This window comes from Centruroides vittatus, unplaced genomic scaffold (assembly GCF_030686945.1).
Source record: "Centruroides vittatus isolate TY-2023 unplaced genomic scaffold, ASM3068694v2 contig_1074, whole genome shotgun sequence".
In the NCBI taxonomy this organism is placed as follows: domain Eukaryota; kingdom Metazoa; phylum Arthropoda; class Arachnida; order Scorpiones; family Buthidae; genus Centruroides; species Centruroides vittatus.
Window position 1 is genome coordinate 633,101 of NW_027120692.1, and position 124,357 is coordinate 757,457.

Sequence of the window (124,357 nt, forward strand, 5' to 3'; positions counted from 1 at the left end):
TTTGACAATAAAATAAAAAATTTATTTTAATTTTATCTTGAGGAAACCGTATTTTATGTTTTCTTTCTTGCGAAGACACAATGCAGTGACAGTAGATTTAAAACACTGGGCATTACGCAGTTGAAGCGGCGGCGTGTGAGATCTGTATACGGAAACAACTCTAGTCACTATTCAAGGGAACTCCCAGATAACATGCCAGTAGACGAATTTCAGATTCATGCTGTTGGACTACTCGTACTCTGTCTATGCTTTCGAACGAGGTGCGGTCCAGTCTTTAATGGTATACAAGCTCTTAACACCAACATTTAGGAGGTAACAACCCCCAATAACTGCTGTGCTATTTGTACACATGTATTTGTAACACGTACAGACAATTATAAGTTGGCTGAAGAGGGGCATCGGCCCGAAACGCGCGATGTAAAAAGCATTTCGGGCCGATGCCCCTCTTCAGCCAACGTATAATTGTCTGTAAGTAATTTTTTTTTCTTTCTTGCAAAAAGACTGCATTGTGTCTTCGCAAGAAAGAAAAAAAAATTTATTTTATTTAATAAATCATTATCTGGGTTAATCGAGCAATACTACATTAACAATAAAACAAAGCTCTTATCTTATAAAATTTTACTGCATAATATACTCCATATCCATTTGCAACTCTCAAAATGGGATTTAAGCCATTTCCAAAATAAAAATTTTTTTATCATTCTATATACCAGCTAATTTTCGTTTTACAAAATCTTAGTGATTTTAAATGTATTATTTACAATTTGTTTCAAAACGTAAATATTAAAATAACTAGCTTGATTTTTTTGAAAAATGGACTTAGGCCACTTTCAAAATAAACGGCTCATTTATTTAGTGGAATTACAAATTGCTGCATAATTTGTTCAAATACAGGGTGATCATATTTGAAGAATAGGTGGCAAATCTCAGCCAAATTTGGTATACATACTGTCCTGAGCATGCAGTTTTATTTTTATGAAAAACTTTTACTTCAAAATTCAGTCACTATAACAAAATTTGGCACCGTTGTTCCCTTAATACACATATTGCATACATTTCCTAATGAATTTCAAGAGTTAAGAAACAGTGCAGTAATTTCAATTATATGTGTGGAATGTGGAATTGATGATTACATTAATGATATGATCTGTGTGTCCTCCATATCCATGCTCCAAAAACTGCATTCTGATGCAAGGTACAACTGACCTGTGTGCAGTTGGCTGAAATGCATCTTTGGCATTTAAAACACATCATCTTTGACATAATACAGACAATAAAGTGCTTCTAAAACAATAAATAAACTTTGTGCCTCATCTAATTCATATATGCTAACTCACAAATTGTGAATATTGCTCTTTTATTAATCTGTGTTGAGGATAAAAGCTGATTGTCCAAAATTATGTTTTAAGACAGGTTGGGAACTTGATAAATGAAGCTCTTTAGCCAAAAGTCACAGGGCTTCAGATCTGGTGACTGAATTGATTTGTGGATACAGTTCAGACCATCCACAGAAATTTTTCTATGTAAAATAGGTAAAAGTGATTTTAATCATTGATGTGTATCTTTTGATATATAAATAATGTCATATAAAAAAAATATTAGAATAAAATCATCAGTTTTATTTAGTTTAATACATTCATCTGTGAGTAAATAATCCATAATTTGGAAGATATTTATACGGTTTACTCCGACTTCTTCCCCTGAAATAAAAATCTGCAATAAATAACTATATTCTTATCTTTTTGTTATTTAGTCTATAATTGGTTTCACCAACAAAGTTTGAATCATTAGAATTTTATAAAATTCAAATAGTCTGTGAGTGCTGAAATTTGTCTTATTGTACAGTGATTGAAATATTTCTTCAAATATATTGCAATTAACAAATTATTAGAATAATAATATCTGAGGTCAAACAACTCAATACTTTGCTTTGTACAGTACATCATACTACTAAGAGAATTCACATTCTGTTTTAGCAAGAAGTTTAGTTTACAAGCCTAGCTATGCACTCATATCTATAAATAATTAAGTGTGTGGGTTTTTTCAGTATTGGTATCTAAATAACTATTAACATAGACCATATTTATGCTTGTATAAGCAAGATCCCATTTCTGAAACAAAAAATAAAAATATCAAAATTCCATCAAGGGATGAGAGTAGAAGTGTAGGTATACAGAAATATGACAACACAAATTACAAACAAAGGTGTTAACACACAATAAGCATTAACCATGTTTAAGTGATGACCCAAGTCAGAATGAGTTTAAATTGCAAGTCATGCATTATGCACAAGAAAATGGAAATTGAGAAGCAGGAAGAAAGGTTTGTCGTAGACGAAAAAATATGTTACAAAGTTAGCAAAATATCCCAACCTGGAATCAAATCTTTTGAGGCATATCTGTGAAATGATTCCCCAAAAGTGAATTTAAGGCAAGTTACAGCTGGGCAAGATGTTTCGTGGACGACGCGAGCTTGTCAAACATCAATGGCACGGCGGCTTACTGTCGCTTACAAAGAGAAACTACTCACATTTCAGCAACATGGCTATGACTTAGGGACAATAGGTAATTCTGATGAAACTCCTGTCTTCTTTGACTGTAGTTTCACTTTGCATATCAATCAGGCAGGTGAAAATAAGTTCTGGCGTGAACAGCAGAAGCAGAAAAGTAGTGTTATACAGTAATGCCGTGCATCACCACTAACAGAAACAAGCTGCCGCCTTATGTCATTTTTTAGCATAAAACCCTGCTGAAACCAATATTTCAGGCAGTAGTATATCTATGAGTTCAAAAGGCTGGATGACAGAAGAACTCTACAAGAAGTCAATGTGGTTTTGGCATCTGGGTACACTTATGTCAGCAGTCCATGTCGGTTGTTGACAGCTTCAGAGGTCATCTGACTGAAAGGGTGAAAAAGATGACATGGTTGTGATACCAAGAAGGATGGCTAAAATGTTGCAACCACCACCTAGCCTTTCATTTGCGACGACACTGACTGGGTGGCTAGGAAAACCATCCATTTCAGATGCATGAATGGATTATGGCTAATACCCAGAAGAAATGGTGTCTAAAAGTTTCAAAATTTACATCCATTTCCAATGTAATGGATAAGTCAAAGTGATTCAGTATATCTAGCATCATCTGAGAATAAAGACTAACTGTCACTACCAGTGTCACTTGATTGCTTTTGTTCTTCAATGTCAGTTTCAAATGAAGACATTACATACCTTAGGACTGTAATCAAGGACAATTGAGATAATAAATTGCTTTAAAATTATTCATTGAGTATAGGCTGCAGCCTATACCCACATAATATGGTATATTTTCTATCATCACTTATACAAAAATCTGATGATTTATGACAGTACTTTTCAACTTTTTTTGGGTTCATAACACTGTGCCACAACCTTTATGTGATTTTATGTTTTTAATATTATAGGACTAACAAGTCAGTCAAAGTACCAAATCCAAATTTACTAACTGCAGATTAATATTGATACTGTGGCAGAAATTTTTTCAATATTTCATACTTGAAGCTGAGACTTCGACAGCCAAGATGGAAAAGGTGTCAGCCTGCTATCCTGGATATGAACTCTCTTAATACCCACAGGACAGAAAGAGGATTTTTCCCTATAGTTTATTACTAACTTTGTCTGCTCCTTCAATTTATATTGAAATCTTGGGAAAAAATAATTTATAAAAAATGCTTGTTTTTTCACTATTTATTTGTCATTATTATACTGAATTATTCCAGTATTACAATAGCATAATTTTATGTAAATAATTTATAACAGTTTTGTGGTGTTGAAAGAATACTCATTTACTTTAGGGATTAATAATTGATGTAGCTGTTTATATATATATATATATATATATAAAATTAAGTCTGTCTCAGCTTTTCTTAGATCATTAATGATCTAAATATAAATATTCTACAAAAGAATCAAATGTGAAATTTGACTAATTGCATGTTGTGTATCCAAAATCATAAATTTTGATCTAAACTTTGCTGATGAAACTAGTTTATACAATTTTCTTAAACAATAAAAATTAATGCTATTACTAACCTAGCAGATCTAGTCAATACTTTTCCTTGAGAGAATTCCCTCGGACCTTCAATTGTATCTCTAGCTGATTCTGTCTCTAAATATATATCAAAACTAACCAGCAGATGTTGCAACTGACAACTCAATATGTAATTTCTGGCACTGGCAGGTAACATTTCTACACAATAAACATTAACTTCTTGTTCCAATTCCTGAAAGAGTGATATTTTAAATATACATTCTGTTTCTTTTAATTCATAAGGCATTTTGCTTACTAGTACTGCAGGATCATTTCTTCCAGTTCTCTCAGATTTCCAATTGACTGTTAACAGGAATAGGGAAGAAGTAGCAGGATAATCCGGAGGTATTAATACAAACGTTGAAAGCTTTGCTAAACAAAAACATTAAAAATAATTCATTTACATTTATACAAGATATAGAGATAAAAATAAGAGAGAGATGTATTACCTAAACCTCTTTCTACAGTTGCTTTAAAGACCGAATGATCTTCTGTTGCTAATCCAAGTTCTGTGATATCAGCAGAACTAGGATGAGTCTGAATGAATAATAAACTTATATAAATTTGATTTTTAAACAAAAATTTTTAATAATAACCAATTAATTTACAATCTAAGAAAATACTTATATGTTTACCAAAAATTCATCCCATGTACTACAGGTCCAGCTTTTAAATATAATAGAAACTTTTGTTGGAAAGAGATCTGTAACATCTGAAGGAACGGGAATAGTTCCACGTTCTGAAAAGATAAATTTGTTGTAAATTTTTCTATAGAAACATTAGTGAAATAAACTGTTTACGAGATGTTTACCTAATGATGAGAGTTGTGCGTGTAAAGCAATCCTGGCTTGAAGTCGAGAGTGCATGGAACGTAACGTCATTTCCATAGAAGACGCACTGATCTGATAATTAACTTTCGTATCTTCCCAAGACGGCAAATTTTCATTAGTTACGGGTAAAAATTCTAAACCGGCAATACGTTGAGCCCAATGATAGGGTCGTCCATTTTGTGTCAAAAAGCTTTCAAATTGGTCGTTGCTGTTTTGAAGAATATTCTTAACTTATTTTGTATTAATATTAAAAAATCTATTTTACATTCTCTTTATACAAGTTTTACCTTATTTTTTTTAATTGGTAATGATTGGCTGGATTTGGCGATTCTTTACCAAAGTCATTTGGGAAAAGACAGTTTAGAAGTAAATCTGGTTTTAAAAGATCACTGAAACAAACCAAAATTATATTAATATAAAATTTATTCCTTATGCATTGCTATATTTGTTGAACAACTCACCCAGCTGATACTCCTGAACTTAGATGTGGTGTAATAGACTTTACAAGAGCAGTTACAATATGAAGATGAAGTAAGTAAGAGAAATTAACACACATAGAAGTCTCTTCTGAAAAGAAAAAAATAAAAAATATTTACATTGTAATATGATTATTTCTTTTTTATATCAAGGAATTGAAAAAAAATGATTGTTTTAGTATATGATGATGATGATATTTATTTTTAACTGTAATAAAACGTTTTGTTACATATTCACAAAAATAAATTGTATAGTACAATACAAATATTTTATTTGTTTTTCAGAAATTATCTCTGAGATGGAAGTCAGCAAAGATTATTGTTTATTTCCAGATTCTATGGTTAAGTTGTACTGTACATACTGAAATATAAACATCTTGTAAGCAACAGTCTAATCAATTTAACAATTGATATTATAAAATTAATTTCTACAGTTTATTGAAACATTGATTATTTTATTTGAGTTTTATCTTATTAACAAATAAGATTGCTAAAAAAAGTTCTAAAATTTTTTCATTTCTGATTTTATTTTAAAGGGAATATTAACTAAATTATAACCGAATATATAATTACTCTAAAAGTGCAAGCAAAAATTTACTAATAATGAAAAAGTTAAGTGCAATCATTGACTTTATTATGTAGTTGTCTTATTTGATACCATTAATTTGCTTTTTGTACACCAAGTTCAGATGGCCATACATTTTTACAGATATCAAGCAATTGCATCATAGACAAAAACCTTCAGAAAACAATAAAAGTTAAACTCTCATTTTATGCATTATAGCAACATATTCACCATAAAAATATAAAGTATTCTACCTCAATAAGAAATTTTATCATTTTTCTTTTTAGTTCTCTGAGAATATTCCCCAGGCTTCAGTCACTCACTTTTCTCACTTGTACTCACTTTTTTCGTCATTTCCACATGCTTAATTAAGATGTGAGACCAATCAAAAATAATTTTAAAGCCAAATGATCTGCCGAATTATCGGACTAGAATTTTCTGGAAGAAAATACTCTGCCCTGACTGGGACTCAAAACCTCAACTTCCGCTTAGTGTTTTTTAGGTTATAGCAGGGGTCAGTAACCTTTTTGGGGGATTGTGCCAAATGATTTTCACAAACTTGTACCGCATCCTGATTCTACAATTTTGTTTTGATATTTTACTTCAAAATACCATATTTACTCGCATATAAGACGAAGTTTTTATTCATTTTTCACTGCTTCAAAAACCTAGGTTGTCCTGTACGCGCAAGCGAAGGATTCTTTGTGTTTTTGCAATAATTTTTGTGAACCATGTATTCGCATTTTTTACCAGATGCTCACCCTCTGGTGTTTAAAAACAAAAGTATTTTATCTGGGTCATTTGAATCGTTCCTGTATATTGTCAGGAGTAAAGAAGGATCTTTACTCCTGACAATATACAAGAACGATAGCAATACGAATAGCAAAGCTTTTGAATTGCATTCCAGATTGAAATTCCAAAATCACACGGGAGCCTGATATAAGTTTTAATCCATTCCCACGTGAAAACAGAAGATCATTTGGAAATCAGAATTCGAAGAAACTCGTAAATATAATTGACGGAGACTGAATTTGACTGTTAAGAATTGGCAAAAGAGGTTCCTGATTGTCCAGCTTTACATGAATAAATTATGTCAATTTTACAAGATTTTTCCTTAAAGTTTAAAATGCCAGAAATTTTTGCAGGACAATGTGTACATTTACGTGCATTTGATATAAAATTAGAATTGTATTAATAAATTAATTTTTTTTTATTTTGATCTTTAAAGTCATACCTCGTCCTATATGCGAGATCGTCTTATATGAGAGTAAATACGGTATTTGTTCTACTTATATGTTCTTAGAAATTAGAACTCTCAGAATTCTAGTTCATTGAATAGGGCAGGTTTGTGGTTCGTGCAATTTATTACAATGGCTTTGTGTGTTTATTTGTACATCAAAGAAAATATTTTATACATTTTAGTTTATTTTTATAATATTTTGTTTTCCAGTAATGATGGAAACCGATCATTTAGATGTTAACCAGAAACAGCTACATTAATTGCTTCAATTTTCTCATCAGCGTTTTCTCATGTTTGCTTTGATAATGTCTTTGTACACTTGAAGTATGATACACAACACTTTCATATTATAAAGCACAAACAGCACGACCCTTTTGTTGTAGAAATTCATATTCTTCAGTCCAAATATCTTGAAAAGATCAAACATTAACTTTTATGAGCCATTCTATTACTTATTAATAACAAGCATGCGGGAATAGGCAAACTGTCCAGATCTAGACATGCAGAATATGCTAACTATCACATGTCTGGCCTCAGTAGACATAGATAAGAACACACATAAACATAAACGTATGCGCATTACATATGCAAAATGTAGCTGACCCCTTGTGTTGTGATTTCAATATTATTTTATTATAATAATTTTTAACATGCCACTGAAAATGGTCATGTGTGCCAGACATGGCATGCATGCCATAGGTTGCCGACCCCTGGGTTATAGGAAACAAAACTTTTTTCCAAGTATGTAAAAAGTTTTTCATGCACTTAAAAAATCCCTCTCATTACAAATTAAGAAGCCAGTATTGAGTAAAGTTATATACTCATGCCAAATTGTCATTATTAGCCAAAATCTAGTTCTTCAGAGTTGCATTTCAGAGATTAAAAATAAGTATTTTAAGCATTCCTACGTTTTTGGCTGTTTTCTAAGAAAATCCCTAAAATCCCTTTGTATGAGAAAACACACTCTGCCAATCTCTCAAGCTGACAACACTACTGTCGCTTCTAAATTTAAAATATATTATAATTATTAAACTTAACATGAGATAATGGTGTAACTTCTTACCTCTAGACAAATTATTTTGTTTCTGACCATTTAATTATTCTTGTTATAGCCTAACAATTGGATTATGGAGTTGTCATTTACAAGAATATTTTTACTTTATTTATCTTTAAAATAACTTTATTCTATTTAATTCACGTTTATTTTCATAAATGTGAATTAAATAGAATATTTTGATTATAAATGATTTGATAGCATATTGTTTATGTTTAATCACATCTATATATTCCTAAATGTATGTTTAAATTGACTACAAGTATAATTATTCCCTATAGTAAGTATTGTTTTCATAAAATGTGTAATTACTTTATTTGTAAAATATCCTTTTTTTTAATCTCTTCTCTTATGCCGATTATAAGTGTGCATTAATTGAGACTAAAAAAGTAAATTCATATTTACACATCAAATCTTTTAATTTTTTTTTTATTTTTGGTAAATTTTAAGTGTTGTAAAAAGTAAAACATGTGATTGCTTGTGGGAAAAACTTTCACACACATCCCAAAAGGTTAACAACGCTGTAACTATGTTGATTTTTATTCATCTGCAGGAAAATGTTCCTTGTTATTTATGAAATCATTAATAAAACATTATTTTACTTATACTATTTGAAATCAATATTTACATTTCTCAAAGCATTAAAAAATACACAGTTTCTGATCATGATAGATGTCCCACTGTAGCCAAAATAGTGAAATCAGCATTGACCCTCTCTCATGGCAATGCTGATGTCGAACGGGGATTTTAATTAAATTTCACACTGGGCACTTCTTCCTGATAGAGCATCAAAAGAGCGCTTAAACCAGAAGAAAGTGAAATACATGCAACAGGCCAAGTTTTGTTAAGAGCAGCAAACAAAAAAAAAAAACTGGAGGGCATTAATAGCAAGAACATGAAAGAAGTATGGGTAGCATATGTAATGCTTGTTAGTGTTAAGTGTTCAAAAACAAGAGGAACCAAAAAATAAGGAAGGTGAAAAACATCCAGAATAATCAGAATGAAAGAACATCATTTTTCATTACTGATTATTTACAGATGTCAAAGACTTTTTAAGTATTCGTGGTACACTGGAAGTACAGTAGCTCCTTGTTATATCATGCTTGTCAGGAGACAAAGAAAAAGCACAATATAACAGAGTACTAAAAATTCTGGGCCTGTACTAAGAAATTGCATAGCATATGTAATCTGTTATCCTCTATTCTTTCATCAGCAAGTGTTTTTGGTAAAAAATAAGCTTAGTTTTTCAATACTGAACTTTATTCTTGGTTATATCGTATTAATTTATGTTTATGTAAACATTGATACCACCAACTCCCACTTAGCATTGTTTCTTTAACAATGACATTTAAAAATAAATACTGTTGATAAAAAAAATCGTAACTGCTATTTTGTTTTTATAACGTGATATGGATCATAACTATATATGTATAGTTACTATTTTATTATACAGTACTATATTTTACAATAAATCACTTATTAAAAATTTGTGTATTTTATGTTTTTCAATAAAAATTATAAATGCTGTAATTAAAAATTTAAAAAAATAATTGTGGAACATATAATAGAACCATCAAAACTTATAAAATTACAAAGAGTAAAAATTCTCTAAAAAGCAAAATAAAGTTACTACTGTATAAAAACTTTCCATTCAAAATTAAAGAAATCTTTTCCTTACACATTATGCAGTGAATTCGAAATTTCACACCTTTATGTGAATTGACACAATATCCTCAATTCACATAAAGGTAAATTTTTAAATTCACAGACACTTCTAAATGAGGAGATGGTACTTAAAACTAATAAACAAACAATATTTAATATCAAAAGGCAAAAGGAAACAAATGACAATTGATATATCCATCTGTATTGCATATTTAGCTCTTGATGAATTTATTGTTTCACCTTCAGTGGTAGTTTCAAGGACAATGGTAGAAATAAAACATTGTATTTCATAGCAAATAGAAATTCATTGGCAATTGGTAATTTAAAATTTATTGACGCAAGTGCTTTTAAAATTTGGTGGACCAAAAAAGCACGATATATACAAATCCGCGATATAACTAGTGGCTACTGTATTACAGTATATACAGAAATTTTTTAAATGTATTTAACCATAACAGAATAAAAAGAAAAAAAAAATTGTGCTGCTATTTTGCTGGTTTACCTTCCATGTTTTCACTTTGTTTTGTCACTATTACACTCACTTTTTACTCACTATTTCTGTATTTCAACTCACTTTTCTCACTTTTTTGGAGGAAAAATGGCACTCTGAGGCCTGATTCCCTAAACTACATAAAACTATTTTGTTTGACTTTTGTTTACATTATATCTGAAAGCTGATATTATTACAAATATTACAGATAATTACTGGCTGCCAGGATGAATACTGACCCATTTAACTTTTATTTTGTGAAATGCTAAAATTCACTATATTTTTTCTAGGAAAATGAAACTCAGTTCTATGGCATAGAAAACTAAAATTGTACAAAAAAAAAAATTTTAACTGATCTAAAATCTAACATAACAAATTATCATAGAGGTCAATGTAAATTGACAGCAATTGGAAACTTGACTGACACATTGCACAACAACTGACAATAAGCCCAGACTGTATGGCAAACTTTGACCTGAATATCTCCGCCCATAGATCAAATTTCTGACTTCCTCATACATTGGCCTTACTGAGTTGTACATATTTGCAAACTGTCATGTTTAGTGATAGTGTGGTTGCTTTAAATGTTGATCACAGACAAAACTGTTATGCTCTCCTCAAAAATGATTCAAAATAAACTTATAATTAAACTGAAATGCTGTTAATTAATTTTACTTCAACAACTTCTGCTAATGATTTTCTTACTAAAAATACTAATAATACAGAAACTTATGCATATAAAAACTTTAAGAAAAAATCTGATTATATTTTTGAAAGTTGCATATAACAATTGATAATTTAATGTTATAATTTCTAATCTGCCTAACCAAAATAGTTATCTCTTATAAAACTTTTTGTTTTCATACTAAACAATTATAAAAAATATGTCACAATAGATTTCTATATTTAGATCTATAATTCTCCCTCATTAAATCTGTCTGATACACTCCATCTCTGTGAGATAAATAGAAAATAACAAATATGTAAATACTTGTTTCTACAGTATTCCCAAAAAGCTTATTCAGTCTAACAAAATGAAACATTTAGTAATGCTAACATAAAACTGTAGCATTCCTGATTTAAAAAAACACAAGTTACAAAATGATTCTTCAATCAGACATTGAATGACGTATATGGTAAATGTAAGGTAAGGATAATATATATTTTTTAAATCTATAATGCAGTGGTTTTAACTAGATTTCACATTAGAATATCATATCATTTATTTAATTTGAATTAGCAATTCATAGAAAAACTTACTATTGCATTTAACTGTGATTGAAACAGTTAAAGGATGTTTAGACAAAACATTTTTTGTTATTTCTTCTCTGTCTATGGTAGATCGACGATGTCGTTTCTAACAAAATGTAAATTTATATGAAGTTTGCATTTGCTTTTATAAAATAAAATATAAAGGGTTTAAGATTCATCATTAAACATGCTACATGCAATAGTTTATTAAAAATTTATTTTAAAAAAATTAATTAGTTTTGGATTCTTATGATTCGAAAAGAATTCTTTAATCATTATTAAATTAAATAATAAAAGTAAAATAAAATTTTAAAATATTTTTTATATATAAGACAATTATCTACAAGATTTTTTGATGCTATGTTATTACTACATTTAAATTTATAAAATAAAATAAATTAATTGATAACTCACTACTGTTGAAGCTTCTTCTTGATCAGAATCTCCACTATCATCATCTTAAAATTAATAAACAGTATATATAATTGTGTACTATTATAAAAATGAGCGGTTATAATTATATTATTGTAAATTTAGTAATTATATTCTTACCATCTTGTTCTGCTTGAGTCTGAAATGTTTTAGCTTCTTCCACATTTCCTTCAATGTTGATATGCAAATTTTGATCTGATACATAAATTGAAACCAGAATTTAAAAATGTTCAACTAATTAAATTAATTTTAAAAAATAAAATTTACCACAAGCTTCTTTATAAGCACAAGCCTGCACATATAATACATAAAGAGGACGAGGAAGAAATTCTGCAGATTTATGTTGTAATTGAGTTGCTTGTAATGGTATACCTAATTCTTTATGCAATGGTTGAGTGGCCTAAGAATAAATTAAGAATATCTTATTAACACTGAAATGTTTCATGGATTGTTTATATACTAATAAAATATTGCTATGCAATCTAAAAATATTTGAAAATTATTTTATGTAGATTATTGAATTATTATGTACATAGTTGTATATAATAATACATGAAAATTATATAATGAAAAATATATAAACTATGTTATATATAAAATGTGTGTATTTGCACACAATGATAAGAAATTTAACTACAAAAACAACCATCATTTATGCATGGAATATAATATTTACATGCACAATTTATTTTAAATATTGTATTAAACCTTACACTACAAAAACATTTTTTGTAAATTTTCAAAATTATAAATAAATATAAGAAATGATATTTAAATGTAAAAAAGCTCTTCTTTTCTTTTCTTTACTACTGAGAGTATTGACAATTAAAATATTATTATAGATTAAAAGATTTAACTGAAAAAGCATACAAGCACATGCACAAACTTAGTAGTTATGTTCCTTATTGAGGACGAGGAAGAAATTCTGCAGATTTATGTTGTAATTGATTTGCTTATAATGGTATACCTAATTCTTTATGCAATGGTTGAAAAATTAATATGCTATTTGAAGAAATTACCAACAATGACATCTAATCATATAGTGTTATGTAGATAAATATAATCACATAGACTGAAAAAGTAATTAAACTCTAGGTGTATTTCCATAGTATTTTTCCAAAATATATAAACAATTAAAAAAACACAATAAAATAAGCAAAATTAATGGCAAAAAAGCATTATATAAAATTATCTTGATGGTTTATTCTCTACATTTTTAGAAGTTTTCTTGATAAATTCAAATTTCCCAAAATAAAATTTTAAAATAAATGATGTCGTCTTAGGGTTGTATAAATTCTAACATATTCATTTGTCAAAAAAGATAGATGCAAGCATGCTCCAAAAACTTTTCACTGAAAAAACAATTTCTTTTATTTTGACTTTTATCAACATATTGAATTACATTATAAATTATCTTACAATGTATTTTTAAACATCCATAGTCTAAAACATATATAAATGAAAACAGAATGTTGATTAAATCAGATGACCAACTGAAATGGCCATTTATTATTTTCTTAAACAAGATAAATTTATCTTTATTGGTAATCAGTGGTCTAAGAGAAAACAGAATTTCTTTTTCAGTAGAATTACTTTAAATGAATAAAATAGTAAAGATTTTAATGTGACTATAGTAATCAGTAAATTCACATTGTGTAATCTGAAGCATATGACTCACAAATCCAATCTAATATGACAACCAAGAATGGCTTAGACGTAATATTTGAGACTGACAAAAGATATATATACATACATACATTAGATCATTTTTTGAAAAATCTCAAAATTGAAGTTTAATATGAATGAAAAATTAATATGGTATCTGAAGAAACTCTAATAATAATGTGTGTTATTATTAGATGTGAAGTAACATGTATAAAAAGATGATGAATTTTAGTTTGTATGATTGATTTAACACATTTAATAAATATTAAGAATTTTACTCAAAAGTTCATAATTTCTAATGAAGAATTTTTTTTATATTCAAGCATGCAATTATAAATGTAATGATACTATTACCAATGACAATTATTTTAATAACACGAAATATTATAATAATAGTTCTAATAATAAATTAAAAATAAAAAACTATAATAGATTTATAAATTAAGTTTTACTTCTAAAATTGATTTCAATGTTGGTTGTAAATTTTCTAAACATTCTTTCTTTTTCTCTATTTCTTGTTGATATTCTTGTTTCTGACTTTCAGTTTTATGCAATTTTTCTGATAACCTGGTAAAATTGTTAAATGCTTTTGTATTATGTATTAATAATTTTTATTTATGATAAAGTTTATGAAAAGTTTACCTTTTTCTTTGTTCAAGCTCCCATTCTAATCTTGCCAAAGTTAATTGATGGGGATCATTTTTGGTTTCTGTCTAAAATTATAATGCAAAATTATTAAAGTTTACATTATATTGAATAACTGAATATAAAAATTTTGCCACTTTTTAATTATTTTCATTTCTAAGATATAGTATCCAAGTTTATATCCTGAACATTTCAGGAATATAATGTTGGATCAAAGGTATGTACGTACACAGACCCACACCTTATGTTTTTTGCATTTAATTCTCCAATTTTATAAGCATCTCTTAATACTTTACTAATAGAAATAGAAATCTGCTTTTATAATGTATTAAGAAACATTTATAAAATTTGAGAATTAAAGGTTACATAGAATTTCTTCTAAAAAATATCAGTTTATATTATATTTGATTAATTATGATTATGCACCTTATTTTGTTTATAAACACTAATTAGAAATAATATTGTGTGTTTATACTTATCTCATATTTAACATTCTTTTATATTATGGAAGTGCAACCATTCAATATTTTATATATAGAAATATTAATCCAAAAAATCAAATTTTAGAAAGTTTTCATAAAATATTCATACCAAATTTATCAAAATAATCCATAAAATGAATAAAATTATATACAGTGAAAACTGCTTAGGCAACCACCTGCATTCAATGGGCACCTGTCAAAATGGGCAAAAATTTCTGCAAGGAATAAGTTTATACATAGTCTTCATATAAGTTACCCGTATTAAACAACCACCTGTGTAACGCGACCACGGGCATCAATTTTTGGTCCAAAACAACATACAGCAACTGTAATAAGTGATCACTTCCGCAAATATATCTGGTTTAAACTCTTGTTCAAACCCATCTCGGGCACTTCTCCCACCCTTGAAATTAGGTGCAGGTGTTAATGAATTAGTCTAGCAACAAAATAAATTCATTTCAGTTTGTTCAAAATTGTCTGAACAACGAAAGAAATGGAGGGCTGTCATTAGAAGATCATGTTAAAGTTATCAGAGAAAGTGAAAATGGTTTACCACAACAGCAATTAGCGGCAAAGTTTAACTGTGGGAAAACAAAATTTATTTTACCATAGACCTACGGTATTTTCTTTAGGGTATAAAATATTGTGACTGTTGCATTATAATTGAGAAAATGCGAGTACCGTATTAATCTTTAAAATATTGGTATTAAATCTGTCTCATAAAATCACGACGACTCCTGTAAATCAAGTCATCCGATAAGAATAAAATAAAATATAAAAGTTTTACAATACCAATATAGTTCTATCAATGAAAAAATTTGCTTATTTTTGCTCACCTCGAGTTTTGCTTAGTAGAAATGGCTAAAAAGTGCACAAAATACATACAGAAATACAGTATTACAGCACTACCTGTACTGGACGACCACCTGTCTAAAAGACTACTTTTGAAGGAACCGTGGGTGGCATAGACAGATTTTACTGTATTACTAATTTTTAAAGTGTCTTTATTACATAAATATATTTTTTGAACTTAAATACCAATTTAATTTTAAATATGGGTAAGAGATAGAAAATATTTACATACAGGCCTTGATATTTTTGCTGGTGCTTCTTTATAAAATTCTTCAACGGGTACTAATTCAATTTCTTCATCTTTTGATCTATTATTTTAAATTAATTAAAACATATGAATTAATTATATTTCTAACTAAAAGAATAAAGATTTAAAAAGTCTAGATTATGATTTCCTTAATAGTTTAATATATAGTATGATTACAATTACAGTAGAGCGTCGTTTATCCGAATCAATTGGGGACTGGGGTTGTTCGGTTCACTGATTTTTTCGGATAACCGATTATGTACGAAAAAATATATTAACCTATCCGATGTTCAAATTTTTTTCCATTGCATGTTGCTTCGTGTTGAATTTTACTCCATTGCGTGTCGTTTCGTGTTGAATTTTTGTCGATTTTAAACCTAATGAAAATTTTTATAATAATAATCGATGCTATTGTATCGTTAAAAATTATTTATTTATTTTGTACAAACAAAATAAATATATTGAAAAATATAAAAACAAAAAAATTATACTTTAGAAGTTAATCTAGTATCAAAAACGTTCGATTCAGCACGACAATCTGAAAGCTTTCCAGTCCAACTGGAAAGCTTTCAGATAACTGACATTTCAGTTAACTGGCTTTCGGATAAACGATGCTCTACTGTATATGATATTTAATCAATCCGCAAATACAAAAAATTTTATATATATTGCTAGAAAAAAAAGCAAACAGTAGTTATGATCATTATAAGAATTTTGATTGTATTTAGAATTTACTAAATTTTAGTACAAATTTATTAAAACTGATATATACGAATTAAAGACTATTAAAATCATCTTTATTCATATGTTGATTTGGGTCATTGTACAATGACTTTATAACGAGAACAAAATCAAGAAAATAGCTTGTATAACTGGATGAAAAAATTTAAAAAATTATTGGCAGTTTATGATCTAGCTAACTTTAATTCTGTTAATTAATGAAAAACATTTCTATGATGAAATTTTTGTCTAGAATATTAACATTTTATACGATTCAATAGAACATGTATAAAGAAGTTCAACTGTGATTGTTCACTTGAACAAAATCTAAAATGGGTTTACATTAAATATGAAAAATTATAAAACAATAGGGTAGTTTCTTCTACCAAACATTTGTAAATGAGAAATATTTGTCGTTTTAAAATTTGAAGAAACAAACCTGAATTCCAAGCATTTAGTGACTTCTTTTTGAAGATGCATAACTTCATATTGAAGGTTCTGAAGTTGAAGATGAAAATTATCTACTTTCTGTTTAACCTAAATTTAATATTAAATATAATTACAATCTCCATAAAAACAATTTATATATATTTAATAAAAAAATTTCATTAGATTAAAAAAGATTATTTCTAAAAGTTTAGATGCAAAGAAAATTTCAAATTCTGTACTAGGGTCATATAAATTTAATTATTTGAAACATAAGGTAGACTCATCTACCAAATACACAGTATACATAAAAATTACTTTGTGCTTCCATGTTGCTAAAATTTCCTAATACTTAACTTGATTCAAGAGTTCCTGATCATTTTTAACTCAACTGGAAAGAGTATCAAATGATGATTCTTTTCGATTCATCATCTGATATCTGCTTCTTATAAATTTTGATAATTTGATCATTTTAAGTTATGCTTCTGGAAAATAACAGTGCGAAATAATTGAGAAAAATATAACTTTTGAGATTATTACTAATTTCATTATCATCAATGATTAATGAATACTTTGTTGAGTTCTATATGAATTTTATAATACAGTAGAGCATCGATTATCCGACTCCCAATTAACCAACTTATTAGTTAACCGACTGCGTTCTAGTCGGCAAATTCAAATGTCTGCTAGTGATGTGGTGCTACAATATTTGGTTGTCTTGGCTACTTTAATATTATTTTTGTTAAATTTTTGCATGTTTTAGCTGGCAGCACTGGCTCGACCATGAAAGGGAGGCTAGTATTTAAACCAAGTCTAATACACTGTACTAATAATGTATTTTTTCATACTTTTCGGTTATCCGACTTTTCAGTTATCCGACCAACCCCAGTCCCCAATTAAGTCGGATAATCGATGCTCTACTGTATATTAAAATAATAATAATAATTTGAAGCTAATTGATTTTTCATTGCTTTACAGTTGATATATACAGCAAGTCCTCACTTAACATAAGCAATAGGTTAATGAAAACAACATATAACAAAGCCACTTTTACTGAAGACTAAATAATATACACAAGATATAATTCAGTTAATATTGGATTATGTTTGCAACTTCTAGCATTTGTTTTCCACCTCTTAGATTCAATTTTACTATTTATAAAGAACATTCAAACAATAATAATTGTAAATGATTACAAATGTACTTTATCTTTTTTCAAAGATGTTAAATGAAGACTTGTTATTGATATTAAACATATAGTAAGCAAAAAGAAAAATATCACATATAAAATCATTTTAAATACATCCTAAACTCAATATGGTTTTTAATCTGTCTTTTTAATGTGAATTTAAATAAAACCAAAATAATTCAATAGCTTTAAATAAAATATAGCAAACAACTATGAATCTATAATCATTCATTTAATGAGATTATTTCAGAAAAAATTTATGTATAGGATGATCCAAAAGATATGCCACAACTTTAAAATAACATAAAAATTGTTTCATGGAATCATGTTTTCCTAAATTCATAGATGACTCCAATTTTATGAAAATTAGAATCATCATTTTATCATATTGATCAATACAGGAAGAATATAAATGTCAAGAATGTTCAGAACTATTTTTGAATTTGCCATGAAAGTGTGCTAATAAGATATCCCAGCAGTTAAGATTATTATATACTGTAAAACAATTCATAGTGACTTATATGAATGTTTATAGCTTCACCAATACAAAATTCAACTGCTACAGGGTTAAAGCCAGAAGATAAACCTGTATGAAATACCTTCATTGTTTTAATCTAGTATTATAAGCCACCAAATATGTGATGCACATATAGAAGTTTATTGAATAAAGAAAAACTTTTTGTATTACTCTTTTATATGCAGTAAGAAGTTTTAGGAATATCTTAAACCATTTAATATTTGTGACTTGTTAAAGATGTAGTACATCTTTTGAAATACTCTGTATAATAAAATCAATTCTTTCACTGATTGAGAATAAAGAATCTTTGTAATACAGTAAAACCTGTCTAAAAATCTACCTAAATGGAAAAATTTAGGTAGATTTTGAAATGGAGCAATTTGTTATGTTGAGTTTTACTATAAGCTGGAAACCTGTCTAATGTGGAAGCAAGAGAGCTTTTTGAGTATGAAAAATTAACTTAATCTGGATAATGCAGAAAATTAAGATTTCACTTGGTAGACAAATAAGTAAAATCACCTCATGGTATAATGGCCATTACAATACATAAGAAACTGTATTCTGAGAATGATTTTGAATCTTGTCAGAGCAGTGATGGTTGTGACAAGGTCTTTGTTAATATGTGTCTTTATCGGAATTAACCAGGGACGAAATAGAATATTTTCAAAAATAAATGAGTTTTCAAGAATAGAGTTCTTAAAAACAAGTAATAAATATAATTCATAAAAATAGTGAGAATAAGGTAACATAGGGTTGTCAGTTTATCTTGTACAAAGTAGTTAGTAACTAGCTAGTTCTGAGTATTTGAAAAAAAGTTGACTAACATGCTGTTAATTACAGATTGATATAAATAATTAGAGTATTAAAATTTCTTGGCAAACAAGATCCCAGAATAATTTGATTTCTGCATTTCTGTAATGCAATTAGTTATCCAATGGCAGAGTAGTTTTTTGTCTTCTGAGCTCATAAGAATTGCATCTGAAAAGTATTTGATTACCCAGTACAAGTTTATGATGATAACAAGAACTTTTTGCAATCAAATAGTTCTCAGTTATTTCATTCAATTACTCCCTCTTTAGTAGGAATCACTTTGGATTAATTTGAATTAAGTTTAGTATTAACATTTTTGAAGTACATAAAAGTGATTCCACTACAAAATAATGAATGTAACTGTGTGAAATTTATCTGGTATAGTTTAAAGATGACGATAATGGAAAAAAAATACTAAAACTTGTTCATAACAAAAATCTGCCAAAACAGAAAAATAATTTGGTACTTTGTAATTCGGTTTACAAAGGTTTTATTGTATTTAAAAACATGATTAAAACTTAAAAGAAAATCATAACAATACCTAATTATTACAGTTATTTATATGTTTATTTTAAAATATTTTGTTTCTATTAAATATTTTTAGAAAATATTAAATGGATCTGACTCTACTTGAAATTATACTTTATTATATTAATCTTCAGTAATAAAAATTTAAGATGGAATAAAAGGTTACTGTTTCTAAATATTATCAAGAAGAAAACACTAAAAATTCACTTCAGTCTAGTTTTTCTGTTTTAGTTTAAAAATTTGATAATTATCATTCAAAATATTTAATATATACATTATTTCTTTAAATAATGCATATGATATCTTTGTATAATAAAAATTTGATATTGGTTTATTGCTTCAATTTATTTATTTATATATGTCAAAACAATACTATGCTATAAGTTATTGTAATTAGCTTATCTATTGAATAAATAGTGCTAGTGTATTTAAACAGGGAGAAAATACATATTAATAAATCTGGGATTATGTTATTTACAAATACCAGCACAACAAAAGAGTGGTTCTAGAAACTTTTAAAAAATTTGTATATTACTAACAGTATTATATAATGAAATAATTTTAAAATAAAATTCAAAACTATTAAATTTTTAAAACTATAATATACAATATTTATAAAAATATTATACTTTATAAAAATAAGAGTTTAAAAATAATGCCCATAATGAAATTGAAATTTTTTACCTCACTCACAGATTCCCGAACTCTCTTGCATCTGTGTTTATCAAGACGATTTAATTTTTTTAATACAAGAAAAAGCATGCAGGTGTTCACACGGTGTTCTTCAAATTCATCTGTCTAAATTACAAAATATATCATTAAAATAATTCAATAAATAAATATATTTCTAAATTTAATTTAGCACCATCGTTTATTCACCTCTGATTTTCACACTAAATCAAATGTAGTGTTCAATCAAAGTGTTTCAAGTAATAATTAAGTATAGTAATGGGTTCTACACAAAAGTTTGAGTTTTGAGAGTTTGAAGTTGCGATATGATGTCATTTGCATTGGAAAATAATGCATTTATTGATACACAGATTTTCTGTTTATCATTTGTGGGAAGATTTGTTCACAAGTATTTAGTTAGACTTTACAAGGGTGGTGATAAATAAAAGAATGATATATCGAGGTTAAATATGTATGATCAAAAATAGAGGTGAATAAATCTATTTTTAACCATTCTACTATAAAATGTAAAATCCCTATTTTTATTTCTGCTGTATATAAAAACTAAATTAAAAAATTCATTTTGTATTAGTACATATATTTTAAAAATTATAATTTATTATATAATATAAAACTATCAAATTAAGTACATCAAATATTCTGATAACTATTATCAGGGGCTCTGGAATCAGGGAAGCTGAGTAGCCATGATCCAGCTACTTTTTCCCCTGGTAAATATCAAAGCTTAAAATGTAAATTAGAAACACAATCGTAAGCAAGTTACATATTTATTTAGGTTTACTATATGAAGAAAAATGTAGGGGTTGTTTTGGAGTTTATTAAATTGATAATTTAATAAACTCTATTAGATAAATTTAGATTAGATAAATAAAACTAAATTAGATAAATTTAATTTAATATCACTTTTAAGCCAACACCGGCTCCACTAAAAATTTCATCTGGTTCATGATTATTATATTTATATCTACAAAAATTAAATTAAATTGCTTCTGTCATTCTAAATGAAAATAAATTAATAAAAGTTGTGCTCAACCTGATGGATTATTTGTTAAATATCTGTTCACAAAACTTGTGTCTATACACTTTTAGTTTATTAAAACAATTACTTGCTATTCACAAATCAAAATGATTTAATAAGATCAGAAACTTTATTTATTTTTAAATTTTTATATATTTTTAATATTAAATGTATTACGATTTTAATTTTAATGTTTATATATTATAAAATATATCCTAATAAATCAAGTGAATAGTTTGGAATATTAGAACTTGTTTAACATTACTAGGCTAACTAGGGTTTTGAGCTAAATGCATATATTTTTCATGTTTTCTATAAGAATTTTTTTCTCTAATAATTTAGTTTATTATTTTTTTTAATTAAAACTTTATATGAAGTATCAAACTGATGAAATAATATCACATAGTTGGCAATTTATTTCATACCATCAAAGCAAAACCATCAACATTCTTTGCATGCATCTAGAAAAGCAATATAAAAAATAAATAAATAACAGTTTATTTATTTATTTTAAATTGGCTGACGAATTTACATATTAATTAAAAAAATACAGAAAAGCTAAAATATCTTTCTATGTATTTTTTTATATTAAACACCTGTTTTATTGATGATTTGATTATTATAAACAATATTTATGTTTAGATTTATCATCATCACATACTTCACACTATTTGTGAGAATTTAAATATATTAAGATTATCTCAACAATACTTATTAAATCATTAATAAAAATTAATAAACCAAATGGCTACTTTTAATTCTTTATAATCTACATAACAAATCAACAATCAAATCTATGAATTAATTTAATGATATAAAAATTAATGCTACTAAATACAGTAGACCCCCTATAACACGGTAGAAAAGTTCCATGCTATATCAATCCGTGTTGTACGAGTCACTTAAATACATGAGTCAATCACAGCCCGTGTGCCGGGCTGTGATTGACTCATGTATTTAAGTGACTCGTACAACACGGATTGATATAGCATGGAACTTTTCTACCGTGTTATAGGGGTCTACTGTAACAATAATTGCCAACCTGCAAAGTATTTTTTTTTTATCAAAGTCACACAATATTTTAAAATATTTTGAATATATAATTATTATTTATAATCAGAAAGCAAATAAGCTAATTACACTATTGGATTGGTAATTATTTTTAATTATATATATATATATATATATATATATATATATAATATGAATTCTAGAACCTTGATCAAAAATATAACATGCTGATAAAGTAGTTTCTTTCACACTACAAATAGGTAAGTTCTATGCTGCCAGATATAAAATACGAAAATGTGTAGAAAATCTGTAATAGATAAGAAATTTTTATTTTTCTGTTCAGAAACGAATCAACATTTTCTAACATGGAATATATTAAATCTAAACATTAAAATTTATTCTGTGATGTACATTTTAAAAATGTTTTAATTCTAAGCATAACTAAATTTGAATTAGATTTTCAGAATATTTTATCCCCCAAAAACATTTTTAAAAAATGTCAAATATTTCATTAATTTGATTTCTTAATATATAGATATTTGTATTTTGTTTGACTATCACTTGATTTTAAAATTTTTGTATTAATTCAAATGAATATTTTGATTTATTAAAGCAAAAAATGTGTCAACTATTTTATCTCACTACTTTTCTTTGATTTGGTCTGTGGAATTTTGTCGTGAATAATATTTGGTCCCCATAAAGAAAAAAATTGGAAAATACTGCTATATAAAATTCAACTGATTTATTAAGATTCTTAAGATATTATATCTTTAAAATTCATATCTGTTCCATTAAAAATCTTTTTTAAAAAGGTTTTTTTTTTTTAATAATAACAATGTTATATCTTATCAATCCTAATATTTATCAAATGATATAATTTATATCACAAAAATCAAATGAAATCTCAGGTCATACTTTTATGAAAGTAGCACAATAACATTTTGTTCTCCTTATTATTCAGTTTTATTACTAATGTGATTGATTACAAATTTAAAATACATCATTCTCTCCAAGTTGGTTTTAACTGCACAATCAACCAGCTAAATATTTCCTCTGATTGGTTAAAAATTAAAACTAATCCATTAACAATCAACATTCATAAAATATTTTGGAAATCTGTCTTCTATATTGCATTTTATAAAATACTAGCATATAAGCCCGACATTGTCTGGGCAAAAAGATAAAAACAAAGATTATTTCATACTTCTAACCCTTCTATTATATTATATTATAGTATTTGATTTATATAACTACAAATGATATCATATGTAAGAGTTTATCACACTAAGTGACCAATCTAACACATTTTAAAAATTACCTTAAACTGTGTTCAATAGTAGAATAAAGAACATTTAATTTAAAATGTGTTAGATTGCTCATTCGATGTGACAAACCCTTACGTAAGATAATCTTTGTAGTTATACAAATCAAATACTACAATATAACAAACATTAAAACGAAAACCATATAAAGAGTTTGGTTATTTCAGCATACCATTGTCATGTTTATCGCAATACTCGGATGGTAAGAAATGGCACAACTTCATTGGTCAGGTAGACAGCAATTGAAAATATTATATATTAAATTTTTAAGGTATCATATTTTTTTCTAATGTTAGCTGTAATAAACTGTTTCATTCATAGCTGAATATCAAATGGTAATCTACCAACAAATCAAATTTTGCAAAAATAGAGCAAATGTTTAAACTCGACACCCTGGAAAAACCACTTAAAACATATTTTGTGCTGGCCAGTAATCTCATATTATGCAATTTTCATATTCGAATGCCACCATACCAATGGGTCCAATAGGAAGAAGGGACTGTTGCAGAAGTAGGTTGAAGTTAATTCAACCAAAAGTAGTCATTGACTTCCTTCTGGAAGTGAGGATGGTCAAGGACTACTAATTAATACCAGTCTACTATTAATATTTGAAAAGTGATTCATGTTGGATAGTTTGTGGTGGCCCTGCATGTGATCGAAGTTGCTAACCTTAACATCTGAAAGACTCCATATAAGACTTGTTTAAATAAAAAAAATTCTGTAAAAATGTAAGAATAATTGCCTTTATGTGATACCATAAAAAACCACTGGTGAAACCAGATTGAAAAAGTAAAGCTCAGCAAAAACATCTAAATAAAGGAAACTTTTAAAAATTCTGGCATAAGCATAGTGGAAGCAGATTTGACAGTAAGACTCAACATGTGAATAAAGTGCACATTACACAGACTACAACTACAGGAAATTTTGGATGAAGCAATCTCACTGTGATAATAAATATGAAAAATAAACATCTATGCTTTGTGCCTTAAAATCATTGCACTACATTAATTTAGCTGAACGTTAGAACATCTTTAAGCAGTACTGTGAAAGAAGTTTGGGGCAATGGGTTTGAATTAATAAGGAAAAATGAAATCAGGGGAGGGGCGAAGTGTCCAGGTTTCATGGTAGTCAAGTATTTCCACAAAAATATTGTGTTTATAGAAAAATTATTAGAATTGATTTGGTTTATTTGGTTGTGGCAAAGCAACATATGAGCGATCTCCCAAGAAGAATGCATCTTAGGAAGACTTATGTAAAGCTGTCTCCTATTTAGATGTTACTAACGTGAAGAAAACCCCCAGAAAACTGCATGTGTCCATGCAGTTTTCTGGGCTCTATTGGTGATGTACAAATCCACGACCAACTACTGGAGTTTGGTGGTCTTATCCACTTGGTTACTGGAGAGTACTTATTGGGCATTTTTAAAAAATTCTCAACCTATAAATTCACTGTCATCCATCTTTTGTCTATCCCTAACCTTGAAAACAGAGTTGAATAGATGAATGCTGAGACCAGATGTGGAAAGCTTAGGGACAGGGGGTCCCAATTAACTATATCCAAATTTCCAATGGAAACCAAAAGTCAAAAAATTTCAATTCAAAAAATTTTACCCCAAATGGAGTTAGATACACAACTGGCACGGCTCTATTGCTAACAGGCAAAGTATGATGTACAGGGGCAAAACACTATTCCATGCAGGCAAGTGCTACCTGTCGCAGTAATGGCGCATCTATTTTGCACTATATCATTGTTGCAGTAATTAAGTAAATATAATATATATAATTTTAAAATTATATTTACTTTATTAGGAGCAGTAAACTGAATGCAATGAGTATACCATATTTACTTGCATGTAAGACAATCTCGCATATAGGACGAGGAGCGACTTTAAAGATCAAACTAAAGAAAATTAGATTTATTAATACAATTCTAATTTTATTTCGTTTAATCATAAATAAAATATCAAATGCACGTAAATGCACACATTGTCCGCAAAAATTAATAGCGTTTTAAACTTCAAAGAAAAATCTTGTAAAATCGACAACATAATTTGTTCATGTGAAGCTGGACAATCGGGAACCTTTTTTTTGCTAATTCTTAACAGGCAAATTCACTCTTCATCGATCACACTTATGAGTTTCTCTGAATTCTGATTTCCAAATAATCATCTGTTTTCACATGGGAATGAATTAAAACTTATATTGGGCTCCTGTGTAATTTTGGAATTCAATTCAAAAGCTTTGCTTTTCCTATTGCTATTCATCATTACTCCTGACAACACACAAGAACAACTCAAACAACACAGATAAAATACTTTTGTTTTTACACACCAGAAGGTGAGAATCTAGTAGAAAATGTGGATACATGGTTTACAAAAATTATTGCAAAAACGCAGAGTGTCCTTCGCTCGCACATATAGGATGACCTAGGTTTTTGAAGCAGTGAAAAATGAATAAAAACCTTGTCTTATATGTGAGTAAATATGGTAAATATGTGGCAAGTCATTGTCATTCCAATCATTGCCTTGAAAAGATAGATGCACCACTTGTCAGTTGCATATTGCAAGAACAACATTCTATAATACACTTTTTGTAGATAAAGGGTATAAAACCTATAGAAAAGCACTGAAGAATGTTAGCACAGTATGGAAACAGCTGCATGTCTCAGAAAAGTTTATGTATGGATCAAATGGTTCAAGTCTGGAAGAACAAACATGACAGACAAGATGAGTGGACAACCACCAACTTTTCTTGCCATGGAGCACATCAACACTCCGTGGAAGCCAAATCTCTTGTTTGGACCATTAAAAGAAGCACTATGTAGTCACAGATTTGCAGTGATGAAGAGATAAAAGTAGCAGTGCATAACTGGCAACATGCCAAGTTGAAAAACTTTTATTATGATAGAATCCATAAGTTTCAGCACCACTAAACTAAAACAAGTGTGTAATAGCAATGAGAGCTAAGTTAAAAGACAAATTGTTTAATTTGCATCAACTTGTATAGTACAAGTAATAATAAAATTATGTTCACTTTTTGAATTACTCTCATATAGTTACTAAAATAATATAGATCAAATAGAATCAGAAGATAAATGTTTTTGTTTTAATAAGATATTGATTTTCTTACATCACTTTTTTTTTCTTCTTTTAATCTCAAAATTTCTTTCATGTGTTCTCTAATTTCATCACATGTTTTCTTAAAAAGGACATAATCTTTATCAGCTTCTCTTTTCTGGGATTCATCTTCTTCTAATAGAAAACAATCAGCAATCTGAAAAATTATTCAATAAACATAATTAACTGTCTTTGATCCAATAAAAGTCTATTTAATTTTTTATCCAGTTAATTTTTGATAAAAATAAATCAAGTTGATTTATTTAAGAAATAAAACTTAAAAAACTTTATGTAAAAATTAAAACTAAAAATATTTATAATTAGATATTTGAAAAGAAAAATATAACTGAATAACTTTAATTTAAATACAATCTTAATCAAGAAATTAATAATAGTAATAAATATCAAAAATTTTAAATATTAATTTTAAAATATTAAAAGAAATTTTATTCTGAAAAAATGGAACAAAATAATTATATAATTAAATAATCCATAAATTTATTGTGGTCAAATTTTACTGTCCTTTCATCATCTGAACATTAAAGACAAATATGTATAAATAGCTTACTTTAAATTATTAAAAATAAAAAATCCTATAGAATCTATCAATAATATAATCCAATAGTATTTAAAAATAATGTTTCTTACACATTTTCTTGTAAAATGAATATATACAATCAAACATTAGTAACAAAATAAAATTTATAGCTCCTTCAACAATAACATCTTCCCATAGTTAGAGTTACTTTTTATATAACTTCATTTATTATAATGCAAATTTTTACATAAGTGATTATTAATATCTTTAATCATTTGGATAAAAAATTACATCCAATACACAATTGCTAATCCAAACTAATTTTTACACAGTATTATTCATATTAGTTGGGTTATTTATACGTAACCCAACTAATCTGAATAATTCTGTAAAAATTAGACAAGCAAGTCAAAAAGAACTATGCATAAATATGTATATACAGATCATTAAAATGTTTTAATACTATATTTAGTACATCTATTTAAATTAATATAACCTATACAATCTTATTTATTGCAACTACTTAAACTGTTATGACACTTTGAATTGCACAACAGTCCCTTGCTTTTATGACTGCATTTAGTTGTGGAACACTTCTTTTTGCAATTACAGTGTGTATAGCCTTGTCCTCCACTTCTCGAATTAGTTGCAACTGCTTTTCTCAGCGACATTTCTTGAGACGAAATCTCGTCTGTAGAAAGTAACTTTTCTTTACAAATTATGAACAGATTACGGGTATAAAGTTGTTTGAGGGTACCATTTTTGTTTGCTAATTTATAAAAGTCGGAGTCTTCTATTCCAACAACAACCACTAAAACATTTTGGGCATCTGTACGACCATGGTCGACATCAGGGACTTGTATTCGTATGATATAACCAATTTGAGCAAAAGGAAATTTTCTTTTTGAGGTTTCTAACATTTTTATTGCTTGCAGTAGAAGATTCTCTTTCACGGCCACTCTTTTTATAGATATAAACTCGTGTTGTTCAGTCAGTGCTTGATATGAAGATGTGGTAGGTTGCAGCTCTCCTTCAATATTTTTCTTTGGAATATGGTTTTCAGTATGGTCACTGCTCAAATTTTCTTCAAAAGTATTAACAATTTCTTCAAACTGTTCTTCGGTTTTAATATTTGCAATTTGCTCGCCAGGCAAAGATGACGATGCTAAGCCTCTTTTCAATTTAATACCAAACAGGGCTTCAAAGGGACTTTGGCGTATTCCTTCATCGTATGTTGTGTTCTTGACAAATTGAACAAAGGACAAATCATCTGATTATTTATTTGTATCATTATCATTCATCCATGCAGTTAACATATTCTGTATAGCCTGATTGGCCCTTTCAACTGAGCCTTGTGTTTGACTATAACAAAGCTTTCCGTGAACTATCTTAACATCTTTCCACATAGCACATAGTTCAGATATGACTGGATTACTGAATTCCCTACCATTATCTGAATGCAATATAGCTGGGGTACCAAATGTTAAAAATATTTGAAGAAGGTGATACACTACTTCTTCAGCTGTCTTAATTTTTAAAGGTCGTAACTGGACAAACTTTGTTAAATAGTTTTGATATACCATTATGAACTTGTAATCACCATCCCTGTAGGACTGCAAGTCTATCAGATCAACTTGACATCTTCAGTTTAACTCCGAACTGACCATTGGTTTCACAACAATACCATTTTCAGGTGCACTATGTTTCATTTCACATTGTTTACATAAATTTAAATACAACATTACAATTTCATATGTAACACTTTTGTATTTAACTTGCAATTCTTTAAGCATGGGTGTTCTTCCTCCATGGCTTATTCTGATGTGAGTTTTGGATAGTATACTGAACAATTCATTATTGGTAAATAATACTGTATATTCATTTCTCCTGGTTTTAATGGCATAGTTAACTTCTCTTCATCATTAATTTTTAAAATGTCAAAACGTTTTAATTGTAATCCAAAAGTCTACTGCACTTAGTTTTAGCAGAAATCACTTCAGAAAGTATTTTAGACTAAATACTTTTCTTGAAAAAAATAAAAACAATTGTCTTCTTGTTTACTCGCAATTAATGCACATAACTTTTCAAAAAAAAGGATCACAGTTCACTATTGGTTCAGTAGCCATTCAATATAAATTAGAGAATCAAATAAAAAAATAAAAATTAATCAAACATTGCACGCACCAGCAAACCTTGCATAAGACTGACAAACAGCACTGTTCAACGGTATATAACAAATAGATGGCATGTGACCTCTATCGCAGCAGAGGATTTGGCGAGAGAGAACAAAGAATTTGGCATTTTGTCGCTTCTCTCTGGCCATGTCTTCTCGCGGCTTGTCATTTCAACCTCCACTGGAGCTTATCTGTGCTTGTCGACATATACCAGTGATGGTTCAAATGTATAATAATATAACTAATATTAAGTCTTTCACCAACATATTTGGTATATGTCAACATTCATTGGAGAATATTGAGATTCTCTAATTTCAGTCTTTCACAGTTATATTATATAATTTCATGTTGAATGCAAGCATTATTAAATGGGTAAAAGTTTATCACAAGAATGAATTGGCCATAACAGTTCTGGCAAATGCCAGAAGGGTCAGTGCCAAAACAGACCAGCACTTAGAAACTAAGTAAAGTGCTGTTAATTGAAATTTCGAAGTATTATTTATTAGTTATATTCAAATGTAAATACTTATTTACATAAGTGACCGCTCAAAAATTCTGTATGTTTTGGAAATGTCTATCATGTATGTCTTGATTGTAAATAAAATCAAGAGACAAAACGTTGGTGTATTGCTTAAAAATAATTACCTAAACTTATTTCTGGCTTAAATGTTAATATGAAAATAATAATGATAATTACATTACTAGTTACTGCAACAGCTTGGCTAACTTCTTGACTCTTAATTCGCTTAACCTTTTTCTCCCTGGCAGTCGCCATTTTCGTTTACAAGCTACTACTTCGCCACCTACAGTCTGTTGTTACGAGTACGTTTGAATGCACGCCATAATGTCCCTTACGTGATTCACTAAAAGATTTTATTTTAATTTTCAAACGTAAAATATTAAAAAAGAACTAATGTAATTATTATTTATAAAATAACATATGTTAATTTTAAAATTCATGAAACAAACTAAAATTTCGACCCGTCCGAATACGATTCCGGGTCCCCCAGAATGGTAATCTATTACCTTAAGTGCTCGGCTACATATAAGAGATTAATAAATAAATATGAAACTATTTGTAAAGTTATTTGCTAAGTTATCGCCGACTCGTCCAGTTTTTAATATATTTAAAATAATTTCCATTCCACAAACTTTTTGAAACTCGGGAATGAATCTGAACCAGTCGAAAACCCCAAAGAAATTTTCGGAGGCGGGCATCCTGATATGTCCGACCTTGACACTCATCACACGATCGTCCCATTGTGAACCTAGCCGAATCCATAATAGCTTGCGATAAAAGGATCCTCTTATCGCAAGCTATTTTGAACCCACATGGTGGAAAGTTTAGAAAACAGATGATTTAATTCAGGATTGTTCCTAGTTTTTTTGAATATCGTACTATTGTTGCATGTAGCAACAGCAGCATATCTCACGCCACATTGTATTCAATTTTATTTGAAAATAAATAAATAAATAATCATATAATTATATATATATATATATAAACATACACACACACAACTCAAAATTTAAATCGCAACATTACGAAGAATTCACGTAGCCACGTGCAAATTGCAGGACTGTAGAGATGACATAGGTATGTAAATGATTAAAAGAACAAAGATACGCTATGCAATAAATAGACACCGGTTTATTCAGTAACAAATATAGTCCCAACGGGCAGGGGGACCATATTCGTTACTGTCAAGTGACAACGGTCAGGTGGCAGCCTACTGCTCTGGGGGACCCGGGATCAAATCCAGACGGGTCGAAAAAATCCCCAGAAATTTTTCGGGGGATGGTCCGTCCGGATATGTCGGGCTCCGTCCCTCACCACTTGGCGGGCTTGGCCGACCCATAATGGGCTTGCCAAAAGAGGCCCTCTTAGTGCTCACAGAGTGGAGTTTTAAAAAAACACAGGCCGTTATACGGCAGAGCATAAAATCAATGAGGCAATTAATGATTGCCTGAGCCATACCTTACCAAACTGCGTCCACTGTAGTGCGCATGTTGTCTAAAGGTGTCCCAAGTGCAACTTACGTCAAACGAAGGGCGCGTTAATAGCGGTCACTCTGCGTCTCCTCTACTATGGGAGCGATGCTGTTGGTGGACATTTACAAAGTCTAGACACGATACCGAGATGCATCGCGGCAGTCGCCATTTTGGATCAGTTTCAGGTTATGTGTACGGTGTTGCTAAAGCAAAGCTAATTGTTTCTTTCGATTTCAATTGGTTGAGTTTCTTGTTAGATATATAAATATTTTTTAAATGGTTGGATGTTCAGCACCGAATTGTAAAAATTCGACAGAAAAAGGTGTAAGATTATTTCGTTTTCCATTTGACAGATCAGGTAGAATGATGATTAAGAAAAAAACATGATCTGCTTACATTTAAGAAGCGTTTTTTTAAACAAATCTTTTAGTACTGTACATTAAACATCACTTTTCAGAATTAAAAAAAATATATTTATCACAAGAACCACATGATATTATCAAAAAAATATTCACTATTCAATTATTTTTCAAACATTTATATTAATTAAATTATTATTATTTATTAATTATTGTGAAGATTTCTGCTGTGAGATTTGTAATATCACATACAATAAATGATTACTTGCTTAGAAGACTACAGAAAATTATTTTCCTCTTCTAGTTGATGTTTTGTTTTATTGAGAACAACAGCCATACAAGATTGCTTGAATATATTCAATAAGAAAACTTAAACTGAAATTTAGTGCATTTTTATAATTAATATTGCTTTTATAACTTCATATTTTGATACAATACTAATAGAGATTTCTTTTAAATATTTTATGTTGTTAGATGAAAACAAAAATTCAGTATATAAACTGCTTAAATATTTAACACTTATTCTAAAATGTTTGCAATATGCATCATTTTAAGTGGTTTTAATTAACCCTGTTTAAATTACATTAAAACATAGTTCTCAGATCAATACTAGTCTATAGACTGCTTGTTGTAAAGTTTTAGTTTTCTGACAGGTTGTATAACAATATTATGTAACTTATTAAACAGAATAACAGAAACATTAATATAACTAATTTATTAAAGAGAATAAATGTTATAATATTGTTTGTGGACTAAAACACACTTTAAAATTTAAAATATAGTAATTGAAATTAAAACTTTCAGCCATTTAATGTAATATTTCATAATAATTGAGAATAATGTAACATACTACAAACTGCATATTCTACTGAGTAATTGTTGCTTAATAATTATTTTATTATAAAGTAAACAATAAATAAAATTGAAGTAGATATTTCTATTTTTTGTCTACTGTTTAATAAAATTTTTATAAATATACTTATTTAATTGTTTATAAAAAAAATAATAAATACAGTAAATTTAGTTTATATGCATAAGAAAGCTCCTAAATAAAGGAAATTATCTCCTTGCAAATATTTTTGAAAATTTACTTTACATAACATGTAAAGTTTGTGAGAATGGTTTTCTTTTCTCTTCATCTAATTTTAACTCATAAAAATGTTTAATCTAAGCTCCTGTTTGCAGTTTGTGTAATAATGTATAAGTGCATGTGAATATAAAAAATTAAATATATTTTTATTTTAGAAATATCTCCAAATTTCTTCTCTAATTTTGCATTTCGAAAGTATATAAATTTATCCGTGCACTGTATCATATGTAGCTTTTTATTTTGAAACATACGTTGTTAAAGCTTTTATGTGTCAGAGTAGGCCTAACCTCTAAATGAAAAAATACTCTATTTGATATTATAAAAGAAATTCCGTGGTTCGAACTCGAAGGAACGTATAGTTTATAGCACGTAGATAGCATGAAATCTATACCGTGACCTCGGAACTGCTATCCAAAATGGCGGCTCCGTAGAGAACGTTGGTGTCTTGACCTTATGTTTATAGATCTTGGACACTTAGGAACGACGGTAAAAGAAAGAAAGATACCGGGGGCCGTACTATCGATGGTATCGTAATAGAGAAATTTACGATTTTAAAATATGCGTTTTTAGAGACAAAAGAAGTGTCCCAATTGTAAAATTTAACCATAAAATGTAAATGAGCGTTTAAAGTAACCACGAAAAAAATTAGAATGCCGGCTACCATTCGAAAAATATTCGAGAAGACACTTACACGTGCACTAACTTGCGCTTTCATAACTTCTAAATATTCATTTAAAAACAATGGATCTCGAAACGAAATTGACTGAGACACGGAGGACGCCGCCATGTTGCTTTTCACTGTAAACTATTACTACGAGCGGCCGTTTTTACCGTCCGACGGCGCGCACTCTGGCCGGAATATAGGAACGCGTTCCGCAGGAATTTTTAAAACAACGCTTCCGAGTTTCCACATGTGTTCGATGGGAGAGAGATCTGTCCAGGGAAGAATGTGAATTCCGTTCAAGCTGGTGAGAGTTCACCAGACGACGTGCAGTCGGGCTTTGGTTCAGCAGTAGCGTGTGGTTAATGTGACGTACTGATCTGCTGTTAGAGTACCGAAAATGTAAATCAGAGCTATTTGACCCCGAGATACCCCCACACCTATCCATGGCAGTCTTTCCTCCACAGGCACATCAGTGGCCAAGCAGTTTCGTTCCCTGCACAGTGGGAGTTCAGTCGTGGGTTTGCGCCTCGCCAGGACGGGCTGGCAACGTGGAGTTTTCCGGGTTTTCTCCACTTCTGTAACGCCTAAATAGGGGAAAGTTATCCTTAAAAAGATCTCCCGGAAGGCATTCCCCTAGGCAGATCGCTCACGTATTGCGTCGCCGTAAATTAACAAACAAACAAACAAACAACTTTCGTCCCAGAAGCGGGATTCATCCTTAAACAATACTCAATGCCATTCAGTGGTCGTGTTGCCATGACGACGACACCATGCCATGTGTGCTGTGTCGAGTAGTTAATCGCACTCCACGTTGCTGGTTGCTTTGCACGAACTCGTATTGCACGAAGTCAGACTGCAAGCACAGTGCAGTCTGCCTTCGTGCAACCTGTTGCGAATGGTTTGGGCAGACAGAGATGCACCCGTTGACAGTGACAGACAGCTTCGGATGTCGTGTTGTGGCAAACTGGTCTCGACGGCCGTTTGGTGAATCTGCTAGTCTGTGTGCTCTGCCATGCGCTGGTGTGATCTACTTCCTTTTCGGCGTGTTTGCAGATGTTCTGTGTCCGTAGTGTCACACATCGCTGGATGGTATTCATGTCGTGTCTAACCGTGTGGCAACTTCGCACATCGACAAACCGAGATGGCGCAACTCCAGGATACGGTCTCGTTTCCCAGCCGTTAACTGGTGGTATTCAGCTCTCTGTGGTCTCCGAGGCATTTTCTATGCTTCTTCGAAAATTGGGCAACCGCAAACCGTCGCTGATAGCATTTACGGCCGGAGCCGGCTGCTAGTTTTTACAGCCTTAAACTGGGAATCGGATGACCCGATACGTACGCAAACTTAATCATTTGCACATCTCTGTCACTTCTGTCTACGTGCATTCCTTCGTGATATTAAAATTTCACTTTTGAAAAGTTTATTTCGCTTTTGATTTTATATGAGAAATTTCGGCACAGAAAAATATCAAGCACAGATATTTACATTTCAACCGTTGAATAATTCAAAAGAGAAATAAGTAATTGATTTAAAATAATAAATAGCAATCGATCTTTCCACTTGTTAAGAATAGGACGCGACATGCTCCATCGTATTGCTATGATGACAAAAGCCGAACCCTTGCCCAAGTTCCGGAACTCAAAATTGCCTCAACAAACATACATTGTTTCTATATACCACGGCTAACACTACACATTTCTATCTCGTTGCCTATAATAGACGATTTTAATATCTGTGCCGCAAGAGATATATAAAGGGACAAAAATATGTTTAAAAATTACATTTTGGCGCTTTTATAGCCCAAATGTTTTAATCATATTAACAACAAAAGTATTTTTTATGAGTTATTAATATATAAATGATTACAAGAACTCTAGTTATCGTTATTTGTTATTGTTTTAAACATTTTAAATTATACAATATAATAACAATTTAAGCGCAATTTACCGTAAACCTTTTAAGTAAAAATTATTTTGAATTACGTAAGAATAAATTTATTAAAATTTTTCTAATTTAAAAATTAATAAATAAAAAATGTTTATAATAAACTTTCTTTATAATTATTTATATATTCGATATTTTTGGAAAGCTTTTCAAGAGAATCTGGCACATTGAAAACACGTGATTGCACACATATGCTGGGTGTTTTGAATTGTATTTATAGTTTATAATTTATAAAAGAATGTTTCCTTATAAGATTAAAGTGTTATTGCTGCTATTTATATAATATTCTTGGATTATGCCAACGAGTATATATTTGATATCATCTAAATGGTTAAATATGGCAGAAAATACCTTACCTGCATTGTATCCTTTATGGCATACGTCAACATTTAGTAATCACTCGTGTGCTTTCTGTGTTATGGACTTCAGTTTAATTCCTGACCATGGAGGCACTGGAGTAGATGTACATTTTGAATCTGGATCATCAAATAGACAAAATAGTTGTTTATTGTCAGTTTTAAAACATGAAAATACCAAAAACTTTGTGTCAAAAAAATGTGCACTTCCCTTTACTCCTCCAAATATGTTAGAAGAGTTATTTGATCCTTGCTGTGAACAGCTGTGTCAGTTACACAGGCGAGAGAAACAATTTTATAATAGTTTATTTCGTACTGTACACAGTAAGAGCAAGTCCAGCAAAAAGTTTTATCTTAATTTTGAGAAACAGTTGTCTAGATTCAGTATAAAACAGGAAGAAATTGTAGTACCAAAATCATTATATGAGATGGCTGAAATTATGCCTGAAAAGTTACCTGTTCCCAAAGAAAACTGGCTCTATTCTGGAGGATGTCTCAATTGTGTTAAATGTATAAATATAAATGATAATATGCCATTACTAATATATCCAGGAGGAAAACATCTAAATGAAGTTATGATAACAGAACTCAGTAGAAACTTAGATGATGATAAATTTTTTAATTATTCAACTAAAGAAAACATTAAAGTTAATAATAATATATGTCAAATATATTCACAAGCATTCTCAGAAAAAATTTTATGTTCTGTACGAGAAAAAGAATGCTGCAATTTTTTATCAATAACTTCAGACTGTGCAAGTATTGATTCTGTTTTTAAAATAATAGATGATAAATTGGCTTATTGTTCCTTAAGTCCCTATATAATGGGTGAATATGCATTATGTACTCAAAAAGGACATTTAATAATTAGGAATTTTGATAACGATAAAACGTTGTGGGATTCAGAATGTAATGATAATATTAAGATTCAAATGGAAAGATTGGATTCCTGGCAAGGGTGCTACTTTGGATCACATCCACGTTGTACATCTTATTCTAATAGTACCACAGTTTGTCTTGCTGATATAAGAAGCAAGCATTCCAAATGTTTGGAATTGTTTCCAATTAAAAGTTTTTTTCTTCTATCAAAAGAAGAAATTACTTTTTCCAGACTAAACATACATCCATCTTTTCATCATTATGTAGCAACTACGAATCATTTAGTATTAATTGATGAACGTTTTCCTAAAAAACCTATTTTGATATGGAATCATCTTTTAGATTCTTCTCCAATGTATTGTGATATACAAAAAATTGATGATTCCAGAATTCAATTATTATTAGGTTCACATCTCCCACAACAAATTTGTTGTTTTCAAGTAAGTTCTTCCAATCAAATACAGCCAATTTCAGATATGTCTCCTTGGCATCTTTCAACACCAAAAGATATAGTCAAATATTTAAAATTTAGAGAAAAGATCTCTGAAGATACAGTTTTGCAACGGCTCTCGATGCCTTTAATTGGAACTTGTAGCACAATGCATGATAATGGGTTTGTGACTTTTCAACTATCGTCTGTAGGTGATATATTTTATCAAGACCATTTTTGGAATCTAAAGGAAAAAACAGAACAGCAATTTGATTCTAGTTGTGTATTTACAGGTCCATTTGAAATGTCTGATATTGATTGGTGGATAAAAGAAGCATCATTAAATGAAATTTCTAATGCAAAATGTGATTCATCCTGGGAACCATTTTCAGTAGTTGATTGCTCTGAACAGATAAATGATATTATAGATAATTGTATTTCTTCAAAACATTGCAAATTCTGTCGTCATATTAAAAGTACAACATTCAGTAATGAAGAAATATGTCCATCCTGTAATATATCTACAGAAGATAGTAAATCTATATTTGCTTCCTTTGATGATAAAACAGTTATCAAAAAATTACCTTCATTGTGCAATAAACAATTTTCATTTAAATGTAAAATTCCCCCTTATGAAAAAATGGATTCTTTATCTAAAGACATGTATGATGTATGGTTCAAAGAAACTACAGTTCCTATCAGAAATGACGTTGAAGCTGATTCTAATTTCAATTATAATATTTCTTGTGATGATAACAGTTATAATAGTAATCTTTTGAATGAAAGTATGATTAATGATGATGAAATGGAAGATATAATTCCTCCTAGTCAAGAAATTCCAACAGTTGGTGGTGAAAGGATTAAAATACGATCACAAAAAGTTTCTTTTGTAGCAGGTTTTTAAATAATAGACAAGGTGATTTAAAATAAAGTATTTTATATATTTAAATGAATGACTATTTATTCAAAAAGAGTGAAGGTTGATTTTATAATTTTTTAAAGTAGGCTAAATCAATACATTTAAAATCACTTAAGAATTATGAGTGAATTTTTATATTGCAACCTATTACATAATATAATAAATTAGTGATACAGCCACAAATTTAGCAAGGGAGGATACAACTAAAAAAAAATTAAGAAATATTGAATGTTATTTGAATAAAACTACAACACAAAAATACACAAATGTGTTATAAACTGGTGTCAAAAAATTACATCTACTTAGTAATGTGTAGCTCCTCCATGAGCCTGATTAACAGTGGCTACATGATGTGGCATACACACTATGAAGTGTCTTGAGTTGTACAGATAATTCAGACATGTTCAATGGCTTTCCATAATTCAGTTGCATTTGTTGGATAGTTCTACAAGGCACAGAGTAATGTTTGCATAGTGTCCCATAAATGCTCTGCAAGATTCAAATCAGGTGATCAAGATGGCCAAGGAAGTAACTGAAAATGTGTCAAGTGTACCTCGAACCATGTCAGTACCACCAGTGTCTTTTGGGAAGTAACATTAACATGCTGGTTCAAACCAGCATAAAAAGGTGCAAAAATCTGTCTCAAGATTAGTGTATGTTGCACCTGTCAAAGTCAACTGCAGTGTTACCATTGGTCCCTGTTCATGCCAACAGAATGAACTCCAAACCAGGAAAGAGCCACTACCAGCTTGCACAACAACTTGCCAACATGATGTATCCATGGCTTCATATGGTCATTACCACATACAAACATGATCATTAGTTCTAAAGAGCTGAAAACAAGATCCATCTCACCACACAACATAGTGCTGGTCATCATCCACTGTCCAATTTTGATGTTTTCTAGCCCAAGTGCATTACCTGATGCCTGAATGTTAGTGATAGTACCCAAGTGGGTTGGCAACTACCAAACCAAGGAATGCAGTGTACATTGCACAGTGCATTGACTGATGGGTTCGGCAGTACCCATGTTGAAGTCTGGTGTGATTTGGTGCAGAGTTGCTCTTCATTGCATTGTTACTAACCTGAGTAGCTGCCAGCAGTCATGTTTTTGCATCAGTTACAGGCACCACACTGTGCATGTGCTGCTATCATCTGTCTGGAATATAAGAATTCCTGGTAAACCCTTGAAGATGTTTCACAAAAAAATCCAAGAACATTGGCCACTTTGCTGATATAGTGACCCATTCTTCTTGCTCCAACAATCTGTCCGTGATCAAATGGTGATAAATCCTTTACAAAGCCCATTACTACTCTAGCTAAGTTCATATGTAACTGATAAGTATCGTACCTATGGCATCACATGCAAATGTCCCAGCTCAAAGCATTTCCCCCAAGAGTAGAAGGGAACAACATTACTTGTGCTGCTATCTCTAATTTTTTGGCATGTCAGTTTATGTTATTACATATGGTTGTTTTATCGCAGTTGATGTATTATATAAATAAATATGTGAATTTACTGAATAAATTACACACACAAGTTTGAATCATCAGCTTCATATGAATGGGAAAAGGAAAAGCATTTCTTATTTGAAATATTTGAAAACAGTTATACAAGGGTGTGTTCCATAAGTAATGCGACCAATTTTTTCATGATGCGACGATACACCATAGCTAGTTCTAACCTGCTGCGCTAGGTAGCGTGGGGTGTTAGCTTCAAAACCCGCCCGGTCTCGTTTGCCTCCAAGCTGCCAGCAGTTGAAGATGTTCATTCCCGTGAACCCCATTTTCAGTTAATGTAACACAATGCGATGGATCATTCTGTGGAACAACGTTGCGCTATCAAATTTTGCGTTAAACTTAGTCGGGTTCAAATTGCTAGTCAGCATTTGTGATTATTTTGTACTATACCGGTACATTAAATTAATTTAATCTCCAAAATGCCAAAAAGAAACCTGTGTTTGCTGATGATTGAAAAAAAGTCTATGATCGTATTGACGAAGTTAAATATGAACTGTGCTTTTCAGAATTTTCAGTAACTCATGGTGGGTGTTTAAACATTAAAAATCACTTGAAATGTAAGAAACATAGGGCGTTTTTTTTTACATAGTAAAAATGTAGCGAAATGACATCACAAACCATTTAGAAACGGGATTCAGTGTGTTTGCTGTAAAGTGCTTCTTGAGTGCTGCATAAAAAAAAAACACGCCCATATGGCAAGCAATAGGAACTTTCTCAAATATATTGTCATATTTTAAATGTACCGATTTAAGTGACAAAAAATTTTTAAAGAAAGTTCACACTAGTGATAAATTTTAATAACTTTTTAATAATAAGATATGTTTAGTTGAGTTATTAAAAATTGCTTTTAACTCATTGTTTTTGTTAACAACTACTTTATTTAGCCTTTTCAATCATAGGTACAGTACTTATCCTAGTAGGCTTTATTTTCTATTGTGAGTATTTTCTCAAAATTGTTCCGGTTTGAGAAAAAAATATTATGGTGAGCCTACTTGTATTGATTACAATGCAGTGCTCCTATAAGTTAAATATGAATGCACTGATACAGTAACTCTTCAGTGGCATCTGTGGTAACTTATTAAAAATAAAAGAAATGCCTCATACATTATAAAAGTTTTTTTTAAATTTGAGTTTTAGGCACTTTGCAGAGTATAGTGCCAATTTTGCCCCATCTGTAAGAACAAGCTCAAATGTGCAGAAATACAGCATGACACTACTGTTTGTCAAACAGGACTTTATTTTATCAAAATATAAATTAGTTTATTTTGTGTAAAAATTGAGTGGCTGAAATTAATATCCAAATATAAATCCTAATATGTTTGAGATGTTTATGAAAGAATAATACCAAGGTCAAGAATGTTCTTGGCTACTAGATGGAATCTGAATCCAAATCCTCTGATAATACACTGAATGTTCTAATCAGTTAAGCTACTAGAGCAGTCTTGTCTTCTAATACACACTTTACTTAGACCCTTTTTAAACACATTTATTTGTATTGTCACTGATTTCAGTCAAGAAACAAATAACTGTTCCAAGTATAAGGTTAGACAGTTTCATTAAAAAACAGGCTATGTATATTCTAGGATTAAAGAATTCCATTCCATTAAAGAGTTCCATCCATGATTAAAGAATGTGGTTTGTATTGCACCTGGTAACAAAACACCTTTTTCTTATAAACACACCAAAAATATAAATCCAAGATTAATTTTTTTACATGTAATTTGTTTTACACCATCAAAATTGTACTTTACAATGTTTTATTATTAATCAATAATTTTACATTATTCCAAATCTGGAAAACAAGAAACAAACTCCTGTAATACAAGAATATCTTAAAACTTTAGTTATTTTTTGTGTGTTTTTTCCCTCTAATGAGAAGACATCATTTAAATAAAATTACTTGGTGGACAGCCACAAGTTCAAAAGACACCATGACATGCTGGCATTGAGTTTACTAATTTTTAAGCATGCGGCACGTACTAAGCAAGCCCAGAGAATTTGCCCTTGACTACTTTTCTAGACACCGGATCGAATTTGGGCAGTCGAAAAGCCTCGAGAATTTTTCATAAATAGTCAGTCTATCTCGGATATACTCGTAGTATGCCGGGTCCCTCTCATCATCATCATCATCATCCGTTGACCTCAATGTGAACTTGGTCAAACCCACCATGAGAAAACTGAGTGTCTTTCTTTTCATTTTAATAAATATTAAGAGCGCCAAAATGTGTAATTATAATATTAAAAACTATGGGATATTAAGATCTGGGATCAAACCCAAATCTGGACGGCTCGAAAAACCACAGGAATTTTTCGGGTCCCGAATATGTCGGAACCTGTCCTTTCCAGCTCATTATGGGTCTGGCCAAACTCATAATGGTGAAGAAGCTGCTAAAGAATGTTTTTTTTTTTTTTTAGTGCCCACAGTGAGAAAATAGTTTTTTAAAATAGAAAAAACACCGCATTAATTAATAAAATTCAATAAAGTTCGAACATATTTCATTTTTCATAATTGTTAAAACACAATACAGTGGTGCCTCATATAACGTACTTAATCCGTTCCAGGCGCACGTCCGTTAAGTGAAACGTCCGTTATACGAAACGCATTTTCCCATAGAAATACATGTTAAAACATCTAATTCGTTCCGCAGCATAAAATAACCGTACTGTATCAGAAAAAAATGAACATGGGGTGCGTTTTTTTTATTCCTCCGCGTAACTCAGCGCGAGCGACATCCGTTTAAAAATTCCTGCGGAACGCGTTCTTAAATTCTGGTGGGAGTGCGCGCCGTCGAACGGCAAAAACGGCCGCTTGTAGCAGTAGTTTACGGTAAAAAGCAACATGGCGTCTTCCGTGGCTCAGATAGTTTCGTTTCCGGGTCCATTATGTGGTTTTATGAACGAAAATTTAAAAATTGTGAAAGCGCAAGTTAGTGCACGCGGTGATGTAAGTGTCTTTACGAATTTTTTTCGAATGGTAGCCGGCATTCTAATTTTTTTCGTGTCTATTTTGAATGCTCTTTCAACAAATAATCCATTTTATGGTTAAATTTTACAATTGGGACTCTTCTTTTGCCTTTAAAAGCTCATATTTTAGAATTATATATTCCTCCATCACGATACTATCGATAGTGCGAGCGCTGCCATCTTTCTTTCACCGTCGTTCCTAAATGCCTACAAACAGCAGCGCACTCCCGTAGTAGCGGAGACGCAGAGCTCCGCTACTACGTCTCCGGTTACGTTTGTTTAGTATGTTAGGAAAACACTAACGCACCCATGGAGCAGTCGCCAATTATGCCGGAAAGTCCGTTGTTCGCAGCCAGTCCGTTTCTCGAGTCACGTAACGGCCAAACAGAAAGTCCGTTGTTCGCAGCCAGTCCGTTGCTCGAGTCACGTAACGGCCAAACAGAAAGTCCGTTGTTCGAAGCGTCCGTTATTCGAGGCGTACGTTATACGAGGCACCACTGTATTTTAGAATCTATTGTTAGTTTATTGTTCTGCTTTGTTACAGGTCGAGTAAGTGCGAACTGGAAAGCGATTTTTCTAAGTTTATTGATATTGAGTTAATATTTCAATTAAATTTTGTAAGTGTTTTGATCTTTATTAATGAATCAATTGCTGAATGTTTTTGTGTCATACTTTTATTGTTAAATATGGAGTAGACGAGGCATTTCATTGCCTCCGATTGGAAGAAAACTTTCATTAAGATGAAAATCAGACAGACTTCATTATGATTAATTGTTGTTCTGTGTATAGCAGCAATTCTCAAGAATGAAGAAAGGATTTTTAAGAAATTTACGACTACAAATACAAATATTTAAATAAATTATTTTAATAATTATTATATTTCCATTTTAAGTACTGAAGATACGATATAAGCATTTTTTCAGATTTTTTTATTTATAAATATTTAAATAAAAATAAATTTTGTTGTAAATTTTAAATTACAGATTTGATGAATATGGTTCAGATTTATCTGAAGTTAATTTTTGTTCTTTGCTTATTGAGTGGAAAACATTGATATGAGACAAAACATCCCAATAAAATGACTCGTTCGAAAGTCGAGAAGACTTTTGATTTTAATACATTCAATGACAACAAAAACGAACCTAAAGTCAGAAGAAATAATATTTCTTCGACACTGAAACAAAAACTTCTAAACTTTATGAAGAAACAAATCGAGGTTTGTATAAAAATCACTACGGCATTCGAATAAATTAACATGGTTCTACTATTGTTTTTCTTAATTATATATTAATACTATATATTATCTTAAAATAAAATAAATTAACGTTATTTTCCTTGGGATTACAGAAAAGAAGAACCCATTCCTCGATGAGAGAGCCAAATGCAATGATGAAAACCATCGATCATTCATATGTTGCTGATAACACTGCGGTATCTCCATCGTTTCGAAAAGCATTTGTTAATAGATGGATCCAGTATCGGAACAAGTATAAGGATATAAAAAACGAGGAAGAAAAGTTTCTTCTATTGATTCATTATCTGATGATAATCGAAGAAAAAAATTCAACTTGATTGTCAAGTATGACAATTTTAAAACGAATTTGAATAAAGAAAGGAAATTCTTCAGGAATATCAACAAAGAAGATAATAATAAAGAGGTCAAAATTAAGAAGAAAGTTCTTTCTTTGTTTGACGTGAATGAAGATGAAAAACAAAAGAAACGAATGAAACTCAAAAACAAAATGAACAAGACCAGACCCAATATTATTGCTCAAATAGCTAAGGGTGAAATACACCAATGTAAAGGGAAAAAATGTGTTCTTCGTTATCGTCAACATTACTTCTTGACTCAAAACAGAAATAAAAAACTAAGGAAATTCTACGCATTTAACAAAAAACGGACTCAGTTCAAGAAGAAATATAAAACATCAAATAGAAAACAACAATTTCCACGGTTTCGACATAGGAAAAGGATTGGTAAACCATTGATTGCTCATTCGAAGAACTTAAAAACTAGATTTAAAACAAGAGTTAAACAGAGTTCAGTAGAATTGAAGGAGAACCACGAATATCACGACGAAACATTACAAGATCCAAAATATAGGAAACTAAAAACAATCGAATATATAATTGTATCTCTAATGATGCTCTTTTGGGTAGGTGCTAGTATTTTAATATATCGCTGCTACAATCGCTTTTGTAGAAAAAAGTAACCTTCTTCCTGGTGAGGAAAGTAATGTTCCATTTCAAGATGTTCCGAAACGAAGTGAAGACAATATATATGATCATCAAACGATTCAAAATTTGAACAAAGAACGAACTAATACACAAGATTATTTCAAGTCAAATGGAACAGACGACTTAAAAGTACTTCAGAAATTCTTTCAGACTTTGAAATCATCTACAACAAGCTTCGTCCTGAAAAACAAAAGAATGTGGCGGAAGAAAACATGGAATCGACAGCGAGGCACTTAGAAATGATGCTTACATAAAGACGAAAGCCCCTAAAGTTTGATGCTTGCATCTTTTCAAACCCCCACAGACCACGAATTGTAAAATGGAATTCAAACACTAAATGACAAATTTAATGATTAAATTAATTTTATTATATTAGTTAATTAATTAATAATTATTTCTGATTAAATGTTAATTTAATGAATCAATAAATTGACTTTCGTTTTCATTCTTCTTCTAAATATTGTTTTTTAAATACGTTGATGGAGTCGACGACCAGCGACTTTTATGATAAAGTAATTAACGACTTTGCGGAAAAAATCGCCGAATAGAATTAGTTTATAAAAAATTCAAAAAACAAGTTTTTCTATCATTGTTTGAATCGTATCAATTTGTATTATGTATTTGTATTTGTTTAACTTTTTTTAGAAATGTACTTCGCCCTACGCGGGCTTTAATCTTGCGGGGTAGACGGCCGTCTTCGACCCGCAAGTGTGTGTTCAATCTTCGCCCTACGCGGGCTTTAATCTTGCGGGGTAGACGGCCGTCTTCGACCCGCAAGTGTGTCTTCAGTCTTCGCCCTACGCGGGCTTTAATCTTGCGGGGTAGACAGCCGTCTTCGACCCGCAAGAATGTGTTTTGTCTTCGCCCTACGCGGGCTTTAATCTTGCGAGGTAGACGGCCGTCTTCGACCCGCAAGTGTGTCTTCAGTCTTCGCCCTACGCGGGCTTTAATCTTGCGGGGTAGACGGCCGTCTTCGACCCGCAAGTGTGTCTTTAGTCTTCGCCCTACGCGGGCTTTAATCTTGCGGGGTAGACGGCTGTCTTCGACCCGCAAGTGTGTCTTCAGTCTTCGCCCTACGCGGGCTTTAATCTTGCGGGGTAGACGGCTGTCTTCGACCCGCAAGTGTGTCTTCAGTCTTCGCCCTACGCGGGCTTTAATCTTGCGGGGTAGACGGCTGTCTTCGACCCGCAAGTGTGTCTTCAGTCTTCGCCCTACGCGGGCTTTAATCTTGCGGGGTAGACGGCCGTCTTCGACCCGCAAGTATGTCTTCAGGTCTTCGGAGAAATTGAAGATTATATAGCTACGAAAGAATGGAGAGCGCTGATTAAATTAAAATTAGGTTCTGATTAAAATTACTGTCCAGAGATACTATGGAATATCCTCATATTGTGTGACAGGAAGCTGTACACAGCTTCGACTTAACGCAGTTTGTCTTAGCCAGGTTTTACTGTACGTTAAAACGACATTATAAGGAAGCAGGAGATAACTTCAACATACATAGAACGTATTGAATTTATTTATTATAACATTCAAACTGATGTATGACTAATCCCAATCAAATTTTATACGTAATCTGATAAAGTAATTTCCAAAAATCTGACGTTTGAAATGAAATTCGAAATCTTAAACTATAAATTTAACATTTTATCGCCAATAATTCCATTTTGATTTCCTATAAATCATAAATAACAATTTACTTACTTACCGAAGTTCATTTATAATGAAAATTCTTTTGGAAAATCTCATAAAACGCAGGAAAAAACGAGAAAATTTTCATTTAAAGATGGCGACCAACAATAGAAAATTCGAACAATTAGCTTGTTTTGAACGTTCAACATTCGGTAAATACGTCACGCGTTACGTCAAAACATTAATCGATTTGAAATATTTTACAGTAAAACCCCGCTTAACGCTGTTTCGGTATTACGCGGTAGTATTGGAATTACCTAAGATCGCACGCAGTGTTGGGATCAGGGCGTAATATCAAATTTTAAAGCTTATTATATGCGGCGGACATTCCGACAACTGATTAATAAAACAGATGGAGCAGATAAACAATCCATTAGAGAATTTTGGAAAATCTATAATATCGTGAATGCTGTAGACAACATCAATCTTTCCTGGAATGAGGTGACCGAGAAATGTTTTGAAAGGAGAATGGAAGAAAGTATGGCCGGAGCTAAGCAAGGATGTTGACACAAGAGAATCCATGTTGATGTCGACGAAATTGTCAAGCTAGCTAATGAAACAGGGTTGGATAACATAAATGCGCAGGATATTGAAAAATTATTGCAAGTTACAATTGGAGAAAGTTTTTCCAACGACGATCTTAAAGAATTAGTAGAACAACAGGTGCATGAAGATGACGAAATTAGCGTTTCTGAAGATGAGGAACAAAAGGAACTTTCAACGGATTTTCTAAAAAAAGTTTAGCCAGTATAACGGAAATAATGGATCAGTTTATACAAAATGATTTCAATTTTGATAGAAGTTCAAAGGCAAGACAAAGTGTCACGGATGCGATGTCTTGCTATCGACAACTGCTTGCTGAACGAAACAGGAAACGGCAAACGACGTTAGATGACTTCTTCACAAAGAAACAAAAGATGTCAAATGAGGAAGAACCTTCCTCATCACAAACATAACTTCTTTACTCAAACTGTTTTTTTATTTTCATGAATGTTTTATAAATAAATATCGATATTAGCAATAAATAAGTGTATAATTAATGTAATAAAAAAACTATTTAACAATAAATGTTACAAAATAAAACAAAAAAAAACTGATAAATTTTCCTATTCTCTGTTCTGTTTCATGTATCCCCCTTATTTACATGTTAAGATGACCCATTTAACGCTGTTTCGTTTAGCGCTCTGTCATCTAGGAACGCATCCCCGCGTTAAGCGAGGTCTTACTGTACTTCGAAAGTTAACATAATTTTGTTTTTATCAGTAAGTACTATGATCCTGTGTTATATTAATATAATAACAAGTTGAAACCAAAACTGAGTATATTATAAATAATCATATTGCTAAGAGTAAAGCCCTTCAACTCGTATTATAAAAATATTGTTATATTCGGGGTTAAGTACTATTATACATTTACTACTTAAAACTCTGATCTTACCTTCTTTATAATAATTAAATAAAATCTACAAAATAGCTAAATTCGAGATGAAACAATCTAGATTTATATCACTTATTTTATCGCCTAAATGTCAAATCTAGGAGCAAACAAAACAATCCAGATTTAGATGAGAGAAATAGATTCTAAAGTGACAATCCTGCCCAACACGTGGTTTAGACTTCAACGTTTTGACTTAAAATAAAATGGCAGTCGATATTACCCGTCATCGACACCAAGAGCGTTGTATCTAAAGTCACAGCCACTCTATAGTATATTCTAGTTCGTTGGAAGTGACTTACCGGTAATACGAATTCGTTTAAAATGTCTTCCTTCCATAGTAATTTCTTGTTAGTTTGGCTAATGTCGGCTTCCAAATATTTTATTTCAGTTTCGTTTCCTTTACTGAAATTCGGTTTTTCCGAATTTCAGTATTAGGATTAGGATTAGGATAAAAATCTACAGTATAATTGAGGGAAAGACGGAAATTCGGTTTTTCCGTCTTTCCCTCAATTATTCTGCCGTTTCTCCGCTTCTTCTTTCTAAAACTAGCAAAAATTTCGGTATTTTCTTGGAAAATGCCAGCGATATAAAAATGGCGTCTGGATTTCGACGAACTACAATCGAATTTGTATTGTTGATTCGTTAACAATCAGGAAAAAGCTCGTAACTAATTGTCGTCTACGACGTTGTCGATAGCTTGCTTCTGCAAATTAGTAGAATGATTACGATAAATAAATGTTTTGCTCACAATTTGTGTTAATTTTGAAATATTTTGGAAATTTTCATTTGAACCCATTATGTAAAAGTAAAGATTTATAACAGAAGATTGTAAAAAATGGTCGTTTTAATTAAAATAAAAGTTTCAAAGTCACAAATCAATATTATGATAAAATCTTTAATTATTAAATATAGTAATTTTAATCTTTCCAACGACTTTTAATGTTCGATATATAATTTAAAAAAATCTATCCATACAAATTATACAATACTGTCCATTGCCACAACCCAAAATATTTGTGAAAATAAAGAAATTCTTATAAATTAAAACCGTGCGGGATATAATGTGTATATGAACTATAGCGGGGAATAACAATTTAATATATTTATTAATTCCCATTTTGCTTTAACAATTACAAATCTTTAACAATTCGATTGGACGAAATTTAACAGTAAAAAGGGTGAAAAGTATCTCTCAAAATAAGTGAAAAGGCCCATTCGTCGTCTCTGTGCCAAAACGATCAATTGTTATCTAAATGGAGCTTTGTCGGAAAATCATTGCCATTAATTGTGATATTCGATTTAACAATGTTCAAAAATACATTACCTAAATTTAGAAAGTTCGTGGTCTGAACTTATCGATGAAATCGCTGCAAATGATGCAAAACTCAGAAAACGCTTGAATTAAATCACTTTTAATCGCACGAACAGAAAATCAGACCGCTCGCAACAAATTGTCGGGGATTTATTGTTGCGTTGCCACGAAATTTAATGTAAGACGTTTGGACTTTTCACCGAATTTCGTGATTTTTGCGCCTCCCAGTCGCCGAAGAGACGGATTTTCGCGAATCATTGCTTGCATATACATTCGTGTTAACAGTAATACGAATTCAAAAAGCTAATATTCTCGTGTTTCGTGTCTGTATAAATGTGTATAAAAATTTCGACTTTATGATAATCTTTCAAACCGAAAAAAGAATAGATTTGAAGTAGAGTAACCCCCCTTTTATCTACCAATCTATTAAATCTAAAAGATTCGAATCCGACCATCGAACGACGTGCCGAGATTCTCCAAGTAATATTAACGCAGAAAAAGTTCAAGATTATACGCACGACTAATCGGAATTCGGATAGCTCGCGTTAGATCCTACCGGAAATTGTTAGAACGTTCCGACTGTATTTGCAGTAGAGACGACCGACCCGAAACGAAGAAACTCTCTTACGTGTAATTTGTATTTGTACGACAGTAAATTAAAGACACGCCGCACGTAGCCATGAGGAAAAGGCACTCGAGCCCAAGTCGAAACGAGTGTTTCCTTCTAGAGCAATTTACCCTAACGTGTACGTCACATAAACGCATTTAAAAGAGTTTCGTGCAAAGAAATTGCGAACGAGTCGACCAAAATATAAGACAAACGTACGAAGAAGCGAAACTCGCCATTCGGGACACGAACGTTTAAGTGGCACAAAGCATTGGCAGAGGGTTACGTAAGTGTGGAAGATCGACTGCACTCAGAAAAGACCACCTTGTGAAAGACAAAGAGCCTAAGGAAAAGATTTCTTTGTGTCCAGACTGTATAGATAACTGTTAAGTGTATTAGTATTAGATGTGTTTGCAGACAATTTAATTCTGGCAAAATAAGCCATTGAAAAGCGTTGTAACTAATACATAAATTGCATGGAGAAGTCGGAGGTCAAAGGGCAAAACTTTTGACCTGTCCAAGGAACATCCCATGCTTCGGAATACGGTCTCGGTCCATCAACGTTTTTTTTTTTTTTTTAACTCTTTCCGCCCTGTGGGCACTAAGAGGGCCTCTTTTAGAAGGCCCATTATGGGTTCGGCCAGGCCCACAATGGGGCGACCGGGTGGTGAGGGACGGGGCCCGACATATCCGAACGGACCACCCCCCGAAAAATTCCTGGGGATTTTCGACCCGTTCGGATTCGATCCCGGGTCCCCCAGAGCGGTAGGCTGCCACCTTGACCGCTCGGCCATCCGGCCGTCTGGTCCATCAACGTTACCAGAGCATATTTTAATTAAAACTACGATGGAATTTGTATTTAAAGTTAGTATTAAATAATTTTAAATTGAATTTCTATAAATAATCCTTATTCTTTGACCGTGTTTATAAAATATAAATGAATTAATTACGAAAATAAACCAATGAGCAAATACTTAATCCGTTTTCGGCGCTTCGGTCACTTTCCAATATGGCGGTTCGTTTAAAAGTCCTCTCCGAAAGTTGGACTAAACGAAACGAAAATAAAATCTTACAGCTAGCTAAATTCTAATTAAAATCTTACTTGGTGTAATTTCGGAGTCCAAAAGTCTTCTTAAAACCTCGTTCGGGCAGCAAGGAACATTGAAAAAGGCAAAAAACACAGCGAAAACCAGAGCAAAGAGAGCACACGTCCGTTCGGCAAGTGAAAAACGTGCAAAGTGACGCAAAATCGTGTTGCAACAGTACGCGTTTCCATAGAAACGGCAATTGTTGCCGTTTCTATGGAGATTAGAAAGCGCGTAACGAATTCGAATGCGATTGACGTAATGGATTCGTTTTGAATTTTAAGGCTAAGTATCTGCATTTTTTACGTTTCTATCCCCGAATGACGACGGATTGGGATCGAGAGACTCCACCACCCTCCGCCTTCCGTTTCCATTCTCTACAAGGGGTTAGAAGCAAGATTTTCTACAATCGAACGTCTTCTTTACCTCGCCACCCCCAAAACTAGAACAAATCATTCCTCTCGTTCGTCCAGTATTCTCCGATTGACCGACAGCGCAAGTTTTACTAAATTTCGTAATATTTCGTTTATCCGACGCCATTTTAAAAGCGGTTACCTGACGTCATATGAAATATGCGTGCTATAGTTTAGTTACGTAAACGTTAATTAAAGTGACTTATATATTAAATAAGCGAATTTTATCAATTTACCTGTCCCAAAGAAAACATCGTGTACGTATTTTACACCAAGGAATCAAAATATTATAGTTGTTTTTGTATGGAAATGGAGAAAAGTGATGGGCGTATTGCCAATGCCACCTAGATTATCTAGGTGGCGTTGGTATTGTTCAAAACGAACGATTTAATTTTCTTTTAGTACGTTTAATAAAGCATTTTTACGAAAAAAATGCTTTATTAAACTAAAAAAAATCGTCATTTCTTAATATAAACCCATAGACTACGTGATGACAGTCGACAGAACATGGCGGCGGTGACTCGTGTGTCGCTACTCTGGTATCTAGGTACTCTAGGAAAAACTATTCACATACTTAAGTTGTAGAAAATAACGTTTGAAGTTTTGCTGCATACTTCTTTAAGCTGGGAAATTGATATATTTATTCATATTTTATGCGTCGCGGGCTGCAAAATATATGAATGCGGGCCGCAGGTTGCCCATCCCTGCCCTAGACCATCACTGACGCGCAATTAACTGATTGCCCCTGGAAGTCGGCTTCTTACAGAAACACAGCTTCCCTGTCATCAAATGTCAAGGCACGCCACTGGTCAACAAACTGATCTTAATAACGTTTCAAATGAACTGTAAAATCATGAATATTTACTCGATTCTCATATTGTATATAACTGAATTTTTACGTTAATATTTAAAAATAAAAATTTCCTGTATAATATGAATTTTGTACAATATTTTATAGAAATAATTTTGAACAAAAATGTATTATTACGCGATATGCAATTTTCGGTTATTTCGTTTATGAATTTTGATATTCCGATGCAAAAACTTACTTGTGGACATGATTTTAAAAATGTATTTGTCACTTCCTCTTTCCAAAGCATTTATAGAACGATCGTTTAATGTAATTACAGAAATAAAAATTATATTAGAAATTCAATTGGACAAGAAAAATTATTGAATTTGGCATTATTATAATCGAGATTTCGAACAGACTCGATTACGACGAACCGAGTGACAATGACTCAGCTCGTAAATCGAACAATATCTTCGGTAACTTTTTGCCATTTTGATAATTTTGTAAAAAAAAACTATTAATAATTCATTCAAAAAACAATTACAAGACATAATTACAAAAAGAAAAAAATAACAACTACATATTAGAGAGAAGAAAACTGATCGATTCCACACGATTAACTGTGCGATGAACTGCAGATATCCCTTGGTTCGTCTTAATTTCCAGAAACGTTAATATTTATTTGATCGAATGGACGTAACCCGATCGATGTTAAATGACTTCTAAGTATTTTACGGCATTTAAGGGTGTGTTCGTTAATAGCGGTCGCTCTGCGTCTCCGCTACTACGGGAGTGCGCTGCTGTTTGTAGGCATTTAAAAACAACGGTATTATTTTCTTCAGTATTTATATACTGTAGTATCGCCATCTTTCACCACCACGGGGCGCAATAGTCCGAGTAACTGATGCCCAACGTCAACCTTAAGACCTAAGACCTAAGAAACAACGGTGAAAGAAAGATGGCGGCGCCCGCACTATCGATAGTATCGTGATGGAGTAATCTATAATTCTAAAATATGAGCTTTTAAAGGCAAAAGAAGGGTCCCAATTGTAAAATTTAACCATAAAATGGATTATTTGTTGAAAGAGCACTCAGAATAGCCACGAAAAAAATTTGAATGCCGGCTACCATTCGAAAAGACACCTACATCACCGCGTGCACTAACTCGCGCTTTCACAATTTCTAAATTTTCATTCATAAAACCGCATAATGGACTCCGAAACGAAACTATCTGAGCCATGGAGGACGCCATGCTGCTTTCCACCGTAAACTACTGCTACAAGTGGCCGTTTTTGCCGTTCGACGGCGTGCACTCCAACCGGAATTTAGGAACGCGTTCCGCAGGAATTTTTAAATGGATGTCGCTCGCGCAGAGTTACGCGGAGGAATAAAAGAACGCACCCTATATCAAACATTTGTTTGAAATCAAAACTTTATTCTGCTGTCAACTAATGTAATGAACTAATATACTTTATTTACTTCATATCGAACAAGAATATAAATTTTTGTAATAAACATATGATTACCAGTAATAATACATGTCACATTTGTTGATTAAATTTTTTAGATTAAAGTAAAAAATATATAAAATGTCAGAACTGAAGGTCACAACTTGAATATTTATAACACGTTGACTTATTATAGCTGAATAAACTTATTATGGCAATTATTATTGCATTAAAATGTTAACATTACTCAGCAGTTTATAAGAGAAATCTGAAAAATTAAGTTCTTGCTGATTTTCAGGTCTGTATTCTTATAACGTGCATTTCATATTCCCAAACACTTTTGCTTGGATTTAAAACCAGGAAGTAGGTAGCCACGTAAAAAGGTTCCTGTCTTAAGCCACTACTAGATGCATTTTGCTCTGGGATTTACCTTGATGTAATATGAAATTTTTATCCTCACAAATCAGTCAAGTTTTTGAGTATTGAAATAAATGTTCCCAGTATAACTAGATACACAGCTGCATTCATGTTTTAAGAATACATAACTTACCTGAAACTAGAACAGTTTTTATCTCCAAATTATTACTTCAAGATATTCTAGATTCCATGTAAACATGTTGAAAGCTGCTTATCTGACAATATATGTGGAGTTCTCAATCACCAAATTCAAGATTAAAGGTGTATTCACCATTCCAAACATGTTGCCAGTCTTTCTTGATCCATTTCTGATGATCCTTAATAGACTTGACTCTCATGGCTTGCTTTTGTGACATGGTCTAAATCCACATTTAATGAAGACATGACAAGTTGTTGCTTTTGAGATGTTTTCTCCAATGTGTTTGACCTTTTCTTTTGCAAGGCTGGCTGTAGTTTTCTTTAACAATACAACCAGCAGATATGACAATATTGAGATGAAAGTTTCAGGCATCTACAAAGTGGATCCTTAAAAGATAATTTTTAACGATCCACTTTGTAGATACTACTAATAATAAATATCCTTTATCTTTGTAGCATTTTAATTTTACTATTACAAACAGCACCTTTGGCACAATTGTTGACATCAATAGCAACTGAGGTCAATGAACTTGTATCACACAGAGTATAATTTTGGCCTTTACTTCAATTGTTAACTCTCATCCTTCCCCCTTATTCAGTTTGGAAAATCAGTAGAGTATGACAGCTACATGTTTATATAACTAAAATATAATTTGTATAATATCTACATATACATTTCTAAATTTTTTCAACAACTTGTGTATAATATAAAGCTGTTCTGTTTTTGCAATAATGAATATTTCTATACCATTCCTGTTCATTTTAAAAATCTTATAACTAAGGCAGGTATAAACTGCAAACCTTTACCCAAATCCAATTTATAAGTCAAACCCTAATTTTTTGAGATTTTTTTTTCATACTTAAACAGTCAACTTATACACTAATAAACACAAAAAGTGATAATGTATATAAGTGCACAAATTGTTTAAATGCAACAATACTTAAAACTGTGGAAATGAATATATGTGTCATACTAATAATTATATATTTTAATTTTCTTTTAAATAAGATACAGTTTTTATGAAAATGAATACAAAAATATGAGAAATATGTATTTGTTACATATGTATACTATTACATATTAAATTTATAACAATTTTTTTTTAAATAAATTACAAGTAAACAGTTCATTTTATACAAATGATTCTGATTTTATTCCATTAGATTCCAATTCTTTTCTTCTTTTTTACTTTTAATGGTGGAAGTGCTCCTGCAAACTTGAATGTTGTCCTATAAAATATGAAAAAATATACACAATTTTAATATAAGCAGAATAATGCATTTATAAATTTATATTAAGTTTTTTTTATAATGTGATTTACTAATGTTTTTATAAAAATATTTTGATATAACAACAATAATTTATGATTTAAATTAACTCATTTTAAAAGGTTTTATTAATGATGATGAAATTGTTTTTTTAGGGATAAAATTCTGAATAGTTCATAGATTTTATTCTTAATTTTGAGTACAGTCAAACCTGTTTTTATGCGGTCTTTTTTGTGCGATTTTTTTTATGCAATGTTTTTTTGTGCTAGTTGGCGACTAGTCTCATGCGATTTGTCATGTCTCACGTTGACTTATTATAGCTAAATAAACTTATTATAGCATAAATGAACTTATTATAGTAATATTATTGCATGAATATGCGAAAAATGAAATAATTTATTTTTTAAGTCAACAAAACACCACCTGGACAAAAATATGTAAAACAGACGATAGACGAGACAATGCAGTCAAGTGCTGACATCTGTTGTCAATAAATTCTATTTCATACAGTTTTGAGTTATTTTCTATATGAGACTTTTTTTTATGCGGTCCCTATTGACCGCATAAAAAATATTTTTTAATTGTGTTGCGAAAACTATTTTTTATAGCCACTCGTGAAGTTTTGTGCGATTTTTTTTTATGCGGTCCCTATCCACCGCATAAAAACAGGTTTGACTGTATAGTATTATATTAAAATTACTTAAACCTGTTTCAATTTCAAGAAATAACTGATTAAGGAATTTAAAAGTTTATTAAATAAAGTTTTCTAAATGTTTTCATATCTCTACTAATTCATCAGCAGAAGGACTTCAGGCATTTGAAAAAATTAACATTACAATTAGATGTGTTTTGTTTTCTTGTAAGAATTTAGTTTTAAATCCTTTCTGCTCTGTGGACATTAAGATGGCCTTTTTTCATACTATCATGGGTTCAGTTGGGCCCATAATGGAGATGGCCAGGTGATAAAGAGCTTAACATATTTAGGACAGATCAGAAGACTTGAATTTCTGACCTGAACTTAAACCTTGGTCTCAGAGCATCACTGAACCTTCAGATGTCTCGGCCATCTTGTTATTAGTCTTAACAATTTGTATGTTATGGATCGTTGGAAAGAAAAGTTACCTCTCACAAAACAATACTTTGTAATCTGCATCTCCAGAGGCATTTTATTTGTATATCAATTCTCATGAAAATTTGTTTACTGTAACCTGTTTTTCTAATGCTTCTTCTATGTTTTTATGTTCAATATTAAATTTTTAACTTAATATTATTATTATTGTTTTCACTGTTTTTAGTTTTGTAACAATGCTTAGGCAACATATTCATTTTGTTGAATTTCCTTACTACTAACATCTTTCCTTTGACAAAACTTTGTCTTGTTTATAAAATCACAGTGCTGTCCTGGCTTACCAGCTTAGAGATATGAAGGAGTACATGTCAGGAGTTGCAATTTGGCACAGAGTATTAGGTGCCCAAATCATGCTCACACAAAAAAGCCAGACTTGTAGATACTCGGGGGACCAAGAACCGAGTCAAAATAAAATACAAAACGGCGACACTCTTTCTACAAACAGGCACTAGTGCGAGATTTGCGCATGCATTAGCTGTTGGAAAGTTGGGAATGCAAACGTTGCAAAATCAAATTTTGACAAATGAATCTTTGAAAAACCCATTTACCTGTCCCATGTTATTCCTGACATATCTCTGGTTGCAATGGGCTGACCGTGACCAGTTGGCCCAACATATCTGTTGGAATGTTTTTGAAAGTAGATGGCACTAGTCATAATATATATACACACACGTTTGTGCAAAAAAAAAAAATAATTTCGGACGATACAATAGCCACAATTATTTTTTCAAAAACGGGAAACTTTTGTTAGGCATTGACAAAAATTCAACCCAGGGCAACACACAACGAAGAGAAATTTCGACATTGGATAGGTTAATTTCACCAAAAATGCATCATGGACAACCTCGTGGTCGTGGCTGTGACCGAAGCCAGCGAAGTTTGAACAATCACACTCAAAACCAACGACATCAAAGATTGGAGAATGAGAACGAGACCTGCCTTGAGCATCAAAGTGATCCTGCTTAGTAGAGAGTCTCTGAGTCATGGTCTTGTCCCAAATATGGCCTTGCCATTTTACTTGTTTATCCTCCAATATTTTCTATCTAAGGGACAAAGTTTTTATATAATAATAAAATCTTGCTGCATAATAAATTTTTTACACTCCTGAATATTTAAGTTTCAGCCAATAGTCCCTGTTTGAAACAAATTCTAAATATTGACAAATTTTTTTGTTGTATTATTGATTGAAATCATAATAAGCACTGTAATGTTATAGTATGATTCCCAAGCATTATTAAAAAAACCAAAAATTTTCTGTTTTATTTTACAAGGGCCTTTTACAAGTAAGTAGTGATGTATGGAGAAAAATCTTTGAACTTTATCAAACACTTTCTCCACTATCCTGCAACCATACATCATTTTTGATGCTTTCTACTCTAACTGTAAAAAGTTATCTCTAGAAAAGTAAGTAAAATTACTGTATTTACTTGTGTATAAGACAATCTCGCATATCAGACGACGTGTAACTTTAAAGATCAAAATAAAGCAAATTAGATTTATTAATACAGTTCTAATTTTATTTCGTTTAATCACAAATAAAATATCAAATGCACACATTGTCCCGCAAAAATTACTGGCATTTTAAACTAAGAAAATATCTTGTAAATTTGTTCGTGTAAAGCTGGACAATCAGAAACCTTTTTTGCCAATTCTTAACAGTCAAATCCACTCTCCGTCAATTACACTTACGAGTTTCTCTGAATTCTGATTTTCAAATAATCATCTGTTTTCACGTTGGAATGGATTAAAACTTATATCTGGCTCCCATGTGATTTTGGAATTTCAATCTGGAATTCAATTCAAAAGCTTTGCTTTTCCTATTGCTATTCATCTTTACTCCTGACAATACATAACAATGATTCAAACAACCCAGATAAAGTACTTTTATTTTTAAACACAGGTAGCATCAGGTAAAAAATCCAAATACACGGTTCACAAAAATTATTGCAAAAACGCAAAGAATCCTTCACTTGCATGTATAGGAAGACCTAGGTTTTTGAAGCAGTGAAAAGTGAATAAAAACCTCATCTTATATGTGAGTAAATACACTGTTCTACTGAAAAATCATACGGCTACAAATAGATTGAAGGTTTAATATTGAAATAAAGAAACTAAGCATGGTTGGAACAGTGTGTTATCATAAACTCCAAAATGCAAATTCAGATATCTAATATCAGAATTCAAATTATATGTTCCAGGATTTTCGTAATACTATTCAATTTCCTTTCCTGTTATAAAACTGATACAACTTTTAGTTGAATTAAGATACAAGACTGATTCAAACAAAATAATCATAATAGTCATTCATATTTATTGCACCATTTATCAAGAGAGATGGGATCACACATTATTATGTTGCAGGTAAAACTCCTTGGGATAGCAATCTGCAGTATTTGTTTCTAATAGGTTTTAGGTAAATTTTTAGCAGTTGCAATTTGTATTATTTTTCACCATAGAACCAGAAGTTCCCTAGTGAATGGAAATACACATCTGGTACCAGAATAAAATCATTAATATCCGAAAAAAACAGTGAATGTAACTTTCTGACTGTGGCATAAATAATAACAGACCAAAAAAGCTTTAAAAAAAATATGTTATTTGGCTCTGATTACACATCAAAATTGTAATGTGTAAAAGTTTATATTATGAGCACAATTTTAAACCATTTTATATTTAAAAAAAATATCTTCTCTTATTTTATTTTGTGTTATTTCAAGTTTGTATTTCTCAAACATGCATAAATCACAAATCTACTTTATCTTATAAGAATGATATAAATCCATTAAATAATTATAAGCTCAATATTATTTCATTCATATTGCTTTTAAAACATTCAGGAATACTAACTCCTCCATAGAAATGTTTGCTATCATGAATAAATTCTTTATCTAAGATAAATCCAAAATTTGGACAAAGTAAAAGTAATATTTTATCATATACAAAATAAACATAGTTCATACATAAAATTCATATCAAATTATGCTTAACCCTTTCCGGGCGGCGATCTACAGAACATTTTTGAGTGGAATTCATCATGTGGCGCATTTTTTGGATAATTTTTAAATTGCAATATTTCGCTTCAAAATTGCATTATGTTTAATCTGTTTTTTTTTTTGTGTGTTTGATTAAAAACATATTACAGTTTACAATTGTTAAATTTGAAGTTTACGATGAAAAGAAAAAAAAATTAATTTACAGAGAATCGCTGAACTTTCTGCATCTATTAGTTAGACATATCTGTCTTCTTTTAAACAAAACAAACCCCATCTCTCTAGCTAGAGCAGGGGAGAAGTTATTGCTATTATTTACACTATGTCTCTAATTACTTAGCAGGGAGATGAGTCCATTGTTATCACAAAGGTTCAAGTTTATCATCATATATTTCTGCTTAAAATAGTGAATATTTGACACTTTTTATATATTTTTTCAATGCTTTATACAATAATACACTAAAATAAGCAATTAGTTAATTTTTTCCTGCAATTACGCAATATTCGAAAGTAATGAGTTCCCGATAAATTTTCAACTAGACGCTTTTGATAAGAAATCTTCTTCTCAAAGTAAAGTCAAATAAAATGAAAACTAGTAGAATTATGGCTCTAAAATGAAGAATATAGCTATTTTTTAACATTTGTTTACATTCTGACTTTAATCACATGGACTGGATCTTCGTGGGAAAATCCCGACCAGATGGGTCTAAAAAAACTCTCATTTGTTGAAGTTGATTCAGTCATAATATAAATTACCAATTAGAGTGTAATAGGAGTAGAAACAAAAATTTTAAAGCCAATTAACAGCAAGATCTTCCATAGACTTACTATAGGGAGGTCGAGTTTCCCGGCAATATTTATTGCTAGAAAGTTTTAAAAATATATTTATTCGCTTAAATATTGTCGAATTAGCTAATTTAATGTTTAAGTGCATTAAATTAGTTAATTAGAGCTAAAAAACGATTTAAAAAGCAAATTTATTGCGATTGTTTACATTTTACTCGGAAGGTTGGAGGCGGGCTTTTCGTGGCAATTTTTTCCTTTCACAAGTCTGTGATTAGTTAAAGTAATGTCAACAAAGACAGAAGATACCCAATAAAACTGTAGAAGGAGTTTCCCTTTGATTCTTTTCAGTCAACTGTGTAGTTAACTGCAAAGATTTGGTGTAGAATGGTAGAGATCCTTTTTACCGAAATATTTATGGCCCAGGGGTGGTAACAAAACACTTATTGGCTTAAACAAAGTCAATTGACCTACAGAAAAGTGAAATCAAAGCTAAGATCAAGGAAAACTCGAATATAATGCAAATTAATCAAATTTTTTGATTTCAAATTCGTGATGGGAGATATCTCGAATTAACAGTCACGTGACATACGCCTAAGGGCGTATACCAGCATGGAAAGGGTTAAATATAATAAAGCAAATTTAGATTAAATTCTAAAAATGGGATTATATGTATATTTATAAATATAAACATATGTAGCTTGCAGAGTAAAATATCAGAACATAAAACAGCATAAAACATTGTGATGCTTCTTTAAATTTGAATTATTTCTTACATTAAAAACTTTCATTACTGAGATGCGTAAAGTAGATTTTAACATATTCTGTATTACAACTGATTATAAATAAAAAAAAAAAAGCAAAAGACTCATAACAAATTTACTTACTGACATGTGGAACATATTGGACTGAATGAGCAAAATACTATAAAATAAAAGTAAAGTTTATGAATGATTATTTAATAATGAATAATTTGTTAGTAATTAGCATCAAAACTACTCAAGATCAATGTTAATTAAATTAAATATAATAATAAATGTATATATTGAAGCTTGCATAATTGAACTAATGAAATTATTGTCTTCACTTATATCTAAATTTCTCTAGACTTAAAAAAATTAGATTCTAAGCACATTTTACTTCACAATTAAAAGCAAATATTGTTTCATCTGACATCATTATAAAGTAATGTTTTACATTAAAATATAATCATATATCTCTAACCCATATCAATAACAGGATAGACTAATTCAAATTATAAAGATTTCTAAAGTTACGGATTATATTTTTTTAAATTTAATTGTATTTTGAAATAGCAACTGTTTTAATAGCAAATTTTATTAATTTATCCAGTTATTGTAAATGGATATATAAAATATCAAACAGAAAATTTAAAAATATGCAAATAAATTTAGCCAGAAAATATCTAACTGTCATCAAAGCAGAACATCTAATATTGAAATCTAAATAAAAACAAAATTTTAAATATTCACTTACTTGAAAGACAAACAGAACACACATAACCAATTTCTATAAGAGTTCTATGACAAAAACATGCAGCTCTATAATCAACATGGATACGTGGAGGTAACACCATTTCTTTTCTTGTTTTATCATTAGGAAGAAAAACCCACTAATTAAAAAACATGAAAAATGATTTTTTCTAAATAAACAGTTTAAATCATAAATATAAAAATTACATAAATTCATAAGTTTGAATTTCTTTTTATCAAAACAAATAATATTTTAATTACAAACTTAACAATATAGCGTTTTGAAATATGTTATTTGAATGTGAGATGGCATTTTTCACAAAATAAAAAAATATTTAAAATTAATGTATGATATCCAAAGAAAAGTAGATGAAATTCTAAAACAGCTTTAGAATCAAAAAAACATTATTTCCTTTGATAATGAGCAATTGAAGTGAAAGAGAAAAACATCCAAAATGCATATTGCAAATAAAAAATATAAATTAATTCACTTTGTATTTTTTTTAAATGAAAGATTAAATTGAATGCTGAAGAATTTTAGTAGGCTATCAACAAATAAGCAATACAATCAAGTATCCAGTTAAAAAATGCAAATATATTTTTTTGTTTTTATTTTAGTAAAAGATAAATGAAAATTGTTATAATTATTCAAATAAAAGTAAATGACTAAGCAGGCTTTTCTGCTTGTTTGACCCTTTCCAATGAGAGATTTAATTTTCAGACCCCCTTCTATACTGACAGAAATTGAGAGTAAAGTATAAATAGAATGAAACAAAATCAAAGAAGAACTAATAATAATTTTTTTTATTAAACATAAAATTCAAAATTACATGATCTTACTTATTAGGCTGCAATTTAAAAAACTGTGGACCTATAAATTCCCACTGTCATCTGTCTGTCTTTCCTTATTCTTGAGAACAGAGTTAGATAGATGAAAAACGAGACCAGATATGGAAACCTTAGGGGGGCAAGAGGCCCCAATTAACTATATATAAACTTCCAATACAAACTGAAAATCACGTTATTTCAATTCAAAAATTTTCCCCAGAATGGTGTTAGATAGATGATTAACATGACTATATTGTTAAAGGTAAAACTATGATGTACAGGAGCAAGCCACTAATAATTTGAGGTGAAGAGCATATATTTTAAATTCAACAAATTAAAAATATGATTAGAAATTACAGTCCAGCATTGTGATGATGTCACAATAAATAATTGCTCATTCACATTTAAATATATATATTTGTCCACTGATCCCTAATATTTTGTCAACCCTCCAGTAAATCAATTGATGCTAGTCACTGATTTGGAAAATCAAACATAAAAGAGTTACTCTCAAGTTTTAAGAAGTAGATAAGGATCAGTTTAGGATTCAAATACTGGGTAACTAAATAAAGGGATAGGATTTAGCAAATTGTTACAAAATCTTATAAATGTAGTACATTGTAATTTTGAAATAGAAATAGTAATATTGCATCATGTCAGTCAAATGATAATATTTGAACAAATAATTTTATTTTAACACTTACAAAAGTAGTTGTTTTCTTTTTTTGTATTTAAATTAAGCCTACAATATAGATTTGAAATTAGCAGCATTGCTTCTAATTGTAATATTTAAAAAAGATAAAGTAATACTGTATACTCAAGGATGGGTTATAGTACATGAAAGCACTAGGAATAATGAATATAATATCCAAAAAATAGCAGTTTAGTGAATACCTAAATGTATTTACAAGTATGATGTATGACATTTTACTTGACATGCATTTGTAAAATCAATAAAAAGAAATTTTTATTCTGTTAAAGTGAAATTATATTCTTTGTTTAGAAAATACTTATTTTAACACTACTTCAAATTTGTTTGTGTAAAATCGAATCAAAATGTCTACAGATAAAACGTATATTGGGCATATTATGTATGCTTTTTAAGTTTCGTAAAGGATATAACACTATAAAAACGGTAAGAAATACTTGAAGTGTATGGGAAAGATGCTCCTAAACTTTTACATCAGACATGTCAAATGTGGTTTGAAAGTTTCATCAGGAAAATTTTGAATGAAAGGATATAAAAGAATATAGGCTGGCCAAAAACTGTTGACAAAAGGAAATTTCAGGAAGAATTAATGAACAACAACTCATAAACTTGCAACAAATCTGTGTGTGTCACAAACATGATGATTGTGTTCCTTATGCATTAAGTGATAAAAACAAACTGGATTGACTATAATTTTGTCTGACAAAGGTAGGCAGGTCTAAAGTTTCATTTTATTTTTATCACAGAATACTTTTTTATGGATGACAAAATAAAAATATTTGTTATTAACTGAAAATTTAGTTGAGTACTTAAATACCTGAATTATTGTAATAACCAAATGATATTGCCAGATTAACTTTCAAGCTAGAACTTGGCTAATATAATAAATAAAACATAATTTGGGATAGATAGACAATGTAATTATTAAATTTTAATACAAGCTTAAGTTATTGAATTTATTTCAAAATTAGATTACTTAATAAAAAAAAATTAATCTGAAGCAGGACATCCACAACATTTGATACCATGCACATACAGTAGAGTCCCACTAGTCCAAACATCCACCTAATCCAAACATATTTCAGTTGGCGGATAGGAAATTTTCTCTAACAAAAGGTCCACTTAGGGATATTCCCCTTTTTCTTTCCTGAGTGAACCATGTCAATAAGGCTCAATGTCAAACATTGAGGGCTTTGCTGTTTGTCAATTTTCAACTGATTTTTTTGAAGTAGAGGTACAAAACTGCTCAATCTTCACGCAGTTTTTTTCCAGTTGGTTATTGTGGCCTTGCCCACTTCAAACTCTACTGTCAATTTCGTTACACTTTCACCCTTGTCCAGCCTTTTTAAAACATCCAGCTTACCTTTCAACGTACACATTGTGTGTTTCTGTTTCGTGAACATTGTAGCAGCAGACTAAACTAAACTAAAATAATGTAGAGTGAAGAGTACATTCAATATCCACAATTACATGTGCTAACTCACACAGTAGCATCAGTCAACTAATTGGAATCCTGGACAGTGTATTAAAAACAGTGTTTTTTACAGTTAAAATAATTTTAAGGTAAACAATAAAGGCAGGTTGCCATTTCAAAATTACAAAACTTTTGTTAACTGTTTGTGCCCTCTATTGGGTACAGGTCAGGTGAAATAAAGGGTGGAGTGCTGACGTCATTGATGGTGTTGGATCTATATAAACCACACCTGTTTTACTGCATGCTTCAGCATTATTTCAGTTATTCGGCTAATCTGAACAGGGCTCGGTTCCAATTAGTTCAGACTAGCAGGACTCTACTGTATGTTGTAAATTATGTTATCCAGATTTCTATTCAATCTTCACTTTCAGAATAAATTAAGTTAATCTGGCAATATCATTTGATTATTATAATAATTTGAGCTTGATTGTCTATATATACATATACATACAATGCCAGAGAGAAAGCTAAAGTTAGCTGAGAGCTATGGAGGGCTGTGAATGTGAAGTTGTTCATAAATAGCACAGTAAGTGACCTACTATCTGACCACTAATGAGAAACTCCTAGGATGCTACTGGGTAGAGGCAAAAAAGACAAATCCATTATGAAAGTAGGGTAGTTACTTCAGAAAATGAGTTAGTTTATATCAAATAAATAAACAAATTTGCAAATGAAATTAGAACTTAATAGATATTGCATTAACAATTTACTTATTAGAATCTATGCTTATTAATTAATTTGGATAAATTGATTGCAAACAATATTAAGTACTGTACATTGTGAACAATGCATTTGCTTTGACTTCAAAAATATTTATTACCTGAATTTGTAGGTGTTGGATCCATAATCAAATTAATTCAATACAAATATGGACTATTGTAAAGAAAAAAGTGATAATCTATAGCTCAATAACAATGCATGCTGGATGAGAAATGTGAAAATCTGCCAACTGGGGCTCCAGGATCTGTGGTCAGATAGTATGTGGTTATTGCTCTTAAAATTAATTAGTCTGAAAGCAAAGATTGGACAGAGGTTCAGGTAGCATAATTGACAATGCATCTGCATAGTTAGCAGAAGTTGTAAGTGTGAATACTGCTCTGGATCAATCTTTTCTTCCAGAATAGTCTAAATTATTAAATTTCAAAATTAATGAAATTATTAAGTTTAATACAAGATTAACCTAATCTTTTTTCTTTCAAATTACATATTTATTTATCACATTAATTAGTCCAGTTCAAGCCTGAAAATTAATACGATGATATCATTTGGTTATTACAATTAATCTTTGTAGCAAGATTTGTTTATTGAATGTTATAAATTTGTGATTTTCATATATTGTTTAATTTAAACTTTTCATTGTTATGAAATAACAAATATTGATATTTAAAAAACATGCAAATTTTTGATATTTAAAAAAAATTAATAAGTAGAAATCAAACTTAAAATTCTTTATTCTCACCAATAAATATTGTAGAAAACCTGCAGGATTTGGTATTTTCAGATAAATCCCTCCAGTTATATCACATCCCTAAAATAATAAAATTATTTAGTGCTCATTTTTCAGTAATGATAACTTTATAATTATAATCTTATATTTATATATAATAACTACCTTACTTTTCTTTATTAAACATTTCATTTCAAGATCAGGGGCCATATTCTGGTCATCATCTCTTGTCTCTGAGAGACATTGTCTACATCACAAGCCAGTCATTGATTGGCTAATCAATTGTTTACATCTTGAGAGATCATTGAGTCTTTCTGAATGCAATTCTGGACAACTTTTTCTCTTGAAGATTCTCTGGTCTCCCAGAGACCAGTGAATAGTTGTCTTTTGTTTGTTGCTTCAATTTTGTTATATCCAATATGGACAACTGGATGCTACTTGCACTGTACAATTGTATTAGAGAATGTTCTTTATCTTGGGAAAAAATATTTCAAGAGAGAAAATGCTTCTGATTTTTTACCAGTGTCTACTCGGAAATGCCACTGATTCCATCTTTTTTAATTATCCTATATCAATTACTAAATTATTGAATATGATGTTAATCTTATCCGTTTCTCCAAGTATTTTTCGAAATATTACCATCTAATTTCTCCTTAACTAAGTACGTATGCTTTTCTAATTTAGGTTATTAAAAGTTTTATTTGTTAAGAGACAATTTGACATTACAATCTGTAAAGTAGTTATAAAACAAAAAAAAACATATCTTTGTCAAAATTAAAGGCTTTATTGATCTATAATTACTCGGCATTTTCAAAAATTTTAAAGTTTCATTGGTTAAAATCCTATACTATATTGTGTGCGCAGATAACCTGAACATGTATAATCAACCTAATAGAATCATGACATCAACAATTTGACAAGATTGTTATGAATGACCAGAATCGCCTCTGTCTCTGAGAGATGAAATTCATCTCTCATTTTGAAGTCATTCATCTCCGAAAGAAGAGAGAAGAGATGTGACAAGAATACAGTCCCAGGTTTTTTATAATTTTTAACAAATTATTAAAAAACTTAAGTGAAATAACAGATAAAATGCACAAATTCTTAAAGAATGTGTGTGTTTTATCTGTTTTATAGACATTATTGTCACACAATGCAGAAAGTAAACATGATGCTATATCTGTTTTAGCACACTTATGTTTACTATCAATGTCACAGCAGCAGTGCCAATGGACTTGTAGTGTATAAAATTAATATTGCTATAGTGGCACCAATGGAGTTATGCACTATATTATCAATGTAGCAGTTAGGGTTTCTCATTTCCCAGTCTTTTGCTTGTCCCAGGATTTCGGGAAAAAAGTGAACTGTTTCCCAGGATCCCGGGAAATCCTAGAATATAATTAATTATTTTTAAGATATAAAAAATATTTTCAATATATAATATATATTGAAATCGAATGAGATAATTATTTTTCATTTTTAAAAGTAATTTAATATGTTCTGCAACCTCCAAAATCATATTAATAATGCTGTGTAAAATATATATTAAAATTACACCTTTCAATTATGTAGAAATTTTCACAAATAGAAAAAATTTATTAAAGTTTGTTGGAAACTGCTTACAAAAAAAAACCTATGAATTGAGTTGAAAATTTAAAGAAAACTTGAACTTAGATCAAACTTCTAACTTAGAAGGCAATTTTTGTTTTTTAAATAAAACATAATACAAAATATTATTTTAAATTTCTATAAGATTTTGGAAACCAAAGATGGTCAATATTCCGATCGCTCAATCTGGTTATTATTTTAATAATGAAAAGTCCCACTACTTAAAATGCCCTTTCCAATTCAATGGATGTGGGTGGAATAGTCTTTAATGCATTTAAGAGAAGACAAATGTTATGTATTTTTTCACCCGTAGCGTTAAAGATTTCTAGTTCATTTTCAAAATGCATTGCAGTACTTTTGCTCTCAAGTATTCTTGATTTGTCTAACTCGGCTGTTTTAATAGTAACATCAAGCTTATAGCCTGATAAAGCAGTTTGTTTGGCTTTAATAATCAGGTTTATGAAGAAAAACTTCATACTTGCAGACTTTGTACTTGTTTCTATCCTTGCCCAATTTTCAAAACCTGACATAATGCAGTTATTGAAACTACTGGGCATAGTTAAAATTAATAAATACAAATGTATTCTGACAGTTGAGTTAAAGGCTTTATTATAGTTTCTATTTACAAAACTTCCTCAACCTTAATGCAAAAAAAGAAAAAAGTGAACTTTTAATTTGCAGGATTTCCCAGGATGAGAAGAATTTCCTGGGATAAAAAAACAGTTGGGATCCTGAGATCCCATTTGAGAAACCCTAGTAGCAGTACCTAAGAAGTAAAAAATTAAGCTTTTTAAAATATATTATATTTAATTTTTGATAATTATTTAGCTTATTTGTTTTAACTAAGCTATTAAAAATTCACTACTTCAAATTTTTATCTAAAATTTTTTAACATAATAAATAAAATGGCAAATAAAGTTAAACACAAACTACTTTAAGTTTGAATATTAAAAATTATTACTACCTGTTGAAGAAGTCCAGAATCTTTTTCTAAAATACATGCATCAATTATAATTCCCTAAAATGATAGATATAAATAAACTATATCAATAACAAATTTAAATAAATTAAACAATCTAAAGAATTAATTATTATTTATAATTGATATTATCTACTAACAGACTAAGTGAAATACAGTGGAGTGAAGAAATAAAATAACAAAACAGAAACATATGCATTTTTAATTAAAGTAAGCTGAAATATGGTAAATGGCAGAGGAAATGAAGAAAAATCATGACAATAGAGATGGATGTTCTGATGAGATCATGTAGGATCTCAAAATAAAACAATAAATAATAAATAAAACAAAAACTTAAGAACATAAATGAAGTTATATACAGAAAAGGCAATTAGTATAATATAGATATGTAAAGAGAGACTTGCAAAAATTGCCATTGAATAAAAGCTTAAGGGGAGAAAGAGAACAATGGCATCAAATTATTATTTAGTATGCTGTTTTTCCCCAAACTTATCACAACGACTTCTGTATGTTATAACTCTCTTTTTTTATTCTTTTTAAGTATCTTTAACAAAGTGCATTTTGAACTCTCATCATCCCTCTTCAGTTATGTATTAAAATTTGGTGTACAAACCAAATTATTAAATACATATTTGGCTTTCAAATCTTCAAATACATTATTAAAATCAACAAGCCATATACCATAATATAAGCTAGCATACATTTAAAGTATAAATAAGACACACACATTTACTACTTATTGTATGTATGACTTTTCTAATCTGTTCTATCTTTTAACTCATTGTACTAATGAGGCCAAGTGCACCTTGATATAAAAAGTCTGTTGTGCATCAACTTTTAACTTAATATAGCACACACCTTGTAGCTTTGTGTCAAAGCTATTATATCTACCAATGAACTCTTCTATACCACAGAGAAGAAAGTGACAGTAAATTTTTGAAATATCACAATTTAATTAAATGTCATCTCTTGAAATTATTAGTATTTGAAATGTTATAATAGTGTAATAATAGCACACAACAAAATACACTAATTACAAGCCATATAATCATTTTTTTTAACTCTATCATAAACCTTATAACTGGTGAAAGTCTATTTAATTTTCTACGGCGAACATTTTCAGACTCCACTCTGGGTCCATTCTCAAGCCTAAATTCTCTTCAAAACAGTTTTCGACCAATCGAATACTTATTACTCCGAATCACGTGCTATTTAAAAATTCAAAAATGTTCCATTAGCTTCTGTAGAAACTTTACCCGAAAAAACGTTTTCCTTGTTCACTTTATAAACCTTAAAAAGTTCAAAACACTTTAATAAAAAGACCACAAGTTTCTTTCCTTTCTTTTACTCCGTATTCCCTTTTTGCAGTAGGGCCTGCCATGCTGTAAAGTACTATTTTTAGTATCTTAGGAAACCGACACTAACTGCGGTCGGTAAAACTTCCGTTAACCTAACGGGTACTTTACGCGGATTCGAGATTAGTTTGCCAGGCCTGGGCTTTTAAGTGTGCACCGAAAAATTAGTAATAATAACGATAAATATCAAGTCAAATCAAAAAGTTCAAATATATTTAATTAGTAACTAGAATGTACTACGTACAAATGTCAATAATCCAAACAAAATTTATTAACGAAAATCAACAAGTCAACCCGACAATAAACTCAGCTACTTAGCTTAACTTAATATTAATTCCCCTTTGAAAATTCGACAAATCAAATACTTAGAAACTATGAACAAAATCTCTTACTAATTAAACGTCTATCCGTCACCTCACTATACGAAGAACCTATTTCCTCAATTCTTTCGACATCGTCAAATCGTCAATCGAATTCCTCTTTAACACCTTGGATCGTCCAATTATCAATCTGGACTTCTATCAGAAAATACTTCGCTTTCGAATTCACCTCGCTCTCAAAGTTGCCTCGATTTGGAAATCACCTCTCTCTTCTTCGGTTAACGTACGGGTTTTATACTGTGAGGTGACGTCACACTTCAGCTGAGTTACTCCCCTTATTTACATACTTAGTTGCTAACATTAATTTTCTTTTCTGGCAGCTTTAAGTTTCCGACAAAGCTTATAAACCGTTTACAAAGTATTTATCATAATAAAACTATACTTCCTTACTGAAGAGACAATATAAAATAAAATAAAAAACCATTCCAACTTCAGCAAAAATTCTTTAATCCTAAGAATGTTTTCAAACACATTAAGCGTCCATCTTCAGTTACTTCTTTAAATCAAATATGAAATTCGAACAAATATTACGTAAATTAACGGTACAATTACAATAAATAAATAAATAAATAAAAAATAAAAATAAAATAAAATAAAATAAACAGGATTATCGTAATTTACAAAATTATGCCAATATTTCATAAGCAAATAAAAATAAAATAAAAATAAAACAAAAAATAAAAACGAAACAAAAAACCAACGTGCGGTTTAAACCAATCACGGATTATCGCAGTATTTTTTTACAATTACCCTTGTCCGTCATTAAAGACTTAAAAACAAGACCAATATCAGCTCTAGGATTATCATACTTCTCTGTTTAGTCCAAATCATCGCACAAAGATTTCCAAGTCGTGGAAAGCCCATCAGCGTCCCTATAATTAATGCATTGCGTACTTCTCTGCGCTCTGTGGATTTACAATTTTTCGAAAAACTTTATTGCGTGTCTCGATCTAGTAGATCTGATGATAGAGGCTTGGTCCCAAAAGACCATGATGCCCTGCTGCTTAGCATAATTGGCCAGGACCGTACTATCAACTGATTTTTCCACTGATCGCTTGTGTTCATTAATCCTCTTTTTTAAAATTCTCAAAGTTGCCCCTATATATACTAATTTAGAATCGAACCTATGATCCCTGAATGGTATCAAATAAATTCCTGTTAGTGAGTTACGCTCATACTTCATCTTATCATTCCTTAAAAGCTTGTATATAGTCGGATTGCGTTGATAAATAACTTGCAAATTCCTACTCCTGGAAATCCTTTTAACTAACGGCTTAAGAAAGGAATGTAATCGAGGATCACTTTTTCTCTTGGTTGGTTTCTATTCCTCCCACGTGTTCGGTTATGGTCCTTGATGAGAGCATCTATTTTTTCTGTTCTGTAGCCATGTTGCAAAGCCGTTGTTCATCATAATTTTTCTGGGATGTTAAGATGGTTTATCAAGTATTTCTTTACTAGTGAGTGTGGGGACTCCCCCCTCCATTTTTTTTCTGCGAACCGTTTACTTCCGCTGGGCAGCGCAAGTGCGCAAGATTTTTCCTACGGTGCTTATTTCTCCGTGAGTTGTTTTATCTTCTTTTTTTTTTGTTACTAACAAGAGAGTGGTGGGGAACCTTCATCCTAAATAAACATAAGCCCCAAACAAAATATAATAAAATGGAAAAATAATAATAAAATAAAAATAACGCTCAGACTCGGTTCCTTACAATGCTAGCGATAACTTCACTTCATCTTTTGCATTGATATGCTGGGATGATTGGAAGGCCTCATAAGTTTCAATATGCTCTAACCATCGAATCTGATCTGCCTGTTTTGTGGTAGCCAGCAGTTTCACGGCCTTGAAGTCTGGGATGATTTCTGGATCTGATGCATATACTGGTAGTGAAGTGTTAGCTCTGCCATGTACAATGTCTTTCTGATGTTTTTTCCATCTTACTTCCACCACTCTTTTGGTGGCTCCAATGTACACCAACTCCCTATTGCATCTATTATCTGTTACTGGGATAGCGTACACCCCTGGAAGTTTGTCCCTATTTGGTTTATCTTTATCGTTCCGCATGAGTTGGAGCATAGATGGACATTGCCTGTACGCTATATTAATCCTTTGTCTTTTGGCAATTTTTCTATACAAAGGTGCTAAGAGCAGGTTGTACAAAAGGGGTACGATATTTTGTGCTGCTTTTTACTTGGTAGATCGGGATGGCTACCATTTTCATAATTTCTTTCCAGTCACTGTACCAATCTGCTGTAATTGTGCTCTTTTGTCACTTCCATTTTTTTTTAAATTCAAGCATATGATAATTTCCTACTGCCTTTTTAAAGTACAAATATTTATCTTTATTGCAATTCATTGCCTAACTTTTTTAGAATATTTAAGAGTGAATAAGTAAAAACAAAAAATAAAAGATGCGTATTATCACAGTTGTAAAATTTATACAACCTTTTCAATTGTAAAAAATTACTTATTTTATATATAAATTTATTTTCCAAGGGAATTTCCCCTATATTGGGGGGAATACAGATAGTAATATTAAGTTACATTTTATTTTATGTACATATGTAGGAAAAGACATAATATAGAAACATAGATCAATAAGTTTACATGATTCACCAACGTAGCATTAATTGATGTTTTAACAACTCAAAAAATACAAGTTGCCTTAGTCATTCATTTTCTAAATTTAAAGTTGTATTGGTAACATAATATAATATAATTGGTGACATAATATAGAAACATAGATCAATAAGTTTACATGATTCACCAGCGTAACATTAATTGATGTTTTAACAACTCAAAAAATACAGGTTGCCTTAGTCATTCATTTTCTAAATTCGAAGTTGTATTGGTAACCGATTGTTAGATAGTACAGAGAATTTTCTCAGTAAATTTAACAAAAAAGTTGAAAATTTTATAAGCATCTTTTTTATTAATGTTGTTTAGTTTATTTTTAAAGTCAATAGGTGATTTTAAGCAGCATATATTTTTGATATTGCATTTTTCTCGTATATTATTCAAGGGTTGACAGTTTTGTAGAAGGTGAAACACCGAGAAGTCTTCTTGTTGACATAGCAGGCAGTATTTATTTGAAAGATTTATATAAGTGTTATTAATAAAAAGTGAGTATTTATTTAAACGTAGTTGAATTATTAATCGTTTTACATTCAGGTCTACTGGTAGCCATATATAAGGTTGGAACGAAGGAATATTTAAGATATTGGTGTACCAGGGATGATAATTGCTTTGGGTTAAGGAAAGCTGGTCTTTATTGATTGATTGAGCGATAGCAGAATTCATCAAGAGAGAGTAACCATATTTCCAGTCCTGAATTGAGTCCGTAAACAATAGTTCCGATATTCCAAAAGAATTTAATATTCTTCGAATTTTATATTGCCATAACTGTTTGTTATTGTTATTTTTACTTTGTTTTACCATTTCTTGGTATAATGATTTAATATTGTCGTCACTTTTATATTTAAGTCTGTAGTAAAATTTTATTATTCTTTTTAACAATTGAGGAAAGATCCAGGAACGAGATGTTTCGTGTCGAATGGCATATCCAGGTATAGTATTTTCTAGTTGCAGCAATTTACGTAGGAAATAGATATGCAAAGATTCAAGACTATAAATGTAGTCCAAGCTCCAAATTGGACTGGCATAATAAATGATAGGACTTATTGTAGTATTATAAAGCTTAAGATGGATATTTAAATTTGACGTTTTCATTGTTGAACATAAAAATAAGAGGTTATCAATTGCCTTTTTGACTCTGACATTTAATTTTGACACTTGATGCTTAAAGGTTAAGTTCCAATCAAATTCTACTCCCAAATATTTGACTTCATTAGTTATTTGTAGTAGAGTGTTTTCGTGGTAAATTTTCAAATCCTTGTTAGCTAGTTTTTTGTTTTTGCGAAATATGACAATGTTGGTTTTTGTAGGATTTATTTCAAGGTAAATTGAGTTGAGATACTGATTAAGTTGATTGATTTTGCGTTGCAGAGATATTTTGTTTGGAGCCAAAATTACTAAGTCGTCAGCGAAAAGGATGTAATGAAAAGAGGTATTGTTTATCTCAATGCCATCTGAGGAATAATTAAAAAGTTGATCAATGTCCCTTAAATAAAAATTAAACAGATATGGTGACAGAGGATCTCCTTGTAGAACACCACGTGAAAGATTTAGAGGAGGAGATATCGAATTATCATGTTTGATTCTAACAGTATAATTACCATATAATTGTTTTATTGAAGAAGTGAATTTGATACTTGCACCACTAGCTTTTAATTTATTTATTAATAGTGGTGTGTAGATTGAGTCGAAGGCTTTTTTAATGTCTATAAATGCGGTGTAGACTTTCCTGTGTTTTTTTAAAAGATGTAGTTGAATTATCATTAATAGGATAAATATAGCAGATTCTGTTCCTTTGTTTTTTGTAAAGGCGTATTGAAATTTGGCTTCTAAATCATTAGTTTTAGTCCATTGTTGAAACCTGTTTGCTATTATGGAGGTAAAACATTTTCTTAACGTTGATAGCAATGCGATAGGTCTATAGTTATTTGGAGATGATTTGTCACCCTTTTTATAAATCATGGTTAGATTAACTGTATTCCAAGACTCGGGAAAAGTAGATGTTTTATACATAGTGTTATATAAATGAAGTAATTTTGATCTAGAGCTATTAGACATTAATTTTAAAAATTTCGTGGGAATATTATCATGACCTGAAGCTGTGTGGCTTTTAGTTTTTTGAATTGCATTATTTAATTCTTCGATTGTAAAATCGGCATCTAGATATTCGTCGTAATCTTTAGCGCTATTTATTGTTAAAGGTTTCAGGTAAATACTTGGGTAACGCTGAAAAAAGTTTTTCCAGGTATCAAAGTCAATGGTTGTAGAGATTTCGTTTATACAAGGTTTAGGTCGGTATTTCCTTACAGTGGACCAAAAAAGTTTATTGTCCTTATTACATTGAATTAAATTTGATTCGAGCTTTCTAAAATAGTTTTTCTTTTTTGTCTTAATTAGGTTATTATACATTCGTTTAGCATCCTTATAATTATTAAAGTTGATTTCATTTGAATATAGTCTGAACGTTTTTAGTTTTGCTAATTTTTCCTTTTTCATATTATGGCAGTCGTAGTCAAACCATCCCTGTTCAGGTTTTTTATGAAGTTTCTTCCTGTCGCTATTCACAGTTATATAATTATTCATTATATTTATCATTAGGTTATATATTTCTTCACTGTTAAATTCTGTAATTTTCGGTATATTATCAAATTGGTTTTCAAATTCATTGGCGTATTTATTTAGTTTATATTGTATGCTTATTTTTCCTTCCAAGATATTTTTAGAGTTTTTTCCATAAAGAATAAGAAAGTTGTTTTTGTGGGAAAGTGATCCGAAATATCAAAATCAAGAACATCAAATCGTAAGCAGTAATCCAATAATAGCTCCGAACACATCGTGTAATCAATAGTTGATTTTCCATTATGAGTTAGGCAGGTATATTCAGCAGGGATATCATTCTTAATCCGTCCGTTTATTATATACATTTTGAGATTTTTTATTATTTCAATTAACTTTTGACCGAGGTTATTTAAGTGCTTATCTTTTGATTGACGAATATTTTGTATTAAAAGGTTGTTGCCAGTATATTCAGAGTCCATTATCTCTGCAATTCTCGCGTTGAAATCGCCGACTAATAAGCAGTAAGGAGTCATGTAGTGCCAAAGTTCTATTTGTTTAGAAATTTCATTCAATATTAATATGTCTTCAGGTGGATTATATATGAGCATCAAATTCATTAGGTTATTCGTAGTATTATTTAAAGTTGGTTTCATGAATTGAATAAGTAGCAAAATGAAGTTGTTAGATTTTTTTTGTCTGTAGAATTTTACAAAGACCTTTTTTTATTAGTAAACACAGGCCTCCGCTTGGACAACCTGGACCTATTTGTTTTTTTGCTAAAGTTGATACCAATGTATAGTTTTCAAAGAAGCTTGAGTTATAGATTGATTCTGAGGTTATCCAGGTTTCAGTAATTGCGATAATATCCGGATCGTGCTTTAAATTAAAATTATTTAGTTGTGGTATTTTATTTTTGAGGCCTTGGCTATTCCAATTTATTATTGTTAAATGTTGATTTTTAGTACATGATTCGCGATATTGAGTTTTCTCTCTCTTGTTGATCTGTCATTTAGATATAGTTGGTATTTCTGATGATGGGAGAAATGTATCGACATATACCAGTTTTCCCGTTCTTATACTGTAAGTTATCTTTTCTCGTCCAATTATTAAAATATCGTTCCGTAGTTTTACCTGGGGATTTTGTTTCCGTAGTTCGTGAAAGTTTGATAGTAAATTTTTACGTCTAGTTCTTGAGTTAATAGTTAGGTCCGGAGAGATCTGGGCATTTTGCCAGTCACCGAGAAGATTTTGTTGTTTTCTACGTATAAATGAAGAAAAAATGAGGTCTCTCGTTTGGTTATTATTGAAAGTGATTCTAATTGTTAGATTTGGAGTTTTTGACAGTTGAATAATCTCAAGTATATCCTTTTGAATTATTTCTTGTAAGTTTAATGTATTAGTAATAAAGTTGAGTATTTCTGCTTTTGAAGTGTTTTTAGAAGTTGGATAATTATAAATAATTATATTGTTGTAACGTAGTTCGTTTGTTAACGAATCCATTTTAAATTGTGATAGATCTTTATCCGTTTGTAGCTTATCTATTTCTTGCTTCAAGCTATTGATCTCTGCTTCCATTTTTTTCTGAGTTTCTTTCGTTTCTCGAATATTTCAGTGAATAGTATCAAGTTCTTGTTTGATAATTATCATTTGATTAAATAGTTTGTCGTTAGTTTTATTTATCAAGACCAAAATTTTGTCCCAAAGCATAGAATTAGTGGTGTCTAAGGAAATGTCCGGTTTGTTAGTCGAAGTTTGTTCAGAGATAGTTGACTCACCTGGAGTTTCATTTGAACCAGTTTGCGATGGTTTTCGAGTATGATTTCCTTTTTCGATACTTTCTTCCTGAAGGTTTTCTTCGGGGCAAAAATTAAAGTCCATTATTGTTTTAGAGCTTGATGGAGATGACTGGTTCTTCTTTGTTCCTGGTTGGGCACGACTTAATGGAGGTCTTCCTCGTTTGGGTGGTGAGCGTTGCATAATAATTATTTTTGATATAGCCAATATAAGTTATAATAAATAATTAATAATAACAGTTTTAACTTATTAGTGATAGTTAATGTTTAAAAAACGATAAAATTCTTATTCTTGGTGTAGAAAGCCGAGTGCTTCAAAAAATTCGCCAGTAGCCTCGACGGAAGAACACGCCCCCAAAAATTACTTATTTTTGACAATAATAAGTTTCATTTGTGATTTCATATTAGTTTTACAAATTGAACAGAATGTGAAAAACTGATAAGATATTAATCAAAACTAATCACAGTAAGAAAATATTTATAATTAACATTTGTACAGTTAATTACAAACAATATCCAAATACTATTTGATGTTTTAAAGAATTGTCTACATTATCAATAAAATCTATTACTAAAATATATACCTCTTTTTGTGCAGTGAAGAATGCATTCATAAAATTCATATACTGGGATGCATTATCACCCGACGATGTAAAAACCTAAAATATTGTTTCAGCATTAATTTTAAACTACTCTTTGTCAATTTATCAAAACAATTTTAATGCAAATAAAAATGAAATTTAATATATCAGATCTTCATATTTAATAAAAATTTTAATTTATTTATAGTTTCTATTATTAAAATTAATATTTCAGAAAAATGTACTCTTACCAAAATTCTTGAAGGTATATTTTTATTAGTCAACTGTTCTTTTCTAATGCGATTAATATCTGATTAATATATAGGAAAATACGATAGAAAATTGATTTTTTTTAAATCGAATTGTTTGCTGAAATTTAAATTTTATGATTCATATTTATCATATTTATACATTACCAAAATAAAATCATTTAACAATATCTACATTAATTTTAAATTTACAAATATAAACATCAACTGAAACTTGATGCATAGCAGACAGACACCTACAACTGCCGTAATTAATACTTCCAAATTATAACCCAATTATTTACAGCAGTTGTGGGGGTGTATAATTTGAAATTATTGACAATGTGTAATGTCAATAATATGCAAATAATATAAAATTAACTTTTTGAAATAAATTAATTCTAGGAATGTAATGGTCATAAATAAAATTGACATTGTAAATCCCATAGGAAAAGTACAAATACTCCTGTCATGTAATACATACAGAGAATATAATGAAACTTTGCTTAGCCCACAACACCCTATACCTAATTTCTGAAATGGCCAGTGAAAATGTGACATTTCTGATATGCAGTTTAGAATTGTTGATGTTATTATAATAAGTAAAACAGAATATTTGAAACAAAACTGCATTAAGTGTCAAAGACACAAATAACCATCAAATGACAATTGTTTTACTCTTTTATTTCATTTATACTTTATTTATCATATATTTCATTTATATTTTATTTATCATATATTACATATTAATTAAATATATAATAATAATATTTTTAGTTTATTTTTTCTTTCTTGCGTAGACACAATGCAGTGACAGTTGATTTAAAATATTTGCCCAGTGTTTTAAATCAACTGTCACTGCATTGTGTCTACGCAAGAAAGAAAACATAAAACACGGTTTCCTCAGATAAAATTTTTAGTTTATTTTAGCATTTAAGTAACAAAATTTTAATGTCAATGATATCCAATGACATAAGTTAGAGAGTCGATTTCTTAACTTCCATTTATTATAGAGAACTAAAATAGAACAAAATTAACAGCCAACTTCTAAAGAGAATCTATAAAACAGTTCTCTCAGAGTAATTATATACAGAGGAAAATAACCAGAAACATATTAGCTCAAATAAATGTTTAGTAATATCATTGGCTGCAATTTGAAAATTGTAGACCTATAAATCCCCATTGTCATCCGTCTGTCTGTCCTTCTTTAATCTCAAAAATGGTGTTAGATAAATGAAAGTCAAGACAAGATATGGAAAGCTTAGGGGTAGGAGGCCCCGATTAACTATATATAAACTTCCAGTCTAGACCAGAAGTCATGTGAATTCAATTCAAAAATTTTTCTCTGAATAGTTATATAGATGACTGGCATGGCTCTGGTGTTATCAAGAAGAGTATGATGCACAAGGGGCAAAACACTACTAATTTAAGATAGAGAACATATATTTTAAATTAAATAAGTCAAGAATATGATTACAAATTGCAGCCCAGCATTGTAACAATGTCACAATAAATAATTGCTCATTTAAAGCATGAATTAATGCACAGAAAATGAATGAGAGCACACTAAAGTCAAGGCAAACATGTAGGTGCCTTTAATGGTTTTGGAACAAATTCATGACAACATATGAATAATATACAATTCATCTGAAAAGTTTTAGGAAAATTCAAAAGAATTAAAATCTGGAAGAAAGAGTTTATTACTCTAACTTTCAACAAACATCCTTTCTAACTCTATAAACCTGTAGGCATATACATATAGCTTCTGGATGATTCTGAAGAACTCAATTTGCTGAACCTTCTTCAACTCAAGAGACAAATCCTTCTGGACATCTATAATAGTGTCAAAATAGTATCAATTAGTAGAATTTGATTTTGAACAACAGAAAATAATTGGCAAGTGCAAATCCAATAGTAAAATGGATGCTTAAGAATTATAATGCTTTTTATCTGAGAAACTGCTTGACAATGCCTGCAGTATGTTTGGACACATTGTTGTGCAGCAAGAATCAGTTGTCAAATTTTGTCATGCCCAACCTAATGTGCCAAATTCCCTTCAACAGTTGATCTTTCACTCTTTTGTAAACTTCCAAGCTCACTGCTCTTCCAGTAAAAATTCTTTGTGCACAACTCCCATGCACATGGAAAAATCACTGATATTGTTTTGAGATTTTTGGAGTCAAAGTTTCTGTAGTTTTCTCACATATATTCATAACATATCCAACAGAAATCTATAATCAACAAATGTTTTTACCAATGACATTAAAAATATTAAATACAAAATGAATTTAAAGAATATGAAATTAATAATAATATTAAATAAATCTTTCTTTTTATTTGTTGAGAATAATAAATTTATTATTTTAAGTAAATAAATAATAAATCACAATTGATCTAAAATACCAATATTCAAAAGCAATCTTCAAGGGTTTTGTAAAGATATTTATAAGAAACTTTTATTTTCATTAAAAAATATTAAAAAATAGAAATTTCTAAACTACATTTTAACTATAAGAAGCTTTATTACTTAGCAAATAAAAAAAAAATTGAAGTGTTTTCACACTATTTCTTTAAGCATAATTGCTTAAGAGTTCCAAAAAAATAATACTCAGAAATGAGGATTTCATAGATGCTGAAAGTGTAATGACCAATGATCTAATATTCAAAAACTCATATACTTATAATAAATAAAAACATAAAGCATAAAAATAAAAGATACAGCATAATGCCATGCAGATTGCACCTGCAAGAAGTGAATCAGTTGAGACAATTTCTTGTGTATCTATAAAAAAATATATAAATAATTATATTATTTAATTATAACTAATCCTTAAATTAGAAAAGTATTAAATAATTCCTAAATAGATACTTATATTTACAAATAATAAAGTAACACATGTAAATCAAAATAAAGATTTCAAATAGAAAAAAAAATTCAAATAGAGAGGGAAAAAATCAATGGTATAAGTCAAGTATTAAAATTCTAAACTTTGTCTATGATAAATAAATTATAAAATAAATAATGTATGTAATTTAAGTAATGTAATTAAATATTACATTATTAAATGAAGTGCAAATAAGAAGTAATAATCATTGGTATTATAGATATAAATTATATTCTGAAGTGCCAACCAATGATTTTGAATTTTTATGGTTTGGTGTCAGCCTAACATCTTTTTTTAATAATACAGTAGACTTTCAATTTAATGGACTAGTTGGGGAAGGAGTTTCACTATTGCAAAACTCCATTAAATCAAACATATTTTAAAAACATATATTAAGAACAAATTTAACATGTGCAAGATATGTTCAGTTGTTATAATAATGTATAAATATGAATAAAATAAAAATATAATGTACTAATTAATAATTTATATTGATTGACACACTAATCCTAATATGCTCTATTCACAAATAAAAAAAAAATTCAAATTTTTAAATTTGCAGTAGACCCTCAGGATTTATTTAAAATACTAATATACATTAAATGATAGTTATATGTAAGAATCCAAAAATATAGTATAAAATTTATTACAAAAACCCATTTTAATTAATCAATCTAAAGAAATGACTAGAATTTGAGCCTTGGTCCAGACTGCTATCTCTTCATAAATTAGAAACAAAAGACATTTTCCTTTCAAATATAAACTACCTTAATAAATCCAAGAAATTATATTAAAGTAATTTTTCCCATCAAAAAAGGCAATACTTTTGTCACTTTTGTGTCAAAAAGGGAAATCGAACTTCCTTTCACAAGAGCAATCTCAAATTTTAACAAACATTTGGCCATTTGACTCATTTGTACAGTACATACCCTTTCAGCTGATACAAACCCCAAATTTCGATTGGAAGGGACTTACATATAAAAAGGGCAATTTCCCACCATTCAAGGCTGTTTTGCCATTTCACATTTTTTGCTGTTTTTATTGTTATGTTCCAACCTACAGTAATCCTCCTCCAGTCCCAATTTGACCAATATATTGACAACCGTCAGCTGAGTATCGCTAATTAACCTCTCCAGAAAAAGAATATCAATGAAAGACCAATTGTCTGTTTGTCTGATGAAAAGATCAGCAATTGTTAACTGAGGTAGTATGTTTATAATGATGTAAACTCTCTCTCTCTTGCGTTTGAATAGGACGTTAGAAACTGTCTATACTTAACCTCTTGTTTGTATTTTCATTTTTATTAAATTTTGCTTTAGTTTGTTTAAAATGGTCTCATTCTTAATCTTAAATATATTCTGACATCTTATCGGAAATCCAAGAGTCCTCCCCTCAGACAAAAGTATAAGAACTTTACATTGCAGGCCTAATGTCGTAATTAGGCTGGTATCAGGAAAAAATCAAAAGGGAAGATCGTAAGAACTTCCTGTAACTATGAAATTATTCTACGATCCCATCTACTGACAAAGTTGGCGAACCTAACAGATCTGAAGCCAAACACAAGCAAGAGAATTCTCTCTTAACCCTGGATTCCCTCATTATACATAAATTTATGGCTACATTGACAAAATTGGCTATACAGTATTGATATTACCAAAGCCAACCACTGTTGTATTCTATTGAGCTAAATAATGACTATAATATTAATAAAATTACCAAACAATATGATATTACTGATACTGTGTATTTACATTGTTGAAATTTAATTACATAATTTGATATCATGCAAGTTATATTATAATAAATACAATTATATAGACCAGGGATGGGCAACCTTTTTCTACGTAAGGGCCACATTTCAAAACTTTTGAACTAACGCAGGCCGCACACAAGAGAAAAGAGGGGGAACTGTCGGTAAATCACAATTCTTTATTCATATATAATTATAAATTAGCATATGTATACTTAATATAGCTTCTGGCACTGATTTAAATGTAATATATCAAAAATATTTGGTTAAATATTAGTCACCGCTAGTTTTAAATTAGTTTTGATGTGTCTGTTAGCTGGTTTCTTGTTTTAATTTTTACTAAATTCATTGCGAAAAAACTTTTCATGAATATAAGTTGTAGAAAATAGCATTTGAATTTTTGTTGAATATATCATTAAGCTGGGAAATTGTTATATTTATTCATATTTTATGCCACACGAACCGCAAAAAATATTACTGTGAGCCGCATGCAGCCCAAGGGCCACGGGTTGCCCATCCCTGATATAGACTATCTACATATAAATAGTTAATTCATAAAAATATTCTTACTCTCTAGAACAAGACTTTTGATATTTTCTTTAATTGAATTATCAACTTCAGAAAATAATTCATATTGTCCATCTTTAGACTGAAGAACAGTTTTTGCATTCTGATGAGGATAAAGAAAGCAACTAGAAAAAAAATAAAAAATTACAATTTTTTTATTATACATACACATATATATCATACACACATACACACACACACACATATATATATATATTATAAATATATATAGACATACAGACATTCCAGCTGAACTTTTTCCCAATAGAATGTCTTTCGGTTCTTAATTCTCAAATTTTGTGATGGGGCTAGATGGTTAAAGTAGTCAACCCATTCTATCAGACCTAGGAAAAAAATCTGTGTAATCAACCTGAAAAATTTTATGGTAGTCTATCCTAGATCTCAAGTGCTATCCCTCACACTCAGTCACCTTCTTTGTGAGCCCGGCTGAACCCACAATGGATATAAAAAAACCTTAGAGCCCACAGAGGAAAAATGAAAACCATATTGTTTGGTCATCAAAAAGCAATGGTTTAAGCATTTGATATTTTTTCATAATTAATTACTTTGATATATATATTTTATTGTTTTAGTTACAATTTAGAAAGTTGGTTTGGAATTTGGTTTGATGTAACTGATAATTTTTTCAATATAAAATAATGGGAAATAGGCTGCTCTCAATTAACTTCTTCCTGTAGAATTTTCAGATTACTGATGTTAAGTAAGGGGATGACCATATATTGAAATCTTAATATATACAATACAATAAAATTAAATATGTAAATGTTAAAAATAAATAATTTTTTTAAAAATCTTATTTTATATTTAACAGTATGAATTACATATATTAAATCAATCTTCATTAGGCAGAAAATCTTAAACTAGTTTCTCACTGATATCATTGTAGAATTACTAAATACCTGTATTTTTTTTTTTTAAATAATAATCATGATTACTATTTTAAACTGCATATTTTCTCTGTAGTTACTATTTGAAGGTGATTATTATTTCCTTTGCACAAACTTATTTAATGTTTGTTATTAAAACAGTATTTAAATATTTATTTTTGAAAGTTTGTTTTTTAAAGCAAATTATACTTGAAATAACTTTCTTTATGGCTGTTACTTTCTACATACCAGTAATAAGAAAATTACAAACAAATAATGGCAGTATATAAATATGTAGAATATAAACAACAATGGCTGGTAATGAATTCAATAAATGTGATGATAATGCAAAAATAATTTGATGGTTAAACTGATTTACATAGTCAAAGTAATAATTAGAAATATATCAAAGCAATCCACAGTTTACATTCCTAGCAACATTAATAATTCTCTCTTCACATATTACTATGTTGTAATCAGTGATTTACACAGTAGCTATTGATATAATGCCATTAAAGTTACCACTAACCACATTTATGTATCTTGATGGATCTATGTTTTATTTGTTCCCTGCTAGCAGCAACTCTAGTTTTAATTATGCAATAAAGATTTTATCAATAAATAAAATAGTTTTGAAATCCTTTTTTTATTCACCTGTGGTTATTATTTATTTTTCTAATCAGAAATGTGTAGTAGTTACCCATAACTAAACAAAATCCCCAAAATAAATGTAACTAAACATAACAATTCTATCCTGAGGAAACTGTGTTTTATGTTTTCTTTCTTGCATAGACACAATGCAGTGACAGTTGATTTAAAACACTGGATCCAACCGAATCAAGGATGAAAATTTGCCCAGTGTTTTAAATCAACTGTCACTGCATTGTGTCTACGCAAGAAAGTAAACATAACAAGTAATTATTTTATTGTGAAATCATCACAATGCTGGGCTGCAATTTTTATAATGATATTTTTTAATTTATTTAATTTAAAATATATGCCCTCCATCTTCAAATTAGCAGTGTCTTGCCCCTGTACATCATATTTTTCCTGTTACAACAGAGTCATGCCAGTCATCTATCTAACTGCTTTCAGGGGAAATTTTTGAGATAACATGACTTCCAGTTTGCAATGAAAGTTTGCATATAGTTAATTTGGGCCTCCTGCCCCTAAGGTTTCCATATCTGGTCTTTAACTCCATTCTTGAGATTAAGGAAAGACAGACAAATAGAAGACAGTGGAAATTTATAAAACTACAATTTTTTCAAATTGCAGCCCAATAAGTAAGTTAGAACAAAACAAAGTTGAGTTCCCTGTCATAGCTGCTCTGAATACTCAAAATGTGTTATTATTTCAAGTTTTAAGGACAAAATTCAGTTACTATTTGAGAGTAGTTATTATTCAAATAAAATTGGTAATGGATTCATTATGTAATAGTTCTATAATGATACAGTATCTATAAAAATGAAAAGCTTTTTTAAATTTATGAAAATAATTTTTTTTAACACAAAGTTTAGAGACTGATAATTTAATATAAAAAAAAAAAGAAAGATATGGCTTTAATAAATGATAGCAATAAAAATTATAGTTAAAATTTAGCCATCTACTTCTTCATTCAAACTAAATTTTTGAGGAAAACCTTATTATTTTTCTCTTTCAAAATTTGTCTTGAATCAAAACAAGGAGCAAAACATTGCATACAGGAGGAACAAACTTTTAATCTTAAGTGGACAAAACAGTATTTTTTGTAAGCAAAATACATATGCATGCATGCTTGGCCTTTATTTACTAAAAATTTAAAAATGAAAAAAATATAATGATGAAATATATTCATTTATTAAAAGCATAAAATTTATATGTTGTACTGACTGACTCTTACATTTGTTTTTAATAAAAAAAACTTAACTTAATTTGAAACAAAATTTAAAGTCGACACTTTTCAAATGAAATTACAATACAGAAATACATAAAGCTATACATTCAAAGTACACATAATCACAAAATAACAACAACAAAAAAGTCAAAAAATAATAAAAACAAATAAAGAATAAAAATTTCTTATAGCTGTAAGCTTTTTGCCTTTAAAAAATTCATCTAATAATAATCTCAATTAACTAGTTGGCAGAGATATGAGGCTTAAATTGCAATGGAGTCAAGTAATCAAGATCACATTGAGAAATTAAGACTTTTATATGTGGAATGCATTTTGGTGCACAACAGACCCTCACATTCAGTGTCATGAAGAATTGTCTGTTTGAACTGCGAGTAGAAATTGTAATCAGATGGAAGTTTGATCAATTACACTGTAACCATGTAACATGTTACTGTTGTTAAATATTGTAAGTTTGTTTTTCCCTTTGTAAAATTTTTTATGTATACATTAAGCTAAATGTTAAATATGGGTGTTTTTTACAACTATTGTAGGCATCTGTATTTATCAGGTCAGTCCATAAGTCCATGCGCATTTTTATGACCTTGAGAAAAATCTTGTTTTGCTGTTAAAAATGTCAGTCTAATGTGATAATTTTTACACCGAAGTGTTAAATTGGATCTCATTCATATAATACTGTTCAGAATTGTGAACATTTCAGTTGTTTATTTTCGTTAAAATGGAAGTAACCGACGAATACAAAAGACATGTTTTATACTTTTTAAGTTGTGAGAAGGCTACAAATGCAGCCAAAAAAAGAAATACTGTACATAATCAAATTGTAATTAGTGCAAGGACTGCGCAGAATGGTTTGAAAGATTTAGAAACAATGAGTTTAGTGTGGAGGATAAGGCTCGTACTGGAAGACCCGTTGACTTTGATGACGATGTTCTCTCTGCACTAGTTGAAGCAGAACCATCTTTAACAGTTAATAAAATTGTGGAACGTTTAAATTCATCCCATGGAACTGTTCGTAGACACCTACAACAAATCGGAAAAGTTTCAAAGCTAGGAAAATGGATACCACATGAACTGTCAATAGCTAACCGACAACAATGTGTAAACATTTGCACGTCTCTTTTATCCGGTATTGCTTTAGAACCTTTTTCTTGGTAGGCTGGTTACTGGAGACGAAAAATGGATCCTCTATAATAATGTGATGAGAAAAAGACAATGGATGGATCGTGACAAGCAGCCAAAACCGACTGCAAAAGGTGGGTTGCATCCAAAAAAAATTCTTTTGTCTGTTTGGTGGGATATGTCAGGTGTAATTCACTTTCAGCTGTTAGAACCTAATCAAACAATTACAGCTCAAATGTATTGTGAGCAATTAGAGCGTTTAAATGAAAAATTTTTTAAAAATCGACCGTCGTTAGTGAACAGAAAGCAGGTTCTCTTGCAGCATAATGCCAGACCACCCGCTGCAAAAATAACTGTACAGAAACTTGAAAGCTACAACTGGGAAATTTTACCTCATCCACCATATTTGCCAGATATTGCTCCCAGTGATTATCATCTTTTTTGCAGTTTGCAGAATTTTTTAAAAGGGAAAACTTTTGAGGATGAGAACAATGTAAAAAAGGCTATTTCTGAATATTTTGATTCAAAACCGAAATCATTTTACGAAGACGGGATTAAAAAGCTACCATCTAGATGGCAAGAAATTGTACAAAATAATGGTGAATACATTATAGATTGAAATAAAATTTAATTAAAATTTTTTGCTGCTTTTTTTGTAGATAAAAATACGCACTAACTTATGGACTGACCTGATATATCATTGTAGATGAGGCAGCTTTATTGTGGACCAAAATGCATTCCACTGATAAAAGTCTTAATTTCTCAATGTGATCTCAGTTATTTGGCTCCATTGCAGTTTGATAAGCCTCATATCTCTACCAACTAGTTAATTGAGATAATTACAAAAAAAAAAATACAGACTTCTTAGTTTGCTATAATTTGCTAAGTATTAGATAATAAAGATAATTTTGACAAAAGAAAACAAATGAAAAATAGTATTGAAATGTACTTACTGTAATTTGGTTTGATATATTAAAAATTATGTTAAGTAGTTTGTTACAAAAAATAATAATAGCAATAAAATTGCAATTAGTTGGTTTACAAATAGATGAAAATCTTCATTTCTGAAAATAATATTAACACGTTGACTGCCACGTGACTTTTTAGGATTCTGTTGTAAAACGCCAACTTAATTTAATTATATTATATTATTAAAAACTCTAATCAGAGTATATAGTAATAATCAAATAGCATATAGAATGTGTTTTTCTTAAAATAAAGGTATTACGAATTATCTCGTAGTTGGCTTATGTAACAGAAAGCTCTTCGCTAAAGCCAAACTACGAGTTAATTCGTGCACAGACACGATTCGTCCTGTCACTTCGCTACAGCCAATCGGAGATGTGCGTCTAAATTCATTAGTAATAAATCGGATATAGAGGCGAACACATCACATTACGTCTTTTTTGAGTGTGTTATTTTTTATTTATTTTTATAATCAAATTATAAATATCCCAAAATGGATAAGAAAAGACCACTGAGTAAAAAACAACTTGATTACTACACTAATCTAAGTGATTCAGAATCTGACAAAATTTTTGGTGAGGATGGGGGAGTTTATTTGGCAGCGAAATGGTCCTGTTACTGTATGTAAATGGAAAGACAAACGAGAAGTCCTTACCATTTCAAACATGCACGTTGTTGAAATGGTAGAGGTGTTCAATCGCAATGGAAAATGTTCGATGAAACCGAATATAATTCGAGATTATAATCATGGAATGTCTGGCATTGACGATCAGATCAAATGCTATCGTACTACACAGCTCTAAGAAAGACTATTAGATGGCCCAAAAAGGTTGCATTACATATTATAGAAATATATATACATAATGCGCACAAACTCTTTCAAAAAGCAACTTCTTCTAAAATAAAACTTATAAAGTTTAGAGAAGCATTCGTCAAAGCGTTAATTGGAGAAGAGATTCAACCAGTTTCAAAAAAAATTAAATTGCAGAAGCTCCACTATTTACAGAGTATCCCATCTACTCAGAAAAAACATCATCTGACAAAGCCATGTCGAATTTGTACCAAAGCTAAAAAACGCCGAGAAACGCGTTATTTCTGTCCAATCTGTCTTGAGAAGCCAGCCCTTTGCATAGAAGATTGTTTTAAAAATTATCACAAACAATAAAAATATCGTTTTGCTTTTGATTTTAAATAAACATTTTATAATATTTTCTGTTCGTTTAAATTTATATTTCTGTTTTATAAATTATCACAAACAATAAAAATATTGTTTTGCTTTCGATTTTGAATAAACTTTTTATGATTATATTTTCTGTTCATTTATTAATAAATGTTCTGTTCATGTAAGCCAAACTTGATTTTTTATTCTTGCCCCTGAAGCTATCTATTCATATTTACACTGATATACTACGAATTACATCGTAGCTGCACAAATATGGCAAGGAAACAAACTACGATATAACTTGTAGGTGGCGTCCTAGGCAGAAACGGTAACTACGAGTCATCTCGTAGATGGCAGTCAACGTGTTAATGCAAATATAAAGCAGAATTGCAAAATTAAAGTCTTCTTGCAAATAGAATGAAGAATGCTATTAAAAATTAAGAACTTCAAAAGTTCCATGAATTTCATTCTGTAGAAATGATAAATTATTAAAAGTATATTTGTTTTCAAAAACAGAGCTATTGATACACTTTAAATAAATTATTAGCAATTTTATATGGGTAGCTGGACAAGTAAGGTATAAGGTATGTTCTGACATATAATGTGTCTTGATAGCTTCTCTGTAAGAACAAAACCTCAGGGAATAATGCAACTTCCATGACACCCTTCAGAGTAACTAATAGTATTTGAAAAGCCATATCATTGATTGATATTAAATTTATTAAAATGTTTCATTACATTTCATTTTTAATGAAAATTGTTTTAGATGTTTGCTAAATTTTTCAGATTTTTAACCTGATATAACAAAGTTAGGGCTCAAAACCATTAGGAACAAACTAAAGATTTTCTTAATATAAAAAATAGAAAATCATTTCTAAAATAAAATTCATTAAAATTTAATCATTCATTATAAAAACAATTTAAATGGTTACCTTTTGTGTGTATAACAACCAATCACAGCTAATTTATTTCTTGAACTCAACATTAAATGAGAATTGCAAAACACCATTATTCCATCAATGCACTGTGTTATTACATGCTGATAAAAAAAATATTAAATTATTTTTTTACATTAATCATTGTATAACATTTAGTAGTCTTGTTATATTAAAAACTTTGTTTTTGCAATAACGAAGAACATAAATTATCATGAAAAATTAATAATAAATAAATTACTGTAAGCTCTCACTTTAAAGAATCCTGATTTAATAGACAAAAAATTTCAGTCCTAAATGAAAAATTTAGAACCATTTTAATAAACCATTTAATAATTTTAATAACAGAACATATTAAAAGGTGAGAGAGACCAACAAGTCCATAATTATAAATTATTCAATGTACATTATAACATTTTAATACATCTTATACAATGTAAGTTTGTTATTAAAAATACAATTTTAACATACATTCAACTTAATGATCTTTTGATAAAGCAAACACCCAACCCCAATTAATCTGTTAAATCAGAGAACTGTACATAAATTATTATTATTTGTGTTTAAGTATTAAATTCTAAGACAAGAAAAACAACAACAAATTCATTGTAATATATAGTCCAAACATGTCGAGTTTTTAAATTATTTTAATTTTGCTTAATAAATTTTTACTGTCATTAAACGTTATAACAACACTAGCAACAAGATTTTTACTTATAAAGAAAAAGATTCTTTCTTATCAATTCTGATAACTATATTTTGAAAATCAGCAAGTAAATGTCACACCATGTCACAGTTTTCAGATATTGAAGCCCTTACCAAAGCTTGCACTTGACTACAAAATCTGTGAGTCAAACTGACTTGCTTGTTCTAAAACTAAGATTCAAAACTTAAAATTTTCAAGTGAAATTCACAGACCAAATTTCAGTCTGCATTTCACATGTGCAGCTCATTTATTGTAAAAGATGACCCTTCCCAACTTCTAACCTACAGATCAAAAACAAAATTGAAGAAACTCCAAATAAACAGAAAACTGTACACACATTGCTAAGAACAAATTAAAAGGCAGCTATTGATTCATTTCTTATGAGAAAATATTAAGCCTCAGTTACATTGGGCACTCCTTGTAATCAGTGGTGAGTCCTACCAGACCTTATAATAGCTGATTGCAGATATATTTTATATATCAAAAACATGGTGAAATTATTCAACTTCATTATTGTTTCATTCATTTTCACATTAAATAATGACCAAACTATAACTTCATTAAAAATTAAAGCAAACTGATAAAAATATTAAATTTTTTTTAAGGCTAATTTTTAAAATACAAAAGTATATAATTATGATGACTATGTTTAAATTTTAACATAAAAGGAATTAACTATTAGTACTTGATTGCTTACTGTTCTCTCAATTAGTTGTATTTCCTTCAGAATTAGCACAAGGTTGCTGTTGAGAACAAATCACACAGGAACCCTCTTTTCTGATGGAAAAAGTAGGTTTATTTCCTATAATTTAACAAGATATGCATTTTGGGCTTAGTGCCCCTCTTCAGTCCTAAAAAATATTATAGTGAGCTGGAATTACTAATTAATAAAAACTTTGGGTAAAATGAGTAAGACTGTAGAAATAAAATTATTTCTGTTAAACTACAAATCTCCTTCTCAGCACCAGAAATTAGTAACAACCACTCTTCGACGTAAACGCGAAACGTGCATTCGAATGTATTTATGGCAAATTTGAAGTGATTTGAATGGCAATTCCAACGAAATTCGTATTACCTGAGGAAGAACTGATGTTTGAGGTTTGAAAACATTTGTAAAGACCTATTTTTTGGGTTAATTACGTGTGTGAAGAAGAGGGAATACACACCGGTAACAGGTTAGAAGAGTGGTTGTTATTTTTGTTAAACCATTTAAAACCATGGGCTAGTATAAGTAAAACTGTTAAAATAAATATAATTTTGTTAAAATGTATAAAAAGTTTTTGATTAAAAAGATAGTAAAACGTAAAAACTTTAAAACCAATTAAAACTGGTTTAAAAAATTTTTTAAACCAGTTTTAATTGGTTTTAAAGTGTAAACTATAGAAAGAAAAATAATTTTTATTTCTACAGTTTTATTCATTTTACCCAAAGTTTTTATTAATTAGTTATTCCAGCTGTCACTATAATATTTTTTAGAACTGAAGCCGAACACTAAACCCGAAATGCATATCCTGTTAAATAATAGAAAATAAACCTACTTTTTCCATCAAAATCTTTTGTTTAATACCTTACTTATAATTTTGATAAAATTTCGATAAAAATTCATAATTATCCTTTTCATTTTCCTGACTTTTCATCTGAGGTGAATGTTAAAATATCCATAAACTGGTATTAAAAAACTTTAAAACCATCACTTTATGTTATTTTCTTCATTTTTCTCATAAATGCATTTTGATCTTCCAACACTCATCAGTATGTTATTACATATTGTAGGACATAGTTTTGCAGCTGCTGCTTTACAAAATTTTTCCATGACATTCAAGTTCTTGTGTCTGTGTACAGTATAAGAATGTAGATAGCACAGACATGAGAACTTGAAAATCAATGTCATTTAATCAAACATAATTTGGAAGTTTGTTGGGATCTCCCAACAAACTTTCAAATTATGTTTGATTAAAATTAATTTTTCCCCAAAAATTTTGAAGATGTTAACAACAAACATTGATGGAAAGTTTCATCAAACCATTTCAATGATGGAAAAGAGATACCAAGCAGATCCAGTGGTGATGGAGACCTATTGCAGGTTTCTTATGAGACAGAGTAACCAGGAGTACTAAAGGAAATCAATATCCAAATGCAATTTAATGTAATGATAAGTTTATTAACACTTTTAAAACATTCACATATGTTTAAAGATTCTTAGCAGCGTACATGTCACAGTAGAGTTTTTGCAAGTCAGCTTGTAGAACAGTTGTTTTTGGTGCAAGCAATGTGGGATTGAAACATGGTCTGAATCCACACAAAATGTAGATTTCCATCCTGATATATCTGTTTATGTTCAGAATGGTGTAAATAAAAAAACAACAAAACCATGTAAGAATGATCTTCAAAGATAACTGCGCTACATCAATATACTATTTTGCATGTATTTCATTATACAAAGATGCATCCATATCTTTTGACTCTTGTGTGATAGGAAAATTTGAAGGTGATTCTTGAAATTGGAAGAGTTTTTCTATAGAAATCACCTGTTTTAATTTTATGGGTATTAAAAAAAGTTTTTTTTTATTAATATTATAATTAAGTCATTAATTTTGAATTTAGTTCAGTTTTAATACATAAGACTGTGTCTGGATTGCAAGTAATCAATCCTAAAAAAATGAAAAATTTTTATTTTTAAACAGGAAGCATGTTAAGAATGAAATTACATGATGCATGATTCAGAAATCTGGAATGGTATGGAAAATTCTTTTTGGAATAACATTGAGAAGTTAAAAACCTTTAGAAAGATCAAAGACTTCATTTATAATACTTATTTTGGCTCATATTAGTAGAGCTGTTCTCCCTAGTATAGGGAAAGTTTTTAGGAATATGTTCTAGCCATACAGATTTGATTTTTCTGTTAAGTCGGAAAGATAGTTGAACATTACATGTAGGCTTAGTAAAATTTTGAGTGAAATATAAATCACATCCATGAGATTATTTATTACTTTCTTCTATATATGTTGATCTAATAAAGTTCTATGTTTCCAAATGTGATATCACTCCTTTCCTAACTCCTCTTTGAGGTTAGTTGTTTAATTGTTTCTGAAGTCAATATTCAAAGTATTAAGAACAGTTCTTATATCAAGAATGTAGACAAGGTAAATAAAAATTTGGTATAGTTTTTCTTTATTAATTGTGTACATTTGAATCAAATTTTACATACTGTACTGTATATTTACTCTGCTAATACAGTATATCTAAGCCAGTGGTCCCCAACCCTATGCCCGCGGGCACCATAGCGCCCGCCGATCGTTTTACGTGTGCCCGCCGCTGTGCGACCACGATAAAAATAAAGATATTTCGGTTTTCAATAAAATGCTATGTAAAAGTTTTTTCGTTTTTAATGATTAACCACTCAAAAGTAGAAATGGCGTCCAACACAGATAAAAGCACAAAGCGAAATGCGACCGATCTCTTTTTCCCCTCCGCCAAATCTTCACCAACCAAATTCCCATACCTGAAATGAAATAAACCAGTCCGTTCTGAATATCATAAAATCAAAGTACAGATCACGACTTACAGATGAACACCTTGACGATTGCTTACGAGCAGGAATATCATCATACTCTCCTAATTACGAAGCAATGGCCAATGAAATGCAATGCCAAAAATCACATTTACTTTCAGATGTATATTTTTTATAAAGAATTTTTATACTCTGTAGATTTTGTATGCATTGTTTAGTAATTACTTGTTTTGTAAAAATTATTGTTAAATTATTGTGTATGTTTTATTACATTTTTGGAATTAAATGTTTTCTGTACATTATGTGTATGTATGTTTTATTAACTATGTCCAAGTATAAATTCACCTCGAAAAAATAAATGGTGCCCGCCGTCCGCCCGGTATCCTAGAATGTGCTCTTAGGTACAAAAAGGTTGGGAACCCCTGATCTAAGCTATCAAAAGACAATTTCAAAACTGAAAAATTTGTCTTTGCTTTAAACTAAGTCTGAGTTCATAGATATAATAATTCAATTATATGTACTGTACATATATAGTAAAAGTCTGTTAATATATATTTTATATATCTAATTTTAAGAACTAAAGTGTTGTTAAACTTCAAAACTCTACATGTATATACCCAAATATTACTACAATACTCCCAAACCTAAAATCCGGTTAGAAGAACAAAAACATTTAATGAAGAACAAACATTTTTAATGTTTACAAAGGCCATCCTCAGGTTCTATTGGTAAAATGCAAATTGAACAAAAAACAGAAATTTAAATAATGTTCATTGTATATGAACATCATATGCACAGGAATGCAGTAATAAGTTATAAAATAAAAACAATTACAAAAGAATACAACATATACAAAAAGGTTAAATGCTTATAAGTAACAAAAGGCCAGAGTCCTTCATATGTGAAAGGCTTCTATTTCAGATCCTGCATAACCTTGCATCTTTGCATTTGTCAAAGTGTACAAGAAAGGCACATAAATGAGACCCATGGTGGATAAGACTCCCTCCCCTACCATTCACATCAAGAGGATTCTCAACCGTCTTATCTCTAATCACCTCCAAACTTCCCTTTTTGTTGTTAACTATACTCCGAAATGTTACTACAGATTGTACATTCTTACTCTGGGATCACAGGTTCTTTACAGTGTTTGACTTCCAGTCTATGTATCCATCGATCAGGATTTGAACCATGCTTTTGTGAGCTAAGAGACTTTCTTTTTGCAAACATTGAGCATTCTCACAAGTACCATTCGTCTATCTTGGAGTTATCGCACTTAACTTGTCATTCTTCACTCTACTTTTGAAGGCACTGTTTATCTCCAATCTAGGGGAATACCAATCAGGCATCCCATCTAAGACACATTATGTGAACTGGTAGTAAGACAACTGGAACAGAGCATGCTACTGTCCATAGAGAACAACATCTTACTGTATTCCCGGTATGTCGATGACATTTTGATTATTTGGTTTTGTGAACCACCCTTCCACAATTTCCTAGATGCCATCAATAACAACCCTTACGGTCTAACCCTATGTCTGGAGCAAAGTGGTGATCAACAAGTCCATTTTTTGGATCTCACCATCACTTTGAGTAATGGCTTTCTCACTAAAGATGTTTTTCATAAGACTATGTACAATTTGTTCTTCATGCCACCATGCTCATAAGATCCTCTAATGTACAAGTCGACTGCCTTCAAGGCCTTGGTCCGCAGAGCATTTACCCACTGTTCTAACACAATTCTTAGACAAGGGGAGCTGCACTTTGGCAATTTGGTAAATGGCCAAAGTGCTACATTTTACTACATTTATTTATTTACTTTAAAAATTTTTTTTTTCAGTTTTCATTATTTTACCCAAAAGTTTTATACACAGTAATTAGTTATTCCAGTTGTCAGTATAATAATTTTTAGATAATTATATTTTTTAGGAAAACTTTTGTATGCGTATGTTAAATATAATTTAATACATTCTGTAATTTCTTACATAATTTTTTGCCTATATATTTAATAAACTAGGTCTGAAGAGGAAAATTAAGCCCAAAATGCATATCGTTTCTAAACTACAGAAAATAAACCTACTTTTTCCATCAAAAAGAGGGTTCCTGTGTGATTTGTTCTCAACAGCAACTTTGAGCTAATTGTGAAAGAAATATAACTAATTGAAAGAACAGTAAGCAATCAAGTACCAATTTTTGATTAAAGCTAAGTGATTTGCCAAATTATTAGGCTATAATTATGCTAAGTTAATAATTAGATACAAATCAATTTGTCTATAGCATCTCACTTTAATCAAAAATTGGGTTTTTTGATGGAGGAGGATCATATACACTTAAAGTCATTCCCAGTTGACACCACGAATAACCTATGTAGTTCTACCTAAATTAATAGTTCCAGAAGATAAAATTGGAAGGTGGTCTGGGTAGTGCAACTGGCAATGCATCTGCACAGTAAGCAGAAATTGCAGGTGCTAACTAGAACTCTCCCAAATGTCACCTGAAATCATAGTCTTGTCTTGAAGACATTATCCTAGCTGACATTTGTATAAGTTTTAAATTCTAAATTTTCAGCCTTTGATTATAAATAATAAAGGCTTTTAATAGAAAGATAAATTCAGCTTCATAGAATTTTTTTAATTTCATTAATAAGAATATTTAAAATTTTTATTACACATCCGTTTACTATTTTCAAATTTATTTCATCAAGTCAAATCTTGAATACAAACCAAATAATGTAATGTAATCAGATAATATGTTCTACAAATAAATCTATATCATTGAAATCATTAAGTTTGACTATAAAATTCCAAATAATTAATAATTTCATTTCATATTATTTAGTGTTATTTTTATATATATACAGTCAAACTTGGTTATAATGAACACAGATATAACAAGTTCATGGTTATAAGATGATCTTTATGGCATTTTGCCATAATTTTAAATTTATGCATATTTTCATACATTTTCTCATGATTATAATGAGCAAACTTCTGATAACTAAGCAAACACACATTCTTAACTGTTCAAGTAGTAAGAAATGCAATATCGAATTCTTGGAAGAGATAAAATGTAAAGTTTTATTACTTAGTTTTATGACCACTGGATAATTAGTTTTATGACCTGCATTAATTATAGGTCTATTTATCACTTAACTTTCTTTTTGGAGACCGCCCCCCTCTTTCTTGACTAACTTCCAGCTCTACTCTGCCAATGTAGTACCTAATCATTGCTACAATTGTAAAATTACTATATACTCTAGTTAGAAACGAACCCTTCTATGAAGAAGATGTCTCTAGGTTTACAAAAAAGTATAAATTATTTGCAAGTTAGAATGTGGTGCTGAAAACATCTAAGTGTGTAGAAAGCTTTGTCATCTTCAACAGTATTGAAATTATCGAAAAATAAAGCAATTATCAATTTTAAGATTTGTAGATAAAAAGACTAACTGAAATCAGGCATATCATTAATTAGTATTATCTTTAATTACAAAAAAATAAATTGTTAAATATTAATTATATTGTAGTTTATATAATTATTAATAAAAGTACAGTATACTGTAATTACATATACAGTATGTTTTTTTGAATCAACTTACTTAGAATTAAAGATTAAAAGATAGATTTCACTAATTATCAGTGGCATAGCTATAAATTTTGCCACCTGCAGAGAACCCTTATGTATTTATACCTGAAGCAGCCACCCACTCTCCCCTAGTTACATCACTTCTTTTCACAGATATAATAAGAAAATCTTGCCAGTCCCCTAATGCTCATTATAACTGAGTTTGACTGTATACAAAATATTTAAATTAACTGTAAATGAAACAAAATTTTTTAAAATTTCAAAATAAATTAAAAGTTTATAATTATTCCTTACCTCTTCTTTTCTCATCAATTCAACAGAAGGTGTTAGATCTATAATCATAACTAAAAGGTCACCTCCTTCTAAAAAATATTTTTTTTAAATTTAATTTTTATGTATATATTATTTTAATTGAAAATTTAAATTTAAAAAACATCAAGAATGTTTTCTTTGTGTTAAACATGCATATATGTACACATACAAGCAAGCACACACAATCACAATACAGCATCATCATCTCGTAGAATAAATTTACATTATAACTTAAAGAATCTGGTTAGACATTTAAAAAAAAAAAATTTTACTTATTTATAACTTTTCAGCTGAATATTGATTCTAAAACAATGGCATCATATTGATATTTTTATAAATTACTGTATTGGATGATTGTAATTAAAGTATTCCTATTCAACACTAGCTAGAAACATATTTAAGAGTCCAAATGCAACAAAATTTGGGATGTAGCATTTCAGAGCATGCAAAAGCCATTTCTATAAAAAAAAAATTTAGTACCAAAACTGACTGCTATGTTGCTTGCAGCACTAAAAGTGTCAAATATTTTATTTGTACAAAAACACTAAGCAATGCAGGTCAAACATTCTGAAGATGTAAAACTTGATGATGATGAACAGTGCATTCAACAGTTGACCATAACTGATCCTTAATGATGCTTCTTACAAGAAATGTAATATGGTTTATCAACACTGCCAAATTTGCAATATGCCCTTACTAAAACAAACTTTTTCAGTGTGTCTACAACCAAAAAACATGTGAATAAAAATCCATCTTGCATGAAAAAAGGTTGACTCAATACAATGTCACTGTAGTAATCAGAGTATGCCAATAGTGTTGAACATCTCTTGGCATCTTTGGGCCATTACAGAGTATGTCACAGATTCACTGGAGCTGGTTTCTTTAAAGAATGGTCCAAGGATGTGGCTGTAATTGTAGCTTTAGTAATGACTATACATACCAAACTAACTTTAGAGAGTGCAGTAGAATCTGCAGGAAAATGTGAGGGTTTTCCATGGCCCAAAAGCATCAGTTACAGATGTTCATTGTTCCAATGAAGTGAAAATATGCCTTGTCACTCCACAAGATCTTTCATGACCATGATATATGCTCATGACATAAATTTAAAGCAATCATCATTCAGGTTTTTCCAACAGTGGTACTGATGGTAGCAACTGTTAATGGTGGCTAAGTTTACATGATAACAATACATCAACTTTCTGATTACTTTCTACATCATGCCATAGGACAAACCCATTTGCTGTGACACTACATATGCATTACTGGAGCATGCAACATTATTCATTAACTGTTCAACAACAGCTTTGATAGCATCTTCAATAACTTGTGAAACAATGGATTTGTGCCCTTGACTAGATTGAACACCCAAATCACAGTTTCCACAAATAGTGATCATTTTAGAAATTCTCAAAATGCAGCCACTGCATAGTTGTTCTATGAAAAAAGCTTTACAAAAAATGTGTGTTAAAGCACAATGTGGCCACTGTAACTGATAATGACATTCAACAGTTGTGGTCACTTTTATACTCAGACTTTGCAACACATGCTTATGCAAAAGAAAGTGCTTTTTTGTTGCTTGCAGTGTCAAAGTGCTGTAGCGTTAAATTTTGGTACTAATTTTTTAAGGAAATGTCTTCTGCCTGGCCTGAAATGTCACCATACAGATTTTGTTGTATTTAGAATGCTAAATCTCTAAGGCATTAAATAGGGTTATTTTAATTATGATCATCTTATACAGGGTGTTTCTGAAATATGTGTAGTTAAAAAAAATAACAATAATAGCGAGGTTGAGGCCGAAGTTTTAAACGTGAAAACGTGTACATCGGACGTTCAGTGCTGCTTTCCTGTAAGCCTAGAAGTTTGACAATGGCATTTGGAAAGTCAGTGGAATCATGTTCAACATTCCAAACACCATTGTCAAACTTCTAGGCTTACAGGAAAGCAGCACCAAACGTCCGATGTACACATTTTCACATTTAAAACTTTGGCCTCAACCTCGCTAATAATAATAATAAATGGAGAGGTTGTAGAGAGATTAATTTTGAGTTGAAAACACTAGTTCCATTTTTTGATTTGAAGCATTCTTTTCGAGTTATAACCCATCAAAAAATTGTGACATTTCCTGTTTAGTAAAAATGACATTGATATATGAAAATATCTGTTGATAATTGCATGCTAATTTGATATCCTTTGTTTATTATCTCCAATATTAATTTATTACTTAAATTTTGACTCTCTTTTTGTTTTTCTGTAACAACACAGACTATAATGGATGTAGGGAAAAATAAAGGATGTATTATTTGTTAGTAAGCTATCAATGCTTTAACAGACATTACTGAACAAGGTAAAAGGGTCTAAAAAACAGTCAAAATTTAAGTAATAAATTAATATTGCAGATAATAAACAATTAACATCAATTATCAACAGATATTTTCATATGTCAGATTTCTGGTAAACAGGAGATGATAATTTTTAATGGGGTATAACTCAAAAAAAACACTTCAAATCAAAAAATGGCAGAGTTTTAATTCAAAATTCATCTCTCTACAATCCCTCCATTTTTTTATACACAATTTCTGAAACATCTTGTATATTCATATTATTCATAAAATTTAAAAAATATATATATATTATTTACATATAACTTTCTTAATGGAATGAAAAGATGCTACAGTAAGATTAAAAAAATTTGATATTTGTTTTCAATTCCTCACAAGCATTTTAGTAATATGTATTTTTTATTATTTGACTTTCAACAGTTTTGCATTTGTAATACTAGAGGAAGAAGAGGAGGATCTCAATTATCCTTTATATGACAAAATCCACAAATAAAACATTCATGACTATTTCACTATTCATAAATTTATTCACTGTTATATTGATAATGGTGAAAACAAATTACAATATATTTTACCAGTTCAACCTAATTTTTATTTTAATTTAAAAATAATTGTATGATTGCTTTTAGAGATGACACACCTCTTAATATATTATAGATTTAGTCTTCAGCTTTAAAATCTTTATAATTAGAAAACAAAATAACTTCTGTACATATTCAATTATAATACTGTTAAACATATATTAAAATAGAATTTATTTTATTATTTTATCATTGATATCTCTATTAAAATTTCTATAAAAATACAGTTTAAATTTTAATTTTACAAGTCTCAACTCAATAGACCATTCTAAGTATTTCAAATTTTAATCTTCATGAAAATTATTTCTGTATCTCTTATGTACTGTACATATTTCTTAATAGGAACTCAAAAATATCTAGTAATCCTGTTTTATTTCATTTTTAAAATGTTTTGAAACTAATTCTAAATTTTTAATAGTACCAATAACTTGATATTTATTGATCAAACAATGAAATAGCTTAAAACTCCAGCAATCACAACATTTCATGACACTAATATTTTTGTCTTATTGAAAGACCTTCTTCAGGAACTCATTGCAACCAGTAAAAAGAAAAAAAAAATTTTAGATACAAAAAAACAAGGCCAAAAGAACAAAAGAGAAGAAGGAAAGCAAGGCAAACTTTCTTCTCTCTCTCTTTTTAAGTATATTTCAACTTGTAATAGCTATAAACAATTCTGACAAATTCAAAGGATGACTGCATCTTTCTGAAAAACTCTTCCTTTCTTCCATTTATCATCATCATTTAACTCTATGCTCTGAAAACTCTTTTAGTTTGTAGCTAGAGCCTAAATTGTTTTTATTCATCAGACTACAAGAGGAACTTGTATAGAAAAACCAGTCAAACAACTTTTCCATCAGCCAATTTCACTTTGAATGGATACAGCCATTTTTGGCTGATTTCATGTGTCAAGAGTTAAAGCAAAGTTGAGCAATGTACAACCTGTAATTACAGATTTACAATGTAAGAAGTCCAACAGCATATTTCAAAATACTCTAAAATCAACCTATCTGGTGACATATTTCCAATGACCAAAATCATGCATAACAGAAGAGCATATATACACTTATTGACAAAAAAGTTACACATCCAGATAGAATTGCACAATTACCACAAAATTTGCCTTACTGCTATCTTAGATATATAAATGATTTTAGTTGTTGTTCAATAGTGTGCCAAGTAAAGCCACCAGACTGCCTTAAAATTGTTACTCCAGTATCATATTAAAAGCTGAAGAGCTTTTACTATGTTTAGGATTTTCAGTATACCTGTTGTTTGTTGACTTTTGAAAGTAAGGCATACCTGTATGATACAGCCTACAGAATATTTATTCCCCATTTAGAGACAGGTAAAAGTCCCATTACAGAACATTCATTTTTCATACCCTCTGCAGACAATTAGCACAGCAAATTTGTATGCACAGGGACTATTACACATCCTGCCAATGGCATCCCAAAATCAATGTTTTGTTTGCAATGATGCTCTGACATAGAAGCATGAATTGCTGTGGACTGGTAGCATATAGTCATTAACAACAAATCCTGATTCTGTTTGGGAACAGAACACTTCAGTATGGAAAACCATTGGTGAGAACTTAAATTGTGCTTTCACTGTTGAGTATCAGACTGTTCCTACTATTGGTACCTGGTTTGAGGAACTATCCTACATGAGAGTTGGTCACATCTAATATTAGTGTGAAAGACATTGATGCCACAACAATATGTTTAGGAAATCCTGCACCCTCACGTGTTTGTCTTTCATGGCAGGGATAAAAACTGCCATCATCCAGAAAAGTAGTGCTTCGCTGAATACATCTAGAGTTTCTCAGGAATGACTCATCAACTCATCTTCCATGACTTTTCTCATCTCCACATCTGTTCCTATCATCTCTGTGAGACACTAGCTTTATCCATCTACAAATGTAAGTCACAGAATAGCATACGTTGCTTGTATGCCTCCTATGCCCAACCATATCACTGCATGTATCCAAAGAAAAAGTACCATAAGATATTAAGATTCCTTTAAATTGTACCATTATACCACAGAAAATTGTTCCTTTACTTTCATATTAAAATCACTTATAGTCATTGCATTCACACCAATAAAGTTACACTAGCAAACAGACAACCAGCAGTATCCACAAGATAAAGTGATGGCATTATCTGACAAGCTACACGTTCCTTCATAAACTACGTACACAGACGGCCGGATGGCCGAGCAGTCAAGGTAGCAGCTTACCGCTCTGGGGGACCCGGAATGAAATCCAGACAGGTCAAAAAAGCCCCAGGAATTTTTTGGGGGCATCCATCCATTCAGATACCAGGCCCGTCCCTCACCACCCAACACCATAATACTTTAAAATGTTCCATTTGTGATAAAAATTTTCAATGCCTCAAATGAAAATGACATTTTTAACTTGGTGTTACAGTAAAGCTGTCTTTCATTTGTTAAATTCAATTGATACACAACGAAGAATTTTGTTTACTAACAAACTAAATTTTGTCGACATTATAGAAATATCTAAATTAATTATGTTTATTTAATTCTATAATTAATCTTAAAATTAATTTGTTTTACTATAAAAAAATTATTCTAATGGCATTTAATATTAATAACGTACTCGAGACTAACTGTCATTATATTTATTACCTTCTGCCATATTTAAATTATTCTTTTAATTAGAGAAATGATTAAAAATATCACGCAGTTCAAATTTCCAGCTCCGGTCCACCATCACCAATGTACGACAATACCCATAATGCTTTGCCGTCGCTATCAGGAGCTGGCAACATTTCAATTATACAGAACAAATCGATTGAAATCGACGTCGGGGGATGCGAGAAGAGCGATGAGAAGAATGCACGTTTTATAAATTATAGTAGAAGTCCGGAATTTGTATTCATTTCCGAAAGATTGATGATGAAGCGAATGATTTAATTAATATTTTTCTCTCAAAAGTTATTATATAAGAAAAATAAAAGGAAGTTCGATTAATTGCGTTTCTCATTGAGATACGACTAGAGAATTGTAATATTAATTTAATAGTCGAGCATAATTTTTATCTCTGTAAAAACGTATTTATGAAGTATGTGTATTTTTTTAAGTACACAATTTACTAATAGAAAGCTTTCTCATTGTGCTTATACTGTTGTGAAAGTGTTATTAAATATGTAGTGTTGGGGTCACAGGAGAGAAGATGGAGTAAAATTTCCCTGATCCGGACACCATCCCACAATTTGTTTTATTTATTTATTTATTTATTTTTACACGCTAATTAACGGTAAAAGGATGGTGCTGAAAATTAGTCCGAAGCGGATAATAAATACATAGAAAATTGGGATTTTACTTATTATTTACTTAATAGCGAGGTCGAGGCCGAAGTTTTAAACGCGAAAACGTGTACGTCGGACGTTCAGCGCCGCTTTCCTGTAAGCCTAGAAGTTTGACAATGGTGTTTGGAAAGTCAGTGGAATCATGCTTGCGGCGCTGAACGTCCGACGTACACATTTTCGCGTTTAAAACTTCGGCCTCAACCTCGCTAATATTTTACGGTGGCGTTTCTCGACGCCACTGTGCAGCGTTATTATCGTTACTAAATAAAAACAATAAAAAAGAAAAATTATCACAAGTGTATAATTTTTATACCTTCATTTAAAATATAAATTTTCGCAAGATTTTTTTCTTTTATTCTATTTTATTCAAAATCAATATAGCTCATTCCGATGTTCAGTAGCTTAATAAATAGTTTTGCGTGTGAGCTATTTATTATTTGTAATATTGTATCTAGTCTTTACTAAATTTGAATGAAAATGATAAAACAGTCGATTATTATTGTAAGTTATATAGTTCGTGCGCTATTTAACTTATAAGTTATTTCCGTAATTCGATGCGACTAGCGTTCACTAAAACTCTAGTCGCATCGAATTACGGTATCTAAGTGCAGCCATATTTAATTAATGTAGCTTATATTTAGCGTAGTTTAAATTTTTATGGTTTAACATAAGTTCGTTCTAAAAAATTAAATTTATCCCAATTTCATCTTTGAAATGACATAATTTCCATTGTATTTGTATAAAATAATAAAATTGAAACTAATAATAACGCAACTACATCTGTATGATAATTAAACATCTAAGTTGTTTTACAGATGTTAAATCTAAAACAAATTAGGTTAAAGAAAATTTAATTCGTATTTAAATATGCCGAGTTAAAAAAGTGACTTTGCAGCATTACAAATTTTCTATTTTTAACTGTAAAAATGTATGTGAATTATATATATATATATATTTTTTAAGGCGTAACTTCTAATTGATCGAGAGTTTACGACTGAATAAAAACAAATTATGGCATTTTCGGGTAAGTAAATTTTAAAATAATTAAATTAGATCGTGTTTTCGATAATAATAAACAAAATTTTCGGATCGATAAATTTTAAGAAACTTTTTATCTACGAAATTAAATTTACATCTAAGCGACGAAAAAATATATAATTAAATTATGTTTGAGATAATATATTGTAATTTATTGCTTCTAAACCGGAAAAGAGTAATTTATGAATAAATGATAGTTTCGATTTACAGTTTTCTTTCAAATATTACCAAGTTTCAAATTCAAAAGATAATCAAATTAATTGCTACAAATATTAGTAATAGCTTTTTAAAAATTCTCTCAAAAATCATGCAGTTAATATCAAATTTAATATATATACATTTAAAAAAAACAAGTATATTATTTAAGCAGAAACAGTTTTATTACTTTAGTTACTATGAAAAATTATGTTTAATTGTATAAAAATTGAATAGAATAAATAGAATATCAATTTCAAAGATTGAATAATTTAACATTGAAAATTTAATATCTTAAATTTTAATAAATAACCTACTGTATGGACATTAAGAAGGTCTTTTTCTCAAGCCCACTGTAGTTCGACCAGACTCACAATAGAGCGTCTAGGTGGCGAAAGACGGGGCCCGACATATCTGAGACAGACCATCCATGAAAAACTTTTGGAATTGTCCATCCAAATTAGATTCCGGATTTCCCAGAGTGGTGAGCTTTTTTTTTTTTTTTTGTAACTCTTTCCACCCGTGTGGGCACTAAGAGGGCCTCTTATAGCAAGCCCATTATGGGTTCGGCCAGGCCCACAATGGGGCGGACGGGTGGTGAGGGACGGGGACCGACATATCCGGACGGACCACCCCCCGAAAAATTCCTGGGGATTTCTCGACCCGTCCGGATTCGATCCCGGGTCCCCCAGTGGTGAGCTGACGTTCTTTTCATATAATTCGCTTCCGTAGCACGAACCAGTTGTAAATAGCAGTAAGAAATTGAATTGTCGATCTACCTATTACTAATCAAGCAGGTTGCCGCTCCGGATGGCCGAGACATTTATGCTGTCAGTGTGCCGCTCTGCAGACCCGGAGACTGGGATCGAATCCGGGCAGAGAATTTCAGAAATTTTTCGTGGGTGATTTTTTCGGATATTCTAGACTGTCCTTCACCATTCCGCAGGACTATTGTGATCTTGGACAAACCTGTGATGGGTTTAGGGGAAAAATGTCCTCTTCCTGCTCTTAGGGCAGAAAGAGTCAAAAATAAAAAAGAAATGAATCTCATTTTCGAATAATAAGGCATAAAATGCTAGGGTATTCTTAAAGGATCAATAATGTATCTGAATATTAAAATACAGTATAATACCAGTAGACCTACAAAGTAAATTGAAATATGATTAGGAATCTGAAAAATAAATAAATGTTTTTACGCACATCTTATGAAATAAGTGAAGAAGTAACCTTAATGATCATCCCTAACTAGAGCGAAAGAGGGAAGTTGGGGATTTTTTTCTGGGACCTAAAAAAACCCAGAGGCGATCGCAGACATATAAAGGGGCCATAAACTATAAAAAAGGGCATCGCACGTACAGTACAATATGCAAGAAGATATCCGTGTATATATACACAAGTAAGTATCCCTTGATTAACGTTCTTAATTAATTCCTCAATGCTACCGCGTATAATCAAAATCACGTTAATCAAACATTCGCGTTTTTCATGAACTATAGAGGGCGCTGAATTTTTACAAAATGGCTACTTTATCTGGGTCGCTTGTAACTAGTAATGTAAAATTAATCATATATTACTGCCCGATATAATGATATATGCTGCTTATAGCTGTTTATCGAGAAATTTTATAGTAGCAGAACAATTATTGCTAGCGGGATACGTCATTATGTGGTATCGAAGCAAGTGAGCGAGATCGTTCTATACATATTTGTGCCCTTTGTGTTAAAAACATCAGCTTTGACATTGATACTTGTAAATCTGGACTATCAGGTCCAGATTTACAAGTAAAAAGCTATGTAAATTGTTGCTTAGGCTTCGACTTTCAAGGAGTCTCAAACATTTGTACAAACAAAAAAAATTAAAGTCGAATTTTGTAATAAACATTTTTTTGCGAACCAACAAAACATACTTTACTTTTTATTTTGTGTAGTATTTCGTTAATTTTTTTTCTAAAAGTTAACGTAAGGTCTTTTTTTTAAAAAAATGATAAAACCAATTTTAAAAAAGATTTTTAAAGGACTGGGTATAAAAATTTAATTAAATTCAGTTATAAAACAGAAGACTAGTGAAACCTCATATCTTTTTCTTCTAATAACCGTATTGAATCAGAGAGATAGTCCGATTTAATTTTTTTCTTTTTATGATTGACTTCTAAAATTGTGAAGGGTTGGTAAGGGAACTTACATGTAGCTTAAGGCTTCGAAATGCTTAAATCCGACCCTGTGTCCCACACAAAATAACTGGCATTTTAACTTTAAGAAAATATCTTTTAAAATTGACAGCATAACTTGTTCGTGTAAAGTTGGACAATCGGGAAACTGCCAATTCTTAAGTCTAATTCACTCTTTCACAATTCGGAGAAGCTCATAAATATAACCGATTAATTTCCGAATAATCATCTATTTTTCATGTGGGAATAGACGAAAACTTATATTAGGCTCCCGTAAATCTTTGAAATTGCAATTTGGAACGCAACAAAAAGCTTTGCTTTTTCTATTGTTATTCATATTTACTGCTGATAATACACAAGAATTAATCAAACGACCCAGATAGAATAGTTTTGTTTTTAAACACCAGAGGGCGAGCATCCGGTGAAAAATGCGAATAGCGGTACCTCGATACTCCACCGAATAATCATGACCCGCTAGAACAAAGTCTCTGTTAATAAAAAAATATGTTTATTTTTATTTTGTCATCAATAAAACAGTTTTTGTGATAAAAATGGGTAACTAATCTATATTTATAAATGAGAATGTTTGTTTGTTTGTTCGCTATACAATTCTAGGCCGTTTGATCAATTGCTACGAAGCTCGGCAGTTCTTATAACATAGCACTAACTTACATAACGTCGTACATATCACCCCAAAATATTTATTGGATTTTTATATATTAATTTTTTCTCTAAGTTGGATGTGCGAATTTACATGTAGCGCCATCTATTGGCAAAAATGTTTTAAATATTAAACTAAATATAATTTATACAAAAAAGGTTACAATTTAAAATATATATATATATATATATATATATATATAATATTTACTTAATTACTGCGAGAATGCTATAGCGCGAAATAGATTCGCTATATTATTACTTTGATGAGTAGCAAATAGCACTCACCTGCATGGAGTCAAAACTGATAAAGGTCTTGGGTTCGCGGGCTGCTCATATGGAGTTTCCGGGTTTTCTTCAAGTTATTAACACCTAGATAGGAGCCAGTTTTCCATAAAACTCCTGTAAGGCATCCCCTCGGCAGATGGCCCATGTGTCGCGTAGAGGTAACCATATAAACCAAACTAATTGTAGTAATTTTTCTATAAACTCGCTGTTTACGAGAAAAAACTTCCCACGTAGTTATAGGCATTCTGGTAATTTTCTTATAATTGATTTTACTACATATATTTTTGAAATTTACGATTAAAAACCCCGAGTGTAAAATGACGGCCGGATGGCCGAGCGGTAAAGGTGGCAGCCTACCGCTCTGGGGGACCCGGGATCGAATCCGAACGGGTCGAATAATCCCCAGGAATTTTTCGGGGGGTGGTCCGTTCGGATATGTCGGGCCCCGTCCCTCACCACCCGGTCGCCCCATTGTGGGCCTGGCCGAACCCATAATGGGCCTACTAAAAGAGGCCCTCTTAGTGCCCACAGGGCGGAAAGAGTTAAAAAAAAAAAAAAAAAAAAAAAAAAAAAAGGGTGCCACTAACATTACTACGAGTGTACTTTATAAAGCCGGGCGAAGCCGGGCGTAACAAGCTGGTTTAAAAATAACATGAGACCTTAGAGCTCTCTTGGAGATTAAGAAAAGGGCAGCCAGACAACAAAGAGGATGGGCACGTGCCCCAATGTAAGGGCACCCCTGTTCCTACCTCTGTAAAATTAGTTATTTTTACTAACAAAAAATAAAATCCTTAATACTGCTTTTTATTAATAAAAAGATTCTATGTATTTTATTTGTTTAAAAAAAAAGGAAAAAAAAAACGACTTCAAGGGCTTGCTGTACCTACGGGTCCCATATTAGCTCTGGATGGTTCTGTACCTAACACTATAGTATTTACAATAAACGAAACGAAAAGATCCACAAAGTGCTTAATATTTTTCATTAAATATTCCAACATTAAACACCTCTTCGGAATATTTTCGGTATTTTTTAGTTTATTTCCTTTTATGAATCATTTTCTCTGATTTAATTTATATTTTGATGGTAATCAATTACTTTAACGTTAGACTTCCTTTCGCATTAAATAATTTGTTTTTATAAATAACGATTACGTAAAAAAACTGTAGAAGAAATTGGATTTCAAATCAATTTGCTTAAAATAGCTTAGGAACTAATTTTTAAAAATACTAAAATTATATTCAAGAAGTCAATAAAAATATGTTATTAATTTATGAATAGTAAATAAATATCTATAATAATAGAAGTTAAAGGAAGCATTTTTATATATGATTTTAGTTAAGAAAAATCATTCGATTTATGTAAAATATTACAGAGTAAGTTATTAAAAAAAATTCACTACAGTTCAACAAATACTAAATGTATTTGTTGAACTGTAGTTATTTTAAAGAAAATTACTACAAACATTATGAATGTAAGCCTTTGTATACAGGGAGTTAAAAATTAAATAAAATTAAAATTAAACAGTATATTGTATATAACAAATTTATTTGTACTGTACAGTACTTATTGTATTTACTCATTTATTCTTCATCGAAAAATCTAAGGTTATAGCCTTGCAAATGAATTATATTTGAGTATTTTAGAACTTAACCAACTTTTTCTCCAGTCATAGTAACTCATATCTGAGTTACGTAATTTATGGACATCCCCAAATAGATATTACGTTAAATTTTTTGAAATCTTAAGAAGCAAATAATTATACATAGAATTATAACTCAGTTTAAAGCATTCCTGTATAGTTCGTTTCATTACATCGCCGTATATCATTCTAATTTAAACATATTTTTAAAAACTTACGATAATTAGAAACAATTTAAAACAGAAAATATTATATCGTTCTTCTGCAGAAGTAATCTCATTTTAAACTTTGAAGACATGGATTTTTGTTTGTAACGTTCCAAATATAGCAAACTGACGCACGAGTACTATAATATAAAGTCTCCGTGTCTCCACTGGGAAAATCCGGTTTCGATTTACAACAATTTGAAATCAAGAACAACATTCTGTATTAATGAATTAAACTTTTGTAACTATTCTGTTTAATTAACCAGAATAAAGATTACAATAAATTCAGCGTGACAATAACAATGAATGACTTGTATGAATGAATAATTATAGGTTTAATCGCAAAATTTATTTTCTATTCTTAATCAATGTATAATGTCATTATAATAACCGGAAAAAAACAAGATTTTCCAGTTATTATAATGATAAGTTTTTATAGAGGTAAATTTCATTCAGTTCACGAAGGTATTAAATTTTTACAATTACTGTTAAATTTTACGGCATTTAACACAAATAATTGATAATTTTATTCATTTTTATTTCATTAATGACTTATTAACTATATAAATATATTTAAATAAATTAGAAATTTTTGTATTATAAGAATCTAAAACTACATTTTTGATATTTTAGAAAATAATTTTTTATAGCAACTTTACTGCTTAACGAGTTTTAATTTAATTAAAGTTCAATTTTGATAGATTTTTAAATATTTAACTCCTTCAAACAAAGCTTTATTGAACTTATTAGAGATACATTATATTATTTTCTAAATAATAAACAAATTCATTATTTAAAAGAGCTTTAAAGCATCATAAAAATAACACAAAAGGATTAGAAAATAAATAAAGAAAATTGAATCAAGAGATGAGAGTACATTTGTATGATTCATCCTCTTCAAATATACATATTTCGACTATTTTTTTGTGTGTATTATGATTCACAAAAAAGTTCGAAAGTTATAAAAGTCGTTTATTGTTTTCTGATAGCAATAATTGATTTATCAGTTTAATAATTTATAAAATTACATAATATAGGCTATATTCGGAATAGCAAATTTTCTGATTAACATTTCGGATCTTAAAATAAAATTTAAAAATATATTACTTTTCTTCATATTACTAATGCATTACTTTCATTGAATATATTAATATTTTATATTTCTAAAATGTAAAACGATACATTAGCTTAATAATAAAATATTTTTGAAATTAAAAGAAATAATTAATATAAAATATTAAACAAATGTTGAAATATTGATTAAAAAATAAATATAAAAATAAATGTATTACTATTTAAATTTTGAAAATAATTTTGATACTTTTAATATAAATTTGTTCTTCTTTTAAGAATGTTAAGATTATATTATATTTTTTCGTTTTGTATTTATTATATATTTTATATTATTATTGTTGTTATTATTATTTATTTTTTTTAATGAATAAGATGTTTCTAATATAATTTAAAAACATATTATTTATTCATTATTTTTATTATTAGGAGGTAGAGCCTACTCAAATACTGAAACGTATAGTCTGAAGGAAGGGAGGAGGGGGTGAGAAAGAAGATGAAAATATTCTAGTAGAGTACTGAGCAAATAGGATTAATCAGGGAAAAACTTAAGAGTGTAGTGAACGGTGAAACAATTCTTTGGTAGTATTTTCTATGGAAGATAGAAGACAGTAAAACCTATAATATGGTTTTATTGTTTTCTATCGCGTATTATAAAATAGCCTAAATCCCGGTATAAAGGCTTCTCGTATTAAAAATAAAAGTAAAAATTAAGAAATTAATCATTAAAAGCATGATTAATTTAGTAATTTAAAAATTCACTATTTTAAATTAATTGTTTTTATTCTCGGAATTAAAATAAATTTTTAAAAAAAGTATTATTATTTTTATTGGTTTTTATTTTTAAAAATTTAAATATATAAATTTGAAATATTTGATTGAAGATGGAAAAGTCTATTATAATTATATTCAAAATATGATTATGAAATATTTTCTATATCATCTATTGATAAATATTATCACTTTATCACGAATACGTGTCAATGGATAATTATTATAAACACTTATATAATGATATTTTATCAGTTTCTTCTATTAGACTGTTCGTTTATTCGTTAGAAAATCTTCTAAAACTCTTGTTGATTTGTAATCCAACATAATTATTTGTAGTTTTAAGTTATTCAGTTAATACAACGCTTTTACAGAGTTACTAACAAATTAATAGTAATACAATTAATAAGTTTAGTGTTGTGCTGACACAGAAAGCGTAGAAATAAAACAAACAACATTTCTTGTTACACAACTTTTTTGTCTTCTTGCTTTATTACCTACGGCAACGCATGCGCCTTATCGTCACCTACCTGTTACAGGTGCGTTTACCTGTGACTAGCGTGAAGGATAGAAAGTTTATACGATGTCTTTCAGAAAGAATTTAAATAAAATGAAAACTCAAACGCTGCAAAAGCAACATTATAATCAGAAAAGGGATATTTCAGTCAATTCGAATAAATCCATTTTCCCTCCGTATACTCTTCGTGTGTTAATGGTGTTAACGTTAGCGAATCGACTTTGTCTCTCCATCAGTCCCACTTCTTGGTGGATTTTACATCCCGATGAAGTTTTCCAATCGATTGAAGGTAACTTTTTAAAATTTTATATAAATATAATGTTTAATCTCTATAATAATACGATTGATAACAGATGTCATATAAATGATAAAATTATCACTTAATAAGTAAATTGTAAATGATATAATTTTTGTCATTTTTATAATCTAGGAGATAAATTTTGATGACTCACAATGAATCATACTTCAGTCTTCTTTAATGTACAAATGTCTGCTTTCTAGAGGAAATGCTGTTAAAAATAGAGTTTAGAGATAGAAGCTTAGATCTTGTACTTTTTATAGAATTATAGTTATATGATTCGTGTTTAATTTATAGTTTATTTACAGTTGCACATTCCGAAGTATATAATTATGGATTTCGTCCGTACGAATATCTCCCCTCTAAAATTCCAGACTCCGTTAGTGAAAAACAGCACATGAAACTAAGTATGCACAGTATGAGAAGCTGGCTTCATCCTCGATTTTATATCATTTTATTTTACTTTAAGGAATGTTTTTCGATTAAAACTAATCCATTTGTGGTAAATATTTAATTATCATTGTTTTAAAGAAGTTTTAATAATACAGTAAAATATTTAATGTATTTCTTTTTTCTTTCAGTTTGCTAAAATGTGTCACGCATTCCTTGCTGGATTTTTGCCTTTAAGCATCTACAAATTTCTGACAAGTATTCAGTTTCCAGATGATATTGCTATAATATCCTCGATTTTGGTAGCTTTTTCGGAACAACTGGTTCAAATAGGGACTCATACTCTTATTCATAGCTTATGCTCTCCGTTGCTTTTTTACTTTTTGAGTGATTTCTTTCGAATTACAGATATGCAAAAAGATAACGAAGAAACGAAACAAAAGATATCTTTCCATTTGTTTTTTATCAGTTTCTGTTTTGGTCTTTTGATATATCTTAGACCAGATTATATTCTTATAATATCACTCCTGATTTTAACTTTTCGAGGAAAGATAATTCTGCAAAATATTCAACTAATAATAGCAATTATCATGGGAGTGTCTGCGGGAATTTTTACAGGAGGGTTTGACGATTATTTTAGTTACGGACTATGGTTTGTTTCACCCTGGCAGTGGATTAGGTTTCAGATGTATTTTGCAGGGAATCTTTTCGGTAGAATGAATATGTCGTTCTATATCAAAGAAACGATTTTTTCTAACTATCCAAATACTATTTTAGCATCGATGACGTTATTAATATTTGGGAGTTTTTTATTTGTAAATTACAGCAAAGTATATCGCGAGTATATGATAAAAATGACAAAATTAGGCTTAGTAGTCATTTTACTATTAGTATTTTACTCTTTTCAGCCTCACAAGGAACTACGCTTTATACACGACGTCATTGTTCTCTTCCTCTGCATTTCGTCTGTGACTGTGTACGTATTATACTGTTTCATTCGACATCTGGCATCGGAAAATGCTCTTTATACGGACTTCCTTCTTTTCGCTGAAATTATTTTGTATGTTATCGACGCTTTTATGTTTCGAAATACAATAGTTCATACAGAATCCAGTATGGTTAACATGAGCTTGGATTTTGTTAGCAAACAAAGTGATGTTACTGGCTTATTACTGGATTATTCCATATACAAAACGGGGGGATATACGATATTACATAAGGACGTTCCTATTTTTGCCAAGACTCACTACGAATTTAGAGAATGGAGCATCGATAGCAGACAGAATTTTAGCAGCAAAAATTATTTTGGAGTAGAAAAAAATATCAGTCTCTGTCTTATGGATAAAGTTACTAATTTTGTTTCGGTGGAAAATAGCCCTCTAGTCTTAAAATCTATATTATCTTCTCCTATTTATAATTATGTCATTATTACAGAAGCTAGAAAATTTTTAAAGAAAGGTTTTCGCGACGTTTTTACAATCGGAAACGTCACCGTTTATAAAAGGGAAAAAACAAAATATGCTAAAGAATTTCTTAAAAATTTTGCCGATAAGATCAGTATTGGAAGTAATTCTACTCTACTTCAATATGAAGCAAGCTGGTTAATGACTTTAGACCTCCCTAATCTGGCAATAGATAGGTTACAGAGAGCTCTTCAGATAGATCCTCAATGCGTAAGGTGTTGGCAATTGCTCTATGTTATTTTAGATAAAACAAATCCAGAAAAAGCTAAAGAAATACCTAATCGATGTTATAGTTTAATTAATAAAGAAATTTGTGATACGCCAACTGAAAAAATCATACTTCATCCAGAATATCAATTAAAATTTCCAACGTGACATTTGTAAACTTATTAATATTGATGTAACAGTAAAATGATAAAATAATTTCTAAACGAGAAATATATTTTGAGAAATATTAAATTCTTGAAATTTTAAGAGAGAATTTTTACATTGTTGATAATAACTAACTTCTTCTGTTTTAAATTAGACTATATTAAAATACAAACATACTTTATTCTAATTTATCTATTATAGTATGATAAATATACATTAAAATACGTTAATACCTGTTTTAAAGGTAAACATTTACATTTTCTATAGCCTATATTGTTTAAATATGAATAATGTATTATAATTGTAAATATGTACTGTTCGTTTAGTAAGAGATTAAAATTTGCTTGTCAAATTTCTGTCAGCAAAATAACTTATTAATATTGTATAATCTCATTGTATAATTTTTTAAATAATTTTTAATAAAATAATTTATATATTGTTAAATTTTGTATCATTTAATTTTCTTAAAAATGAATCTGATGTACATCTATCTTGTAATTGTTTTTTTAATAAAAAATTAAAAATCCACAAATTATTTTTATATTAAAATATAAAAAATATCTTCAAATAATTGCATTTATAAACAGGTTTGTGTATGTGAAATGAATATATTTATTACAATATTTAAATAAGTACTTTACGAAAGGAAATTTTGCTGAGTTTCAAATGCAGACTACATGTTTAAATAAGAGGTTCTTTTTTTATCATTGCATAAACAGAAGAATCTTTTCTTATCACATTTTTCACATAACTTACATATGCCGCTGAGTTTTTCCTTTTTATATGTCATCATATCGCACACTTGCGTGAAGAATTCCTTCCAGATAAGAAATGAGGATAGTCAATTAATATGCTATCTAACGATGAAATTTATCTACTCTTTGAACTTTTATATTAAATTTACCTAGTCTGTAATAGTGCTGTAAAGTAATAAGGACAATATTTTCTAGATATTGTTTAATTATGTCCATTGTCTTGGTATATCTGTTACGTACGTCTATTGAATTATTCTGATGTCATATATTTATTCAAATTGAAATGCTTTGTAAACGGAAAAAATGTCATGATTATGAGCAGGAAAAATGGAGATAAAGACCTTTTCTTTCATTTGTTTTATTATATGAGCTTACATTAGTACGTACCAATAAGTTATTTGTAACAACTAAAAGAAATGGTCGAACTTTCAAAAATTATCGGTGGTTATCATCGATAAATTACTTGTTCCATTATTTATTTTACTCGAAAATGTTCTGCTTATATTAGCATGTATGAATAGATAAGTAACCTTTTCCAGGTGTAATAATTTTAAAATTAATTTTTTTTATTAGAACAGTAGAGAAATAATGTGTTTCCAGTATAATTATAATTTTATTTATTTCCTTTTTAATTAAATTAATTAAAAAGGAAAATAAAGGAATATTTTTGAAATTATTAATTTCAAAAATAGCATTTACATCGTCGTTTATTTTAGTTTTTCCTTCGCAAGTTGTTATTAAATGTGTTAATTAGGATCTTGATTGAAAAATACTGAAGTTAACACAAGTGGAGACAAGTTAAAATATGGAATAACACGATAAAACGTGATAAATAAGCAAACTAAACTCTAAATTATGCATAAGGTACTGTACGTAGCAAGATTAGCAAACCAAAGGAATAACGTAACGAATTTTAATGAGTTTAAGATATAGTCTACAGTGTGTATATATATATATATATACAGAGTAGTCTACATACTGTACTATGCCCGACGTTGTCCACGAGAAAAGTAATAAGGACAAACATTAAAAATTAAAGCCAAGTTAAAAATTTGGTTATTTTAGGCCAACTCTAATCAACAGTATTATTTCGGCGAATCTTTCAAATCTAGATGATTTTATACTCTGAAATCATCACTAAGAATATATTATTTTTTATAAGAACTTCTAATATGTTTAGTATTATTAACTATAATTAAAGTTAATTAATTAATTTTATAAATGTAAATATAATTAAATCATACTATTTATTAGAAAATAAAGTAAAGATTATTATTAGGCTTCTATTATTGTAATAAATATTTAATTCGTTTTAATATTTATAACGTGTATTATATTTTAATGCATTGTTTGTCAATATATGATTTTCTCTACTAAATTAATATGATAATGATTAAATAATTAAATAAGTAATTGGCATTCGAAGCAATTATACTTAAACGCCTTTTATTATTAGAAATATTAAATATTAGATCAAAATTAAAATTATATTTTTTACATTTATAGTCATATAAATCAAGTCAAATTAATGCAAAATGGCATAGTTAACGATAATCTATTAAATAATATAAGTAAAATGCTTCAATACAGAACAAAACAAAAATATGTTTATTGTTAGACTAAGAAAATTATTAATTTCATGTTACAATAAATAAAAAAAATATACATAAAAAATAAGGAATTTGATTAAAATAATACATTTTAGATTACAGTGTGATATGTAGAAAAACAATACGAAGAAAAAATTAAATAACAAACAGACTGAAAATGATTAGAAACATTTACTAAAAGCAGGAATGATATTTACTATAAAAAGTGAGGTAGAATCCAAAAATAAGTGCTGTAAAACTTACATCTGATAATGAAATATATTCTAAGAATTGTGTAAATTAAGAATGATTATATAGAACTGTTAGAAAGATGATAATTATATGATAATAACAAGAAGAATCTTCATATCAGCAAAATGAATACTGTGAAAACATTGGAATTTATGCTACTCAATCCTGTGTTTTAAATTTTGAGAAAAATTGTTATTTTTTATATGTAACTAAATTAAACATTTTTGAATTAGATAGGAAAGAAAAATTTTGATAAAGACTAAATTAATACACTACTAGAAAAGCAAAACTTTAACAAAAACCGACCATAAAACAAGTAGAAGATAGTGTTGTTGATTTTGTTGATATTAAGTTTCCTTCTGGCATTTTTCATGTTATCGTATTTCTAAGAATTCTTTATTCTGTTTTTAGTTTATCAAGATTCTCAGAATATATTTCCACTTCAAAAGTAAGTTTTGGCCTTTTTTTTTCTGTTTCACTTCCATTAGCGACAATCTCTCGTAATATGCTGACGTATTTAATAAATATTTCTGATCATCTTTTGGTTATCTCTTTATTCAACTTTGTAGAACATCTTTTTTAAATCAATTTTTCTTCTGTTTCTATATGTTTTTACCTTATTGTATTGTAAAATTATAATTTTCTTAACTCAATAGACAGATACATTTTATTTTGCATCTTATATACGTCTATATCAATTTTAAACCATTTAATTTAATTGCATAACTGAGTAACTTTGCGATCTTCAGTTGTTTGTAGTTGGAAATCGATTTTTTTTAAATTTAACTGTTAAATAAGAAGAAAAATTTAATTGTAAATAATTTAAATTTTTCGGCTGATGTCTTTCCTAAATATGTCGGGCCTGGTTCTTCTTCATCCTGTCTGCTTCATTATTGGCCTGACCGAACACACAATGGGTTTGCTAAAAAGAGACTCTCGTAGGGCGGTGAGTTAAAGAAAGTACTTACTGCACTGAGAAAAGAATTGCAGGTAGCCTACATGTATTGTAACAATTTTTTGAATCATTTTAAAACATGCATGAAACATCAAAAGGACTGCAGTGCCAAGCAACTCTCCATTGAGTTTTTGTAGTTAAGGAAGAGATCATCTAAGTGTGTTTATCTTAAGCATTTTTGTACATTTCTGCCCAGCAGTAATGACAGCAGTAGGTAACTGAATAAACCGAAAGAAAAGAACGATAAGGTATAGTAAAATCTCTTTTCCTTATCGTTCTTTTCTTTCGGTTCTAATGCTGAGTGCTGATCGTAAGTACTCCGTATGGTATCTGTTGGAAAAATATTTGTAGAATTTAGAACGTCACAAATGATGACTGAGCAATTACATTTATAAATTAACTCTGTATTTTGTGTAAAATCAAATCATGTAGTTTTATAAAATTGTAAGTTTTTATACACCCACGAATTTGCTAAGAGAGGGGAAAGAAAGGGATACTTTCATTCCAGCAGAGTAGGGGTAAGAAAGTTAGAAGGAGAAAATAATTGTTTTTTTTCTTTTTTAAACTATATCTACATATTTTTTGCTGATCATATAAAGCAAAATTTCTAAAGAAATAATTATTATTTATTTATTTATTAACTTATTACGCATACTAGATACACTCCTTGATGAGGGCAGCAAAACCATCTCCCAAAAAACAAAACACTTAGATACAATGAACATAAGATCACAAACAAAACTATACAATAATAAATTATATAAATAGCAATTTAAATATAGGTTAAGGTTTAAAAATCAAATATAATAATTAGTTAAAGTTTGGGAGCATTTGTCAATAAAATACAAAATACCAATAAATAAAAATAAAACAACCATCCAAAAAAAGCAAATTGATTACCTATAAAAAAGAAGCTTTAAGACAAACACTTTAAGACGCCCACATTTAGCCAAAATATGCCAAGCATCCACAATTTCTTTCTTAACACAAGAGTTACACGATTCTCTCGAGTAATTATTTAAAAGTTCAATGAATTACACCTAGCCTGTATAAATAAAGACAAAATATTAAGGGAAACATCTTGACTATATAAACAATTATATAAAAAAGTGACATTTAAATCCTTATACCAATAATTATATACGCTATTATTTATTTTTTCATTTATATTGTATAAAAAATTATCAAAAATGTTAACAAGGAGAAGAGACCAGTCCATTAAATCCAAATGATCATTAATAAGATTAATACCATGATTATTACAGGTATCAATAAAATAACGTGTCCAATCTATAGACTTTTTATTAAGTATAAATTTCAGACAAACTTTACTCAGACGATAATCATCAAGATTAGAAATTCTGATAATTCAATTTCTTATCCTACTAAATATTATAAATTTTATAAGAGTCAAAGCACATTCCATCATATTTAAATACCTGATGTACTGTACAGTACAACGAGGTAAATAAAATAAGTTTTTAATGAATTCAGTCTGTATACCATCACCATTGGTCAAGTTAAAACCCCAAATCTCTGAAGCATATAACAAAGAGGGCAAAACCACAGTTTTCAATAAACGTAAATAATCAATCAGATTACGTAATTTTTCAGATATCCCTAACTGAATAATTTTATTCATTCTCTTATTAATGTAATGCATACGGAATACACCATTGGACGAAAATGTAACACCCCAATATTTGTGGTTAGAGACAACTTGAATTGGAGAACCCTTAAACCATTATTTATCCGCCCTCGCACTCTTACCAGTGCCATAACCAGGGCGGTGTCAGCGGTGCCCAGGCACAGGGCGTAGATCCTGGAGGGCGCAGAAATGACCTGGACCAAGTTTTGGGTCATAGTTTTGGGGCGTAGTTACAGATGCTCGCACCGGGCGCATAAAAGGCTAGTTACGGCGCTGACTCTTACCACCTCTTCGAAAAACAACAATCGTAGACTTATTCAAATTCAATTTCAAACCATTTTCATTTAAATAAGTTGCAAATTTATCAATCAATCTTTGAAGTCCAACCACAGAATCAGATAAAATTACAATATCATCTGCGTAAGCCAGTGTTTTAATTTGGAAACCATTTATTACTATACCATCACCGGAAGAGTTCATAATATCAAAGAAATCGTTAAAAAAAAAATACTAAACAAGATTGGGCTCAAAATACAGCCCTGCTTAACACCAGACTTAGAGAACATTAATGGCGAACAGTTATCTCCAACTCTTACCATAAGCGAGGGATTTCCATACAAAGCAACAAGTAAAGATATAGATTTATAACTGAAACCATAACGCAGCATCTTTGACCACAACAAATTCCTACAGACTCTGTCAAACTCAGAAGATAAATCAACAAAAAATGCATACACCTTCCTACGTTTTCGTTAAAAAGATTTTCTGAATAACCGTGTACAAAACAAAAATATTATCCAATGCGGAATAACTAGCCCGGAATCCTGCCTGATTTTCATGCAATATATTTTTAACTTCTAACCATCGAGTCAGTCTTCTAATACAAAATAATACGAATCAATTTCGAAACACAAGATGATAACCAGATGCCTCTATAATTACCAGGAACATCCTTCCTACCATTCTTAAAAATCGGAATTGAAATACTCGTCTTCTAAGACTCCGGTATTATCCCAGTATCAAAAATCTTTGAGAAAAGACTCAAAAGATGTGATCTCAACGTCTCAAAATTCCAAAATTCCATCGGGATCCCGTAAAAACCTGGGGCATTATTTAGCTTAAACTTCCTCAAAGCATCATTAAGCTCACTTATAGAAAATTCATGGTCCAAAAGTTCATCATATCAATTCCTACAATAATTAAAAATCGAAATATCCGCAAAATAATGGTCCAAGGAACCAAATAAATTTAAAAAGTGATGAAACCAATTATCAATAGGAATAAAGCAGAAATTATCAATATAAGACTTAGCCTGCTTAACATGTCGGAAATAATTTCAGAGAAGTCTATTATCTTTCCTGAAACAATTCTGAATTTTACCGGCAAATAATTTTTTTTCGCAATGCAAAGCCGCTTCACCAAACTTCGTACCATAATAAAATGCAAACGATCATTAGGATCATTACTCTTCCTAAAAGATCTTCACGCTCTATTCCTAGCGCTAATTAACATCCTACAGTCCGAATCGAACCATGAAAAAGAATTCTTATGTCTCCTGATATTAAATCCCCACTTACAAGCCAAACTAAAAAGACAATTACTCAAGTTTTCCATTGAATCAAACTTATTCGAGACACATATTTTCTCCATAGCCAACTTTAATTCATCCTTTCTAGATTCGTCCCAAAACAATCTATTAATCCTCTACCTCTTCTCTAAAGAGACCGGTCTATCATTGCTCGGCCAGTCGTAAAATCAAAAGGTCATGGTCAGAATCCAAAAACTGATCCATCGTAAGAGAGAGAACATCTTTCCAAATTAACGGAGAAACTATGACCAAATCAATAACAGAACAATCACGATTAGAGATAAAAGAATATTCACTCGCTTTATCACCTAAACATCTCCCATTATCTCCCATTAACAATAATCATATTTAAATCATCACGTAAATGAAGCAACTTTCTACCACAAGAATCAATCACCAAGTCTTTCGAATTCCTATGCAAAGGACAAACAATACCAAACAATTGCAAAATGCATCAGAAATTATATTCTACAATCCAATTCTAGCATTCATCCCGGACCTTTTCCAAGGAAAAATTATTAACACTCAAAGAGTAGGCCTATTCAAATTTTTAAACTTTTTTATGTAACTTGCAACTCAAATTGCATCTATTTTGAGGACACACTTAAGTTCAATGACGATGCATTTTAATTATGTTTTAGAAGGGTGGCCCCACCTCAATTATTCTCCACACCTCGAAAACCGATAAGCATAACCAAATCTAAAATTTAATCATGATGTATGTATGAATGTAAATGCACTTTATGGTAGAGATGAAGCCATTCCTTTATTATTTTTTCCAAAACTTGATTTATCAACATCTGAATTGTTACTTTACAAAAAAATATTGTATATGTTGCTTTATGTAATAATAACTTTTCAATTTACGTTTGCTTTTTATTCAGTTATAAACGTAAATTGTAAAGTTCCTCTCATTTATTTATTGATAAATATTCCAATTATAATATTTGCCAATAAAATAAAGGAAATTAAAGAAGCTCGACTCATTATTTTTTATTTTTACAATTAC

The 124,357-nt window shown here is 30.0% G+C and overlaps 4 protein-coding genes across 5 annotated transcripts; 2 read left to right on the plus strand and 2 right to left on the minus strand.

Moving 5' to 3' along the window:
* Positions 1–1,598: 1,598 nt before the first annotated feature.
* Positions 1,599–30,815, minus strand: thoc5 (THO complex 5). Its single transcript, XM_067267980.1, has 19 exons — positions 30,714–30,815; positions 27,318–27,461; positions 20,833–20,946; positions 17,118–17,215; positions 15,944–16,019; positions 14,375–14,445; positions 14,185–14,299; positions 12,335–12,467; positions 12,188–12,262; positions 12,050–12,093; positions 11,645–11,741; positions 5,356–5,461; positions 5,182–5,283; positions 4,876–5,102; positions 4,700–4,803; positions 4,514–4,601; positions 4,321–4,436; positions 4,067–4,257; positions 1,599–1,700 (listed from the first exon to the last, which is right to left on the minus strand). Exons 1-19 carry the CDS (start codon positions 30,789–30,791, stop codon positions 1,637–1,639), a joined length of 2,043 nt encoding a protein of 680 aa, XP_067124081.1. The 5' UTR covers positions 30,792–30,815; the 3' UTR covers positions 1,599–1,636.
* A 5,430-nt stretch (positions 30,816–36,245) lies between these two features.
* LOC136973256 (TATA box-binding protein-associated factor RNA polymerase I subunit C-like) lies at positions 36,246–38,677 on the plus strand. The gene has a single exon (XM_067267971.1). It carries the CDS (start codon positions 36,359–36,361, stop codon positions 38,630–38,632), a length of 2,274 nt encoding a protein of 757 aa, XP_067124072.1. The 5' UTR covers positions 36,246–36,358; the 3' UTR covers positions 38,633–38,677.
* Positions 38,678–55,684: 17,007 nt separating this feature from the next.
* On the minus strand, positions 55,685–104,940 carry Tfb4 (transcription factor B4). The gene is made up of 12 exons (XM_067267992.1): positions 104,803–104,940; positions 99,216–99,283; positions 91,123–91,229; positions 84,169–84,290; positions 81,683–81,745; positions 78,967–79,025; positions 78,719–78,793; positions 69,404–69,457; positions 66,844–66,912; positions 62,378–62,513; positions 61,768–61,804; positions 55,685–55,939 (listed from the first exon to the last, which is right to left on the minus strand). The coding sequence occupies exons 1-12, from the start codon at positions 104,810–104,812 to the stop codon at positions 55,870–55,872; spliced, it is 870 nt and encodes a 289-aa protein (XP_067124093.1). The 5' UTR covers positions 104,813–104,940; the 3' UTR covers positions 55,685–55,869.
* Positions 104,941–114,031: 9,091 nt separating this feature from the next.
* On the plus strand, positions 114,032–116,725 carry LOC136973150 (uncharacterized). 2 transcript variants are annotated; one of them, XM_067267856.1, is made up of 4 exons: positions 114,227–114,327; positions 114,469–114,586; positions 114,645–114,838; positions 114,918–116,725. In XM_067267856.1, exons 3-4 carry the CDS (start codon positions 114,734–114,736, stop codon positions 116,562–116,564), a joined length of 1,752 nt encoding a protein of 583 aa, XP_067123957.1. In that variant the 5' UTR covers positions 114,227–114,327; positions 114,469–114,586; positions 114,645–114,733; the 3' UTR covers positions 116,565–116,725. The 2 variants fall into 2 exon arrangements, with proteins under 2 accessions (XP_067123950.1, XP_067123957.1); XM_067267849.1 differs by lacking the exon at positions 114,469–114,586 and having other exon boundaries at positions 114,032–114,327; positions 114,918–116,724.
* The last annotated feature ends 7,632 nt before the right edge of the window (positions 116,726–124,357 follow it).

What these genes read in the sequence shown, in the direction of transcription:
- thoc5 (XM_067267980.1), bottom strand. Translation starts at nt 30,791, where the DNA reads ATGGCGACTGCCAGGGAGAAAAAGGTTAAGCGAATTAAGAGTCAAGAA. An exon ending in ACTAAATGCTTGGAATTCAG is followed by an intron (nt 16,020 to 17,117) that starts GTTTGTTTCTTC and finishes TTAAAATAATAG; the next exon opens with ATCAAAAGATGAAGAAATTG. An exon ending in AAGAAGAAGCTTCAACAGTA is followed by an intron (nt 11,742 to 12,049) that starts GTGAGTTATCAA and finishes ACATTTTGTTAG; the next exon opens with AAACGACATCGTCGATCTAC.
- LOC136973256 (XM_067267971.1), top strand. Translation starts at nt 36,359, where the DNA reads ATGCCAACGAGTATATATTTGATATCATCTAAATGGTTAAATATGGCA.
- Tfb4 (XM_067267992.1), bottom strand. An exon ending in GGTTGTTATACACACAAAAG is followed by an intron (nt 84,291 to 91,122) that starts GTAACCATTTAA and finishes TTTTTTTTCTAG; the next exon opens with TTGCTTTCTTTATCCTCATC. An exon ending in AATCTGCATGGCATTATGCT is followed by an intron (nt 79,026 to 81,682) that starts GTATCTTTTATT and finishes TATATTAATCAG; the next exon opens with ATATTAATCGCATTAGAAAA.
- LOC136973150 (XM_067267849.1), top strand. Translation starts at nt 114,105, where the DNA reads ATGTCTTTCAGAAAGAATTTAAATAAAATGAAAACTCAAACGCTGCAA. An exon ending in AGTTTTCCAATCGATTGAAG is followed by an intron (nt 114,328 to 114,644) that starts GTAACTTTTTAA and finishes GTTTATTTACAG; the next exon opens with TTGCACATTCCGAAGTATAT. An exon ending in TTAAAACTAATCCATTTGTG is followed by an intron (nt 114,839 to 114,917) that starts GTAAATATTTAA and finishes TTTTTCTTTCAG; the next exon opens with TTTGCTAAAATGTGTCACGC.